The sequence below is a fragment of the Macrobrachium nipponense genome, chromosome 39 (assembly GCF_015104395.2).
Source record: "Macrobrachium nipponense isolate FS-2020 chromosome 39, ASM1510439v2, whole genome shotgun sequence".
In the NCBI taxonomy this organism is placed as follows: domain Eukaryota; kingdom Metazoa; phylum Arthropoda; class Malacostraca; order Decapoda; family Palaemonidae; genus Macrobrachium; species Macrobrachium nipponense.
In genome coordinates, this window is record NC_061099.1 from 12,546,050 (window position 1) to 12,649,403 (window position 103,354).

Here is a 103,354-nt window from a genome sequence, read left to right on the forward strand (position 1 = left end):
GATTCCTCAGCGTCACAAACAACAAATATTGATTTTAGCCGTTAATCAGTCCTGGCCAAAGTCCGTCTGGTGTAGATGTTTTTGAAAACAGCGTTTCAAAGCATCGGGCTCTTCTACACAAGCCAGAATTCTTTCTTTCCAAGCGTAAATCTTATTCATAATAACAAAATCGTGCAGTAAAGCGGAGAGATGTAACTAGACTCATGGACTAGACTAAGCCTTGCGTAACGGATGCGTGAGACTAAAAATTATATCTGCCAACTGCTCCATTTGACAGGCAAATTCCAAACGAATTTCCGATGTCCAGCTCACGAGACCAGTGATTGATATTCAGTGAATCTGTCTGTATTTATTAAGTCATCGTGCAGCGCTGTAGTTAAAAATAGCAATTTAATCAAGTTTATGTCACGGGAAAGAGAAAATGTCAGCTACGAGATTGGTAGCAAACTGCTAAGCACAATTCTGTACAGTTCTATATCCGGGCTATCCTTGTACACACACCCACCCTCCTACGCACTGTCCTCCTGTTTCCTACCCTCGCCACTTTCAAATTACACACACTTTTCGCCAACCTATCATCCTCCATTCTCTCCACATTTCTAAAACATAAAACAAACAACTGGATCCATCCATTCGCCTGTTTTCTTTCAATTACATTCAACATCAAGACTTCACTTCCGTAAAGGCAAGCTGGCTCAACATTCCCTTCATATACTCTAATTTGTTAATCCCCCAAATACTCCTCTTTCAAACATTTCTTCCGACGGACATTTTCGGTTCTGTGAACCATAATAATAATAATAATAATAATAATAATAGTAATAATAATAATAATAGGAAGGTAAGAAGTGTAATGAGATTTCCCGTAATGTTTTTCTAATCGTTGTAAATAGTTTGGAATTCTTTAAATCGAGTCACTACCGAGATTAAATGGTAATTCGCATCAATGAAACTTTCTTAATTAAGATTACAGTTTTCCGTGATACTCTAACAATAACTTATATTAAGACAAATGATAATCTGATAGAGTATGTGTAGTATTAGTATCCCTATTAAACTCCTCTTGAAATACGAAATTTAAAAAAAAATGAAGGAATAACTCTGCTCGTCACGAGCTGGAGATCATAATAATGATATAAAAACTCTCGGCCTGATTTGATCTCCCGCGTGACCTGGGAGCCAAACATTGGTTTTTCAATCTACTCTTTCACCTTTCGAGAGGCTCCTCTATCCTTAAAGACGGAGCAAATCCGTTGCTAATGACGGGAGGTTACGATGCATTCATTATAATCCGTTCTTTCTTATCCTTTTCTCGTTTGTCTGGTTATTCGGTAGGCCTACAATGGAGAAAGATGAGGTATTGGAGAAGTAATCTAGACACTCTATACGTGTGTGTGCCTGTCTGTATGTATATATTGTGACGAAGTGACCTAGAGTATCTGGGTCTGGACACCATTAATATTTGTTAACCCAAATTGCCAAGTATCTGGTTACTTCACTTACCATTTGTAGTACAAAAGGTAAGTGAAGTAACCAGATTTTGTACTTGTTAGCACAAGAGACCCTTTTATTCCTGGGCGGTCTGGGACCCACCCGTTTTGTTACTTAGGGACCAGTTTGTTTGTTAAGCTAACCTGGTTATTACTTACCTCACTACAGCCAGGACACCTGACCCTTCATCACGAATACTAAACGACTAATACCTCTAAAGGTTAATAGTGATCCCTTATAGAACTGAACAGTCAAGAAAACAATCAGTCTAAGTTCATTAAAATAGATGTGAGGTAATCTTAATTAAAGGGCATCACTCCTTTTACAATTTCAAATCTAAGTATTTCCCTGATTCTGATTTATTTGTGGGAAACGGCACAATTATCACTCTATATTTCTACCTAAACGAAAATAAAATATAATACTGGTGGGGAACCAAAAAAAATAAAATAAAAGCTCATATATTTTAATATAAAAATTTATTTCTAAATTCAAAATTTATCAGTGAAATTCACAATTTCAGGGAAATTTTCATTACTTGAAAACAAAAGTTTAATTAATTCTTGAATTAATTATTAAGCAAAATTAAATCAAAGTTTATCAACAAAATTAATTAAATTAAATTACAAAGCAATAATCAAATTTAAAATGAAATTTAATTAAATACAAGTTAATTCACAAGTGTAAGATTTAAAATTTACACAATCAAAATAATTCAAACTAATTAAACAAAATAAAGAAACTGCAAAAAAACATAATGCAAAATATGAAAACAATTAATTAAAGCATTGACAGTACAAACATTAAGCATATGAAATGGACATGTCAAAAGAAGAAAGCAAAAGAAAATTTGCATAAAAATTATAATTTTATCCACACGTAAAATAAAACCTCGAAGCGCACTTAAAAACATTTGTAAAATACCTGTATATGCAGCTGCAGCTTCTCACTCAAGAGAAAGGCCTGTTACACACTTTTACACTTTCGTGGGCGCCTTCACAAAACTAAAAGAAATAATACTATGTTCAGATTCCACAAACAACACATATTTTACTAAGAATTATATGAGTGACCAGCTCAAATACAAATGTGAGTTTACAAATGTGAGTTACATTACGTCAATGAAACAGTCTCGCGAAAGAGCGAGCGCGAGAGAGAGAGAGCTTTGAGAGAGAGAGAGAGAGAGAGAGAGAGACTATACCTCATGCCAGCGGCTAGGTCTCGGAATCGAATGAATCGTTCTCTATCCCTGTAAGTGTATGGCATATAGGCGATTAGCATCGAGTTCACGACGAAAACATATTACGTCATCTCTGTATGTTAAACATGAATAACATCATTGTAGGGAAGGTTCTCGAAGAACTCGATGGTGCCTGGGAGGTCCCTACGTATGTTTGCGCGGATAAAGAAATTAGCTGCCTCAGACATTCTCAAGGTGTGAATAACAATCTTCTCTGTTACTCTTTTTCTCTGTCTTATGTACGTTTTTCCTCTCTCCGCCTTATGTATGTTTAAAAATGAAAAGTTGCACTACCTAACATGTGTTGTCTTTAAATGTGGGAATCTGAACACAAAAACATACATTTAATAACATGATACACAGGTTCTGAGGTGAATTAATCATATTATCAAAATTATAATTGCATTACAAAACTTACATTATAAGAATATACATACAGAGAGAGAGAGAGAGAGAGAGAGAGAGAGAGAGAGAGAGAGAGAGAGAGAGAGAGAGAGAGGAGTATCCGTGAATCCTTGTGATAGCTGCCATCTATTTAGATTCAGTAAATAACCCCCAGGAATACTTAGCTATGAAATCCCGACCGACGCGCGTGAATCTGAGCTAATAATGATAATGAAAAGGGATGACTAAGAATAACGTAGCTCCAACTGGGTGCGCAATTATAAAATAATAAGGACGAAATAAATTGAATAATGGGACTCGGGTCGCAGTGGAGTACTCTGTTACCTCTTGTGCCGTTAGTCATGTTCGCTCTTCTTGTCAGTGCGAGACACAAAACAAGCTGACAAAGATGAACCCAAGAATATATGTTACATCGTGATTAAAAATACCAGCTAATTAATGGCAGGCGTAAGATATGTTATACTTAAATAATATATAAGATTTAAATCAATTTAGCTATAGTAAATAGATAAAAATGATGAAATACAAGCAATAAAGGCAACTCGCAAAAGAAACACGTAGCAGGTCAACCGGAAAATAAGCAAATAGAATACCTGTGAGGCTTTCTATGTTGTCATTTTTTTCATGCCTCTCATTCGTTAGGTAATAAACCCCCTCCACAAACGCGGGACGGTGGGAACGGAACGGAAGGGAAACGACAAAATCGATAATAAAGACGTGTAGTTAGCGGCTGCTGAGAAGCCCGACAACTCGTAAACGGAAAAGCAGTCGATTCTCCAACAGAGGAAAGAGGCTCAGCGCACGAGCCCACCGACGAGTGTTTTCCAAATTTGTCCGGGAAACGAGATTAGACTGTTAGTTAACACCTGAATAAACCCTGGTCGCTGAGACGATATTAAAGACGAATCGGATGTAATTACACATGATAAATGACTTTCTGTTTGACTACAAAACTACGGCTTCTATTTCTAAGTCTAGATTCGTGCATCGGTCTAGACATCATGGGGGTTGCTGGAAAGATCAAAGTGTATTCATTCTTCTCGCAAGGAAATAAACAGAGGTTTTTCACTGGGTAATCAGATTAGCGTGTGGACATACCACGACTGAAAGGGTTTCTCTCTCTCTCTCTCTCTCTAAGCATTGACTGCACAAATTATCTTCGAGTAATCTGTATACATACAAGTTCACTGTGTCTTGTGGAGATACACACTGATACTACTTGGAGAAAGTCGCTGTTTTCCTTCGTTCTCTCTTCTTTTAACCAATCTAACTAGTTTCTCTCCCTATCCTGAAGCTACGATTATTGGCATCTGTCATCTAGTACTTCGAAAGCTTATCGTCAGTCAATGTTTGATTGTCCTGCTATTTTTAGACTTAATCTTGCACAAACTTTAAAAAGGGGTAAACAAAAGAAGTCTTCTTTTTAAACCATTCTGATGATGATACCTTTGCTGTGATGCGACCAAGTATACCAACAGATATCTTGATACTTAATGTAGGGAAAATTGTCATAAAAATCAGGTGGTGACCGTTTTAAACGTGACAGACAGACAAGAAAAGGGGTAAAGGACAACGAGAGAGAGAGAGAGAGAGAGAGAAGAGAGAGAGAGAGAGCTTGTGACGGATGAGAAACAGATGTTCAGTGATTTATATAATTCATGAACTCGTCTGGCAGACATGGACAAAACTTTAGTAACTATCAAATAACCAGATTCAGAAATCAAACGCAAAGACGAATGCGAAGCCTTGATTAGTTACAAACGCAACCTGATGTGCTATGGACTTATGAAACCCTAATGAGACTTACGTAACGCCTTTTTTTTATCTGTATTGAGTCATCCTTCTCCAGTTATCTTCGAGTCAACATTTAAATTAACTCTCTCTCTCTCTCTCTCTCTCTCTCTCTCTCTCTCTCTCTCTCTCTCTCAGATGTTATAATCTATAAATCGCATTTTGGGATTCATGGTCAATATTTCTAACATATGAGAGCGAAAATTAGATTAAAAATAAAGTACAAAAATAGAATAATAATGTCACCATAAATTATGGAAGTCATTAACAGAATGTCAATAATCATCAAAAGAATTTAGGTATACAAATGAGTCTTAAGCTTCACAAAACTATAATCAAAGTATAAATGATTTACTGTGCCACATTCACCCGTCAACTACTTAACTGTGGATGAACACCCCTTGCGGGAAACGTCCAAAGCACCAGCCACCTCAATATACTCTGATACATCCTGACATATACGTACACTTAACCCTTTTCTATTTTCTATATATCTCCTCATTTCACACCATTTAAATTCTTCTTATACAACAAATACTAACCAAACCATCCATTTCTACAGCTTCCACCTTCTTTCGTTTGAATTCACCACTTTACTTCCATAAAGGAGACTTGGTTCAACAATATCTTCATACGTTCCAACCTTGGCTTTCACAGAGACTCTTGCTCTTTCTTGCTTCAGCCACACTGAGAATCATCTCTTATTCTACCATCAGCAGAATTTTTTATTCCCAATCACTTAGAAGAATCTAGCTACAGCTTTCCTTCTCTCATCGTCCATAATAAAATTCATCGTTTCATTCTTTTACCTATATATATATTATAGATATATATATATATTATATATATATATCTATATATATATATATATATATATAATATATATATATATATATATATATATATAGTATATATCTATATATATATTATATATATATATATATATATATATATATATATATATGTGTGTGTGTGACATGTGTGTGTTGTGTGTGTGTATGTGTGTGTGTACGTGAAGTCTTTGAAATTGTAGAAAGACAGCGATCTGTTATAGAGAGGGTCAAGGTTCAACTTACAATGGAACGACATTCCACTGTAAATGTCTCGGTTGTCGAGAAAATTTAATGGAACAAGGAATACGTAAACAAGAAGAAAACTCTACAGTCTTGAAGCAGAATGAAGATTCCGGTTGCTTTATTTCCCATCGCAACGCACGCTTGTTCCAAAGTCGGGCATTATATAACGTGTCAGTATGACTAAGCAAACACGTTGCAGTATGAATATCCACACGCGCGTGCTTTCGTGATCTCCATACGTGCGTGTGTACGTTCACATATGCAAAACACGTTCGTGAACGAAGCAAAAAGGAAGAAGACATCACCAACGCCACATACCAGACGCAACATCAGTATGCAGGACCAACCGACTTGATACAACAAGAGTTCGGGGAGGGAAGCCAGAGCCCAGAACCACTGCACAGCCCAGGGAGGTTGGAAAAGAACACCTGTTGGTCTCAGCCCTTTAATTTGAGCTGTGTGTCGTACATTCTTGTTCCGATCACTCGTATAGCCCTTCGCAAGGACCGATAAATCACCCAGTAGGAGTATTAGAACGGTTATATTGGTCATGAAATGGACGTAGTTGTTCAGGAATGAAGCTTCTGGTGCTGGTTTTAATCACTAGACCGACTCCTCCTCTATGCTTGTTGACACTTGACTTTTAAAAAAAAAGAGACAGTTTCTTTATTTACTTAGTTGTTTATCGATTTGTTCATTCCTCTTGATATGAGAATACATAAAAAGTAAAAATATCTTCGATACAACTAAAAATCAGTTACTAAACATTACAAAATTACGTAAAAGATTCGTTAGTTGATACGCTCCGGTATAATCGTAACTTACCACAAGCATTTTACTTTAAAACAAACGGAGGAAAAACTTGTTAAACAGAGAAACCAAAGCGAATTGCAATTTAAGTGGAGAGGAAATTAAGTATTCACTATATAAATGAAATTAAACCAAATCTCACGTTCCTACAAATTTTTCCAACGGAAATGAGTTGGGAGTGTTGTATTCGTGCTGATGTCATACGATAGGTGGTCTGCCCATTCTCTCTCTCTCTCTCTCTCTCTATCTATCTCTCTCTCTCTCTCTAACACACAGATGGTAACATTTCCTGAACACTGTGCATCTGCCACTCTGCCAGGACACGTGTGTTTAGATGGGGGCTTTATGATATATTTTTCGTTAAGCGAAAGAGACGTGATATTGACAGACATTAGTCTCTCTCTCTCTCTCTCTCTCTCTCTCTCTCTCTCTCTCTCCTCTCTCTCTCTCTTTCTCTCCATTTATTTCTTGTAAAGCAATAATAGCCATAATTTAAGATATTCTCAAACTTATTAGGGCCGCGGAAAATGCCAAAGAAAAACATGTGCGAAAATATTGGAAATCTGCGATCGGTTAAAAAGAATTCTCAAGTAAAGGGAGTTATTTATTTTATAAAAGACTCGGTGATTTCGGGAATCCTCGAAGTATAAAAAAAAACTGCTTTGGAGGTAATGAAGTAACATTAAAAGGACCAATAGGCCTATTCCCTCGCCATTACTTTGTTTCACATTCTTAGACTCAACTATTATCAAATACTGCGTCATTTAATTTTATATCATTTGACTTTCGTTCAAACTGAAATTCAGTATATGATCACGAGGTTCACGACCCACATTTTCTCTGACACCAGTTCGCCTCAACACTTGTTAAGTCAAAATTACTTACATTACGCTCAGAATAATTGTTAGTTGTATTCTATACAACCTAACTCTTCTCTGCTTTTTAGCAAACTCTGTACTGGTCGCTAACTACGATGGAACACAATTCATAGATTTATTTGTCTTGTCTACAGAACTAGATTTCAGTTATTTTTTTCTTTACTTTCCCTTAGACCTATATGCCGTGTCTAGTTATCAAGAATATTATTGTTATTTGCTTGACTGTAGTCAAACTAACTGAGCTGTGTCTTTTCGTGACTATTAATGTTAGTTAACGCTAAACACACTTTGGGTAAGCTTCTCTCCCATAAGATTTAAACCAAATCCATTCGTTTTGTCTTGACCAGTACTAAACTTGTTTGGTAAGGATTGAACGAGTTAATAGTCAAGAACTTTCACAATTAGAGTATGGTAATTAGAGATGAAATCTGTATTTATGTCTCTTCATTGTCTATGTAGAAGTAAGAAAGTCAAAAAATACACTCGATAAATGATAAATGTGCACAGAGAATGCATGACATAATATATAGGAACAAGTTGCATCTAGGCCAATCGCGAGTAATGGCTATAAAAGCGATTTGAATTCCAAATATTTATGCCACTGATGCCCTTAATTGGTTTCCCAGCTCCGCCCTCTGATCTGAAGGCTGAGGCAACGGATTTGATTTCAGAGGGCAATTTTTCTTCTTCAATGTTCGTGGGAGGGAAATGCACATACCTCGGTTATTAAGTTTGCAGACAGAATAGAAAAATAGAAATTACGTAGCATATTTTCCCAAGATTTTAAGGGCAGACGTGTAAAATGATAACTAGCTTTGATATTTCGTTGGAACATTGTCAAATACAACTACTATTATGTAAAATCATTGATTATATGATTTGTGTGTGTGCCAGTAGTGTAGTGCTATATCAGTCACACATCTCATGAACAGTATCTCGTGGTTCAAGTTTTTGTATAATTGCCATCTTATATCAGATGACAAGAATTTCCCAAATGCACTAGTCATAAAATACACATCTATGACTGCTAGACTCAACATTTTACGAGAAGCTGTTAACCTAAAGTTCAAAAGACCTTCATGAAAATTAATGTCAAAACTTTTCGGCTATTCATACAGCAGACAGCTAAAGAATTAATCACATGCTATCGAAGTTGGACAGCTACGCCATGGGGTGTTCTAATGTTGCCAAATGAAGCGGCCTTGACATTTATAAATGACCCAGAAAATCGTATGAGTGTTCGAGGTAACGAGATGGTAGTCTCAATCAAGTTCTATAGCTTTAATCTATGTATCTTGGTCTTGATAGTCAATAATCAGGCTCTCTAAACTATCATAGAAAAAGCGACCTTAAAATTAATTTGCAAACTGTAGCCTACCATTTGTACATCAAATGACACGAGACTGACGTCATAAATGAACTTCCAACTAAGAAACTGATCACAACACTTGTAACAAGTAGTACCAACGTTTGCCTTGGGAGGAACAAATATTGGATTTCTAGTTAATCGAATCAGCTTTTGCAAATTTCTCAATTAAAACAGACGAACAGAGATGCATAATGATTACGAAAAAGAACGAAAATCTCCGATAAGGAAGAGTGAGACGAGTGGTCTAAATGAGTCTCCAACACTAAATGTGGTAATTATCAGACAACTAACGGTAGGGCCGGGGAACATGCATCACCCACAAAATGCTATTTCATTGTAATTCTCGAGTTATTGAAATGAGTCAACGTTGTTTTCCCAAGTTTATGGCATGGTGCCAGCATTGTGTATTAGAAGTACGTTTTTGACACTATATTTGAACCCAGAAGCAGATATGAAACCATAAATAACAACAGAATTTATACAATGGCGAGGAATCAAAACACTACCTTGGGTGATGTAACGAAAATCAGCACGCCACTTATGTGTTCACTTAAAACAGACAAGAATTGTTTCATTTCCGGTTGTGCCATGATGCTTCCAAAGAGGCATTCAACCATAAAAAAAAAATAATAAAATAAAACAGACGACGAATTTTTAAATGAGCAAACTCGTAATTTCTTTTTCCGTGGGAATTGCCACCGGATATTTTTCTGATCAGTTGCCGTTATCGGGGGTTTCATTAACCTACGCTGTTACTCTCTCTCTCTCTCTCTCTCTCTCTCTCTCTCTCTCTCTCTCTCTCTCTCTCTCTCTCGCTTGTTAACCGCAGTACATTAGCAGGCACACATTCTGACGACAACGCAACGCATCATAATTACTCATCGCTTAAAATCGTACCAGAGGAAACCTTTTCGCCCTCACCTTGAAGTATACTGCGCAGCCTTCGCATCGCATAGCCATTGACCAACAACACAATCATGGCTCCATGACGTAACGAACCATGAGACAGCATCATGTGGTTGGAAAGTTGTATGAATGTATGAAGGAGCACGATTCTAGACTGTGCTAAATTGTCTAGACTCAATCCGTTGATGGTTTTAATGTGGGCACTGAGCGAGATATATCAAGGTTTATTTATATGCTATAATACAGCTTAAATCCTGGAAAGGTAAGAGGTAGAATAAATATCGTAGAAAACTACTGCTACAACTAGTACTAGTAGCAGTAGCAGTAGTACTAAAATGCTTTTCGGCTGAGCGTCCTAACATAAGTCTGAGTAGTTTATTTGTTATTAGTCTCATCAATTTACGGTGATATTTACATTGTGTTTTTCTTTTAATTTGCAGGAAATAATAGACGAGAGAGAGAGAGAGAGAGAGAGAGAGAGAGAGAGAGAGAGAGAGAGATCAAAGCGGAGCGACAGAGGGTCCAATACCCTTGTCTTTATGAGTACGAGTGAATCCCAATAAATTCAACAAAGCAAACAGTTGCTACTTCGTGAGTTTCTAATACCTTCCCGTACAATCCTTCTTTCCCGGCCGTGAACTTTTAAAAAAAATTCCTCTACATCCAAAGTTTCAGTTAAATTACTTTATGCATCTATCAATGCGCATATGTACACATGAACAATACGATTCATGAATAATATTACATACAAAGTGAATTTTTTGTTCACAATTAACAGTGAGCAGGTATATATTCCTCTACTGACCTAAACTGCAGTTCGCTGTCGTTCAAATATCGTCAGAAAACAGTTACTTTAAGGATCAGCCAGGAATAGAGACGAAACATGCAACTGAATTAACATAAGTTTTTCTTCATTTGACACTTGTTTACTAGTTTTTTTTTTTACAAATAAAATTTTTTATATAGCAAAATTATTTTAATTCCGCAGCTAAAATCGTCCAAGCATTTGCAATGCAAAGTACTTCCAATCATGAAGGCACTTAACTGCAACTTATTGCAGTTACGTAAGTACAGTGGTCACTTTCGTCTGCTACAGAAACTGCAGTTTAGTTTGGGAAAATTTATATCAATAATGTCTATATCAAAGCACGAATAAAGGAATGGTCTGTATTCCAACAAAAAATAAAGGAAAAAATGGGCAATAGGCAACTCGAAATCACAGGAAAGCATTAAAAGACAAATAGACGCTATGTCTATTTACGGGCTACCCTATGAGCAAGAGCCAGTGCTGGCATAAGGTCGGCTTAATCTAAAACAACAATGTGCCTATTATAATTTGCCAAGCGAGAAATGGAGGGTCTATATGGTCAGTAAGGGATGTGACACTCGTGTCTATATGGACACTTGCCAAACTGTCTCTCGATACCTGCTTTTCAAAGCCCCGTTCTCAGTCTGTGTTTATGTATGATACTGCACTATCGTTTAACTACAGGTGTTTTGATATTAATTAGCCCCAGAGAGAGAGAGAGAGAGAGAGAGAGAGAGAGAGACATTTTTACTACCCTGGGATTTATGCATAACTTCTGTTGATTGCCTTGTTTTTATTTTGCTTCAGCAGACATCGTCTTTTCCTACATAGTTTTCATAACAACCTATCACGCTCTTAGTGACATAACGTGAGACACTGAAGACTTGAACACGGTAAATTAAAAATAAATAAAAAACTTAGCTATACGTTCATCAGAATTGAATATTACGACTGGCGTGCTAACCATTACTTCCCTAAAGCTCTAATGCGAAGGTATCGACTAGACGGGGAAAATGGACCTTCACTTCACTAACAGGATGTTGTACCCACGTGCGACGCGAATGCAGGACTTTTTTCAAATGTTTACAAGTTTTATCCAAAATGTTTTGTCCTAACGACGGACGCGCTTCGTTGACATTATCCGTGCCGTGTTACGTTTCGCCCTTTCTTCATTTTTTGAATAAATTTTAGAGACGTTGTGTCTAGGGCACCATTTCTGGTGTATGTGTTGGCTGTCACCTATCCCTAGACGCATCGTTCTTTGTCCGAAGATGCGTTCAAGAAAAGGTTTCATCTTGTACGGTCAGAAAGAGCCACACCAAATATTCTCCGATCTTGCAAATCCCGACGCTGAATGTGCTACGCATAAGCGATGTTTAATCTTCTTTTGTGTCGTTTACGATAGACAGCGAATAACGATATATAGACAACGAATGCGTAGTTTTGTTCTTGGTAAGACATGTAGGGGTGTAGCCTCGTTTACCGCGCCAGTCTCACCAGCCAAACAATGACCGTACTATTATAGGAAGGCAGCAGCCATTTCATAGAACGGCGAGTCACTCACATTCCTTTCTAGTTTCCTTTGGTACGTCTGTTTTTGCCCCCATGACTTTCCTGCTCTGCTCGTGCTCATTTCACTTAGTTTTTTGTCTCTAACAGAATGTTATCGATATTACCTCGTAGTTTACCAATAAAGCTGATTGATAATTCTTGACTGATAATGAGTCATTCGTGTGTCTAATTCACCTTTAATGTTCGACTGAGCATGAATTTATGTTGTTTGTTATTGTAGTTTTCCTGCTGGGGTTGTAATGTTTCAAAGGCTTGATTTCTATAGCATCCTTTTGTTGTTGTAGCGAATTTTCTCTTGGATTATATCAGACTAAGTCATGACTGCCATGATCTTTAAAGAGTGATTTTAGATTCGTTTCTCTTGCTTTGATGTATTAGCTGTTCCTATTTTCCTTTTAAGATGAAAATTAATTATTCCGCTACAGAGTACAACATGAAAAAAAGGAATCTAGGTGTTAACAAAGAATAGTGGTAATTTACTCCTTCTACCGAGCGGTTCTTAATACAAAGTTATGATTATTCGAAAGGATTTATAGGCGGTGCCCCTACCTGACCAGCCTCCCCCGCACAAAGAAAAAAAAAAAAAAAACACCAATGAGCTCCTGCTAACTACCCCACAATCTTTCATCGACCCAGCTCTTCTGTAACTTTCTTGTTGTTACGAAGTAACACAGGCAACCTCACACGAAGGTGTCCTTACCTGTAATTTGCACAGGGAGGGCGCTTTGGAGCTATCGGTCTACGTAGTCATGTAGCGTGTATGGTGAGGCATGATAATCAATTGGTGTTAAGGTATAGTTCTCTCTCTCTCCTCTCTCTCTCTCTCTCTCTCTCTCTCTCTCTCTCTCTCTCTCTCATCGTTGCGATGCCAGTTTAGTTATAGTACTATACATTGAACTCTCTCTCTCTCTCTCTCTCTCTCTCTCTCTCTCTCTCTCTCATCGTTGCAATGCCAGTTTAGTTATAGTACTATACATTGACTCTCTCTCTCTCTCTCTCTCTCTCTCTCTCTCTCTCTCTCTCTCTCTCTCTCTCTCTCTCATCGTTGCGATGCCAGTTTAGTTATAGTACTATACATTCTCTCTCTCTCTCTCTCTCTCTCTCTCTCTCTCTCTCTCTCTCTCATTCGTTGCGATGCCTCTCTGTTGTTTAGCCAGCTATTGTGAGGACAGTTTGTAACACAAATTCTCTGTGTGTGTGCGAGCGCGCGCGCGTGTTGCTGTTGCTTTGCCAGCGTATAACAGAAGTCAGTCAATTAGTTAACATCTATGTTTTGAGGACAGTTTGTAACATTCTCTCTCTCTCTCTCTCTCTCTCTCTCTCTCTCTCTCTCTCTCTCTCTCATGCTGGTCTGAAGCATTCCATACTGGCTTGATCAGCATTGGTTAGCACGCACTCACTGGTACAGAGTAAGCATTTGAATGAAGTATACACCATCAGGTTCCAACTCTTAGCTAGTCTAGAACTCATGTTTTCTGATGTTTCATACTTTCACATCTGTACTTAGAAGATAGCATATGATATATAATTTAAATGCATATCATTGTTTACATCTGCAATCAAGGAAAAGTACGATGCAGGTGATGTTGACCAAGGTACCTTGGTCTTGACAATCTGTCAGATCGGGAGGGTAAAGAAATACCAACTCGCTTTCTTGTCAGCCACTATCCGAGATTACCATCTCATTTGGACTGACTAACTCCAACACAGGGGTGATCTAACCGACGACCATGTCCTTACATCTTCCCGTTCTCTTATCTGCAGATAGCGTACAGGCATTCAACTAATTAATTAATCTGCTTTCTTCGAGTTCCATTCTGCTTTCGTTCTCTTGAGCTGAAGAAGAAGAAGAAGAAGAGCACCGTCCCATCCCGGGGGCCTATATAATACCTATGAAAAAATTCCCTGTTCACAGTGGAAATCAATACTTATCTGGAGATGAAGACCCTTCTTGTTTTTTAATGTCTCCTCTATACTGCAATTACTGCGACTTAGGCCTAACACTTCAAAATCACATACTAACAACTTACTATCTTCCATTCTCAAGACATGGCCAGACTCTCAAAGCATCTATGGTCCCTTCGCCCACACTGATTTCTTTAATACATTCTTACTTTTTTAGCATTTCTTATGCTTTTATTATGCGAACAATTTCATCTCAATATTTTCAGTCTTTTGTTTTTCTTTCATCCCTATTCAACACCCACACTTAACGTCCATAAAGGAGAGCTGGTTCCGCAACCCCTTTGTACAATCCAATACGAGTAATCATAGACACTCATGTGTACCAGCATTCTATATCTATCATCTGCAATCATCCGTCATTCTACACTCTATTCGCGACCCATTTTCATAAATTTCGGGCCAAATCGATATAATAAACAATGGCACTGGTTTTGCCTAGGATTATTGTGAATGTTCTGATTTTGTATCGAGTGTAAATGACTATCCGTTTTTTAATGCATTTTATACTCTGTACGACAACTCACTAATAGTGGCATTGTTAGCTCTGGGCATGTTACATTTTCTGAAAGTTACCGACTATACGACTCTATATACATACATACATACACACACACACACACACACACACATATATATATATATATATATATATATATATATATATATATATATATATATACATTGTACTAAACCCTAGCGATATCTTTGTCAGTTTTGATGTATGTTCCTTGTTTACAAAAGTCCCTATTGACTCTGTGCTAGAATATTTAAGTAATGAACTTGTACTGCATGAATTGCCTATGTCCGTTAGTCACATAATTTCATTGATTAAGCTATGTATTTGTGATTGCAGATTTATTTTTAATGGAGAATATTACCAACAAATATTTGGTATGGCCAAGGGTAACCTTTTATCACCTCTCCTTTCAAACTTATATATGGAATTTTTTGAAAGACAACACCTCCCGAATATCACACTTGTCCCCTTAAAATGGTACAGATATGTAGATGACATCTTAGTAGTCTTACCTGTTGGTATCGATGTAAATGATTTATTGTCTAAATTGAATAATTTAGTGCCATCCATAAAATTCACTGTTGAAATTGAAAATAACAATGTCATCCCTTTCCTAGATGTATTAATACATAGAGAATCTTTCCAATGTAAATTCAGTATTTACAGAAAACCCACAAATAATTTAACATATGTACATTTTTATTCTGGCCACCATCTTAATATTAAAATTTCAATTTTTTCTCCTATGTTCCTACGTGCTTTGCGTATCACGAGTCCACAATATCTTGACCAAGAAATAGAATACATAAAAAAGATAGGAAACGATCTCTGCTACCCACCTCATTTAATTGATTTATGTTATCAAAACGCTCACAAAAAGTTTTATAGTGTTGCTATTAATGAAAAAGAAATGCCTAAAAATGTACTTAGCTTACCTTACTTTCGTGGATTTGAAACCATAAAATCAATATTCAAATCGTTTAATGTTAATGTAGTGTTCTCTTATAACAATACCATTAAAGTGTTTAAAAAATATCCACAATTATATATAAAAATATATTTCTATATATTTTCATATATGATTATATATAAAAATATATAATTATATATTTTTATATATAATTGTGGATATTTTTTAAACAATTTGTTTTCACGGAACTGTGAATTTCTTAACAATACCATTAAAGATATGCTAATTAAGAATAGTCCCGTAACAAATAACAACATCATTTACAAAATTCCTTGTAAGGATTGCCCATCGTTTTACGTTGGTCAGTCAAGTAAAAATTTATGTGTACGTATTAAGCAGCATATGTATTCAGTTAGAACAGCCCAGACTTCAAATGCACTGTTTATCCATCTGAGTGAAAAATCTCATTGTATTAATTGGGGTGATACCTCTGTAATTGTTAGATCTAATGATTATGTTTCAAGAAATTTACTGGAATCAGCAATTATACAAATCACTAATAAAAACAACCTAAATCTTAGTCCGGGAATGTACCATTTGGACCCGTATATTTGTAAAATGTTTATGAAGGACCTTAAAATAAATGAACTACTAATAAATTAGTCCCACATGTATATAGCTATTATTTCTCTCTCTCTCTCTCTCTCTCTCTCTCTCTCTGAAATATGTAGAAAAGTAAATGGAACCTTAATATATTTAAACAGAATTAAAGACAGATTCGATATTGACATGAGGGCGATGGTAGTTCAGTCGCTTGCACTGAGTATAATATTATTGCTTAAAGATTTGGGGAACTACTACTAAACAACAATTACAACGGGTTCAAAAACTACAAAACTTTGCCTGCGGCAAAAGTAGTTGATGGTAAGGCCAAAAATATGACCATGCATCACCAATTTTAGATAAATTAGAATGGCTAAATGTTGAACGAAGGATTAAATTCGACATTTGTGTAGGAGTTTTTAAAGTTATGCGAAGTTTTAATACCAATTTGGCTTTTTAAGTTTATAAACAGTTGGAGCTGGTAGGGACAGACGAACGAGACAAAACAATGACCTGTATATACCGAGAACCACCACAGACTTGGGAAGTAGATGCTTTACGGTACGAGGACCAACGATGTGGAATACCCTACCTGAGTCATTGAAAACAACGGCGAATCTCGACACTTTTAAAGCAAATCTTAGGAAATATATGTTTTCTACAAGATTTTAGTTAGAAATTTGTGGATTGGTTTTAAGTATATATGTATATCTGTTTTCAATGTTTTATGGTGTCTACTATAATTTTGCACCCAGTATAGAATTTTAATGAGTTTTACTATTATTAAATTATTTTTTCTATTTTAAAGTCATATTAATGCAAGTAGTGTACCAAATGTATTTTAGTTGCTAGTCAAATAATTTCTATAAAAGCACTATTCATGTAAATGTTTAAATTTTAATGTAATCATAAGGAAATAGAGAAATATCAGATAATCACTATATGTTGTTTCGTATATAATGTATAATACCCAATGTATATATATGGAAATAAAGTATATTATTATTATTATTATTATTATTATTATTATTACTCTCTCTCTCTCTCGCTCGATATTCTCTCTCCCTCTCTCTCTTACTCGATATATTTATATTTTTTTTCGTTTTTTTCATTAATAAAAATTTTTGGGACCATTTTTGTAAATTTCATGATAATAAGTTGTATATGCCTCTTTTTTCAAAATGTACCATTTTCTGGGTGAATCATCTGTTGACCGCGTGTGTATCCTCCAAGGTGTGGCTGCCCTCAGGCGTTTCCTCGTTTCTGTAGAGTGAAATCGACCTTATTGCTAATCTTGTAGTGTCAGTTTGGATATTAAGCCTACCTTGACTATGTTTTTTCCTCTGTAAGATCAGTTGTGCCTGAGTAAAGGGTCGAACTAGACCGAAAGTGCTTGGCTATCTCGCTTTTCTTTTTTTTCCTTCGTGGCAAAAACTTTATTTATACATAGCATCACGTTTTATATACTTCGTGATCAATTTATTCATATATATATATATATATATATATATATATATATATATATATATATATTATATATATATAGGTTTAGGTCGAAGAACTTTGGCAGATTTATATTGGGTTAAAATCCCCGGGGGCCACTAATTAGGAAAGATCCAACTCACCTTTATAAAAACGCCAAAATAAGTATCACAAAGTGAAAGCTTATGTGTAGTACGCAGACCTTCTGGAGAAGAACTCTCGCTAGGTGCAGTCGCTGTATTACCTGCAAGAAAAATCAATGAATAGATAAAATATATAAATAAATATATAAATAAATGAAAAATGTAAAAATACACAAATAAACATATTCAAAGACATTTAATCTATATTGTAAGATTATTATTACAATAAGGAAACCTGTCACTCTAGTATTATTATTCTTATTTTATCAATGGTATAAATTTGCTGATGTATATATGTATATAGTTGAATTGTGAATGATCCCAAGTGCAGAAAACTTCCTCAGTAGACTATCAACATCTCACTCATAGGATTCGCAAATTAAATCATCTTTTCTCCTCCTCACAATCTGTCATCTTCCGCTCTTCCCACGTGACCAATTCATTACTTCTTCGGATTTGAATTATTCATAACTTTTCATATTTCTGTTTTTCTCACCGTTTCAGTTCTATTTTGTAACATACATTTTACAAAACAATTTATTCCTACAAGTTCAAGCCCTTTTTGTCCATCATCATTTGCACTTTACTTCCATGGGGCAACAATTCCTCCATACGTAAAAAAAATATAAAAAGAAATAAAAAGCTGCTTTAAACACTACAATTTACCCCCTTTGTCTTCTGCAACCTTCCTGCTTCCTTCATTGCTTCACTTATTCCGAGATTCCAATCTCTTATCACACCATCATCCAATACATTTACTCCCTAGATACGTATATAAATCAGCGTCTCCCATCCTACTACATCAACATTATTGTTCCATCTTCCTGGTTTCCATTTGCCCTGTCAATTATATTACTGCTCACATTTATTTTCAATTTGCTTCCGTTGCAAACGCTTTCACATCCTTTCACCTGTTCTAGATTTTCCTGTATTTTATCTGATTTTTTCACAGATATATATATATATATATATAATATATATATTATATATATATATATATATACATATATATAAAGACTTCCAAAAGTCATAACAAGGTTTACTGATATCGTAAGACATACCTTCTTACTTGTCTAGACCTACGCTGTTCTTCTTGTATCAATCCGCTATTATTTTGCTTTGCTTTATCAATTAAAATGCTACAGTACGCCATGGAGACCTTTTTACAATCACGATAAAGTGAAGACCTTTACTACTATTATCATAACTGGAAAACAAGACTACCGTTATACTGAGAACTAGGCTGTCATAAATTGAATCCTTAAGCTTTGGAGATATCTTTAACGTTTATGTAGGACAACAAATCCATTGGTCGAACAATTGCTACTATTGTTCTATTATTCTTTGTTGTAATGCAGATTTCACGTCAATTCTTGCGATCAACTTTGATGCTATTCTTAATTTCTTTATACTTTACTACAGACATACTAAATTTTTAATAGTAAAGACTTGTGTAAGCCAAAACTAAGAATGAATTGCTAGTTCGTACTACTTAGTTCGCATTAGTGTCTAAATAAGTCTTCCGTATTCCACAGTAGTTCGAGAGAGAGAGAGAGAGAGAGATAGAGGATGAGAGAGACGATGATCGGGAATGAGAGACAGAGATGAGAGAAGAGAGAGAGAGAGTAGGAAACTCGTTTTTAGAAAATAGAAAGGCGGATTTGGCAGTAGATTTCAAGCGAAAATCGTCACCCTTTTCCATTTTAACTTCTGTGCGTTGTGCTCTTTTGCGAAAACGAGACTTGATCGAAAACACAGAATCACCGCGCTCACTCGTAAAACATGATCTACATAATCTACAACCTTTTTTTCACATAATTCTCAATGTCATTAACTCTTTCTTATTGCAATACACAGTGCAATGAGTAAACTAACCTTCTTACATTAATCTGGATAATATTGATAGCGAATATCCATAACGCACTCCTTTAAATCTGTTATAAAAGCAAGAAAGGCCTATAATCATCGAAGACCTTGGGGCAGGCACTTCCTCCTTAAATGGTCACAGGAAAGATCAAGACAAAGACATTTGTGGATTTTTATTGAATGTTGTTAATCATATACCGTCGGCAAAGTCAGTCTGTCGGTTAAAATTGCTCGCGGGAGTACAGAACTGAATTACCAGAAACTTTAGAAATACACCTCGGGGAAAAGGTGTCAATTATCAAGACAAGAGAAAGAGAGCGAAATGACGTCATAGTTGTACCAAAACAATGATCAGGTTCCAATAATACAAAATTCATCCCCGAGAACCCAAAATCACTTTCTCAAACAACACAATCGAGCTTTCAATAAAATGGACGATGGTAATATAATTATACAGCTTAGATTTTTCAATGAAGGCCTGTACACAAGGTTAGCAGGGTGCTTTTTTTGTCAAGACTTTATTGTTTTTATACAACTCATGGAAAAACAGAGCTGCATTCCAGCAATAAAATGTATTACTAATCCCTGTTTTTTATGACATATACTTAACTTACGTCGATATTAATTTTGTTGTTATGACGTATTGAAAATATTAGCAGGCATTTTCTAACCGAGTCCAAAACCGCGGAATAAAAGAGTAGATCTTACATCCTTTTAGAAGAGGTTGCGCGTCCAGTCGCGAGTTCGATCTCCCAGCTGAGAGTGAAGGAGACACGAAAAGTCGATCCTCTCCCGAGCGTTAATGTTGCGCACCACCGTAATTTCGGTGATTTTTTCGGCTCGCGTGAAGCAGGAGTGGTGTGGCTTCACCACGGCGTTCACATAAGACACACTGGCCTCCTGGCAGAACCCACAATACGGTGGAGTTACTCCGCCTCCACGCAAGAAACGAAAACAATCCATAGACAATATGCAGCAACAGAACTTGCAACAGCAGCAGTTGCAGCAACAGCAGCAGCAGCAGCAGCAGCAGGAGGCGACCAATGGCACAGCAATAAACGAAGTGCAACAGAATGGTATGGAACAAACCAACGGGTGCGAGGAAAATAACAGTGCTCACACGCAAAACGGGGTGATGAGGGAGGAAGAGTCAGCTGCTTCACACAACAAATTGAACACAGTGCAGCAGGAGATGGTGCGACTTATCGGGCAACATCTCATAGAACTCGGACTAAAGTGAGTCTTGGTTTCGTTGCTGTGATCCAAGTGTCAGAATAAAGTCTTTTTGTGAGTCTCATGCCCCGGTCTTACCACGCGAGGGGTCGTAACTCGCGTTTAATGGAGCCTCCAACATACGGTACATGCTGGTGTCAACCGAGGTCTTGACCTTCTCCTCAAAGGGGTATTTGGAGTGGAACAATTACAATTATCTCATGGGCGAGGCCTAATTATTAATGTCTGATCTAAACAAATTTACACTCGTAGTGTGTCCTCAACTCGTGAAATACTAGGAGGGTTTTCTTACTTTTTTTGTAATGTGATTCTGACGAAGTCCTAAGCCTTCAGTATAAAATTTCATTCGTAACTGTCCCTAGGGCAGGGGGAAACTTTGGGTTTTTGGTTTTTTGAAATGATTAAAAAATGGGGACATGTAGATTAAACCTTCCTATTCATACTTTTATTAGATGCGAGATCCTTGCCATGCTTGAGTTGACCTTGAAGGTACAGCTTCTTGCGATACCTAACCCTTCTTCTTTGGACATTAGGCTAGGTAGGCTTAGTGTTGTACTAATGGGTTTATAGGTAATCAAACCTGTCTGAAAAAAAGGGATAGGTAGGCTATTACCTAGTTTTGTCAGGCTGGCCATTTCTTTGGAATTTGTATCAGACTGGCCATTTTTGGAGTTTGTATGTACTACATTGACAGCATAGCCTACCTAGCTAGGTAGAACCCTTGGGGTCGAATCTCAGTTTTTGTATAGCTACTATAGGGAAACTCAAATACTAGGGTAAAAAAACTGCATTGTACAGGGGTGGACCATGTACGATCAATGTGTACAACCCCAAGAAAAGTACATTATAACGCGTCCTGACACCGGAGTAGAGGTCTTTAGCTCCGTTTCTCACCAACAACAAGTCGCATCTGATGCCCATCTCCGATGTCAGGACTAGTTATAATGTACTTTTTTTGGGGTTGTACACATTGATCGTACATGGTCCACCCCTGTATCATGCGGTTTTTTACCCTAGTAGTCAAAGGATAGTTTGCATAACAACAGTGTCAGGCCTTTCCAATGCGTAGTGTTACTTGGGAGAGTCTAAGGCATGGGGGCCTAAGCACCCCTGGCCAGGTCAGGGCCCAGCACCTCAAATAAGGTTAGGAAGGTAATGTCTGATTAGGTTAGGATGTGGCATTCCAGGAAAGGTTAGGTTTGTTTTCATTTACGGAACCTGTTCGCGTCATGCTACACTCGCCCCATGGCTGACAACTTAAAACGCAGGATAAACATAGAAAAGTAGAAGGTTCATGTATTTGGGTCGAAATTTATCTATACTTACTGCTAACAGACAGTCGGAAAATTGTGGTGAGTAAATATACCTTAAGTGTATTTCACTAAATGAAACTGGTCTTGGTTCATGGGAAGGTTATCATAAGGGTCAGTTATTCAATGGTGAATAGCTTGAAACAGTGTTAGTCATTATTTAATATTTAAGTGCTATTGCAGGTGTGCAACAGCAGTCGTTGCTGTACAGTTGTACGTACTTGTATATCAGTGAGATTTTATCGATTTAAGACTATTAGGTCACGATGCCAAATAACCTCTAAATCATTCATTCATTCATTAAGACTATTAGGAGTCAGATGGCAGAATGGGGTTACAAGTGATACCCTAAGAGGTAACTGATAGTGGTTTAAGGGAGAGGGAGAGAAGTGTGATAATGGAAGCTGTAGATATGTGGAGGATGAAGAATCGTGAAGATCAGAGCAACAGAATTTCACAGATACCCTGGGTAGTTTGCAGAGTACAGAGACAGAGATATTCAGTTTTACTTGCGGGGGTCCAAGGGCAGCCAAGCCCCCCCAGCATTCTAGGAAAGGTTAGGATTTCTCCTGCCTACCCTTGTCTCCCTATCCTGCAATCACTCTAGTGCTGTCATGCAGTATTGGAGGCAAGGATGTCGCATATGCACGCACACGCACATACATAACTTTGTGGAAAAGTGAGGCATTAAGTATAGGCTACTATGTGGTTACCATTTTGGCCTAGAGTCCATCTCATTTTCCAGTGAGGTAACTGGTATGTATAGATATGTTTTCATTTCTGTAAAACCTCAATCTACGGAGGAACAAGACAGCCAGAGGACGAGGTGTAATTGCATACATTACTATTTCTTGATATATTGTGCATTGGCACACTTGAACTGTTTGGATTTCATTATTGTATATAACGTTTATCTGTAAAACTTACCTAAAATAAAACTATGAAACCTGTAATGGCTGACTAGATATAAAAGTGCTGTATAAAAACAGCCATACTATAATAGATTCACATTAACCTTGCATATGATGTCTAGGCCATTTGCTTATGATGCTCCTGATTGGCTGTTGATAAGCCAAGCACAGGGCTAGAAACTCTCAGTCTCGAGAGAGAGTTCACATAGGTAGGATGTATGTTCCACCTCTCCTGAGAGATGCATATTTAAAGATGTATCCCTCAGGAGAGGTGGAACATACAACCTGCCTATGTGAACTCCCTTGAGAGACTGAGAGTTTTTAGCCTTGTGATTGGCTTATCAACAGCCTATCAGGAACCACGGGTTCCATGCAATGCAAAAACACCATACAAACAAACAATCTGCTATAGTTAACATTTCAAAATACACAGTGTCACAAAGTACAATAAGTTGAATAAATGACTATATATATAAATAGGGAATACAAAATAAGAAGAAACTCTGAATCATGAAAGAGGCAGTATACAAAATCAAATTGATATATAAATATTAAGTAAAAATCTTTACAAATAAACATTATAATAAAAACCGTTACTTTCCATTGTTTGCTAGTTTTAGCTTTTGACTTCCAGTAACCTGCTTTTCTTTCATCATTCGATTTTATTGTCTCCTGACCCCTATAACAATGTACACAGCTATTTACACAAAATGAAGCTATGAAAGGGGTATTGCAAATGCAGTACGGCACAACATACATTCTTTACTTGTGATGAAAAAACTGCTGCTTTCAAATATTCGCTTAGCACTGCTTGCTAGTTTTAGATGTTAATGGATTACCATAAAGATATTTATTACAATGTGTTGGTAATAAAATTCATTGTTTGTTTTTCATCAAAATTTTAATTATTTTGTTGTTAATTGCATTGTACGTAGATGGTGGTGGTGCATTTATGTAATATGTTGAAAGCTGGTACTGATTACTTTGTGTGAATCACAGCCTTATACTTTGATGCATCATATACCTAGGCTCTTGCACTGCATTGCAGGCATGACTCTCAGGAGTGGATCAAGTAGAAGCAATGTACAAGTAAATGACAGCATGTCAGCTGTAATCTGATCTTGGTTAAGTTTTTTTTTTTTTTTTTAAAGAAAACATTAGGTAGCCAGAAATCTTAGCATGATTGCATAAATCAAAGGGGAGAGATTTAAAAGGGAAAAATCTTAATCTTAATATTTCATGCTTAAGCTTGACATTTTCATGGAAATTTATTCCATGAGAGGCAATAATTGAATTTTGAGAGGATCACTTTTAATATTTTTCAGACTAGTTTACATTATCATGTGTCTATGTGCTTTCCCTTGTGCAATAGCCTCTTGAGTAAGGACATTGTACTACTCTGTTTTTAAGTTGATTGATTTTGGTATTAAGGAAGCTTTAGACAGGCCTATTACTACAGGATTAGATACATATATTTGTAATAATACTGAGTAATATTTTAAAATAATCATGTCACCCTATATATAATAGACCATGTCAACATTTTTAAACTGATAATCATGATTGTTGATTCAAATACTATTAATTACAACAAGTCAAATACTAAATACTACAGTTGATTTATATAACAAAGTATAGATTTCCCTTTAATGCACGTGGCATTGGAGGCCCAGATAAGTACATAATACTGTTTTAATCAGCACAACGCCACAAGATTTACAATGCTTACATAATAGAATATAGGTAGAGGGCTGGGCCTCTTAATGGGGTGTTTTTCAATATTTACAAACAGTAATATCCGGTATAAGTTTGCTTGCATTGGAATATAGTGAAAGACTATAAAGATTTTGCTTTGAGAATAAAGCTAAGAGAAATATTAGGAGTCAAATGGCAGATAGAGTTAGAAAAGAGACCGTAAGTAACAAGTTTAGTTTAGTTTCACGTATAGAAGACATAATGGTGAAAGGTGGATAGAGATGACTTGGACGAGGACATGTCCTGAAGTATGTGATGGTGTCAGCTGGACACCTGTGGACACCAGAAGAGTTGGGAATTTTGGCCTTTGCATCATGCAGTTTTGTAGGTCATGATGATGATGATGAACTAATTATTAGAAAGGTTAAACATTAACCTGCAAAAAGAAAGCATCCAAGAGGATAACCCAAAACTTACATAAACTCTAAACTAAGATGTAATATGAAACTGACTTGAAATTATGACTGTGTTTGTAATATGAAACTGACATGAAATTATGACTGTAAGCACTGCTGCAGCATGGGAACTGTAGGAAACTAACAAGTTTATCATGTTCAGTTTTATGAAGTCTGATGAGCTAGTTAGGAGGAAAGGGAGAAAACAATCAGTAAGCAGGACACAGCATGCACACTGGAATTATTTGGATTATGACAGTAGTACGTACATACCAGTCTGTCCGGTGAGACTGGAATTTTCTTGTCATCAGTAAATAAAGCCTACATAATTAATGAGGTGTAAAATGTAAACATTTTATTTCCACATTAAGCCAGATCATCACTCCTTATCTTTATTGTCAAATTGTATTTTCTGCAAGGAAGTTTACTTATTGTTCACTGAGTAAATATAAAGTCTGTTATAGTGAGATTCTGCTGGAGTACATAAAGGTTTGGAGGAGAAGAGGCTATGGTGCCAAGTTTCAAGTTCAATAACAAGCATATAGTGACAAAACAGAGTTGGGTTAGTCACAAATTATTACTTTGGTCAGAACTAGTAGTACGTACAGTGGTCTAGTTTTGGTCATAGTTGGTGCAGTGGCAAGGTTGGTAGTGCTAGTTGGTTACAAAGTTCTTGTGCATGACCTAGGACTGTCAGTAGCTACTCAGACATGATATTTTTGGCCTAAAGTAACCAACACATATCCTGATGGTTTTTGTACCATTTTAATTAATAAGTGCATATAGTTTTTCATCCTGAATTGTTGATGGTAATCTGCTATAGTATATTTATTTGTATTGGGTCATTACGTGTGCACATATGGCTGTGATGAGCATGTTAGTTGCCAGTACGTAATTTCTTTCCTTACATTTTAACCTAACAAAAAATATTTTATTACTGTTGTATTATAGAATATGGTTGTAATAGAAACATGGAAAATTACTTTAACCATTTTAATATCAGCTTTGCCTGTGGAGCAGTGATCAGACTTATGATAAACGTATATCTGGTAAATACTTGTTTCTTTGTTGAAGTATCGTCTGTTAAATATTCCCAAAAATCCATTTCTACCTTAAGGTGGTAGCATTTAAATGAGTACTTATTTGCCTGTGTGACAATGATTAAACTGTGTGCAATTATACAATATATCTGGTAAATCACATTTCAGTGCTGAAATATCATCAAATAAAATTTATTCCCCAAAATTAGTTTCTTTGGGTGAAAGCATTTAAATGTGTGATACTTAGTTAAATGGATGATGATGATGATGATTTTGTCTTTGCCAATTACTTAAGACTTTCATATTGATACTTATATCATTTTTTGTTTATCTGACCTTTGTAAGTCCAAGAACTAATTGTTCTTGAAAATTAAAAAGGGGCCTCTTTTTCAAGTTAAATTTAGCACTTGATTTTGGCTTTTAACCTACTTTGGTGCTTAAGGTTATCAATTGCCCCATTTAAATTTGTTTAAAGTGATTTGTTGCTGTATGTTGTTTTGGAGGATGATTTTACTTATCCTAGATCTGTGTCGTATTCCACAGGGTAGTATTCAGGGACTTTTGTATACTGTTGTATTTATTATCTATGCACTCTCCTTAGACAAAATAAAGTAGGAACTAGCTTTAATACAGTAGTTTTAAATAAGGTTAGTAGTATTTGGTTTAGTTGGCAAATGATGAGGTTGACAGCAAACTGATACATTACTTGTAAGTCAGTATTACACCTGTGTTCCTAGTTTAAAGTTCACTAGTAATGAACACTAGAAGCAAGGGACAGTCAGTATGATGCTCTTATACAATGTCTTAGACTGAACACACACATGACCAGCAACAAAGTTGAATCTTGGTGCTTTTTCATTTACAGCTTTCTTTTTCATAGCACCTAAATATTTGACTTAACATAACAGAGTAAAACTCCATAAGTAGCTACTTATTAAGTATCAACATGTGGATGAGTTTAGATAATTTGAGATTGTTTCTGTTATGCTACAGCCACTGAAGTTAGTAATGCTCGTCAGCAACAGCATTTACTATGTAATGTATAGTTTTCAGGAGTTTAGAGAAGCTGGAATCACGAGGCATCTGAAATAGAGACGAATGACCCTTGAGAAAATGCACCCTCTATTTCATTAACTGCTATGCTTGTAACATTAGGACAGAAGTATATATTGCATTGGGTTGAAGAATTATGAGGTACCAGACCACCAACGTGCAGTTCTGGAAGCCTTTAAAGGGTAGCCGAAAGGATTTGCCTTGAAAGGAGGGGGAAAATGGGAGGACAAGGAAGTTTGGCAGGTAGGTTGGAAGAGGCCAAAGACACCGGATTTCAAAGGTGAAATGTAGAAAGGAACATTTGAGCCACATAAATGATGCAGAAATTTTATCAACAATCAGTGGCAACATCTCATATATGAGGGCTGCACATGTAGTCGGAAATTCTTTATCATTGCCATCAGTATATTTCTTGAAGACTTTTTTTTTCCTTTGATTAGTGCTATTGTTTTTCATTCTTGATAAAAGTGGTGGAAAGATATACTTCACTATCTTAAAAATTTAAATGTGATTTCAAAATCTTGAGCCTTTTGGTAGGTCGTCAGCATACTACGTATATCATGCATTCGATAATGTTTTTCTTCTTCATAGGGTTGAGCTGGATCTGTTATTAAGTTTTTGTTTGCCTTGCAGAAAGAGTGCCGACTTGCTCATGTCAGAATCTGGGTGCCGTCTTGATCACCCGGCAGCAGCAAGATTTCGACAATGTGTGATGGATGGTGAATGGTCGAAAGCAGAAACGGCCCTAAATGAGCTGCGAAACATGCTTGATGACCCTGCTAGTCTTAAGGTGCAGTATTTTATGCTATAATTTTAAAGTATACCTTCAACAGCTAAGCTGGACTCCATTTCATTTTTACAAAAATTCTATGTGTATAAATTTTTTTTTTCTGGTTGGTTCTGGTTGGAAGTCATAGCATTTATCAGATGGGGTTATCATTACATGTACTACTAATTAATTGTAAGGTTAATGTATGCACAACTAAAACCATTCATGTATGATTAAATGTAATAACTATGCATTAACCATAGTAATTCAATCATATTTCTTGAAAAGTTATTAAAAATAAATGTTTAGGGATTACTATATAGGAATCACCTGTCTAATGTCTGTCACTTTTTCTTGTCCTTAACTCATAGTTATTAATAGTGATAATCGTATGGAATAAGTTCCTAAGGGTGGTGTGTTTTTTAATGCAAAAGTTGTTTCCTCAGCAAGTTACTGGTATACATATTGGATATCCTAAGACAATGGAAAGATATTGAGCTGCAGGAAGTTATTATTTTCCTTTTAAACTTTATGCCCACTCAGGCAGTCATCTACTGAGAGTCAAGATAATGTCTGTGATGCAAAAGTACACATGTATTTATGATGAGGCAGGTGGAATGGTATCAGTGGAGGGCCAGAACTGCTAAATTTTGATTGGTTAGATAAGCTGCCAGATGCCTTTGTTGTGGTGTCTGACTCCTTATGTTTTGAGGCCTCCATGGATTTATTTAGGAGGAAGAGTTATTGGGAAGGTTGGCTGGTTGGGAGCTTAGGACATTTGTATTCTCATTACTATCATTAAGACTATCTTATGTGGTAGTGATAAATACTGTGTTACTGTAACCTGATTCCAGTGTTACTGTAACCTGTACATGTAATGACATGGCAACTTGGTATAGTTTCATGTTTGTCCATCGTGCCATCAGTTTTTTTTTTTTTTTTTTTTTTTTTTTTTTTTTTTTTTTTTTTTTTTTTTTTTTTTTTTTTTAGGGGCCAACATCCAGGCATCAATAACCTGTGGTTTTTGCTGGCTTCCTTTAAAAATTTACAAGCTGTAACATTGAAACTTGGTTGGATAGTCACCCATTTTAAGCGATTTATTGCTAGAGGTTGTGTATTGTATAGACCTAAAATATGAAATACTCACAAACCATATTGTATTTTTTTTTTTTTTTAGGAAATGCGATTTTTGCTACTAGAACAAAAATACTTGGAGTTGCTGGAGAGTGGTAGGGCTATGGAAGCTCTTACTTGTCTTAGATCGCAACTTACTCCTCTTCAACACAATATGGACCGTGTGCATCAACTATCAAGGTATGTATCTGTGCACTGTATTATTTATAGCTTGAATTTTGACATGTAATTGTTTTATTTGTAACTTATATTGATTATGAGTGTTACCATTAGGGCCATGTTATTTGTGTTGGCATTCAAGGAACTGTATAGATTTTTTTAGAAACTAATCAATTTTGTTTGGAATTGATTTTTTGGTTGATCCCATAAGTTTTAACGTATGTGTTTTGTTATGACTTGCGTTATCATTTATTTGTGCTTTGTTTTTGGATATTAAAAAATTTTGTCCTATAGGTCAGTCTAGTGTATTCAGTTCTTGATGGGTTGTTCCAGACCTTTGATCATTTCCTAAAAGAGGGGTATTCATCAGGTGTTAAAATCTTAGCTATTTACAGCTTGATGTTCATGTCCAACCCTGAAGAGCTTCGAGTTGCAGCCCAGTGGTCAGGTATGGGAAAGGAATCTCGGAAAGGGCTTATGGACCGCCTTCAGCATTTCCTGCCACCATCCATAATGCTTCCTCCTCACAGGTATGGCAAGACACTTTACCTTCTTTGACTATTGTGAGTTTTGATGTATAACCTTAGGTAAGTTCTGATATTTTGGACCTAGTATGTGGAATTGCACTTGTCCTATAAAGAGAGTTACTCTTGATAGGTGCCACAAAAATAGAAATGCCTTTACAAACAGTAACAAACACCTAAATTAATCAGACTTCCTTACTTGTCAGATGCATAATTATCATGAATTGTTGCTCTGGTACCTTGGTACACTTGATGAATGGAACTCTTAAAATGTGCATTAAATGTACAGTGCAGTTTAGATTATGCTAGGAACTGTTGAATTATTAGCTATGGGATTTTAGAAAGATTTCAAGGGTAGGCTGTTAGGCTCGATGATACTTATTAGAAGGCAAGACCTTTGAAGCATTTGAGAATTTTAGGGCTATTGTATTATATGAGACACTTCTTATATAATGATACATTGTATGCATAACACTAGGCACCAAGGGATTGCTTAATTTGTAGTCATTTTAATCTGAAGTGATTAAAATTTGAATGGCTGCAAATGATGTTATCATAATCTCTAAGGATTAAAAGTGGTCTTATATACAAGTGCAAAGTAATTAATTGTTGTCCTTTATTACAGACTTGAAACGCTGATTTTACAAGCTGTTGAACAGCAGCGTACACAGTGTGCCTACCATAATACTCGTAGTGACAGTCAGGTTAGTAAAGAAAGGTTTTAAAGTTGGTAGAGGCAATGGGAATATCAGTAGTTCAGAGGGATGATTCAGTATTTAATTATTTATTTTTAATATAATTGGTTATTTATATGATTAGTCATTAATGTTAATGCTCTCCTCTAAACTTTATTTAAAAGCAGATGTTATTATTGGAAGCTATGCTATGTAGTGCTTGTAATGAAAAAGCTAGCATAAGTAAAGATTTTGGTAACTGTGGGCCAGTGTTCATCTTCCTTGTATTATTGATATATTAATTTTTAAGAGCTTTAGTAACTAAATTGGAACAGATTAGGTAGTTTACCCAGACTGCTGAGTCAAAACAATAGACTAATACAGTTCTACTATGAGATTCAGGGCTTCTGTAACACGGTTTTTTGGCAATAACTTTTTATCTATGCATTTCATAGATATAACGGTTCTACTATGAGATTCAGGGCTTCTGTAACACGGTTTTTTGGCAATAACTTTTTATCTATGCATTTCATAGATATAACGCTTATTCAGAATACACATTATATCTACACATAAATTTTGACTGTATTCTGCATTACATAGGTTGAATAAATTTGGTATTTATAATGTAAAAGTGCCTTATTTTGAAGACGGGCCAACTTACTCAGAGATAAGGTTTCGAACGCACTTGTTACGTAACTTATGACAGCATTTCTTCCCTCTTTCTCGATGGATGATTGGCTATACGTAACGAAGGCTATACCTCTGGCAGCAATGACAAAAATTTAAATACAAGCAAAGCAGTACACCTTTATGAACTCTGAATCCTCTCCACTGATAACTGTCATAATGAACAAACTAACAAAATATTTTTGTACATGAACTTCCCTGCCAGATATATACTTAGCTTAGGTCTCTGACGTCACGACAGAAAATTCAAAACTCGCGGCACATGCTACAGGTAGGTCAGGTGATCTACCTTACCCGCCGCTGGGAGTCGGGTAAAAGAACCAGTCCCCCTTTCTTGTCAGATTATTTCTGTCGCCGGCTGGACAACACCTGTTGTTCAGTACCTTACGATAGTTAAAATTCGTTCTCGTTGCCGACGATTTGGATTTTGGTGAAGTACCCTTTGTTTGTTGGCTTGGCATACGCTTTTTGGACTGGAACAATTCATTTCTCTAGGAAGGTTGCACCTCAGACCCCTACAGTTCTTCCTGACGAGGAACTGGGATCGGAAATCTCAAGGTCTGGACTTTGCGTTCAAGATTTCACAAGAGATAAAAGAGGATCTATGTTGGTGGCTAAACCCTCTATTGTTCAAGGAAGGCCTTTCCTTGCAGGTTCGCAACCCCAACCTAGTGTTGTATGCAGACGCTTCGGACAAAGGTTGGGGAGCTACTCTCGGGTCGAGAGAAGTGTCAGGCACCTGGATGGGGGATCAGGTGTCCTGGCACATCAACAAGAAGGAACTAACAGCGATTTGGTTAGCTCTCAAGACCTTCGAACCCGTCGTAAAAGGGAAATATGTTCAGATCAACTCCGACAACACTACAGCCCTGGCTTACATTCGGAAACAGGGGGGACTCACTCTTTCTCCCTGTACGAGACAGCGAGATCGCTCCTCTTGTGGTCAGAGGAAAGGAACATAAGCTTCTCACCAGGTTCGTACAGGGAGAAATAAATGTCAGAGCGGATCTGCTAGCAGAAGGAATCAAGTCCTTCCCTCAGAGTGGACTCTGCACGCGGACGTATGCCAGGAGCTGTGGAGGACGTGGGGCAGGCCCCACCTCTCGATCTATTTGCGACCTCCAGGAATAGCGCGGATAGATCTATACTGCTCCCCTATTGCAGACCCAAGAGCAGTGGCAATAGATGCATTCCTGATGGATTGGAGGAATCTGGATCTTTACGCGTTCCCGCCTTTCAAGATTATAGGTGAAACGTTAAGGAAATTCGCAGCGTCAGAGGGAGCAAGGATGACGTTGATAGCTCCGTTCTGGCCGCCCACGACTGGTTCACAGAGGTACTGGAATGGTGGCTGGTGGATGTCCCAAGATCCCTACCTCTAAGAGTCGATCTGCTCAAACAGCCCCACTTCGACAGGTTTCACAAAAACCTCCCGCTCTCAGTCTGACTGGATTCAGACTATCAAGTCTCTCGTCAGAGCTAAGGGCTTTTCGGCAAAGTCTGCAAGGGCTATTGCCAATGCAGTAGACCTTCCACATCTAGAGTCTACCAGTCGAAGTGGGATGTTTTTCGACGCTGGTGCAGGACTCGTAAAGTTTCCTCCATCCAGTACTCTGTGACTCAGATAGCAGATTTCCTTATCTTCCTGAGGGAAAAATGTGGGTTGGTTGTCTCCACCATCAAGGGATACAGGAGCATGCTTTCCTCAGTTTTTAGTCATAGAGGATTAAACATATCTGAGGACAAGGACCTCCATGATTTAATCAGATCGTTTGAAACGGTTAAAAGAACCTCCTCCTTAGTGCCTAGCTGGAATCTAGATGTAGTGCTGCTCTTCCTGAGGTCCTCAAGGTTCGAACCTCCCCATGCTGCTTCGTTCAGAGACCTTTCGATGAAGACTCTTTTTCTCTGTGCGTTAGCGTCAGCGAAAGGGAGGGTCAGCGAGCTGCAGGCTCTAGAAGGTGAGGTAGGTTTCCAAGGAGGCTCCGCGGTTTGCTCTTTTCTTCCGGCTTTCTAGCCAAGAATGAAAAACCCTTCGCCGTGGCCAGGAGCTTCGAAATCAAAAAGCTTATCCTCCTTAGTTGGGACAGAAGAGGAGAGATCTCTTTGCCCGGTGAGAAGCCTGAAATATTATCTTCAGAGGAAGAAAGACTTGCTGCTAATGAGAGCAATCTCTGGTGCTCTGTAAGGGACCCAAGTAGGCCCTTATCAAAAAAAAATTGCACTCTCATTCTTTATCAGGAATGTTATTAGAGAAGCACACTTCTTGCAATCAGCAACAGTTTAACCTTCTGAAAGTCAAGGCGCACGAAGTACGGGCCATCGCGACGTCTTTTGGTTTCTTTCAAGAAGAATTTGTCATTACAAAACCTTATGAAGGCCACTTTTTGGAGGTGTAAATCAGTCTTCTCTAATCACTACCTAAAGGACGTATCGATTACGTATGATAAGTGTTTTGGGCTAGGCCCTTACGTATCGGCGGATTCAGTGCTGGGGCAGGGAGCTGAAACACATCCTTTTTAATCCTTTTCCCTGTTAGTTTTAAGTTTGAGTTTTTGGTTGTACGAAGGAGGTTGCAGGAGCAGCTCCTTCTTTCGTATACTAATGTTAGTATTTGGTTAGGTGATCGGTTGTGCTTGAGGCTCCTTGCAATTGGTAGTGATAGGTCTGGCATCTAAGCGGGTTGATCCCCATTGACCAGACCTGCTTGGTATTCTGCCAAGTAAATGGACTCAGTTCCCATTGGTAGACCCAAAGAGTTCTTCAGCCATATGGTCACGCCCTCGCTGAGACTCTTTAGGCAAACGCAGACTAATAGACAGTAACTATCAAGTCTTCTGCCCTAAATCAGGTAAGAACCAGAGGTTTATATTATGTATTCCTTTAACATGTGTTGTCCCCACTTTAATTCTAAGTAAGTATGTGTCTTTCCCTCCACCAAGGGTGTCAATCAGCTAAGTATATATCTGGCAGGGAAGTTCATGTACAAAAATGATATTGTTAGTATACAATAAAGTTTTGTACATACTTACCTGGCAGATATATACGATTGATGGCCCGCCCAGCCTCCCCTCAGGAGACAGGTGGAAGAAAATAACCTGACAAGAAAGGGGGACTGGTTCTTACACCCGCCTCCCAGCGGCGGGTGAGGCGGGGTAAGGTAGATCACCTGACCTACCTGTAGCGTGTGCCGCGAGTTTTGAATTTTCTGTCGTGACGTCAGAGACCTAAGCTAAGTATATATCTGCCAGGTAAGTATGTACAAAACTTTATTGTATACTATCAATATCATGTTAATAAATACAAAAACACTTCGATTATTAGTCTAACTCCCAAAATAAGTGTCCTAGGAAATGATAATCTACTTTATAGGTCACAATCAGATTGACAAGATGTAGGGAATAGTTGGTAATTTTCAAAGACATAATAGACAAGCTTGATTTGATAACTGGTGTATCCAATGTCAAGCAATTTTTATTTATCGGCTATCTACCTATTTACTTAAAAAAAAAAAAAAAACCTTCACCGATAATTATCGTCAGAATGATGACTTCACGAGGCTCCACCCACTTTGGCCTCGTTATAATTCAGGATAACAATGAAGGCTATCATGGACATTGTTGTATTAGAAAATCTAACTTCTGGCTATAAAAACTAATTTCTCGAGTAGTTGTAAGAAGTGCTAAATGATCCTCAGGGATCCCAGCAGTTGGCCTAAACGTTTAATTCATGTATATTGCTGCTATTACTAATTTTGCGGCACTACTGCTACAGTAGTATTACTACGCTAGCACAGATACCCCACTCACATCTATGTATTGTTCCGCCATTCATAAAGTCTTTATATCCAACATGGTCGTGCAGACTAAACAAGAAGAAAAAAAATTATATCGGATGATCCATTGGTCTGCTGGAGATTTTAGCACATATAAGCTTGTATTTAATTTGGATAAAAATCTTATTTTCACAAGAATAGTTATATAAAGACTGTTTACATACAATCTCTCTCTTTCTCTCTCTCTCTTGGTGGCATAGTTAATAGTTAATGGAAATGTTCAAAATCCTGAATGACATTACAAGTATCATAATCACATTACGCTAAATACAAATCAGACCATAAACATTGGATTTAAACTAGAAACTGAATAATTACCTATTCAGGCTATAGTAAGTATGGCCACGGGCTTTAAATGGAGTTTTGCAACCATGGGGATAATTCCAAATGATGTTAGCCATTCTTGACTACTATGGGTTTCAGAGCCGATGGAATAAGGTGAATGGGTTTCTGTCTGGTTGGTGGATGGGCGGGGCAACATTTCGTAAAATGTTGTTTACCTTGCTTATGTAATGAATGTTTTTCAACTCTTGGCTCGCAATCATTGGGCATGGTGACGGCTAGATCATTTTTACTCTATAAAAATTAAAACTGTTGGGTTTAGGTTATTGATAATGCTAATAAAATTTGTGTGTAGTTGTAAAATGTCAACTTTCAGCTACATCCTTTGCTTTGATAAGGAGCAAAATCAAAAAAACCGTGTTACAGAGGCCCCGAATTTCATAGTAGTTGGGTGACTTGAAATTCAACAAAGGTTGTAAGAAAGGTTAATTATTATCATCCATGTTGGTTATGTAGTTTCTGAAGGTAGGTCAACAGAAATTAGTATAAATTCTGAAGAGACGTGTAATTCAATTCATTCACATTTAAGGTATAAGGTGCTATCTGCAAGTGTGGACTAATGGAGCATGAAGTGAAGAAACATTGTTTGGTCAGTTATATCATAGTTTTGGTCAATTAGGCATTGTTACTGCAGATAAGGACAGTATTAGCTCAAGAAGTGTCCATAATAACTAGTTAAAGGTATGGGAATGCGTAATGGTTGGAAGGCAAGTATATATTAACCCTTTTATGCTGATTGGACGTATTAAACGTTGACATAAATTGTGTCTCAGGTGCCGATTGGACATATAAAACGTCGACATAAAAAAGTTTTTTTAAAAATTCGCGGAAAAATACTTATAGGCCTACCAGCCGAAAACTTTTGAATCATGCGCCTTGGGGGATGCTGGGAGCTTACGGATCAAGGCGTTGTTTTGTTTACAATCGTTACGCAGGCGCGCAAGCGCGAATTTCTTTCTTATCGCACTAAAAACTATCAGTGACACATCTCAGAAATTATTTTGTCACTTTGACATAATTTTTGCACCATTTTAGATTAGCCATTACATGGAGTAGTATATATGAAAATGTGCGCAATTTCATGTAGAATGCAACAAAAAAATACTTATGATTGTAGCTTTTATCAGTTTTGAAATATTTTCATATAAATGACAATAAGTGCCAAAATTTCAACCTTCAGTCAACTTTAACTCTACCGAAATGGTCGAAAAACGCAATTGTGAGCTAAAACACTTATATTCTAGTAATATTCAATCATTTACCTTCATTTTGCAACAAATTGGACGTCTCTAGCACAATATTTTTATTTATGGTGAATTTTTGAAAAAAACTTTTTCCTTACGTCCGCGCGGTAACTCTTACGATAAATTTTTTTGTGCGATTGTCGTAATGTTTGCACCATTTTCAATTTGCCGTTACTTAAAGTTTTATATATGGAAATGTGTGCAATTTCATGCACAATAAATCTAAAAACAACCCATGGTTGTAGCTTTTATCAGTTTTGAAGTATTTTCATATATATAACGATAAGTGCCAAAATTTCAACCTTCGGTCAACTTTGACTCTAACAAAATGGTCGAAAAACGCAATTGTAAGCTAAAACTCTTATATTCTAGTAATATTCAATCATTTACCTTCATTTTGCAACAAATTGGAAGTCTCTAGCACAATATTTCGATTTATGGTGAATTTATGAAAAAAATTTTTTTTTCCTTTCATCCGCGCGGTAACTCTTCCGAAAAAAATCAGAAATTTTTTCGTGCAATTGTCGTAATGTTTACACCATTTTAAATTAGCCTTTACATAAAGTTTTATTTATTAAAATGTGCACAATTTCATGTAGAATACAACAAAAAATGATTGAAGGTTGTAGCTTTTCTCATTTTCGAAATATTTGCATATAAATCACGATAAATAGAAAAAAAAAAAAAACACGTTTCATTTCAACTTTGGAACTCTACCGGAAATAGGTTCGAAAAAAACGCAATTGTAAGCTAAAACTCTTACAAAGTCCTAGTAATATTCCTATTGTCCCAGTCCTTTTATCTTCATTTTGAAACAAATTCGAAGTCTCTTGCACAATATTTAGGTTTATGGTGAATTTTTAAAAAACTTTCCTTCCCTCTGTGCGGATTCTCTGCCGCAAATCTCCGAAATGCGTACGTCGCATTATCGTTATATTTGCTCCATTTCATATTAGGCGTTTCATAGAGTTTTATATATGAAAATGTGCGCAATTTCATGTAGAATACAACTAAAAATAATTTAAGGTTGTAGCTTTTCTCATTTTTGAAATATTTGCTTATAAAAAAAATATATAAAAAAAATTCGACATTCGGTCAACTTTAACTCGTCCGAAACGGTCGAAAACTGCAATTGTAAGCTAAAACTCTTACAGTATAGTAATATTCAATCATTTATCTTCATTTTGAAACAAATTATAAGTCTCTAGAACAATATTTAGATTTATGGTGAATTTTTGAAAAAAAAATTTTTACGTCTGCGCGTTACGAATTCATGCATAATTTTGTGATAATATTTTCTCTGTGTTGCTTTGATTGTTTTACAATGTGTTATATACCAAAATGATCGCAATTCAGTGTACAATACAACGAAAAAAATTAACTCGTTAGCTTTAGCCGTTTTGCTCACAGCGCGATTTGAATACAATGATATATGAAATTTTGTTTTCGCGTTATCATATATCGCATTATTTATATATGATAATGATTTTTTTTTTCCATTCTGATGGTTGCATACTAAACTTCAGGCAATGAGAAAAAAAGGTGCCAAAAATGAAATCTTAATCTTGAAAACTAAGCGCGCTGTGATTTTTTGAAAAAAAAAAAAAAACAAAAAAAAAAAATTCCGCTTCGGCTCTCACTCCGAGACCGCCTCGGCATACAGGAGACGATTTTTATTATACCCCTTCGGCGTAAGAGGGTTAATATGAATGTGTCTTTCTTCAGCTAGGTTCCTTTTTGATATTTGCCTGAAAAGGAAGTAAATTCTTCCAGCAATATAAGAAAGAAAGAGAGAATCATCTTTCTCACTTTGTGTGGCAAGTGTGTATGCAAGAGAACTGCTGTATTCATCCTTTGACTTAGGGAAAATAGGACTCCATTTAAGAGTAGATTAGTCGTTAATTTTTCCTTTACAGGCAGTCCCCGGGTTACATCGTCAAAAATCCTAAGAAAACCTTACTTTTAATGCTTTGGGTGCATTGAAAACTATGTAAACTGCATTCTTATGGCATTGTTCATCAAAATAACCTTCAAATATTGATTATTTTGCATTTTTGGTGTGTCATTTCATCTGCCAGATGAGCGTTGTAGTCGTCGTAACCCTGGAAATAATGTCTGATGAATATAATCGAAAAGCGTCGTAACCTCGGAACGTCGTAAGCCGAGACCGTTGTAACCCGGGGACTGCCTGTATTTGCTGTTCAGTTTGCTAAATTGATTCTGCTCCAGTATTCTTTCATCACTTGAGGAGAGATCCTTTATAACAGTTTCAAGTTTTTTTGGACTTTGGGTGGGAATTAAATCATTCTGAGGCTGTATTTTAGGTGAAAGGAAGAAGGCCAAATATAAATTTTGACATACTAATGATTTGCATTTATCAGGTTCTAGGATCAGGTGGATCCTTATTAATGGACCATAGTTGCTCACGTCACTCCTTCCCCGGAACAACCGTCCAGATTCTTTCGGATCATTGCGATGAGGTCTGGATTGCTCGCTTCAGCCCTGATGGAAACAAGTTAGCAACCGGCTCAAAGGACTCAACAGTTATTATTTGGGATGTTGATCCTGTAAGTATGGAGATATGTTTATGGCCGAAGCAAGTTTCAATCCCTCCCTCCTTAAACTAGAAACTACGTAAAATGGTTAACCCAAAATGACAATATACTATTTTATACATGTTGCTTATGGCACTGTTTACAAAAATTGTAAATTATTGAAAATGGTTGTAACAAAAGTGTACTATAATGTAATAAAAATACCTACAGGACTGTGTTGTGTGTAACTCCTCTGTCTCAGTGACATTTTGTTTTGAAAGTACTGTACAGTAGTGTAATGAAAATGCATCCAGTCAAGTACTGTTTGCACTTGGTAAGGCTACTTGTGAATAATGGACTTGTAGCAAAACATATTTTATAATAAAAGTATTGTTTTCCCAGGAAACCTTAACAGTCACCAGAAGGTTCACCTTGGATGGTCACTCATATGGTGTTGTATACCTAGCCTGGAGTCCTGACAGTTCGAAGTTAATTGTATGTTTGCAAGAGGAAGCAGCAGAACTTGTGGTAAGAAAGAGCATTATTTGCTTTTAATATTTGCTATTTAGTATTAAGAAAAGAGAGAGATTTTTCATTTATGGTTAATGGAGTTTGAAAGGGAAAGAAGATGGCAGTTGCCACTGAGCATTCTTTTTAGCCTGTCTTGTGAGCGATAGCTTTGGGTGTCCCTAATTTGAAACAGGTTTTTTTTTTTTTTCATTAGCCCAGAATGTAGGAGTTACTCATCATTTCTCAGTTATGCATATTTCTTGGAAAACTAGCAATTATGGAGATAAGTATTTCTGAAGAATATTGGTAGATGAAAAAAATTTTTTTTTTCACAATCTAGGTTAAATAATGTTTTTTGTTAGATTATATTTATTCATACAAACTACATACCATCTCCCAACCCACTTATTCTTGTAACTCATGGTTTAGATTATACAGATGTATGTAATGATAATAATTATTTCCTGGGACCTTAAGATCTCTCCTTGAATGTGCAGTGGTGACAATTATGTGACTTTATGCGAGTGATTACAGTTTCGGGATGATTCATTGAACACTAATGTTAAGGTTATTATAAGTAATACAGAGTTTGCATGTTTTCTAAGAAAATTATGTAGTATATTTGCTAATGAATGAAAGTCTGCAATATACATTATAATAACAAATATTTCTTTAATAAGCTAAACAGTTGACCCCCGCTATTCGCGTGCTCGTCTAGTCGCGGATTTTTCTTTGAACCATAGTGCCCATTATTCACAGAAAATTTGCCTATTTGCGGTATTTTTCACTCTAGAAATATTCACAAATTACTGTATTTTCATACAATCAACTTACCTGTCAGATATATACATAGCTAAGACTCCGTCGTCCCCGACAGAAATTCAAATTTCGCGGCACACGCTGCAGGTAGGTCAGGTGATCTACCGTCCTGCCCTGGGTGGCAGGTTAGGAACCATTCCCCGTTTTCTATTCATATTTTTTCTGTCGCTTGGAATGTAAACAACGTTTGCAGTTCCTCCTGACTTGATTTTTGGATTTCATCTCCATCGATCTTCTGGGCTATCTTTTGCAGGGAAGTACTGGATCTTTGGTTCGGCATGCGCATATTAATTTGTTTTTATAACTTTGGCTTCGAAAATTTCGAAGAATTGTTTACGTGTAACTACCGAACTTTTCGGTAGACACTCACATAGTTTGCAAGAAGGAAAATTTTAAGATTTATTCATAATAACGTGTAGTAAATGTTAGAATTGATTGAGCTAACTTCCTTCTTGAGGATGTAAGGAAAGAATAGTTACGCTTCCTTTAGAAGTTTATATAGCTCTCGTACTAACGAGCAGTTAGAGCATTAACAATACTAGTAGTGTGGTATCCTCATCTCCTTCTTACTTCACAGAATCTTCAAATTCATATTGCAAATTGAAGACAAAGGAATGTAGCTCAAAATACGAGCTATTGAAAGGTAAGAAGTGATTTTAGTGTTAGTGCAGTGGAGGGTGCGTTCTGATCGGCTCTGTTTCGCTCCCACAGGCCTAGACCTCTTCCTAAGCTCACATACCCAGAGGAGAAGGAAAGTCGAAAGCCTTACGGAGGTTATGGAGAATCCCCACCGATCAGGCGTCCCCTCGGCAGGATCTGTAGAACGTCCCAGACTGCCAAGTTCGCCATTGGAAAGGCGTCCTAATTAGTAGAGGGTGCGTTCGATCGGCTCTGTCTCGCTCTCAGGCCTAGACCTCTTCCAAACTCACAAGCCCAGAGGAGAAGGAAAGTCGAAAAGCCTTATGGAGGTTATGGAGAATCCCCACCGATCGGGCGTTCCCTCGGCAGGATCTGTAAAACGTCCCAGACTGCCAGGATAGCCATTGGAAAGGCATCCTTTAAAAAGTGTGTCTGTTCTTCCGTTTCTTCATCTTACATCCGAAAAGACGAAGAATGTACATTTTTATTGTAGTGTCTTACCGAACAATTATAGAGCCGTGATTTCCACGAGCGGCAGGATACTAAATTCAAATTTAGCGCGTCGGCGTCGCCAACACTGGTGGTGATGACGTCATCTCCCTCCACTCGCGGGAGAACCAGGTACAACTGCCCAGGTGAATCCAATTCTTTTCCTCCGCGGCGTCCGGTGAACATCGGTGGTCGGTGCGGTTGGATGACTTTGCTTCGCTTTTTTTCTGGTGGAATTGATCTTCGGAATTGGTGAAGTTACTCTTTTTTGGCGTTGTTGTTATTTTGCTTTTTATTTAGGCGTTGCCATGTCGGATTCTAGTCCGTCGGGAGTTAGGTTTTGCATCTCAGGATGTAAAACTAGATTATCCAAGTAGAATATGATTCTCACACTAAATGTGTTAAGTGTAGGGGACAGGTTTGTTCAGCAGATCGAACATGTAACGAGTGTAGTGATTGGACTGACCATTCTCAATGGATGTTTTTTAGTTCAATACTCTGAGAAATTAGCTAAAGACAGAATTAGAAAAGCAGCGCTTAGGGAAAGTAGACTTAGCTCTGCTTCGTCTTGCGATGCATCTGTTCCTTCTGTTTCTCCTCAAATTGTTATGTCTCCTTAACTACACCTCCTATTCCTCCTACTAATCCCCAACTTCTCCGGCTTCCCGTGTAGTTTCTTCCGCACCATTGTGCCAGTCTGGAATCGAGGTTAGATCAGAATTTTCGGTACTAGCGAATACGGTTTTGCAACTTGGTAATTCAGTTAAGACGTTTTTGGAGAAAGCGACCTCAGGTAAGAGTGTAGTTGAGGGTGCGTCTGTCTGTCCTGACACGTCTCCTAGACAAAGGTCACTGTCCAGCTCCCCCGCACCGGGGAGAATACATACCAGGAAGTCCCATGGGATTCGAATCGGGATTTTGAGCCCACAGACAGGCGCCTCTCTTGTTTGAGCCTTTTGTTTGCCTCAACAGGGCTCGGTTAAGCGTTGGAAAGGTGTTGCGGTCAGACGCCTTTCGAATGATTCAAGCGATTCGTCTCCGGTCGCGCGGCGCTCTTGGCGAGATTCGCCCGTTTCGCGTCCCTTAAAGAGGCGTTCAGGCGCCGATTCTTCGCCTCCTCCAGTCAAGCGGTATAAGGAGCCTGAGAGTAGGGTTGCGCCGCGGCCGTTAGCGGCTCGTTCGTCGCCTCAATCTGTGCCTTTTTCGGCTCCATCTACTAGTAGAGATTGTGGTTTTAGCGCTGTAGCTCAGCAGTTCTAAGGGTGTTTCTTTAGGCGCTTTTTCGTCTGTTACGCCTGATGCGCCTGTTTTCTCCGTCGAATTTCGGCGGCTCCGAGCGAGGCGCAAGTAGTTTTTTTCCGCCTCCTGCTGAACATTTAGGCTCTTCCAAGCCTACGTTAACTGTTTTTGATTCGTCTCTGGCGCCTTTGCGCAAGCAGTTAGAGATGTTAACCAACTGGATGAATGAGTCCAAGGGTGGTTCGAAACCTTCAGATCCGGTTGTAGTTCCGTCTACTACTTCGTCGGCGGTATCGGAGAATGAAGAAGAAGTAGAGGAGGAGGATTCACATCACCTCTCGTGTTATTCACGTCTCCTTAGATTTCTTCTGGTATCTTTATCCAGATTATTTTGAGAAAGCGGCTCCGCGCTCCCCAACTTCGACTTTTTGATGAGGAGGAAAACTTCAGACCCTCTCCTCCCAAAACTTGTTCTATCTAAAGCGGTTAGACATTCGTTGAAAGAGACGGAGAATGGATGTCTATGAAAAGAGACTTAGGGAGGGAGGCTCTTTTTGCTTACCCTCCCTCTAAGTTGCTTCGTAAGAGGTATAGGTTTTATGTAACTGGGGAAGCTCCTTCTCTGGGAGGTTTCTGCCTCCTCCCAGGGAGACTTCTCCAGTTTAATCGACTCCTCTAGAAAGATCTGCTTTCGCCGCAGCGAAAGTTTTCTTTACAGCGCCTGAGTTGGACCACGTTGTAAAGAATCAATTTAAACTTTTGGAAGTCTTTAGCTTCCTTGATTGGACTATTGGCGCTTTAGCGGCCAAGATCGAGACTGTCCTTCTCTTTCCCAGGAGTTAGCGGAGGATTGGATTGGTGTTCTGTCCTGTGCGGACAAATCCACATTAGGGATGGATTGTGATGGAGTTAGCTTCGCGTCATCGCCTTTGGTACCTTAAGAAAAGGCAACTTTGGTGGCTCTTTGACTTCTAAAAAAGGGTTACGTCCCAACAGAAGTCCTGCTCTCTTGTTTGCTCCTTTTGTGAAAGATAACCTCTTTCCAGACGATGTAGTGTGTCAATTTCGTCTGCGCTAGATAAGAAATCGTACTTCGGATTTACTGGCACAGTCTACTAAGAGACCTAAAGCTCCTGTGGAGACTGTTCCTTCTTTGGTTTTCTCTCTGCCCACCCCAAGCGCCTTTTCGAGGGAGAAAACCCAAGCGCTTCTTTCGGTCCTGCCAAATCGAATTTGCGACCTCGTCTAGGCCTCGGCAACCGGTTAACAAACCTTCCAAATGAAAGCTCGGTTCTTCATGCACCAGTGGGAGCCAGGCTGGCTCTGTTTTGGGAGGAATGGGAAAACAGAGGAGCAGAAGCCTGGGTAGTGCAAGTACTCAAGTTCGGCTATCGTATTCCTCTCGTTTCACCTCCCTCGCTCTCACCGTGTGCCAATTCCATTCCAGGCATACTCTCCGGGCTCAGACAAATTTCTGGCGCTAGCCGCAGAAGTGGAAGCGCTTGTTCTCAAAGAAGCGATAGAACAGATAGAAGGGGATTTTCCTCCAGGCTTTTACAATCGCCTTTTTGTAGTTCCCAAGTCATCAGGGGGCTGGAGGCCGGTTTTGGATGTGAGCGCCCTGAACTTGCATGTCCAGAAAACAAAATTTCATATGGAGACCACTCGGTCGGTTCTGGAGTCCATCAGACAGGGGGATTGGATGGTCTCTCTGGACATGCAAGACGCTTATTTTCACATTCCGATACATCGCGAATCTCGGAAGTACCTGAGGTTCATGTTCGAGCAAGGTGTTTCAGTTTCGGGCGCTTTGCTTCGGACTAGCGACCGCATCCTCAAGTTTTTCACCCAGGGTTCTATCCCCGATAGGAAGCTGGCTACACATATTAGGAGTAAGAATCTCCCTCTATCTGGACGATTGGCTTCTCCGGTCGGAATCAGAGAGTCGGTGCATGAAGGACCTTGGAACAACTCTGGATCTTGCCAGAAAGTTAGGAATTTCTGGTCAACAAACAGAAGTCCCAGTTGGTTCCATCTCAGAGCATCCTTTATTTGGGGATGATTCTGAATGCTCAAGTTTTTCGGGCTTTTCTGTCCCCGAAAGAAGAGGGTTCAAGGCTGTCTGGAGACAGTTCAGGAGTTCTTGGACAAAAAGGTAAGTTTCTGCCAATCAGTGGATGAGGCTCCTGGGCAAATTGACGTCAGTGGAGAAATTGTGACGTTGGGAAGACTGCACATGAGACCTCTGCAGTTTTTCCTGAGAGCCTTTGTTGGGTGCAGGAAGACACAACCAGACTCGATTTACCTTTCCTGTCACAGATCAAATAAAAGAGGACCTAAGGTGGTGGCTCTCTCGTAGCAAGGTTGGAAGAAGGTTAGATCTATGACCCTCCTCCCGAACCTACAGTTCTTTTCCGACGCATCGGACACAGGTTGGGGAGCCCTACTGGGAAATCAACGGACTTCAGGAGCTTGGTCGGAGAAGGAGAAGAAGTTCCACATAAATGTAAAGGAACTGTTAGCAATTTTCTTAGGCTCAGACAGTTTCGGAGCTTAGTAGAAGGCCGAGTAGTGGCAGTGCATTCCGACAACTCCACGGCTCTCTCGTACGTGCGGAAACAGGGGGGGACTCAGTCTTTCTCTCTGTACGAAGTAGCCAAGGATCTCCTCCTGTGGTCAAACGAAGCGAAGGTTCAGCTAGTCCCGAGATTTGTTCCGGGAAAGATGAACGTCCTGGGGCGGACGAGTTAAGTCGTCAACAGCAAGTGTTACCTCTGGAGTGGACTTTGGACAACAAGATTTGTCAGAAACTTTGGCGCCTTTGGGGAACGACCGTCAATAGACCTGTTCGCGACATCGAGGAACAACGTCTTCCTCTCTTTTGTTCTCCAGTCCCAGATCCTACTAGCTTGGTCGGTGGACGCAATGCTGTTGGATTGGTCGGGTATGGAAGCTTATGCATTCCCTCCGTTCGGTCTAATAAGAGAGGTGCTGAACAAGTTCATGTCGCACAGCAATGTAACGCTAACGTTAATCGTCCCTTTTGGCCCAGGAAAGAGTGGTTCCCGGACCTTCTCCAGTTGTTAGTAGACTTCCCCAGACTTCTTCCTCCAGAGAAGTGGCTTCTCAAACAACCTCACTTCAAGAGGTTCCACCAAAAAACTTGTCCGCTCTAGCTCTGACAGGGTTCAGACTGTCCGGAATCTTGTCAGAGCGAAAGGATTTTCAAGAAGAGCTGCAGAAGCTATCGCTCGTTGTAGGAGAGAGTCTTCTAACAAACTCTATCAAGGGAAGTGGAGAATCTCAGAGAGTGGTGTAGAAGTGCTAAAGTCTCTACTTCTGCGACCTCTTTAACAGAAATAGCAGATTTTCTTCTATTTCTTAGGAACTCTAAGAAACTGGCTCCTTCGACGATCAGAGGATATAGAGCCATGCTCTCTTCGTTTTTCGACATCGAGGTTTGGATATTTCCTCCAATTCAGATCTGTCGGACCTCATTAGGTCTTTCGAAACCACTAAGCTCCCGCAAGATACAGTGGCTTGGAACTTAGATGTGGTGCTTAAGTTCCTACATGGGGCCACCGTTTGAGCCTTTGAAGTCGGCTTCACTCAGGAACTTGACTAAGAAGGCACTCTTTCTTATTGCACTAGCTTCTGCTAAGCGTGTCAGCGAATTGCACGCTATAGACAAAAGAGTCGGTTTTCTCTCAAGGCAATGCTGTATTTTCGGTATCTTTGACCTTCTAGCCAAAAATGAGAATCCTTCTAATCCTTGGCCGAGGAGTTTTGTGGTAAGGAACTTATCGATTGGTTGGACATGAGGAGGAAGAAAGGCTCTTATGTCCAGTCAGGGCTATTAAGCAGTATCTGTTTGCCACTAAGGGTATCAGAGGACAATCTTCTAAGCTCTGGGACCTCGGTTCAAAATCCCTCTCGTCCTCTTTCTAAGAATGCTATAATCGTTCTTTATTAGAGAGCTTATCAGGGAAGCTCATCTCAGCAGTCCGAGAACGACAATCTTTCCGTTCTGAGAGTTAAAGCTCACGAGTTAGAGCAGTGGCAACTTCTTTAGCATTCAGAAAGAATTTATCTTTAGCTTCGATTCTTCAGAGGACGTTCTGGAGATCGAATTCGGTTTTTTGCGAGTCATTATCTCAAAGAGATAGAAACGGTTTTCGAGAATTGTAAAACGTTAGGTCCGGTGGCGTTTTTTCTGGCATGGTGTTGGGAGAAACGGCACAGGGGTCGTCACCTCTATGCTAACTTTTCACCCTTGAATAGGTTGTCGAGTTCAAGGGAAGCTGGGGGTACTGAGTACCTGGGATACTCACCAGTCTGTTAGGTCAGATTTTACAATGGTTGGGTATATATGTTTTTAAATCTGGTGTTGGTGACAAATGTTTTTGTATGATTGAATTTCTGGTCTTAGCCCAGGGCAAGGGCAATCTTTGTTGTTACTATCCTCCGTCAGTCAGCCTTGACTCGCTTGAACTACGGAAGGATTCCACTCCTGTAGAGGCTAACTTTGGGCAAATTCCAATTCCTCTACAATAGTAAGAAGAGCACCGACCAGAGGCAGTAACAGTCTGCTGTAGCTCTCTTACAAGGTAAGGTACAACAGACACCTTGAGTGTTTACTGGTATTGCAATAAATGTAACCATTTAAAAATACTAGTGGTCCACTGAATCCCACCTTCCCATAAATGTGTAATCAGCTCTATAATTGTTCGGTAAGACACTACAATAAAAATGAAATTTTCCATTATTAAAATGAAGTTTTATTTGTATACTTACCGAACAATTATGATTATACCCACCCCCCTCCTCCCCTTAGGTGGACGGACGGCAGAAAGAATTGGATTCACCTGGGCAGTTGTACCTGGTTCTCCCGCGAGTGGAGGGAGATGACGTCATCACCACCAGTGTTGGCGACGCCGGACGCGCTAAATTTGAATTTAGTATCCTGCCGCTCGTGGAAATCACGGCTCTATAATTGTTCGGTAAGTATACAATAAAACTTCATTTTAATAATGAAAAATTTCATGTTTGGAGTTCGGACGATCTGGCTCGTTCTCTGAATAAGAGAACACTGACTCAACTGAGCGAGAAGCTGAGAGCCAGCCAGCAAGCTAGCGCGAGCCACACGTTCCAACAGCCAGCAGCGAGCCGCGGTTCCAACAGACTAGCGCGAGCCGCGTTCCAACAGACTAGCGCGAGCCTCGTTCATGCAGATAAACGCGAGCCGCGTTCCAGCAACTGAGTGCGAGCCGCGTTCCAGAACTTTTTTCTTGGCGCAAGGCGCCTTCAAAGAGAAAACAGATGCTTAACTAAGGAGCCTTATAGTAGAGTGGCAATCAGAAGGATGCTTCCATTGAACGTTTACTGGCAAGAGGCTCGTATAACAAGACTAGAGGCGCTCGGATCTATTAGGGCCGCACGGGACCTTCCACGCAAGCGGAACGTTCCATGGAGCGAGTCTCCTTTCTAGCGTGCGGAACATTCCAGCGCCGCGGAAACTATCCAGACGCCAGGCGCTAGGCGCAAGGATCCAGACGCCAGGCGTCAGAAGATTCCAAAATCTTCATTTGAGAGAGAGGTCAGTCGCGGAGACTCCTCTTTGAGTTTTTAACTTGAGCAACTTTCCCCTGGCAAATGTGCAAGATGTCGCACAGGCGGCCGTTGCTTTTGTCAGAAGGATTCTGATACTAAGAGAAGCCCCTTTTCATTATTCAGAAGACTCCTGTGTTAGGCAGTTCCTCTCAATGCGGATCTCTCTCCTTCATCCATGCTCTTCCCTCGTTTTGAGGAGGCAAGAGCTTTGGGAGTTTTTCTTAATAAGAATCTCATCGACTTTGTTTGGGTATGATGGCGGATAGGAAATATCTACTTCCTTCCGTAAACCCTAGTGATGAACAGGAATTCTGTCTCTTCCGTGATTTATGAGGGAAATCACGAAGATTTAAAGAGTTCCTGGATTAACTTCGTTCCTTAAGGATATATATATACTCTTTCTATCGTTCTATTAACGAAAAGAACGAAGATAGTAGAAGGTAGTAGAGTTTCTGCTGTATGAGAATACGATACGGTCAAATCATAAACACATACCGTAGTTACTTCTTTTGTGTGCAACTCAATTACCAGTATCCTTCTACGACTTCCTAGGAAGGACTACGCTTAAAGGGATTGTTAAGACAACCACCTACTTAGCTTCTAGATTTATCGAAGTCTTGTTTCGCTTAAATATGCTTTAATAAGAACTTCCTGAAGTTCGATAATAATTTTATAAAATTCCTTTATTAAATGGAGTAGCTGGCAACTCTGGAAGAGTAAGCGGAGACTGCTTTCGCTGAGAGCCTGAGACCAACGCAGTACGCCTACGCAGTACCATGTAGGTGTCAGTCATGAGCGGTCGGGTGTATCTCTCTCCTCTGCGGGATGGAATAACTATCCGTATCTCTCCCCTACAATCGCGGTCTTAACCCTCGGTTATTGAGGGGGATAGTTAAGCTACATAAATAAAAATATTGTATTGCCTTTTGCTAAGAAGCTTTCAATAAGAGATATGTACAACCTTTCAATGCTGTTTTACCGTAGGTAAAACATTATTAAAGGTTCTATCGCAGCAGAACATTATATTATGTAATGCTCTCAGGCTTACGAAAGCATAGCTTATTAGAGTACCTGCTCAGAAGAAGATGGATGAGTCGGATGGGAAACATTCTCTTTGGGCAGGAACTTGTTTCCCTGAATGGACTATACTACGTTATATAAAGCTTTTTCCTACTAGACGGAATTAACATGTGAAAGGATGTCGGGTACCATAAACGGCACAGGTGTTCTGGCACATAATATAAAAAGAATTAGAAGAAAGCGCCAGTCTGACGCAATGCGCCAGAAGTGCCAACCTGGCGCAATGCTCCAGAAGCGCCAGCCTGGCGCAAAAATTTGCGCCAGAAAGCGCCAGCCTGGCGCAGTGAGCCAAGAGCAACCATCCAAGATTTTCTCGTTTTAGCGAGTTATTAACCTAAGATTCCAGTAGCCTCTCGGACACCAAGCTCGGTAACGGCAAGATTCGTTCCTGATTTCGTTACCCATTTAATCACTTAGGCCAATTCCACGACTCTCTCATATCGCAAAGAGCATCGAGAATCTCTTTTTTTCGCTCCTATTCGCGTTAACAAAGAGATCCTTCTCGATCGACGATAATAACTGTTAACATGTTTAACATTTATTGGAAAGAGTTGTGAGAACCTGCGGAAAGTCTTCTTCATAGATCTCTCAGTAAGGTAGAAGACGAACGGCTTCCTATAGACTGCTTCCTTTTCCTACTTCTCCCCCGATTGAAGATGACGTGGGAAAAGCTTCAAGGAAGATTATCTTGGCAGTACAAGAGCAACTGGCCTCTTTGGTGGGAGTGTTAGTGCCTCGTAGGAAGGACGTTGCGCTTCCAATCAACGTGAAGCTTCCAAACATATCGCAGAGGCTTCGGTTTCGAGAGCGAGATCGGGAGAATCTTACGGAAGACACGTAACGCCAGAGAGACGTGAGACGTCTTCTAGGCATGAAGCGTCATTTAAAGCTGCTTTTAGACGCGAGGCTCCAACCAAAATTTTGGCGCCAGTTAGGACGCCTTTTGAGAGCGAAGCGTCTTCCAGGCGCGAGGCGTCATCCAGACGTCAGCAGCCACACAAGCGGGAGGGCCGTACATCCAGGACGGCTTGGTCGGACTGGAAGCGTCATCCATTTATGGAGAGAAGCCTGGGCTGTTGGCGCCTTCCAGGACTATTAAAGCGGGGAAGAGGAAGGAATATCATTCCCTTAGCCCCTCTCCTATTAGGAGTTGTCTCCTCCAGAGGAAAGACGTACTGAATTGATTAGCAGCGAGACTCATCTAGACCCCGAGTTAGAAGTAAACTCGGAGGAGGAGTATCAAGGAAGAGAACGACTGTCGAAACTATAAAGTTTTGACAGCCTTGCTTCTAGAGGAGTATGGAGACGACTTGACCCCTGCCTCTCCTCCTTCTCCGCGCTCTCTTTGCTCGAGTGCAAAGACGAAGAAATCTTCGTTTTTTTTTCTTAGAATGAGCCAGCCATTTCGATGAAAGAGGGCTCTTCAGTCTTTAGACTCTTGGATGAAGTCGAAGAAGGAGTTAGTTAGAACGGTCTTCTGCATGCCTCCAGCGAGACTAGCTGGTAAAAGAGGCATTTTGGTATCAGACTGGAGAGAATATGGGTATTTCTCTTCCGTCTACGTCAGAAGCGGACTTTTCGACCTTAGTTGACGCTTCACGTAGACAAGGTTTGAACTCTGCCCGTATAACTTGGGGCATTTCAGAACTGGACCATCTCCTCAAGGGACTCTTTCATGTATTGGAAGTTTTCAACTTCTTAGATTGGTCCCTTGGGGTGATGTCCAAGAAAGCCCATGATTCTGAAGGACTCGAACCAGAAGTCCTTCTGTGTATTTTGTCTTGTATAGACAAAGCGGTTCAGGATGGCTCGGTTGAGATCTCCTCTTTTTTTGGAGCAGGTCTTCTTAAAAAGAGGACAGTGTATAGTGCCTTTTTAACCAAAGCGGTCTCCCACGCTCAGAGGGCAGCGCTTCTGTACTCGCCTTTGTCTGACTTTTTGTTCCCTTCTCAGTTAGTGAAGGACATTTCTCGTTCATTAACTGAGAAGACGACTCAAGACCTTCTGACGAAGTCAGCAAGGAAGAAGAAACCTGCAGACAGCCCCAAGAACACTGTCATTGTCTGATGAGGAGAAAGACTAGAAAGACTGGGCCTACAACCTGACACAGATGCGCTAGATGCGAACATATAGGACAGATAAGTGTGTCCGATGTGGACATTGCCAGACATCCTCGAGACTCTACCAAGCTCGAAGCTCCGGCAAGTGGGGAGGAGCCAACCAGGCGCGAGGCGCCAGGCAGGAGCGAGGTGCGAGGTACCAGCCAGCCGCGAAGCTCCAGGCAGGCGCAAGGCGCCACTCCAACCGGGCGCTAGACGCCAGCCAGGCGCAAGGCGCCAGCCTGGCGAAGCTCCAGGGCAGGCGCAGGCGCGAGGCGCCAGACAGGCACAAAGCGCCAACCTGGCGCGAGACGCCAGCCAGGCGCGAGGCGCCAGCCAGGCACCAGCCAGGCGCGAGCCAAGCTCTAGGCGCGAATCTCCAGCTAAGACGCGAGGCGTCAACCAGATGCGAGGCGCCAGTCAAGCAAAAGGTACCAGACAAGCGCTAGGCGCCAACCAAGAGCAAAGCACCAGCCAGGCACGAGGTTCCTGCCAGGCTTCAGGCTTCAGTCGGGAGAGATCCATTTCAAGAAAGCCCTGGTCGTCTTTGAAACATGGAGATCTCCTAAGCACTTCATAAGTGACTTGATTCCTTCAAACAGCTGAGAATTAAAAGCGCAGGAAGTGCGCGCTTTTGCAAATTCTTGTTCTTTACATAACAATATGTCATATAAGACATATTAGCTGTGTTGTACGGTAGAGGCAACTCTGTGTTGACTTCTCATTACACAAAGGATGTCAAGTTAACCTACGAGAGATCCTTCTCTTTTGGTTTATACGTTTCTGCGGATACGTTACTGGGATAAGGAGCCGACACTGATCCTTAACTTTGAGTTAAAGTTTTTAACTTAGTGAAATTATTGAGGTTTTTGGAAAGGAGTGTGGGGGTAACTCTTTCCAATTTGAGCGCGAAACCCTCGTGTTAGGATCAGGTGATCGGGATCGGTGTTGTGCTCCTTCATAAGGTGTATTGTCATAGAAGTGGTCCAGTACCCATTGACAAAGTCCTTTCAGGCTCTGCCGAGTAAGCGGTTCATATCCCATCGGCAGACCCACAAGAACTCTTAGCCATAGATCACATATCTCGCTAAAGTCTTGAGGTGATGCAGACTACTGGGCAACAGCCACGAAGTCTACCACCTATCAGATAGGAACCAAGGTTTTTTATACCTACAACATATGTTGTTTACCTGTCTATTCCATGTTAGCTGTCTCTTACCCTCCACCAAAGGGTGTCAATCAGCTATGTATATATCTGACAGGTAAGTTGATTGTATGAAAATGATATTGTTATAATACAATAAAGTTTCATACATACTTACCTGGCAGATATATACGATTAATGGCCCACCCAGCCTCCCCGCGGAGACAGGTGGAAGAGAAAAAATATGAATAGAAAACGGGAATGGTTCCTAATCCTGCCACCCAGGGCAGGACGGTAGATCACCTGACCTACCTGCAGCGTGTGCCGCGAAATTTGAATTTCTGTCGGGGACGACGGAGTCTTAGCTATGTATATATCTGCCAGGTAAGTATGTATGAAACTTTATTGTATTATAACAATATCATTTTCATATAATTTTCATGACTAAATGCACTTTTTGTGATAATACTATTAAACTTAGGTGTAAGGAATTTTAGAGGTATTGTTTTAGAGGGGTTTTAAGTATTCGCTGATTTAAGCTATTCACGCGGGGTGGTGTCCAGTACCCATCCCCCACGAATATGGTGGTCTACTGTAGACATGTAATACAAAGAGGAAGAGTCAATTTTTGTGTAGTCTTCAGAAAAGTTGTTTATTTTGTTCATTATATAAACATTTTTTTGGTTTCAGGTATGGGACACAGAACGAGGGGAGCAAATCTGCAAGGTATCCAATTCTCCAGACGATTCCTTAACGTGTGCAGCTTGGCATAAGGTATCATGTATTTGGTGAAATTATTTAAACAGTTCTCTGGAGTACATAGTTTATTCATGTTCGATTGTTTATTCATGTTCGATGCAAGGCTACATGAATATTTTAAGAGGGCAGGGATATTTAAGAGTCAGCTTTGTTCCGATACGTAATACAAACCATCGGTCCTTTAACAATAGGAAGTAGCTAGCGGCAGCTGGAACGGTCGTAAGCTTCGAACAAGGGGAGAACGGTAGTTAACTGCTTGTCCGACAGTCGCGCGCCGCGCGACTGGGAGGTAAACAAATCACTTTTGCTTTCGGCCGCGGGTGTGAAGGACGTGTTCGTCATCGCTCTCTGCCCGCTTCATCGTCGTATGCTTTGTTTATATTGTGTTTTCTACTAATGGTTTGTTTGACTTGAAAATGAAACTGTAAGTACACTGTTTTCATTTTCATTACTTAATTATGAACCAACATGGAGCTATCGCCGTAGATGCGGCGATTTCCTCTCTTTTCATGAATGAACCCTTGAATTATGTCTTCGGTCCGAGGGGCGGGCGCGCTCGCGCCGAGTCATGTATTTTGGGCGAAAGTGTGTAATTGAAAATGTTAGGTATCTTTTCATTATATTTTTGCCCTGTGCGTTCGTTACCGAGAGTGTGATTGCGCTCGGCACGAGCCTTTTATTTTGTATAATAGAATGCAATGAAAGTGGATTCGCAATTGCAATATTCTTTTCATTTTCATTTATTTATTTGCATGAAATTTAATTTGGATCAATTTTCGTTCTTACCCGGGAATTGATCCTTACGACTATTTTATGTGAAAGTGAAATCGCAAGTGCAGTATTCTGTTTCATTTTCATATATATTTTATGATAGCATCATTTTATTTGGATCAAGTTTCCGTTCTTACCCGGGAATTGATCTTTTCCCCTTTAAGTTCTATGAAGTGAATCGAGGGCAGTATTCTGTTTCATTTTCATATTACTTTTCACTGCTGTGCGGGGGTAGGGAAGCGAAGGTCTGCCAGGAAGTCGTCGGAAAGCTCTCCCGCGACTCCCTTGGTATCCGATTCTTCGTCTTCCTTCCTGCCCCCCGCTCAGCTTCTTCGTTGTATTTTGTATTTGGGGTCTTCCTTGCGTTCGGGGTGGGGCATGTCTTCCCCCCGTGCGTGAGGGAACCCCTCTTACTAATCTATCTATGTTACCGCAGGTGCTACATCCGTGGGAGACGACCTTGGACAGGTATGGACCACCGCGGCGGCAGGGCGTGCCTAGCATCCACGGGCTGCTGCAGCGTCTAGCGAGGTCTGGGGCGGTCTCCACTACTACCACGGCCGCTTATGCTGCTTCCCCCCCCCCTCCCCCCCCTCCTGGTCTACACTCCCCATGCTGTGTCGGTGACGCCGTCTGCCGCTACTAGGGTTGCCGCCGCCGCCTGTTTTCTTCGTGTTGCCTGCCCCAGACTTCCGCTGTTCCAGCAGCTCGCCCCTGGACCGGCCGCCAGTACCCAGGTTCCGCTGGCTGCTGATGATTCTACGAGGCGTTCGCTGGGCCTGCCGTACCTGCCGCTGATGTGATTCCCGCTGTTGGCTTGGCTGTCCCTTCTGGGTCTAACCGCTGCCGCTGTTCCTGCCGCTCCTGAGCTGGTTGCTGTTCCTGTCGCTCCTGGTTCCTGAGCCTGTCCATGCTGGTCCTGCCCACGGTGTGTCTTCCCCAGTCCCAGGTCCTTCCGGACAAGTGCAGTCGGGCCGTGTTGCTTCGGCAATAGCCCCGGCTCCGGCCTGGATGGAGGACCTGACGACTGTCCTGCGTGAGCTGACGAGGAAGAGGAAGCTGTCATCTTCGTCTTCATCGTCTGCTGCTGCCTCTTCCCCTTCGACTTCTAAGGCCCATAAGCCGAAGAAGAAGAAGGCTGCCTTCCCCCCTAAGAAGTCTCCTTCGGGAACTTCTAAGGGCCCGTCCCACCCGGTGGGCGGGGGGTCCTTCTGCTGGTCCTCCTGCTCCTTGTCGGGAGCGGGGCCCGTCTCCCCTTCCGTAAGGAAGAGATAGACGGGGACCAGAGGAGTATCGGTTAGCTCTGGTACTTCCTCGCCTGGTGCTAGCGGCGATGCTGCTACGCCAGGTTCCGGCTCGGTCTCTCGTTCGCGAGAGATCCCGAGTGTACGTTCTCCCTCGGGAGACCGTGCAGCCAAGTTTCGGCGCCAGAGTTCGCTCGGCGCCAAGACGCGGCACGGAGCAGAAGGCTGGTGAGAGACGCTCAGGTGACTCTTGCCAGGCCAGCGGCCGCTCTTGCAGCGACCAGCTGGTAACCCGGGTTTTCCCCCCTAAGAAGGCTCCTTCGGGACCTTCTAAGGGCCCGTCTCGCTCCGGCGATTCGGGGAGCTCTGCTGCTGGTCCTCCTGCTCCCTCGGGAACAGGGCCCGTCTTTTCTTCTACCAAGGAGTAGAAGACGGGGACCAGAGGAGTACCAGCTTCGGCTGGCACTTCCTCGCCTGGTTCTAGCGGTTCTGCCGCTAAACCAGGATCCGCCTCGGCTTCTCGTTAGCGAGAAGTACCGAGTGGACGGTCTCCCGCGGGAGACCGTCCAGCCAAAGTCTTGACACCCGAGCTCGCTCGCCGCCAAGACCGAAGCGCGGAGCAGAAGACTGGCGAGTGTCGTGCAGACGACTCTCGCCAGGCCAGTGGACGCTCTCGCAGCGACCAGCTGGCTGCTCGGGCGGTTGACGTGACGGTCGCTGACCAGCCACGGGTTGAGGCGAGGAAGGGGTCCCCCCGCGGCCGTCGGTACCAGCCACGGCTTCGCTAGGTACCAGCGGCTCGACGCGCCGAGAGGACGCTCGCTGGTCTCACCGCGACAGCGAGCCTAGCAGGTCACCTGACGCCGCTCCCATCGGGACTGGGCGGAGACGGTAACCAGCAACAGCTCGCCTGACGCTAGAGATCAGCGTCGACGTTCTCAGCCGAGCCTCTCGCCCCAGGCGAGCGGCAAGGCTAGGCCTGCTGCTCGATCGCCACCGCGGGTTGACGATCCAGCAGCAGCCCTCCAAGCACGCTGGTCCTGCCAGCGAGCTAGGGGGGAGCGTCAGGTCTGCCTCTCCTGTACCTTCAACCTCCTCAGGCTACACCAGGAGGAGCGAGGTACCTATGAGTGATCGCGAGAGGTGCGCCGCTCGCGATCCCGCTATGACGCCGTATGGACCAGGCACGGTTCTAGGACCCGACCAGGACCATTACCGCAAGCAAATAGCTTGGAGGCGACCGTTCAGGGGTCTGCCGCTGTTTCCTCCCTTCTGAAGGAAGGAAGTCAGTCTTGGGATTTCTGTTCTTGTTGGAGGGACTGACGGTCCTACTCCGCAAGACGCGGTTACTCCCGAGATACAGAGGAGTTTGCAGAAGTCATTAAGCTGATTCGTCAGCATAATGACCTTGCGGAAGGATTGCCGCTCCCACCAGCAGAGCCCACGTCTCTGCTCGAGTCGTTTTGGGGCCCGAGAGGGAACCCAAACCGACGGTGGGTCTGCCGCGATCGGAGCTTGCCGATTCTGTCTCGAACCAGAGTCTCTCGTCTCCGGACAAGAAGGCTCTCTCAGTTCTGGCCGGTCGATCAAGCTACTTCCACCTCCTCTACTGCGACAGCGGCGTTTCTACGTGTCTTCGGACACCGTATTTAAATACTCCTTCGGTCCTCCTGAGGGTTTCGACCTCTACGAGGACTGGAATGAGTCGGAGGACGGTATCGGCTCTCTCCTGTCAGGTGTCGATCAGCCCCACCCAGACGACGTTCACAGTGGCGGCAGACCCTTACCTACAGTGAGAGTTCGTAACCCTCCGCGGGAAAACGTTTTCTCCTGACGATACGTTTTCCCAGACTCTGAGAGGGCGATGGCTGCTCCTACTCTTCTCCAACTGCTAGTTCCACTGGGAAGGCGAGCGAGTATCCAATTCCTCCCCCATTCCCTCTCTCCTTACGGCTACGAGGGAAAGGGAAGGATCCTACAGAGATTTCTCTGTAGGATCCCACGTTGGGGACTGCGCTACCGGGGGGACCTTCGGGTCCTACCTGACGTAAGCCCCGGTCGTTGAGGAGGAATCCTGCCCCATTCTCGATTTCTACGGGAATCGAGAGGCCACCACCAGCCGATATCGTTTGACGAATTCGGTGGGGGTTTCGCAGACTGCTTAGAATTCTACGGAATTTCTAGCGCATTCAGTGTTTTGAGTTTGTTTTTTACGATCTCCAAACACTTACGCGAGACCGCGGTCCAAAGTGAGCGAGACGAGAATCCCCGATATGTTACACGATAATCGGGAACCTCGCCTATGCTCGAATTCCTGGAATTTCTAGCATTGGGAAGAAGACTGCTGCTGAAAGAAACTATCTCACAGTAGGCGACCAACCTGGAATAGAGAAGATCGGACGGGAATATCCAGTTTGGCTTGAACTATCGTCTTAGTATTCTGTTCACCATTGAAGCTTTCCTTCGAGGAAGACTTCTCCTTCACTCTCTTTGATAGAGATCGAAGGTGGTCGATCTCCAATCTTTATTTTGTTTTCTTGAAGGAAAGAATTTAGGATGGAGATCGTTGTTCAGAATCCTACAAATATACTACGTATATTAACCTCGCGACATGATTCTACTAAGCAGTTGAATTGTCCGAGGGGTAGGCGCATATCCTAGTTAATCTACGGATTGCGACTTATAAGAGAAGTATTCTAATTGAACTGCAACTCGGGGTTGCCTGCAACCTCCCAGGAGTTTTCAGTTTCAATTTTATATACTTATGGTTTTGTCACGACAACACCATTTCAACTTTTATATTTACCGAAATTCGTTTCGCCTAAATATAATTGCTCGAGCATATCTTTTATGCTCGGTAGTTCTACCGAACGCATTCCTTCGTGGAATAATGGATTACCTGGCAACTCAGGATGACGAGTCAGCGAGAGCTCAGGCTCAACTACTGCGTATTGAACTGCCTGATAGCAGCTCAGTATCAGCTGGGCCTCTGAGATGCACGGTCATGTATGTCTCTCTCTCCCCTGCTTTGATTGACTACCTAACCGTATCTCTGCCCAACAATCATGGACTTAGGTCTCTGATTAACGGGGATTCTCGCAATAATGAAGGACCATCTACTGCTGTGACGCTAGATTCCATCGCCTTCGAAATTGCGAGAATTTTCAACAGAGATATCTCTTGGACTTTTTCATCTTTCTGTTTACCGCACGGTAACAGAAGTCTGTACAAGTCTCCCGCTGCATCGCACTGCGATAATGCGAATGATTTTGCAGACATCTGAGTTTGTCTTCAAAATATCTCGTATTCGTAGGTGTACAATTGTTCATTGTTCAACCCGAATTACAAGATGTGTCAGAAGACATCGCCTACTCTCCGACCTGACAGCTCTACTTTCCAAATGTTCAGCCCATGAGAAGCAGTTCTTCAGGCAGCTTTCCCCTGTGTTTTCATTACTGAAGAACGCCCCGCTTTCATTGCAACTACGACTTCTCACCGGACAGCAATGAAATAGCGGTTAGCGTTTTCAGTCATTTGTAAGCACAGGTTATGAATCTTGAGAATCCTTCTCTCGATTCATCTGTGAAGACGTAGGTTGCATTCAATATCTACCTTCGTCTTCAACGGTACATAGTGTTGTTTTTCCTTAGCTGATATTCAACAACCATGAGATGTTTTACCTTCAGGGACCTCGGTCTCTAGAAGGCAATTGACTTTCGCCTGTTGGGCACATGCCTTAAGAGAATCATCACCTCGCTGTCCGGCATTGGTGACAAACAAATACATTATTTGTTTGGTCTCTCGGCATAACCCTTTAAAGGCGAAGGTCACGTGACTTACTCGGATGCTTTGACAACTTGCCTCCTACCGAACGCAGTCAGTCGGCAGCTGTCAGAGCGCCCGAGTCAGTTACGAACTACGCTGTTGACTTAGTTAGGTTGTTACAGAGCAATCATTACTTCGTTTTAATAGCTTGTCACAGTACCCATACCATTGACACCCACCATGGAGTGTCGGTGTCCTATCCACTACCGAGAACTTCGCTGCATGGGGATAGGAGGATGCGAGAGACTTCGTGGCAAACGGACAGACCAGTATGGGTACTGGACATCACCGAAGTAGAGAAGAGGGATAGGTCATGCGACTATTTATTTTCTTTTCCTCTGAGGAACTGCATGACTTCTCCTGCGAAGTCAAGCATCCAGGGGATGGGGATCCGTGACGCTCGATTTCGTACGAACTTCGTAGCGAAGACTCAGAACCCTTCGGTCCCTGACGATTGGTTCGAGTCGTTCACAATCCCCTCCCTAATGGACTTCACCGCCTTCGATGCGAAGGAGATGCTGCCTTGTCCGCAAGAACTTCTCCGTGGCGCAGGTACTGAAGGCAGGGGTCTGGTCCAACCAGACCACATGCCCTTCCTTCTACCTTCGGGATATTGCCCACAGGTCCTTGGATCTTTTTCCTTGGGACCCGTGGTGGCTGCTCAACACGTTGTGTAGCGAACCCAGACCCTCGCAGGCTGAACAGCATCGAGTCCTGGTGTGACCGTAAGAATGGATGAGTGAATGAGAGTGTGACTGGCTCCTCTTCCCATCTTTTTCTTCCCCTCTACCTGTGGTTAGAGGGACACGGTCGTCACCCTGCTGGATAAGGACAAGATGCAGGTGAGCTACTCAACAGAGCCCCATCCTATCCCTTTCACTAGGGATAGGAGCGTATATCCACCACTTCCTCCAACAAGGGGGAGGAAGTGGATGCCAGCTTGAGACAACCCATACTTTATGTTGCCTCTTGCAAACAGGAACAAGTTCTTGCTTGCTGGTACAAAGAGATACGCTTGCCTCTCTCTTAGTACTCGGCCCAGAGGTCTGACCATTGATCCTGCGGTGCACACCCCGATCAATCGGACAGAGGCTTGGATCCCTCCCTCGCTCTTACGACCAGGGAGGCATTCCAGGGATGGACGAACACCAGTCTGTTCATCAAAAGACTCAGATTCCTCCCACCAAGAAGTGAGTCTTCCTATTGTTAAAGGACCGATGGTTTGTATTACGTATCGGAACAAATGACAATTTGTCGAAAATTGCATTTTTCCTAACTATACAAACCTGAGGTCCTTTAACAATAGGAAGTAGCTAGCGGCAGCTGGAACGGTCGTAAGCTTCGAACAAGGGGAGAACGGTAGTTAACTGCTTGTCCGACAGTCGCGCGGCTGCTTTTGGCCCATGCAAAATACGCAGAGTGAGGGGTGGCATGAGGAGGGACTATATGTAAAGGACCTCAGGTTTGTATAGTTAGGAAAAATGCAATTTTCGACAAATTGTCATTTCAAATTAATTCTGATCAGATTATGTATACATGAAAAAAAATTGGTCAAATTTTTCAAAGTTCTTGGTTAGGGGATTGTGGTTGATTTAAAATTAATTACCTGTATAGCACTAATAGTGCAGAAATGCTATTGGAATAAATCCTGTTATGCATATTGAAATTTGCCATGAGTGGTGCCTTTATCAGATGGTGTATGTCGATCTACTAAATGACAAACTCATTAGTTGTTTAGTACTTTGTGACTTCTGGGGGAAATTTTTATAATAGGAGGACATATCCTTGACCACCATAATGCCAAATTTTGTTGAATGAGGTTAAGTGGTTGCTGCAGTTGATGCAAGTATTTTTTTTCATTTATTTGTAGATTGGATAACTTTTCTTTGGAGTAACTTGAAATGCAATGAGATGCAGAACCCCACTGTAGCCACCATCTTGAAATTGTGAAATTAATAAAAGGGTAGTAACCTTACGATGATTATAGTTGCAATCAAAGCATGATGTCAATCCTATTAAAGTGGTCATTACAGAACTGTACAAGTACTATGATGATTTATTAAAAGATGAAGAATGTAGACTTTCGTGAAAGGGATTTTTCAATCAAAACAATAGCAGGCAGCAGTCCCCGGTAATTGGCGGACTCGGTTATCCGCGATCCGGTTTTATAGTGCTCGTCTAGCACCATAAAATCGGCGATTTAAGGCACCATAATGGGCTGAGTTCTGTTTATCAGCACCATAATGGTGCTTATGGCGCTAATAACCAGTTCATAAGTTGCCTAGTTTCGGTTAATGGGGTTTTCGCTTATTGACACCCCCCTCAGGAACAGAACCCCTGCCTATTATGATTATTGAAATACTTGCTGAACTAAGAATGGTAATGAAAATGATGATTACTTATTTTTTTTTACATAACTTATCTAAAAACAGTTTGTAATACAAACCCATTCGTCTTAATCAGCCTGAATTGCTATTCAGAAGCAAATATGAAGTAGGGAGCCTATAAAGAGAAAAGACTTGTATGCAAAACGTTTTAACAATCATGGACATGTGACAGTGGAGTCATTGATGAATTTTAAAATCCGGGTAGCTTTCGTCAGTAACGTATGCAACAGAAAATACGATCTACCCCGGTGAATGAAAGCACTCTACAAGATAACCAGCAGGAATGAGGATGCTTGAACCTTCAGGCCAGTACTCGTGAGCCTCCCATAAAACATCATGAGCTTTGGAAGGCTGCACAAAAGAAGAGTTTTGAGAGAGTCCAAATCTGGTGACTCAAGGGAAAGGATATGGAGCATTTGTCCCTCAAATCTTTATCCATCCTAGGGTAGATTTAACTGGTGACTGGGACTTCAAAAAGATTTGATTAGACATTTTGGACAGTCTCCCAAGGTCATATTTAGATTGAGGTGGTGATGTTACATGTATGAGGCATAGTTTCCAATTGTGCATTGATGTATACAGCAGATTGTTGCTGTAGTCCATGGTTTGAATCAAGTATGCTATTCAGAACAATGATTTGACAATATATGCACTCTAAAAGTGCAATAGCTTCCTAAAAATAATTGTAATTCAATGCATCCGTGAATTTTAAGGCTTGTGAATGACTCCCAAATATTTATTAGAAAAAGTTTATATATTTCTGCTAGATCCCGACCCTTATTGAGATTCAGGGAAGTAAGGAGGTTGACATACAAATAAAACAAAAATGCTGCTCACAGCACTATGTCACATAAAGAGTTTCCCATTTATTTGTAAAATGACACATAAGATCATGTATATTAAGAAAATAAGAAAATATAGCCAGCATTAATTAATATAGCATGAGAAGTACCATAGGTAATGAGTAGTCTCCTTGCCAAGCAGATAAGAGGAACAAAGTATTTTAGAATTTAGCAGTCTCCCTTTAGTGAAGAATTCACTGCAATAAGTTATGGGTTGAGCACATATTGATGCATTGTTTAGAGTTTAGTGACCGACAATGGAGATTTAGTATCGTTGAGAAATCCATGTTGGATACTTTTGGAGATGATTCAGATATTACTGCACTCATCAGCTTATTAAAATCTATCAAAAGCATATGATTGACATATATAAACTCTCATTCTCCAAATATTTTTGTATTTAACTTTGTAAATTTAAACTTAGTGTAGTGTGTCCATGACTAGTGGAAGGTTTATGAATGACTGTCTAAAACTCACTTTGAAATTACTTATTATTTGGAATGAATCTTACTTACTGCTAAAAGTTAATTTATATCTTTGCACCTGATGACACGCAGATATAAGCTAACTTTAACAGTATGTAAGTCTCCAAATATAATTAATTTAATAATGAAAATTATGTTTTCAAAATGTATCTTTCTCATCAAAATATCTTGCCATTTTGTCAGTATAGTACTGAATGACATCAGGATCCCAGTGGTTTGGCTGTGGCCCTAAATTCCATACATCCATCTATCTTTTGTTAAGAATTGGATCTCCTGGCTGTTGGGTTATCATGGATGCTTACAGCATTGTTTCAAGGCTTGACATGATCCAGTTGAAGGTGGAAGCATATGAGTGTGCTCTTTTTTTTATTTTTATTTTTTTCCTTTCCTTTAAGTAAAACTTGGAGCTTACTACAGTAGACCCTTGACTCGCGAACACAATCCGTTCCTAGACCTTGGTCGTGTTCGAAATTGTTCGTGACTCGGAGCTAATTTCCCCATAAGGTTTAATGGGAATAATATTAATTGGTTCTCGACCCCTACGAACCAATATATATTATGTATATTTTGCCTTATTTTACACAGATAATGTAAAAGTCAGTGTAAAAAACCTTAATATATCTAATAATATAATTTAAAATGGTAAACTAACACTATAAAAACGTTTGTAAAGTGAACACTTACTATGACTGGCGAGACTTCTGGCTTGACGGACAAGAGAAGAGGAGGGTGGTGGGTGGGGAGGAGGTTATTGTGCGGAAGGAGACCCTCCCCCATCCAGGTCGGGGAGATCTCGTTCCGGAGATTCAACTCTTCTAGGTTTTTTTGGTGAACGTTTAATCACAAAACTTATCCATGTCTGTTGCCTTTTCCTTCCTTGCATAACTTTTCTGAAATGGCTCATTAAATTTTCATTGAGCATATTCACGATCCTGTTCGTAACAATTTTGTCCGGATGATACAATTCAAAGGAAGCACTGGACATCATTCCACTTTTCCAATGCGGCTTTTATCACATCACTGCTGACATCTGTAACTTCCTCCCCAGCCTCCTCTTCGTCAGTTGATTGCTCCCGAGCAAGTTGCTCCTGCTGCTCTTTGTGGAGTTGAACAAGTTCGTCCGCAGTCAAATCTTCTGAATGTTCAGCGACCAATCTTCAACATCTTCGTCGTTGACTTGTAGACCCATACTGTTGCCCATGGACACAATTTCTTGCACAATCTCTGCATCGAAGCCCTCAAAGTCACGGACAGTTACGCACTGGGGCCAAAGTTTCCGCCACGCAGAATTTAATGTGCGGTACGTAACTTCAGTCCATGCGTTATCAATGAGGGTTATGCAGTGAAAAACATTAAAGTGCTTCTTCCAAAATTCTTTTAAGGTTAATTTTGTCTCTTCAGTTACACGGAAGCATCTGGAGAAGAGCGCCTTCGTATATAATTTCTTAAAATTGCTAATGACTTGTTGGTCCATGGGCTGGAGAACAGAGGTCGTGTTGGGTGGAAGGAACTTGAACTGAATGAAGTCATGTTCACTGCAGTCAGCCAAGTACAAAGGGTGTGCCGGGGCATTATCCATGATCAGAAGGCACCGCAGGGGTAGCTTGTTCTCTGTTAGGTACTGACTCACGGTCGGCGCAAACACTTCATCAATCCACTCCATAAACAAGTTCCGTGTCACCCATGCTTTTGTATTGGCCCTCCACATTACAGGCAGTCTGGCCTTATTTACGTTGTGCTGCTTAAAGGCACGCGGGTTATTTGAATGGTAGACAAGTAGCGGCTTTAGTTTCAAGTCGCCACTTGCGTTTGAGCATAACAAAAGCGTAAGCCTATCCTTCATTGGCTTGTGGCCTGGGAGCGCCTTCTCTTCTTGGGTGATAAATGTCCTGTTGGGCATCTTCTTCCAGAAGAGGCCCGTTTCATCACAATTGAAAATCTGTTGAGCGACGTATCCTTTGGCCTCCACGAACTCGGCAAACTCAGTCACGAATGCCTCAGCAGCAGCCTTGTCTGTGCTAGCAGCCTCAACCATGCTAATTACAGTGAATTCCAGTTCTCTTCTTGAAGTTATCAAACCACCCTTTACTAGCCTTAAAATCATCTGGCGTGGCACTAGTAGAAGGAGTTTCCCTCAGCAAACTCTGATACACTTGCCGAGCTTTCTCGCAGATGATCGGCTCGTTTACACTATCACCTGCCATCTGTTTTCTCATGTACCCACTTCAAAATTATTTTTTCTGCCTCTTCGAGGGTTTGCGATCTCATCTTGGTTAGTACTGTCACTCCCTTCGCAACATTTGCTTCTTTAATGGCATCCTTGTTTTTCAAAATTGTCGAAATTGTCGACTTGGCCATCTTGTACTCGCTTGCGATATCGGTCACGCGAACACCACGTTCAAACTTTTCTATAATTTCTTTCTTTATTTCAATGGTTATCTTCCTCTGCACCCTCTTCTCACCATCACTCTTCACTTTCTTACTTTCACCACCACTCTTCACTTTCTTAGGGCCCATTATGAAGAAAATCACAAGTTTTAGCGCAAAAAATGCTAAGCGAATTGACGAACGTCTTGTACACAATGAGATGAGACAAAGAGCGATGCGTGGGTGACGCCGTGCGTGGGCGGCTGGAGGATGGCTGGTCCCATGGCAACTCAAACGCTCTCACGTGTGCTGGGCGATTTCGCGCATTTTTCAAATGTTTGTCTAAAAATTAGTTTGTGAAACAAAGTGAATTGTTATTTTCCAGAAATTTCCAGCATTTTTCAAATGTTCATGTCTCAAAATTAGTTCATGACCCAAACAGAATTTTTATTTTCCGCATTTTTTTTTGTTCGTATCTCAAAGTTAGTTCGTAAGTCAAGGGTGAAATTTTACCTATAATTTTGGTCGGGGATCGAGTTGTACGTGGGTCAATGCGTTCGTGAGTCAAGGGTCTACTGTATTAGCCACTTAGCAGGAGTATTAAGATGGTACTATGCTTAAACTAAACTTTATTCTTTAGAGATGTCATTTACAAACTTGAATATATTACCGCTTAGGATGTTGGTCCTGCTAGTTGTGGTTTTTCAATGGGGAACGGCTGTGCTTCTTTGTCATCTTCATCTATATCACCATAACATTGCATCTCTAGCACTCTTGTTACGCTTGTTTATATAGGGTACCTATCTTGACTTTTCATGGCTTTGGTAAGTGCTCAGCCACACACTTTTGCATACTACTTACCAGATGTATACCAGTGTTTTATACAACTGTAGTCCCAGGAGGTTTACTTCTTATTTATTTTTTCTTCAGTCCTTCACAAATTTAGCATGAACTTATCTGGGGGTTACAATTACTTTCCCTCCCTCATAAATTGATACTCCAAAAGTTTATTGGCTTATGGTGCAAAGGCCTATATTTTTATTACAAAACTGTTTTTGTACAACCCATGATTCATGGAGTGAATGTTGTTCCTTCCTTCTCTTACTTTATGGCTTTTGATCAGTTTTCACTCAGGAAGTGAGAGTAAAGTGGGCTCTTAATTTTGACTGGTACAGATTAGTGTGGCTGGGTTTTCCACATGGGGGGAAACAAGACAGTTTGTGATGAATGAGTTTGGGTTTTAAAACTTTTGTGTAATAAAAACAATTTTTTTTTTATTTCTTTTACATTTTATTATATTCATCACTTTCAACATCATAAAACTAAAATTTTGTAAACTGGTTACATGTACTATATGTGGGTCCATGTAAACACTACTAGCATTGGTACTTTCTGCCTCGGTATTACCGTCTAAATGTGAAAACCTTCATGTGACCCAGTAATATAAAGTGCATCATACTTTTACTTTTTTCTTTTCTCACTGCTTCCGCCCTAGTATGAAAATTGGTTGTTCTATTATCGTACTCATGAAATGGAGTAACTTTTCAGTGTTAAGTTTTGTTTAGTGATTAAAATGTTTAATATTTTATTTGACTATTAGAAAATAAAATTTCCTTTAGTTTTACCCATGCTTGTATGTCAGTTGTATTTTTATTATTTATATATTTTTGTCAATGTGAAAACTCATTTGTGGAATTCTGTACTGATGAAGCTAGATGATATATTTGTAGAAATAATTTTAATTGCCTAGATGAGTATTGTGGCACAGTTCTACAGATAAATTTTCTGTTCTGTCTAGCTCTTTTCCTCAACTAAGTTCTTTCTCCAGTAATTCTTTTTGGTTAGTAAAACCCTCTGCTTCTTCTTCTGTCCATCTAATTACATACATTTTCCTCTCACTGTGCTGCTGAAACCTCAAGTACCCTCCTCCTTCACCAAGAGATATCCCTGGCGAAATGTTATTCAAGCTGCGCCCTGTGTCCAATTCAGAACATTTAAATTTATTTTTTAAAGGTTAGTGACAATGACAGTGACAGGTGACATTATGACTATTTATGCAAGTCAAGCTTAATGGGACATTTTTTATATCCATTTTTTATGTCAAGTTTATCTTGTTAAGTTCCCTTGATATGCCCCTACTGAAAATTATTTGGTTTGTAAATAATGACAAAATCTTAGGTCACACTGTTATTTTAACAGTTACAGTACAAACTGAGAATTTACAAAACTTTTAGCTTAATACAGTTTGTTATACAGTGGGAAGGGGTGCATATTATTCTTGTCCATTTCTTGATTGTAACAGGTAGAATAATTTAAAGGGAAGCACACTGGTCGTATTTCACCCAAAATCTAGGTAGTGGATGTACAGTAATATCAATAAATTCATCATGAACTAATTTTCAAAAGCTTCAGTACAAGTTACTCTATTGTGAAAGTAAATCCCAATTTTAGTGTTGATTTATGGATTACTAATTAACAGTATGGTCAAGAAATGTTAGTCTAGTCATCTAAAGAACACATTGAAATTCATTAAGAGTTTTTATCCAAAATATTTGTGAATGAGTAAAATCAAAATATTTTTAGGTATAAAATACAATTCTAAGTACAAAGAGCAGTAAAATGGATGTTTTAAGTATCCAACTTTTCAAACATTTATTTTTGTAACTTTTCCAACTGAATGAAAGACGGAGAATGGATTTGGGAACCTTTTGAAAATTGTAGTATGCCATTGGATTTATGATCATCTTGAGTTTTAAGTCTGTTTTGGGCATCCATTCTTAAGAAGTCATAATGCATCAAATAAACATTAATAGAGTACATATTGTGTTGTTTTTGTGAAATTGGATGCAGTCAAGCTTATAGATTGTGCACATTTTTTGATGCAAAAGAGCCATTTGCACTCTAGCATACCATGAATGCAGATTTTTCTTCTTCCTCACACAGAGGGAAGAAGTCTCACTCTCTCGTCCAGTGAAATGTGAGCTGGGCATATGGAGTAGGATTGTTATTTTCAAGAGCTATCAAGTTGGTTTTACAGGGAACCATTTGCACGAAGGGTAATCATGAGTAATGGTGTGTAGAAAAACATTTTATTACAAAAACATTGTTTTTCATCTAAGAAAATGAGAACAGTTATTCCCAAGATATTCATTGTCTTGGTTGAGCACCTGCTAATGTTTTTGGACTGGATTCTCTTAGGAGGATATCCCAGTGTGATTTTTTAAAAAAATTTCGCCTATAATGTTTCAAAAGTTATTTCACTACTGCCTGAGATATTCATCCTTTACATCAGTCTAAACATGTTCAAGCATGTGTAAATGTATCCAAAATTGTGCTGCTCTGGCATTTGCTTAACACAGGCAGTTTGATGGCAAATCAGAAACTGAAGGTTTACTGCTTGAAAACAAAACAGCCTTTGAAGGACTAAGATTTGTAAATGGTAACTTCTGTTCATTCGCTGGACTACTTCTGGGTCTCCAACCTCCAGCTCCCATTTGTATCTTCTGTAGTTCATTAGTGCAGGTTCGTCATGGCAATCAGATGCCTGCCGTGGGGTTCATTTTAGCCAGAATGGCTAATCTTGTTATTGAACTTGAATGCAGTTTGATGGTTTCTATTTTGCTATAGGTACTTTTTGGAAATGCTAGATAAGTGCATAGCATAATGGTACAGGAGTAAAACATAATTGTTGTGCTGCAAAAGCTCCTTCGTAATGATTTCTGTATGTGACAAGTCTCTTGTGGTGTTTCTCCTTTATTTCTGTAGCTTATCAAGAAAATATATAACACTATTTTACGGAAAGATAGTTTTTGCATCGATAATTTTTATGATTTTGTGCTCTTTTGGGCCTATCTCTTTAACAGTTTTTAGGTTGCTGCTTTTATTGAAGGGAGCCATTATGGGAGTTTTTTATAACTGGAAGTGTCAAGGCAGTGCTGGGTTTGCCTTGACTGAGAAAGCATACCGAAACAGCTATTCATCCACAGCTTCTCGAAGTGTGTGGATAAAGGGAGGGTTATTTTTATGTAGTTCTAATTTTAAGTTCTTTTAACTGGCGGCACAGATTAGTAATGATTTATCTGTGTGGGATATTTCATAGGGTGTTGACCAGTCAATAATAACTGTTATCTCTTGTAACTTTTAAGATAGCTGTTTCACATTGTCTGTTAAGGAGCAAAGAAAAATAAACTTATTTATTTTTTTGTCTTTTGTCAGTTTCATTTTTCAATACTGCATATGCAATAATTGCAAACATCTAAGGCTTTATGCGGTAATTTAAAATACATTATTAATTCAGGATTCCAGAAAGTTTGTGTGTGGTGGAATGAGAGGTCAGTTTTACCAGTGTGACTTAGAGGGACACATCTTGGACTCATGGGAAGGTGTTCGTGTTCAGTGCCTAGCTATCCAGAATGATGGTAAAACAGTTTTAGCCTCAGATACACACCACCGTATCAGAGGCTACCACTTTGATGAAGTCCAAGACCACAATATGTAAGTGATGTTGTTTTGCCAATTCATTGTGTTAGTTGTAAGGCTGAAAATGAGTTTTGAACTTTTTTATTTTAAGAGATTTTAATTGGTAATTGAAAAAAGTTTAAAAATATAATGAAGCTAATATTTTGATTTAAAAAATTTTGTGGGCTTCAATATAAAATGGTTTACTTAAAAGAGTGCAGTAATTGTTCTTTGTAATTGTAGTTACACCTACAGCCAGGCTTTAACAAAAATTTGTTTCTAGTTTAGATCAGCCAGGATGTAAGTGAACTTTTCTCAGAGCTAATCAGTATCTCAAAATTGTACTTTATACCTGCGCTTAATATTTCTGTAGTTTATGAGGTGTAAGTTTGTAGGCAAAATAATATATTTTTTTTTTTTTTTTCCCACAGAATTCAGGAGGACCACAGCATTATGTCATTTACTTTAGACAACACTGGGAACTATGCACTTCTCAATGTAGCCAACCAGGGTGTCCATCTTTGGGACCTCCGTAATAAAACCTTGGTACGTAAATTCCGAGGTCTGACTCAGGGCCATTACACCATACATTCTTGTTTTGGTGGTGATAATCAAGACTTCATTGCCTCGGGAAGTGAAGGTTAGTAAAGACTTGTGTACTTCTCTAATGAGTTACAGCTTTAGAGATTGCTTTTGCAAGTAGTGAAAAGCATATTTAATGAGGTGTGAATATCTTGTCATCTCAGTGCATGAAAGAGAATGAATGGCTAAATTTTGATTGTAAGTCATATTTCTGTATTTTTACAACAGGGATGATGACAGAGAAAAAAAAATTGTGAAAAGGAATTTTGTACACAGATCTTGAAATATTGGCCAAGGCATTTGGTAGCAAGAATGGTTAATTTTACCAGGGATACACTATTTGTTTTAGACTGATAGTTGATGAGACATACTTTGGTCAATTGCACACTGACACAAGTACTTTTTATTCTTTGGCAGATAATAAAGTGTACATATGGCATCATCGAAGAGAACTACCTGTGGTAAGCCTTGTTGGTCACACACGCACAGTGAACTGCGTGACGTGGAACCCACGATATCCTGCAATGATAGCCTCTGTCTCTGACGATGCCACAGTTCGGATATGGGGTCCTGCACCACAACACAGAGGGTCTTCGTCCTCAACACAAAATGGTGTGAAAGCCACATCCACTGGTAAATAAATCATTCTATTAATTTTTTTCTAGTGAGAAAGAAGAATCTTTTAAGAAATAAAGGAAATGATATATGAGAGTATGAATTTGGAAACCTGTCAGTAGAGGGTAAACACAAAACAAATCATGGATTACTGTTGAAGCCACATATGCTAGAAGATCACATTGCAGATGTTACGCAGTTACCTGTGATGTGGAAGGGGTCTGCCATAGCTGAGGGGAATAAACAGTGCAAACATTTTACCTTATGTTTTTAATTTGTAACTTGGAAGTGTGTGTGTGGTTGTGGTTTACTGTTATAAATTATAGTCATTGCAAAATAAGAGTTGTTTCTTTGCAACCCCATTAATCATACATTGCCTTATTTCCATGAATGAGGAAACCCTATTCACATAAATTTTTCTTAGAGATTAAGAGACCTATGCTTCATAAGTCCTGCATATGACCCCTTTTCCTTACACTTCTTGGGAGACTTTGCATAAAGACAATGTGTTGCTCTTCCCATTAATAACTTTTTCAGGTGTTTTGCTCACTTTTATTATTTCATTGACTATTCCATCACGTTCACCTTTGCTTAGTCAGTGTTTCTTATTGGGCATTCCATTGAGGAGTGAGAGATGTGTATTTCTGGTGATAGAAGTTCACTTTCGACGTGGTTCGGAAGTCATGTAAAGCTCTTGGTGGTTGGTTGATTTCCACATCTTTTGATACACTACATCGTAATAAAAATGGATTTATTTTTAATGGGCCCACTTCATTCTCAGTTCATTCAATTTTGCATATTTGCATGTTGAGCTACGTGTTTTGCAGCAGTTGTGAAAATTTATCATAGTCATTGTTGTAGCATAGTTTTCTTGCCTTTGTTGCATTCATTTTGAATTTTCCCATTTTTAGGATTTTCTTTTATGCATGGTAACCCATTAACTTACAATTCTTTGTAATGCTGAGTATTGCTAAAACTTATAAATGTCTGAATTTTTATAAATTCTGTCAGTTTAGGTTTTCTTATATCCGTGATCTGTGCCTCTCAGTACTCGTTAGGACCTGGTGGAAGAGCTTGTATCTCATTCATATCTTGACTAGCAAGGATCCTCATCTCTTGTGCTCCTTTTACTGCAGGCAAGTTTTCTCGTTGGCTTACAGTAAAGCTGCACCAAGGCTGTTCTGGTATGTGGACTGGTAGTACTTCTGAGCCCAGCAAAGATCATGTAAACACTAGTTAAGTTGATTTTGATGCTTCGTTGTATTCTTATGACTGACCATTCTATGCATTCATTGACTTCCTACACTTCTTTGGTTGGTTCCAAAATATTTCTGTATTGTGCTGCTTATGTCTTCTAATGCTGGAATGCATATTTGGCTCTGATGGATTTCTGCACGCCCAGATCAAATAGACCAACAAGTGAACTTGGACATGAGGCCCATGACCATTGCTGTGGCTTGTGGTCATGTCCTCGGCTTGATGATCTTCCAGAATGCGTTTCTTTGGGTAAAATTTACATATATTATGTACTTCATTGTTACTATAAATTTTATAGCCATATTTTGAGAAAAAAAATGCTCCCAATTTTTTATTTTTTTAGTAATTTGATTTTGTAATCTTAAGTAGCTTATAATATTTAGATAAAACAATTTATTTTAATACAGCATTTTAGAAATATTTTCATTTTTGCTAATGACTTCAAACTGCTTCTTAGAAGGGTTGTGGTTAGTTTTTCTCTGTTTTAGTTTTCCGTTATCAACAGGAGAGCTAGAAGATGAACAGAAGTAACTTATCATGAGTTTTTTGTTAATCGTCATTTCAGGTGATATGCAAGTTCCATCTTTGTGATGTATTCTGCAGGTAGTGAGAGCGAGTCTCCGACATCACACATGTTCCTGAGCAATGGTGCAGCTGTTTAGTGGAGGAGGGAACTACCTGTGCCATGGACTTCATACTGTATCTCGTCGCTTATGGTGTGTTCATGGTTGCTGGCAGCACTGTCACACCAACTGTTGTTGCAATCACAAATCTGAATGGAGGCACAAATGTCACACTTGTGGTGTCATCAGAATACATGCTGATCTTGTGGGTAATGTCATCTTCCCATACCATTGTGCAGTAGATAGGTATGTATTCCAGTCTACCTTGGTTCAGAGTTTTGTGGAAAACCTTACAGAATGCGAAAGCATCTGTAAATCAAACAACTTGGTGGATACTACTATTCTGTGAATCATTCCTCTTATTGAAGGCTTTTGTCAAAAGTGGTGAGCTTTGTGTGTCAGTGCTCAAAATTATCTTTTGAAGTAGTTCAGTTATCTAAAAGTTATCAAAATACGGCACATCAAAACTTAAGTGAACTAACTCATGATATGACCAGTGGTACTGTAATGATATTCGGCATGTGTGTATTTTGCAGTTCAATTGGTAGACAGGGGATTTTATTCATTTAATCATCATCTGGAGCTTCCTGTTAACGTATCACAGCTGTGGGTATTTCAGTGCAATAAACTTGTAAATATAATTATGTGGTATTCTTTTAAAAGTTTTCCATATTTGTTTTTCTGATATTGCAGTGTAAAGGAGCTGTGAAGTGGAAGCAAAAATTAAATGAGTAGTTTAATATGGTTAACATTGCATTGCAAAATAATTCCACCACCTTCTTTTGACATGGTCAGTCAGTCAGTCAGTCATTCTTTTGAGAGATTGCCATAAGAATATGACTTACAGAAAGATTGCAGTGGCTGCCGAGGACTGCCCCTCAGCTCTGGTTAAATGCTTGGCAATTCATTATTCATTAAATCACCTTTAATTCATCATCATTGTATGTGTACCAGCTCGAAAAAGCATCTTTTGTACATAAGACATCTATCTGGATTAATTTTTTGTCTTGTTTTAATTGTGCAGGGTGAAGTTGTTTTCGTGTGATAAAAATAAAATTAGTGTGGTCAATTTAGCGGAATGACTTGGCCCTGCATTGTATCATAGAGGTTTCTGTCCAAACCTGTGTGTTTGAATGTAGAGTGTGCATTTTATAGGAAAAGAATTTTATGTTTAAGCTAGATAATCTTATGTACCATTATAAGGATCATAGCGAGAGAGAGACTGTCATCATTTTATAACCTTGAAGCTATATTGTTTCCTGGCTGCCTCCCATAGCCCAGGAACTTGATTATGAATTAGAAGTTCCAGATATAGGCAGATGACAAAGTACAAATACTATTGACATGAATACATATTTATGATAATGACTAGCTCATTTCTTTTTAAATAGGTAAGGAGTGATTATTAATGTGTTATTTTCAAACTTGTTATCTTTACATTTTGTCGATACTTCGAGAACATTCATCATGATTTTGTTACGGAAGCATAAGTCTTGTTGTGAGAACTAAGTTTGGTTAACATGAGTGCTAGTGACTTTGTAAAGTTTTAAATTACACAGGAAATGATTATGAGCATGAATGTTATGAACAAAAGTTGTTCTTGTAAAGGTACTGCACAAAGTGCAGAACATCATGTTTTTATTTTGTATGCTGTATATTTCTTTGAAGTTTCCTAATAAATTTGATCATAGGAATTGTGTTATTTCGTTATAGCCTTCTCATGTGAATGCAGTGTTGCAAACTGTTAGATTTATTATGCCTAACTTTGTTAGCAGTAGAAAAAAAAGAAGATATTTCAGATATGGAATCTATTTCTTTCTATGAAAAGCATGTTGGTCAAGATATGACACATTTTACTGAAACTTGCATGCATGGCCTCATAAATTTAAAGGCTATAAAAAGACGACACAATTTTGATGAATATATGAGATGATGTTTATAGGTTGGCAGTGCTTAGTAAAAATATTATGAGTACAGTAAAACTTAAAACTGTTATTTCAGTAAAAAAATATTAACTGAAGACCCTAAGATATGGTTCTGCAAATATAGAGGAACGGAAAGGAACATAAAGCTATATATTTAAAATAAAAACAAAGCATATAGCAACAGTTTTTTAATGATGATATATACTTGATTTTTGTACAATGCTCACTGTTAAAATATGCCACAGAAAACTGAAACTTAGTTATCATTTTTTGTACCTATATTCTTTGATTTTGTATAATGGTTCTTTCTATTTTTCTTATGTTCTGTCAAACCTTACATTTTAACCAAGGTGTGTGCTTTATTTTTTTAATAATTTTAAAGTTTTGAAGTTTTTTTTTTTTTTTTCTTTTCCTTTCCAACTAGTAGCAATATTTTTCACATACATAATGAAACTGAATTGCCGTTTTGTAGGCTTGAAAATGTTATGACAAAACAAAACTGGCACAATAAAATATATCTTGACCTACAATCTCATGTACTTTGGAGTTCTAAGTGTGCAATTCTCTCTCATTTCTGTGTTGCTGCCATGAAAGATGCACTACTGAAAGAGTTCAGTGTTAGGGGGAAGCCTGTGTCCCTTAGACCTTGAGCTGCACTGCCTTCTGCCCTTTCCATGCCATCTATTCCCACTGGTTTCTTGTTTACCACCTATTTAGTTACTTCACATTTACATTGCTGCAGTTTTCAACTTGTATTTAATAACAAGAACTGCACTTCTTAGGAATCTACATATGATTGTGGTCTAAACAAACAGTAAACTTTTTAAATAAGGACATTGCCTCTTGCAAATACCAATGTATTATTTAATCCAGGAAGGATAAAACTATGAACATCAAGTATCCTTAGAAGTAAATCTGTATGTATTTGAAATTGAACAGATTTAAAATGTGCTGTTTCCCGAGAGAGTACCTTTGTGACACCCTGATGCATTATTACCTAAAAATATTTTGAGCAAAAAGGTCTCTGGTAAAGATGATTTTCCTGGTTTTTGACACTGAAAATCATATAAAGGATACAGTTTGGTTTTATTTACTGGAACAGAATGGGGATTAAAGTGAAATTCATTTGCTAGACTACAATTTACATCACTAATTCTGTCACTGAAGCAGCCACTCCATGACCACAGAAACTTTTTGTCTATAGTTTCTGTACTTTACATTTGTTTGACCTTGTTACCGTAAATTCTACGAAGTGGTGTGGGGTTCGAAGGTCTATGTGTTGCAAAAAATCAACTCGAAATGAATAACAATGAATAGTAGAGAAAACGAAATTATTATTTTAAAGTACCATGCATCCAGAAGATATAAAATAATCATTACATTGTAAAATTCTTCTTGAATATTATCATTTAAAACCTGTTTTATCATTCATTCCTATGGATAAAGATTAAGAATTGTACAGAATTTGCACTAGATTGAAAATACTTTCAAATATCTGAATATCTTGTCCTTAAAGTTGAGGGTGAAAGTGGCACTCAAGTTAGGTGCGACTTTGTTTATTCTTAAAGTTTTCCGGGGTTCTGTTTTAGTGCTCTGGTCTGTACTACCCTGACAGTCTGCTCTTGGTTCTAATTACTTCCTTCCAATCGGTAAAAAGAGAATTTTTAATGGTATGTTTATTATGATTAGTTTCCAGCCAAGAATCTCCATAACTAAATGAGTGCATTTTTACATCTTTATTAGTTCCTCGCTGGACGAATGGTTTTCGCGCTCGGCTGCCAATCCGGTGGTCCGAAGTTCGAATCCCGGCTCGGCCAACGCGGAATCAGAGGAATGTATTTCTGATGATAGAAATTCATTTCTCGATATAGTGTGGTTCGGATCCCACAATAAGCTGTAGGTCCCGTTGCTAGGTGACCAATTGATTCCTAGCCACATAAAAATATCTAATTCTTCGGGCCAGCCCTAGGAGAGCTGGTAATCAGCTCAGTGGTCTGGTAAAACTAAGATATACTTGACTTTTTACATTCTTATTGATGTGTAATCACTTTTCATATATAGGCTCTTCTTTCCTTGACTCATTACTGTGTAATTTTACCATAATGATTTGTTTCTGATAATTATCTATTACAACAGTTTGTAATCAACTTCACAGTAATTATGCCTTTGTGATTTTCAATTTACCAATGGTATTATCTGTTACTGCAAGACAAAGCTGACGTCAAACAATAGCAGCAAGATCGGAGGGATAATTTTCATAAATGTAAGTAATGCGACAATAATTTTCTTTTAAATGTCAAGAACTGAGGCACAGTTACAGCAAGTGTTTGTCACTAGGCTTTCAGGCGTACTGTTTAGCAAAATTACAAAGGACATGCCTAGTGTTTAGAAATAGTGCAAAAATGCTCTTGGATACACGTTTTCAAGAATGGATAATAGAAATAAAATTTATTTATGCATCGGTCATGGGGTATTCAGGGAATTCATTTATGTTGAAAACTGATAACTATATAAAAAAAAAATCCAGCTGTCCATCCGCCTGTGGTGTTTGTGTATGGTAACACTGGGTCTTGGGCTTTGACGGTGTAATTAGCATACAGTAAATTATTAAAACACTTTTCAGTTGCAAATGTACACCCAGATATCCTTTCATTTACCCAAAACTTGCACATAACGTAACTATTTTAAGCCCAGGATGCAGTATTACCATACTCAAACACTACAGGTGGATGGACAGATGGAAAAAAACAAGTATAGTGTCCGTGAATACTTGACACCCCTCTTAAGAACACTCATTACTGCCTATTTTGATAGTCCAAACTCCAAAAAAACGCTTATACCCGAGTATTTTAAAAGTTTTATCACATAAAATGCATTTAGTCACGAAAATGATATGAAAATATTGTAATTAGTAAATATTTCTGTGAAATATTCCACGAACAGACGAATTTTCCGCGAATGTGCAAATATGTGAAGCTGTTAACTTGGGTTTGGGGGGCGGGTGTCAACTCTTATCATTTTTTGTCCATGAGGTTTTGTACAAAGTACCCATCCTTTTGACTTCCGAGTATCTCCCGCTATCAGTAAAACTTGCACAATGGCCTCTTACCCCTCCCCCCTATGTGCTACAGGAAAGCAATGTATACTACTATAGTATAAAATAAATGTGTTATATGCAGCCACAGTATTTACCCATATTATTATTGCAGTATTATTATTATTCATGTTCACTTGTAATTAACACCTAATCTTGAGTTTTCAATTTCTGCTTGAGTAACTCATGTACATAAATCTTGCACCAGATTTTACTCATTTAAATACTTTTGCACAGCTGTACATAGACAATTTGTTAATAAGGATCAAAATTTTTATTACAACTTTCCTTATCTTTTTTTAAGTACATCAATTATTGCCTGCCTAAACTGATGTACTATTTCCAAATGTTCAAAGTCATATGTAAACTTAACATCATTATTATCTTGCATAAACTTATAGTATGTAAACCAAAATGTCCTATGCATTTAACATTGCAGTACCCACAACTTATCATATAACTAAATTATGATATAAATTATGAACTTAACTTGTAGGCCTGTTACAGAAATTACCAACAAATCATATCGACTAAATATGACAAAACATGGACAGAAGGCAAAATAAGCAATAAAGTGAGGGGGAGGGGAAAAGATGAAACAGAACAGTGAGGAAAGAGGAAAAATGAAGAAGGAAGGTGGCAAGGATGTAAATACAAAGAAAATAAGTCTCATCACAGAATTTTTATCTTCTTAAGAAACCTTAAACGTACAATTAACCAGTGGATTTTATGACCAGTTGGATCATATCAAAGTTTTCAACTTGTGTTGGCAATAAAGTAGTGATTCTTATTTTTAACAAGTATTTTTACAATTATTCTGAGATATTAAAACTTGATTGATTAAGGCTGTTAATACTATTAACTGATAACTGACCTTGTATTCTTTGTTATCAGTTGTGGTACTGGTTGTTAACATAAAAACATGAGATAAAAACGATGATGAGATAAGAGATCTGCAAGAGCCAGTTTCCCTTAAGCCTAACGTTCACCAATCACTCCTAATAGACAAAGCATACATACGCCTAAAATTTATCAGTTTTATCACCACTTAGTTTTTTGCTGTTTTTAATAAGCTTGCTTTATAGTTCCAGTGTCATGTACATATATCACAACCCCTGCCCCTGGCAATCTTCCACGTTGATTGTGAAAGAAAAAAATCAACCGACTTTATTAGCACACTGAACTCTTCTGGTAAACCGTGATCACAAATTTATTTTCCCCTTGCTGATCTGGTGAAAAAAGTTTTGTGCAGCATTGTATTGTAACAGAGGTGTAATAAATTTATTTTTTATTAATTGCAAACAATTTTGCTTCTTGAAATATTAATATTCCTTATATTTTTCAAAGGACTAGAGAAAGTTTCGTGTAGTTACACCTTCAATGAAGTCTGCGATTCTAATATATATATTTTTTTACGTTTTACCACTGACATTAATTCCTATTTTTAGCACAGTATACAAGATTCAGATTTGAAAAGGCGTATAGTACCACTTTTCATTGGCGATGAGCATGAGTAATAAATTGTATTTGGATTGCATTGAACTTTTTTTTTTATTACAAACAATGTTTCGGTTATGAAGAGCATACAGTATTGGCTGAAGATAAGGGAACCACAACAATAGCTACTGATCTGATTTCATATCCAAAGGGATGGAGGGGGGACTAAACAGCTTCATGGTGCCAGTTTTGTCAGTACTGTTATAAGTCTTAATTCATCTTGACATTTGGATAGTCATGTGAGTGAGTCCTTTGAGTATGTGAATATATATGTGAAAGCTTTCTGACATTATTTTTTACGGTAATGTATATTTTTATACATACGTGTGTGGTTTTCCTGTTTTGGAATGAAGCTTATTTGACACGGAGCTTGAAAGGCTGGACTAGTGATTGGTTTGGGGAAGGTGACTTTTAAGCTTGTCCGATTTATAGCACATTAAGATGGGGTTAAGATGTTTTTCTGTTTAAAACATTGGTGAGACATTCCTTAGGTTAATATCTACCATCAATTATTCGATTGAAGGGCATAGTGTGGATGATCAAAGGATTAGTATGGAATTTTGATTCAGTAGTCTGTTGAAATGACCCAAAAATGATACAGTATTAATAGCCATTTGTCAGAAGTGAAATAACAGTACTACTTTACTACATATAAGTATAACCATAATTATATATGCAATTTGTAATAAGTCTGGTTACCCAACATCAGATTTACCTAAGTATGTACTGTATGACAATTATTGCCCACATGAAGTTTATAATTATCCTCTGAAAGAAAAGCTTTCATGGCAGATTTGATCTTTTACTAGGCCTGGAAAGGAGAGGAAAGGGTCAAAACTGGTTTCAGTCCTCAAAAGGCAGATAAGCCATAGAAGCTCAAGATATATCAAGACTTCACTTTAGGTGTCAATAGGTCTACGTACTCTTGTTTGCTGTATGATTTAGATGTTTACAAAAAAGGGAAACTGACAATTTTATTTTTTTATTGCAGAACTTCATGATACTGAAATGGAACAAGATTTTGGTTATGTTAAAGTCAGAATGGGTCCCCTCTTCCTTCTAAAGAGAATGTTTCCCTATACAAGCACTATCATCCAGAGTTTGAGAGACATATACCACAGTACCATAGTTCAAGACATTTAGAAACAAATTATGTAAGACATACCACACCCAATTATGAAAAGTATCATGAGCAGAGTCATCCTCGTGGACCTAGAAAAATGGAGCACCCTGACTCAGCTTACCATAAAAGAATGAGTAATCACTTATCTCCAAATGATCGTCACTATCCAGAGGTCCAGGTTAATGATGAAAGAAAGCGACAGAGTGCAGAGGTGGTGTTTTGTAGAAGAGATAACCAGTTGACTAAACAGAATCAAGTACAACGTTCAACCACTTTCTACAGTGTCTCTCATCAGAGACCTTTAAATAATAGAGGTAACAGAAAGCCCACAATCCCTCAGCCTGATTATGAAAGTCGATCTCATTCTGTGGATCCTCAGCACAGAGTAGGTCAAAAATGCAAGAGGAGCAATTCTGTGGATCCTCAACACAGAACTAGCCATGAAAGCAGAAGGACCAGCAAAGGCTTATATAGTCATGAGTATCAAAATGAAATCAGCTGTAAAAGCAAATATGCTGAGATAACCTGAAGAAACCATTCATACCAAAACCAGATTACACATGGCATAGGAAAAAGAGACCAGTTTACGACTAAGAAGCGCTTAATTGGTACCCAGGCAGAATGTAAGTGTGCGAATACTGTACATTCTCCAATGGTAATGTAACTTGTGTGAATATTTAAACTCTTTGATCTGTAACAATAATTTTATTTATACTTTAATTCACTTGGACTTCCACAACATCCGTGAGCAAATGAAAATGAGTTTGATTTTGCTTTTCTTGCTATATGCCCAGAATATTATCAGTTATTTTGTACTCATACTAAGTTTTTGTAATAAAGGTATCTTAAAGTTTCAAAAGTTTTCCTACTAGTACCTAACTGTGTCTTGAGACTGTTAATTGTTGCATGAAGTTTCATCTCACAGACCTAAGTATTGACTTCCTGGAGCTGGCTATGATACAATTTGGCTGGAGCTGCAATTATCATTGCTTGTAGGACACCACACAAGGACTATTTGACAAACAATTCTGGATAGTTTTTTTTATTTAAATACAGCATGTAAGAAAAGAGGTAATGAGAAGCCTTTCAGGTTATGAGACGCAAACCACAATTGTTTGATGTATGTAACTTTGTGTGAAACACTTAAAATTTTTATGCTCTATAAAAATTTTTCAGAAGCAGGGCATTGTCAAAATAATCTCAATCACAGGTCATAATTTAATATACTGCTGAACTTCAAAATCAATATATCAATAGACCATACACATGTTATGGGTATGACAAGGTTAATCCAAATTCATTAGTTGTTGAAATCTTAAATGCAACGTGGTGTCCTGCACTGGAGGAAAACATTTTTTATTTTTTTTTGTCTAAAAATAAGGAATTCATATGAGCAGATCAAATTGCCCCGATGATAATTGAGTACTTTCTCTAATGACTACTGGAGCTTGTATCCCTGAACATTTTGTTTGGAACATGCAAGCAAGGCCTCTAATGAGGAGTTTAACAGCAACCCTCAAGTGAGAAGTTTAAAAGCAAGCCCTCAAGTGAGGAGTTTAAAAGCAAGCCCTCAGGTGAGGAGTTTAAAAGCAAGCCCTCAAGTGAGGAGTTTAAGTCTGATACACTTTGTGGAAACTTAAAACTCCCAGTGATCTAAATAGCTAAAGATAGTTATGCCTTCATGGTCATAACTGCCTGACTTTCATTTGGTTGCATGAACCATTTGGCACTGAAAACGTACATCACTATAAATCTTAGCGCTCTGTTCAGATTCTACCATCACTGTGGTGAGTATTGATGAGCTGTAGTGGATTGCAGATTACGTGGTGATAATCCACCTCCCAGTAAAAATAATATCATGGATAACAAGCTATGCAGCAGGTTAGATGCAATGACTGTCAGTATTTTGTTGACTTACAAGTTGTACTCTTTCTTTAAGGAGATTTCAGTACCAGGTAAGGAAAGCACTGAAGGTATTATCAACTTATATTACTAAAAAAAAGAACATGGAACTATTCTTTCATTTCATGAGTCATGGTGGTGAGATTTTTTTTAAAACGCGATGTAACGTTTTATTGGTGTATGGCAAATTTTGATAAATAACGTCCAGACCAACATAAAGCTTTGCAGAACTAGAAGGAGAATTTACAAGGGATGGATATGGGACTAATTTAGTTGAAGAGCTGGAGGGATCAGTAAGACTGAAAATGAACAGGAAAGTAGAGCTAACAGAAAAAAGTGTCATAAAGATCTTGTGGAGACTGAGAACAGATGGAAAAAAATACATTACATTAGACTGCTTTATATGATTTTACGATGTAAACTTACATTATCCCCGTCCTACAGACTGGTGCAGAGTGGAGACTATATTGGAAAATTCTGGTGTTTTTATGAACTCGAATGGAAAATCAGAAACGGAAAAAGAATGCTCTGGATGAAGATGAAGAAAGGATAACTGGGTGAAGACAATCAACGCAAAACAGTCGACAAAGATTTCATTAATGAATGACAACAAGACAGGAAAATAGGTCTGCAAGTGACAGATACTCTCAGAATGCCGAGAAATCTAAAGTCAGTTTTCAAGGAGAGCTTAAATATCCTTTCATTCAGGTTATCACTCTTATGGACCAGAGACTAGGGTATTAAGAAAGTATGATTTCTGACGATTTGAAAATATGGAATGAGATGTTGTCACAGCTTAAGAAATCCCTACTGCTCTCGGACATATATGAAAACTCTTCCATTTTCAAATTGTTTAAAGTTAACTCGATCTTCCATCGCCCCACTTCCACCAACATGCTTAGAGTTGATAATGTTTGCTAATAAAATGATCTTGCGAACTTTTTTTTAGTTTTGTTTTTTACATTGTATATTACATAGGCACTGACCACTTTCATGGAAGCATACACAATTCATCAAGATCAAGCTTTACATAAAAAGTCGTTCTACTCCCGTCTACAAACTCTAACACACATTTTACTTTCACATTAAAATCCATTAGGTTCAAAACCTACTTTTATATCACAATCTTACGGAGATTGTGATGTAGAAACAAGTTTCTTGGATCTATCATTTATTATGCTTTATCTCTATTCGTCATACAATGACGTTTACCTAGATTATTATTATTATTATTATTATTATTATTATTATTATTATTATTATTATTATTATTATTATTATTATTATTATATGAGCTGTTACTGTTATCATGTGTACTAATGGTTTACCGTAACCCTTGTAAAAATGTAATATCCTCAGTCCTCACTGTTTTGTAATCTGTGCTTTTGTTTGGAAACAAGTGGGAAAAATGGGACAGACTTCAGAAAACAATTTAAATATCCGAAAGAATATTACCAATAGTAATTTTTATCTAGATATAATAAAAGAATAAAACGAAACAATATCCATCTAATAAAAAGCATTCTTTAACAAGCAACGCCAAATTATTTAACATTTCATTTCGCGTGAAATTGAAAATATTACTGGAACGTTGTTTTGACTGTGATTTGTGATCATATGTGGCGGATAGAAATGAAACGAGTCTGGTGGCTGCGAGACCTTTCCCACTTTTAACAGGACCTTAAAAAGAGACTGTCATGTGTTAATGTGGTACCTATTTGCAAGGAAACACGGATGGATGAAAATCAGGTACGTATAAGGGAATGAAACTCTCTAAATATGGCGCTGAGCGAGTGTCAAGATGATTCGCCTCCTCAGCAGCCATGGTTCCAGTTGGTCTACTACCTAGCCTAATGTTTGTTGTGGTTAATGGCTGCGTTTTTCCTCCGTCGTGATTTTATGCGAATTGAAGTTTTAATACTTTACTGAGAACGGTCACTCGTTAAATATAATCCAATTAACCTTGAGAGCTACCTATATTTGCCCATGAAATGATTAGGTATAGCCCTATAGCTAGGTAGGCAGTGGTGTCCGAATGTCATTCCACCCCCTCCCCCGTTTCCAAAATTGTTTGCCACAAAAGGTGCATTCCAAATAATATGCAACACTAAAAAAAAAACGGTAGATCTAGGGTACTTAGGCTATCCGCGGCGGCCTAGACTATGGCAGTTGCGGTTTGTCTATGCAGTTTTAGGTACCTACTGAACAAGAATTTTAAGTAATATTTATTCGGACGACTGTAATTAATTAACCCCCCAGGGGCCAGTACTGGAGCCACTAGAGATCCGGGGACGAGCGATTTTCGCGGGAAAAATATCTGAGAATAACGTTTATTGCCCTTATTTGTAATTGCCCCAGTAAAAAAAAAAGCCTAAAAAACATCAAACGGTAATGGGGGGACCCATTGGGAAACCGGGGTTTTTGGGTGGGGGAAGCGGCGAACGACTTTCACGGCGAACGTAACTCTCAATTCCCGGTTATGAGGCCCAGAACTGTGACACTTAATGCAAAAATTTGACCTCTTACTCTGCATTCAAGGTTGACGTAGGCTAGGCTAGGCTAAGACCACTTACATTGCAAAACTTTAGAACGGCTAGCCTACATGTAAAACTTCTAGACTAGGCTACCACTAACCGACACAGGCTCCGACCCCTTACTCTGCATTCAAGGTTGACGTAGGCTAGGCTATCTACCACTAACCGACATTATATTATCCGCATTTTTAAAGATTCTTGGCAGGCGAGACATGTTCTGGCAAGAGGTAATATTGCGCTGCGCGCGCTAACCACAGAGCTTACAGTAGGCCGCGGCGGAACGGCGCTACGCGCCTTATCCGCATTTTTAAAGATTCTTGGCAGGCGAGACATGTTCTGGCAAGAGGTAATATTGCGCTGCGCGCGCTAACCACAGAGCTTACAGTAGGCCGCGGCGGAACGGCGCTACGCGCCTTATCCGCATTTTTAAAGATTCTTGGCAGGCGAGACATGTTCTGGCAAGAGGTAATATTGCGCTGCGCGCGCTAACCACAGAGGTTACAGTGAATTAGCCACAGTACATACAAAAAACCAAAACCACGACTAGCCTATTTCTCCCCACCATAACTGTAACATTGAACACCTTCATCGTTCGTCACGGCCTTACTGTTCGAACACGTGCTCCGGTACAGGCTTCGAACTAACCGAAACAGTACTGTTCGAACACGTGCTTCGGTACTGGCTTCGAACTAACCCAAACACTATTTTTTTTTAAGGCTAACAAACATTAATATACAACTTACCTTATTCACATTTCAAAGTCGCTGCTGTCTGACGACCATGAAGGGGTAGAGAAGGCATCAGTCTCGGCCTCTTTGGAACGGGTGAGGGATCACGTGTCTCGCTGGTAGAAGGTCCTGGCCTTATTGTTTCGGGCCGGGAAATCCAATTTGAGATGGGGGATGTCGGGCGGCTTTTGAGCGGGTAGATACGTTTGATTAATTTCAGGAACGCCCTATATAGCCAGTTCATAAATTCGTCCGTGTTTCTTAAAAACTCGAGAAGGATACCAATATACAAATGTGTATATTGATCAAACTGGTCAGCAGTAACACTTTTCGGAAACATACGGAATGAGTTCTATCCATGGCGGTGGTGTAAGAACGGAAAGGGCAAATTTTGTGACTGCAGGTATGATTGTCTGATTCATATTCATGGGACACGTTTTTATTGGTTGGGAGGAAGTTAATCCATGTCCCTTGGGAATGACCTGGGTCAACCTGAGACAGGATTGGTTTGGTTTAAAATTTCCCGCGTTGGGGGCGGGCCGACGTACAGCGCCTGTCCGCGGCCAACTCAAGAACTACGGGAGCTCGGACCGCCGTGTCAGCCTTCACATGAAGTGGGTACTTTGAAAAATATTAGTTGTTCCGACACGGCATACAAACCTTCGGTCCTTTTACAATAGGAAGGTACTAGCGGCAGCTGGATAGGTCGTAAGCTTTCGAACAAGGGGTTCGGTAGTTAACTGCTTGTCCGACAGGCGCGCGCGCGCGCGCGACTGGGAGGTAAACAAACCACTTTTGCTTTCGGCCTCACAGCGAGTGGACGTGTGTGTTCGACGCTCTCTGCCCGCTTCTCGTCGTTTGCTTTCTAAGTATTGGTTGTGTGTGTATGAAAGAGTTAATTGTAAGTACAATCATTCTCTCTTTTCATATTAATTTACATAATTGTTATGATGGAATCTCCTCGCCTCGCTACCCCACGGAGACTATGCCCGGGTACCGAAGGGCGTAAATGCGGGAAGTTCCGCTCTTTCCCGGAGATAGACCCTCATATTTTGTGTGCTCGGTGTCGGGGGCGCGAATGCACCCGAGCCGAGCCTTGTGATGTGTGTAATGATTGGTCGGAGGCGCAGTGGACTTTGTATGAGGGCAGGAAGAAGCGAAGGCCTGCGAAGGAGTCGTCGGAAAGCTCTCCCGCGACTCCTTTGGTGACGGACACTTCGTCTTCTTTCCTGCCGCCCGCTCAACTTCCATGTCTCGCGCCTTCCCCTTCGGGGGGGGTGTCTAGGTCCTTCTCTTCTCCTGACTTGTCGAGTGTGGAGGAGGGCGCTAGATACCCTGACGTCCAGTTGTACTCTGGGTCCTCTATCCGTTCGTCTTCGCGCGAGCGGGTAGAGGATCCTCCTAATCACCCGACTTTTGCCTCCTCAGGTGCGGTTGCCGCGAAGGATGACCTCGGACAGGTGTGGGCATCGTTGGGGTTGCAGGGCGTGCCGAGTGTCCAGGGGCTGCTCGACGATTGGTTAGTCCTGGCGAGCTCCCGCTCGCAGTTGCTACAGGACAGGGATCGACTGCTCGGAGTTCTGTCGCGATCTGGGGATCGTTGTGAACTTCGAAAAGTCCGATCTCGAGCCCAAGCAGAGGATGAAGTACCTGGGTATGCTGATCGACACGGTAGCAGGGCGAGTCTTCCCCGCAGACTCGCGGATCAGCAGGTTCAGGGAGGCAGCCAACCAGTTTTCTGTCTCGGCAGGAACAGGCAGCTCATCGATGGCAAGTCGTGATCGGACACCTGTCGTCACTCGAGAAGTTAGTCCCTCACGGGCGTCTTCACCTGCGGTCTCTTCAGTGGAGACTAAAGGAGAGTTGGTCACAGGCGACGGATCCCCCAAGCTTTCCAGTGTCACTGACACAGGAGGTGAGGCAGGACCTAGCCTGGTGGCTGGACGACAGGAACCTCTTAAGAGGAGTGCCCCTGCGCACTCCCCCCCCGGACATGCAGCTGTTCTCAGACGCATCGACCGAGGGATGGGGCGCACACCTGGAGGAGTTGCTGACTTCAGGAGTGTGGGACGAGAACGACAAGCACCTTCACATCAATGTACTGGAACTCAAGGCAGCGTTCCTCGCTCTCCAAGAGTTTCAGGACCGCTTGATGGGACACTCAGTGGTGTTGATGTGCGACAACACCACGGTGGTGGCTTACGTCAACAAACAGGGGGGACTAGTGTCTCTCCCGTTGTACCAGTTGACTCGGCAGGTGCACGAGTGGGCCGAGGCACACTCAATAGAGCTGTCGGCACGCTACATTCCAGGGAAGAGGAATGTAGTAGCAGACACGCTCAGCCGTCGGGATCAGGTGATAGGAACCGAATGGTCTCTACACCAGGACGTGGCGGAAAGGCTCTTCGACCTGTGGGGACGACCAGTCGTGGATCTGTTCGCCACCCGGCACAACAGGAAGCTCCAGGTGTTCTTCTCGGCCGTGCCGGACCCATGGGCAGCTGCAGAGGACGCTCTTCAACACCCGTGGGACAACCTCTTCGCCTATGCCTTTCCCCCGTTCAGCCTGATTCGCAAGGTGATCAGTCGAGCACTGGTCACCCCGAATCTCAGGATGATCCTGGTGGCTCCCAAATGGCCACAGGCCATTTGGTATCCGGACCTGCTGGCTCTTCTCGCAGGAGAACCGAGAGAGATTCCCCTTGGCACAACCTTCTCGCCCAGCCACACGTCGAGCGGTACCACCGAGCAGTCCAGTCTCTACGTCTTCACGGCTGGCTGTTATCCACCATCTCTTGCGAACGAGAGGCTTTTCTCGTAGCGCAGCAACAGAGATGGCTGGAAACGTCCGTCAGTCCTCTGCAGCTGTGTACCAGGGGAAGTGGGCCGTCTTCTGTGGTTGGTGTCGTAGACGGGGTCTATCTCCTCTCAGAGCCACTCTTCAGCAGGTAGCGGATTTCCTCGTTTTTCTTCGCCGAGAGAAGCTCCTCTCAGTCCCCACAGTCAAAGGATACAGAGCCGCCTTGGCGCTCGTCCTGAAACTGAGGGGATTGGACATCTCGAACTCGTTCGAGATCTCCTTGCTTATGAGGAGCTTCGAAAGGTCTTGCCCACCCAGGGAACTCAGGCCCCCTGCGTGGGACGTGACTCTCGTCCTTAGGAGTCTGACTCGAACGCCGTTCGAGCCACTCCGAGAGTCGTCAGACAGGGATCTGACCCTCAAGACCCTCTTCTTGCTGGCCCTGGCATCGGCGAAGAGAGTAGGGGAACTTCATGGTCTTTCCTATGATGTACGACACTCCAGGGGATGGGGATCTGTGACGCTCGATTTCGTCCCGAACTTCGTTGCGAAGACTCAGAAACCGTCGATCCCTGACGACAGGTTCGAGTCATTCACGATTCCCTCCCTATTGGACTTCACCGATAACGATGCGGATGAGATGCTGCTTTGTCCTGTGAGGGCGCTACGGCGCTATCTGAAGAGAACTCGACACCTCAGGCCTGAGTGTCGACGCCTCTTCGTTAGCACCGGGGTCAACAAGAAAGAAGTATCCAAGAACACTCTTTCATTCTGGCTGCGTGAGGTCATCAGGAGGGCGTATGAGGCTGATGGTAGTGACGACATCCGTACGTCCCGTCCGAGAGCTCACGAAGTCAGAAGTATTGGCCCCTCGTTGGCGTTTCGTAAGAACTTCTCCGTGGCGCAGGTCCTGAAGGCAGGGGTCTGGTCTAACCAGACTACCTTTACGTCCTTCTACCTTCGGGATATTGCCCACAGGTCCTTGGATACCTTTTCCTTGGGACCCGTGGAGGCTGCTCAACAAGTTGTGTAGCTAACCCAGACCCTCGCAGGCTGAACAGCATCGAGTCCTGGTGTGACTGTGTGGATGGATGTGTGAGTGAGTGAGTGACTGGCTCTCTCTTCCCATCTTTTCCTCCTCCTCTACCTGTGGGCAGAGGGCCACGGTCGTCACTACGCTGGCTGAGGACGAGATGCAGGGAGCTATATGACAGAGCCCCATCCTATCCCTTTCACTAGGGATAGGAGCAGAATATCCACCACTTCCTTCTACAAGGGGGGAAGTGGATGCCTACAAGAGTCAAACCCATGACTTTATATTTGCTCCTGTACAGGAACAAGTTCTTACATTGCTGGTACGAAGAGATACGCATGCCTCTCTCTTAGTACTCGGTCCAGAGGTCTGACCATTGATCCTGCGGTGCACACCCCGATCAATCGGACAGAGGCTTGGATCCCTCCCTCGCTCTTACGACCAGGGAGGCTTCCAAGGTTGGGCGAACACCAGTCTGTTCACAAAAGACTCAGATTCCTCCCACCAAGAAGTGAGTCTTCCTATTGTAAAAGGACCGAAGGTTTGTATGCCGTGTCGGAACAAATGACAATTTGTCTAAAATTGCATTTTTCCTAACTATACAAACCTGAGGTCCTTTTACACATAGCCCCACCTCATGCCACCCCTCACTCTGCAGTTGTTCCGATACGTAATACAAACCCTCGGTCCTTTAACAATAGGAAGGTAACTAGCGGCAGCTGGGACGGTCGTAAGCTTCGAACAAGGGGAGAACGGTAGTTAACTGCTTGTCGATCGTGCGCGCGCCCCGCGGCGCCCGAGAGGTGAAGAATCACTTTTGCTTTCGGCCGCGGGTGTGAAGGACGTGTTCGTCATCGCTCTCTGCCCGCTTCATCGTCGTATGCTTTGTTTATATTGTGTTTTCTACTAATGGTTTGGTTTTGACTTGAAAATGAAACTGTAAGTACACTGTTTTCATTTTCATTACTTAATTATGAATCAACATGGAGCTATCGCCGTAGAGACGGCGATTTCCGCTCTTTTCATGAATTGAACCCTTGAATTATGTCTCGGTGCCGAGGGCGGGCGCACTCGCGCCGAGTCATGTATTTTGGGCGAAAGTGTGTAATTGAAAGATGTAAGTACTCTTTTTCATTATATTTTTGCCCTGTGCGTTCGTTGCCGAGAGCTTGATTGCGCTCGGCAAGAGACCTCTTATTTTGTATGAATAGAATGCAATGAAAGTGGATTCGCAATGCAGTTTTCTTTTCATTTTCATTTATTAATTGCATCAAATTTAATTTGTTCCGATACGTAATACAAACCATCGGTCCTTTAACAATAGGAAGTAGCTAGCGGCAGCTGGAACGGTCGTAAGCTTCGAACAAGGGGAGAACGGTAGTTAACTGCTTGTCCGACAGTCGCGCGCCGCGCGACTGGGAGGTAAACAAATCACTTTTGCTTTCGGCCGCGGGTGTGAAGGACGTGTTCGTCATCGCTCTCTGCCCGCTTCATCGTCGTATGCTTTGTTTATATTGTGTTTTCTACTAATGGTTTGTTTGACTTGAAAATGAAACTGTAAGTACACTGTTTTCATTTTCATTACTTAATTATGAACCCTTGAATTATGTGTCTCGGTGCCGAGGGCGGGCGCGCTCGCGCCGAGTCATGTATTTGGGCGAAAGGGTGTAATTGAAAAATGTAAGTACTTTTTTCATTATATTTTGCCCTGTGCGTTCGTTACCGAGAGTGTGAGTGCGCTCGGCACGAACTTTTAATTTTGTATATAGAATGCAATGAAAGTGGATTCGCAATTGCAATATTCTTTTCATTTTCATTTATTGATTGCATGAATTTAATCTGGATCAATTTTCGTTCTTACCCGGGAATTGATCCTTACGATTTTTTATGTGAATGAAATCGCAAGTGCAGTATTCTGTTTCATTTTCATATATATTTTATGATAGCATCATATTATTGGATCAAGTTTCCGTTCTTACCCGGGAATTGATCTTTTCTCCTTTAAGTTCTATGAAGTGAATCGCAAGGGCAGTATTCTGTTTCATTTTCATATTACTTTTCACTGCTGTGCGGGGGTGGGGGAAGCGAAGGTCTGCCAGGAAGTTGGTAGCCGATTCTTCGTCTTCCTTCCTGCCCCCCGCTCAGCTTCTTCATTGTATTTTGTATGTGGGGGCTTCCTTGCGTTCGGGGTGGGGCATGTCTTCCCCCCGTGCGTGAGGGAACCCCTCTTACTAATCTATCTATGTTACCGCAGGTGCTACATCCGTGGAGACGACCTTGAATGTATGTAGATCCTCACGAGGTTTGTACTCGTTGTCGGGGGCGAGAGTGCTCCCGCAACGAGCCCTGTGTAACGTGTTGCATTCGTCAGAGGCGCAGTGGGTGCTGTACGAGGACACAAGAAGTCATCGGAAGTCCAGTGACTCCTTTGGTAACGGACGTCCAGTTGTACTCGGGGTCTTCCGTCCGCTCTGGGTGGGGTTCTCTCCCCCCAGGCGCGAGGAAGCCCCTCTAATAACCCGACTGTTGCTTCCGCAGGTTTGCCATCAGCGAGGACGACCTGGGACAGGTGTGAGAGTCGCTGGACTGCAGGGGTTGATTTTCAGCCGGTTTGGCGGGTCGGCAGTGGTCACTCATGATACGGTAACCACTACAACAACCACAATCTCGACACCAGCATATGAGATGTCACCGCACCTGGTGTACACACCACATGTCATGTCGGTAACACCCACGGCTGCAATCCAGAACCAATTCCTGCCGTGCCAATCAGGACGGTGCCACCGCCACCTGGGTTCTTTGTATTGCCGACCCCGGACTGCCGCTGCCCAAAGAGTCCCCCCCACCCCCCCTGGACCTGCCGCCAGTGCCGGGATGACGGTAGCTGCCGACAGGACGCCTGTCTCTCCTGTGGTACCTGCCGTGCCTGCCGTACCTGTTGCTGTCCCAGCCGCTCATTCCCTTTCAGATCAGGTGCCTGCTGCTCATTCACTTTCAGATGTTCCTGCGGTTCCTGGACCTGTTCCTGTTGTTCCTGCTGTTGGTGATGCTGTCACAGTCTCAGGTCTTTCCGGACAGGTGCAGTCGGGCCCTGTTGCTTCGGCAACTGCCCCGGCTCCCTCCTGGATGGAAGACCTGAACGTCTGTCCTGCGGAGCCTGGCGAAGAAGAAGCGGAAGAGGAAGAGGTGGTGTCGTCGTCGTCTTCTTCGTCGTCCGCTGCCTCTCCTTCCCCTTCGACTTCTAAGGCCAAACAGCCGAAGAAGAAGAAGGTTGCCTCCTTCCCCCCTAAGAAGACTCCTTCGGGATCTTCTAAGGGCCCGGCTCGCTCAGGCGAGCTGGGGAGCTCTTCTGCTGGTCCTCCTGTTCCTTCGGGAACGGGGTCCCGTCGCTTCTTCTGCAAAGAAGAAGTCGACGGGGACCAGAGGGCACCAGCCTCGGCTGGTGCGTCCTCACCTGGTGCTAGCGGGTCTGCCGCTAAACCAGGTTCGTCTCGGCGTTCTCGTTCGCGAGAAAGCACCGAGTGGACGCTCTTCCAAGAAGACCGTCCAGCCAAAGTTTTGACGCCCGAGCTTTCGCTCGCCGTCAAGACAGCGGCGCGGAGCAGAAGACTGGCGAGAGTCGTGCACACGACTCTCGCCCAGGCCAGTTAGGAACGCTCTCGCAGCGATCAACTGGCTGCTGGGCTAACGTGACGGTCGCTGATCAGCCACGGGTTGAGGCGAGGAAGGAGTCCCCGCGGCCGCCGGTACCAGCCACGGCTGGTACCAGCGACTCGACGCGCCGAGAGGACGCTGGCCGGTCTCGACGCGACACAGAGCCTAGCAGGTCACCCGTCCGCCGCTCCCGATGGGACCGGGCGGAGACGGTGACCAGCGGCAGCTCGCCTGACGCTAGAGATCGGTCTCGACGTTCTCAGCCGAGCCAATCGCCCCGAGGCGAGCGGTAAGGCTAGGCCTGCTGCTCGACCGTCACCGCGGGTTGACGATCAGCAGCAGCCCTCCACGCACGCTGGTCCTGCCAGCGAGCGAGGGGGGAGCGTCAGGTCTGCCTCTCCCATCCCCACGGGTTGAGGCGAGGAAGGGGTCCCCGCGGCCGTCGGTACCAGCCACGGCTGGTACCAGCGGCTCGACGCGCGAGGAGGACGCTCGCCGGTCTCACCGTGACAGCGAGCCTAGCAGTCACCTGACGCCGCTCCCATCGGGACCGGGCGGAGACGGTAACCAGCAACAGCTCGCCTGACGCTAGAGATCAGCGTCGACGTTCTCAGCCAAGCCTCTCGCCTCAGGCGAGCGGCAAGGCTAGGCATGCTGCTCGATCGCCACCGCGGGTTGACGATCAGCAGCAGCCCTCCAAGCACGCTGGTCCTGCCAGCGAGCTAGGGGGGAGCGTCAGGTCTGCCTCTCCTGTACCTTCAACCTCCTCGGCTACACCGGGAGGAGCGAGGTACCTATGAGTGATCGCGAGAGGTGCGCCGCTCGCGACCTCGCTATGACGCCGTATGGACCAGGCACGGTTCTAGGACCGAACCAGGACATACGCGCAATTAGCTGGAGGCGACCGTCAGGGGTCTGCCGCTCTTCCTCCTTCTGAAGGAGGAGTATCTAGGGATCTGTTCTTGTTGGAGGGACTGGACGGTCCTACTCCGCAAGACGCGGTTACTCCCGAGATACAGAGGAATTTGCAGAAGTCATTAAGCTGATTCGTCAGCATAATGACCCTGCGGAAGGATTGCCGCTCCCACCAGCAGAGCCCACGTCTCTGCTCGAGTCGTTTTGGGGCCCGAGAGGGAACCCAAACCGACGGTGGGTCTGCCGCGATCGGAGCTTGCCGATTCTGTCTCGAACCAGTGTCTCGTCTCCGGACAAGAAGGCTCTCTCAGTTCTGGCCACCCGGTCGATCAAGCTACTTCCACCTCCTCTATGCGACAGCGGCGTTTTCTACGTGTCTTCGGACACCGTATTTAAATACTCCTTCGGAAAGTCCTCCTGAGAGGTTTCGACCTCGACGAGGACTGGAATGAGTCGGAGGACGGTATCGGCTCTCTCCTGTCAGGTGTCGATCAGCCCCACCCAGACGACGTTCACAGTGGCGGCAGACCCTTACCTACAGTGAGAGTTCGTAACCCTCCGCGGGAAAACGTTTTCTCCTCCTGACGATAACGTTTTCCCAGACTCTGAGAGGCCATCGCCGCAAGGCGATGGCTGCTCCTACTCTTCTCCAACTGCTAGTTCCACTGGGAAGGCGAGCGAGTATCCAATTCCTTCCCCATTCCCTCTCTCTTACGGCTACGAGGGAAAGGGGAAGGATCCTACAGAGATTCTTTGTAGGATCCCACGTTCGGGACTGCGCTAAACCCGGGGGGACCTTCGGGTCCTACCTGACGTAAGCCCCGGTCGTTGAGGAGGAATCCTGCTCCATTCTCGATTTCTACGGGAATCGAGAGGACCACCAGCCGATATCGTTTGACGAATTCGGTGGGGGGGGGGTTTCGCAGATGCTGCTTAGAATTCTAACGGAATTTCTAGCGCATTCAGAGTGTTCGAGTTTTTACGATCTTCAAACACTTACGCGAGACCACGGTCCAAAGTGAGCGAGACGAGAATCCCCGATATGTTACACGATAATCGGGAACCTCACCGATGCTCGAATTCCTGGAATTTCTAGCATTGTGAAGAAGACTGCTGCTGAAAGAAACTATCTCACAGTAGGCGACCAACCTGGAATAGAGGAGATCGGACGGGAATATCCAGTTTGGCTTGAACTATCGTCTTAGTATTCTGTTCACCATTGAAGCTTTCCTTCGAGGAAGACTTCTCCTTCACTCTCTTGGATAGAGAACGAAGGTGGTCGATCTCCAATCCTTATTTTGTTTTCTTGAAGGAAAGAATTTAGGATGGAGATCGTTGTTCAGAATCCTACAAATATACTACGTATATTAACCTCGCGACCTGATTCTGCTAAGCAGTTGAATTGTCCGAGGGTAGGCGCATATCCTAGTTATTCTACGGATTGCGACTTAGACGAGAAGTATTATAATTGAACTGCAACTCGGGGTTGCCTGCAACCTCCCAGGAGTTTTCAGTTTCAATTTTATATACTTATGGTTTTGTCACGACAACACCATTTCAACTTTTATATTTACCGAAATTCGTTTCGCCTAAATATAATTGCCCGAGCATATCTTTTATGCTCGGTAGTTCTAGCCGAACGCATTCCTTCGTGGAATAATGGATTACCTGGCAACTCAGGATGACGAGTCAGCAGGCTCAACCACTGCGTATTGAACGCCTGATATAAGCAGCTCAGTATCAGCTGGGCCTCCGAGATTCACGGTCATGTATGTCTCTCTCTCCCCTGCTTGATTGACTACCGAACCGTATCTCTGCCTAACAATCATGACTTAGGTCTCTGATTAACGGGGATTCTCGCAATAATGAAGGACCATCTACTGCGGTGACGCTAGATTCCATCGCCTTCGACATTGCGAGAATTTTCAACAGAGATATCTCTTGGACTCTTTCATCTTTCTGTTTACCGCACGGTAACAGAAGTCTGTACAAGTCTCCCGCTGCATCGCACTGCGATAATGCGAATGATTTTGCAGACATCTGAGTTTGTCTTCAAAATATCTCGTATTCGTAGGTGTACAATTGTTCATTGTTCAACCCGAATTACAAGATGTGTCAGAAGACATCGCCTACTCTCCGACCTGACAGCTCTACCTCCAAATGTTCAGCCCATGAGAAGCAGTTCTTCAGGCGGCTTTCACCTGTGTTTTCATTACTGAAGAACGCCCCGCTTTCATTGCAACTACGACTTCTCACCGGACAGCAATGAAATAGCGGGTAGCGTTTTCAGTCATTTGTAAGCACAGGTTATGAATCTTGAGATCCTTCTCTCGATTCATATGTGAAGACGTAGGTTGCATTCAATATCTACCTTCGTCTTCAACGGTACATAGTGTTTGTTTCTCCTTAGCTGAGATTCAACAAACATGAGATGTTTTACCTTCAGGGACCTCGGTCTCTAGAAGGCAATTGACTTTCGCCTGTTGGTACATGCCTTAAGAGAATCATCACCTCGCTGTCCGGCAATGGTGACAAACAAATACATCATTGGTTTGGTCTCTCGGCAAAAACCCTTTAAAGGCGAAGGTCACGTGACTTACTCGGATGCTTTGACAACTTGCCTCCTACCGAACGCAGTCGGTCGGCAGCTGTCAGAGCGCCCGAGTCAGTTACGAATTACGCTGTTGACTTAGTTCGGTTGTTACACAGCAACCATTACTTCGTTTTAATAGCTTGTCACAGTACCCATACCATTGACACCCACCATGGAGTGTCGGTGTCCTATCCACTACCGAGAACTTCGCTGCATGGGGATAGGAGGATGCGAGAGACTTCGTTGCTAACGGACAGACCAGTATGGGTACTGGACATCACCGAAGTAGAGAGAGGGATAGGTCATGCGACTATTTCCTTCTGTTCCTCTGAGGAACTGCATGACTTCTCCTGCGAAGTCAGGCACCCAGGGGATGGGGATCCGTGACGCTCGATTTCGTACCGAACTTCGTAGCGAAGACTCAGAACCCTTCGGGGTCCCTGACGATTGGTTCGAGTCGTTCACAATCCCCTCCCTAATGGACTTCACCGCCTTCGATGCGAAGGAGATGCTGCCTTGTCCACAAGAACTTCTCCTTGGCGCAGGTACTGAAGGCAGGGTCTGGTCCAACCAGACCACATGCCCTTCCTTCTACCTTCGGGATATTGCCCACAGGTCCTTGGATCTTTTTCCTTGGGACCCGGTGGTGGCCCGTGGCTGCTCAACACTTTGTGTAGCGAACCCAGACCCTCGCAGGCTGAACAGCATCGAGTCCTGGTGTGACCGTAAGAATGGATGGTGAATGAGAGTGTGACTGGTCCTCTCTCATCTTTTTCTTCCCCTCAAATACCTGTGGTTAGAGGGACACGGTCGTCACCCTGCTGGATAAGGACAAGATGCAGGTGAGCTACTCAACAGAGCCCCATCCTATCCCTTTCACTAGGGATAGGAGCGTATATTCCACCACTTCCTCCAACAAGGGGGAGGAAGTGGATGCCAGCTTGAGACAACCCATACTTTATGTTGCCTCTTGCAAACAGGAACAAGTTCTTGCTTGCTGGTACGAAGAGATACGCTTGCCTCTCTCTTAGTACTCGGCCCAGAGGTCTGACCATTGATCCTGCGGTGCACACCCCGATCAATCGGACAGAGGCTTGGATCCCTCCCTCGCTCTTACGACCAGGGAGGCATTCCAGGGATGGACGAACACCAGTCTGTTCATCAAAAGACTCAGATTCCTCCCACCAAGAAGTGAGTCTTCCTATTGTTAAAGGACCGATGGTTTATTTGTATTACGTATCGGGAACAAATGACAATTTGTCGAAATTGCATTTTTCCTAACTATACAAAACCTGAGGAGTCCTTTACATATAGTCCCTCCTCATTATGCCACCCCTCACTCTGCGTATTTTGCATGGGCCAAAAGCAAAAGTGATTTGTTTACCTCCCAGGTCGCGCGGCGCGCGACTGTCGGACAAGCAGTTAACTACCGTTCTCCCCTTGTTCGAAGCTTACGACCGTTCCAGCTGCCGCTAGCTACTTCCTATTGTTAAGGACCTCAGGTTTGTATAGTTAGGAAATGCAATTTTCGACAAATTGTCATTTTGGATCAATTTCCGCTCTTACCCGGGAATTAATCCTTACGATTTATTGCTGTGAAAGTGAAAATAGCAGTGCATATTGTTCCAAAATTTTCCCCCCCATATTTTTATCATATGCCCATCATATTATTATGGATCAAAGTTTTCCCGCTCTTACCGTGAATTGAATTTTTCCCTCTTTAAGTTCCTCGAAGTGAATCGCAAGTGCAGGTATTCTGTTTCATTTTAATATTACTTTTTCACTGCTGTGCGGGGGTAGGGGAAGCGAAGGTCTGCCAGGAAGTCGTCGGAAAGCTCTCCCGCGACTCCCTTGGTATCCGATTCTTCGTCTTCTTTCCTGCCCCCCCGCTCAGCTTCCTCGTATTTTGTTTTTGGGGTCTTCCTTCCGTTCGGGGGGTGGGGCATGTCTCCCCCCCCGTGCGTGAGGGAACCCCTCTTACTAATCTGTCTGTGCTACCGCAGTGCTACAGCCATGGGGAGACGACCTTGGACAGGTATGGACCACTGCGGCTGCAGGGCGTGCCTAGCATCCCACGATCTGCTGCAGAGTCTAGCGAGGTCTGGGGCGGTGACCTTGGAGTGGTCTCCACTACAACCTTCACGGCCGCTTATGCTGCTTCCCCCGCTGGTCTACACCTCCCCATGCTGTGTCGGTGACGCCGTCTGCCGCTTCTAGGGCCAGGTCGCCGCCGTACCGAGGAGGGGGTATGCCGCCGCCGCCTGTGTTTTCTTCGTGTTGCCTCCCCGCCCCAGACTTCCGCTGTTCCAGCAGCTCGCCCTGGACCGGCCGCCAGTACCACGCTGGCTGCCGATGATTCTACGAGGCGATGGCTGGGCCTGCCGTACCTGTCGCTGATGTGGTTCCCGCTACTGGCTTGGCTGTCCCTTCTGTGTTTACCGCTGCTGCTGTTCCTGCCGCTCCTGAGCTGGTTGCTGTTCCTGTCGCTCCTGGTTCCTGCGCCTGTCCATGCTGGTCCTGCCCATGGTGTGTCTTCCCCAGTCCCAGGTCCTTCCGGACAGGTGCAGTCGGGCCGTGTTGCTTCGGCAATAGGCCCGACTCCGGCCTGGATGGAGGACCTGACGACTGTCCTGCGTGAGCTGACGAAGAAGAGGAAGGTGCATCTTCGTCTTCGTCTATTGCTGCCTCTTCCCCTTCGACTTCTAGGCCCATAAGCCGAAGAAGAGAAGGCTGCCTCCCCCCTAAAGAAGTCTCCTTCGGGAACTTCTAAGGGCCCGTCCCACCTCGGTGGACGGGGGGTCCTTCTGCTGGTCCTCCTGCTCCTTCGGGAGCGGGGCCCGTCTCCCCTTCCGTAAGGAAGAGATAGACGGGACCAGAGGAGTATCGGTTAGCTCTGGTACTTCCCTCGCCTGGTGCTAGCGGCGATGCCGCTACGCCAGGTTTCCGGCTCGGTCTCTCGTTCGCGCGGGAGATCCCGAGTGTACGCTCTCCCTCGGTGAGACCGTGCAGCCAAAGTTTCGGCGAGCCAGAGTTCGCTCGGCGCCAAGACCACGGCACGGAGCGAAGGCTGGCAAGAACCGCTCAGGTGACTCTCGCCAGGCCAGCGGCCGCTCTCGCAGCGACCAGCTGGTAACCGGGTTTTGTTATTCCCCCTAAGAAGAACTCCTTCGGGAACTTCGAAGGGCTCGTCACATTCCGGTGTGACCGGGGGGGGTTCTTCTGCTGGTCCTCCTGTTCCTTCGGGAACGGGCCCGTCTCCCCTTCTGAGAAGAAGAAGAAGACGGGGACCAAGGGTGTGCTGGCTACCGCTGGTACACCCTCGCCTGGTCTTGGCAGCTCTGCTGCTAAGCCAGGTACCGGCTCGGTTTCTCGTCCGTGAGAAGTTCCGAGTGTACGATCTCCTTCGGGTGACCGTGCAGCCAAAGTTAAGACGCCTGAGTTCGCTCAGCGTCATGACCGAGGCACGGAGCAGAAGACTGTCGAGAGCCGCTCAGGTGACTCTCGCCAGGCCAGCGGCCGCGTCTCGCAGCGACCACCGTCCGGTACCTCGGGTGGACGTGACGGTCTCTGACCGGCCAGGGTTAAGGCTGGGAAGAGGTCCCCCAGGTCCCCTCGACCGACGGTACCAGCCTCGGCTGGTACCAGCGGTTTGACGTGCCGCGAGGACGCTCACCGGTCTCACCTCGAAAGCGAGCTCTGCAGGTCACCTGACCGCCGCTCCCACATGGGACCGGGCGGATACGGTGACCAGCAGCAGCTCGTCTGACGCACGGGACCGGGGTCGACGAGTGCTCAGTCGAGCCGCTCGCCACAGGTGAGCGGCACGGCCAGGCCTGCAGATCGATCCCCACCGCGGGTTGGTGATCGGCTTCAGCCCCCCACGTACGCTGGTCCTGCCAGCGAGCGGGGGGGGGGCGTCAGGTCTGTCTCTCCACTACCTTCAACTTCTCGGGCTACACCGGGAAGAGCGAGGTAGCTAGGAGTGATCGTGAGAGGTGCGCCGCTCACGATCCCGTCACGACGCCGCACGTGCCACGTATAGTCTTAGGACCAACCAGGACGTACGCGCAAGTGATTGGAGGCGACCGTCAGGGGAGAGGGGGGGGTAGCGTCAGTTTCTGTCTCTCCGATACCTTCAACTTTCCTCGGCATACGCCAGGAAGAGCTAGGTATATAGGGAGTGATCGTGAGAGATGCGCCGCTCACGATCCCGTCACGACGCCGCACGTGCCAGGTTGGTCTTAGGACCAACCAGGACGTACGCGCAAGTGATTGGAGGCACCGTCAGGGATCTGTTGCTGGTCCTTCTTCTGAAGGAGGAGGGTCCTGGGAGCTGCTCTTGTTGGAAGGACTGGACGGTCCTACTCCTCAAGAAACGCTGTAACTTCCGAGATTCAGAGTAACTTACCCAGGTTATTGCACTGATTCGTCAGCACAACGACCTGGGGGAAGGATCGCCGCTCCCACCGAGCAGAGCCCATGTCTCTGCTCGAGTCGTTTTGGGCCCGAGAGGGTAAACCCAAAAACCGACGGTGGGTATGCCGCGATCGGAGCTTGACCGATTCTGTCTTGAACCAGAGTCTCTCGTCTCCGGACAAGAAGGCTCTCTCAGTTCTGGCCGGCTCGATCAAGCTACTTCCACCTCCTCTACTGCGACAGCGGCGTTTCTACGTGTCTTCGGACACCGTATTTTAAATACTCCCTTCGGTCCTCCTGAGAGGTTTTCGACCTCGACGAGGACTGGAATGAGTCGGAGGACGGTATCGGCTCTCTCCTGTCAGGTGTCGATCAGCCCCACCCAGACGACGTTTCACAGTGGCGGCAGACCCTTACCTACAGTGAGAGTTCGTAACCCTCCTCGGGGAAAAAACGTTTTCTCCTGACGATCGTTTCCCAGACTCTGAGAGGCCATCGCCGCAAGGCGATGGCTGCTCCTACTCTTCTCCAACTGCTAGTTCCACTGGGAAGGCGAGCGAGTATCCAATTCCTCCCCCATTCCCTCTCTCCTTACGGCTACGAGGGAAAGGGGAAGGATCCTACAGAGATTTCTCTGTAGGATCCCACGTTGGGGACTGCGCTACCAGGGGGGACCTTCGGGTCCTACCTGACGTAAGCCCCGGTCGTTGAGGAGGGATCCTGCCCCATTCTCGATTTCTACAGGAATCGAGAGGGACCACCAGCCGATATCGTTTGACGAATTCGGTGGGGGTTTCGCAGACTGCTTAGAATTCTACGGAATTTCTAGCGCATTCAGAGTGTTTAGAGTTTCTTACGATCTCCAACACTTAGGCGAGACCACGGTCCAAAGTGAGCGAGACGAGAATCCCCGATATGTTACACGATAATCGGGAACCTCGCCTATGCTCGAATTCCTGGAATTTCTAGCATTAGGAAGAAGACTGCTGCTGAAAGAAGACTATCTCACGTAGGCGACCAACCTGGAATAGAGAAGAACGGACGGGAATATCCATTTTGGCTGGAACTATCGTCTTAGTATTCTGTTCACCATTGAAGCTTTCCTCGAGGAAGACTTCTCCTTCACTCTCTTTAATAGAGAACGAAGGTGGTCGATCTCCAATCCTTATTTTGTTTTCTTGAAGGAAAGAATTTAGGATGGAGATCGTTGTTCAGAATCCTACAAATATACTACGTATATTAACCTCGCGACATGATTCTGCTAAGCAGTTGAATGGTCCGAGGGGTAGGCGCATATCCCTGGTTATTCTACGGATTGCGACTTAGACGAAAAGTATTCTAATTGAACTGCAACCCGGGTTGCCTGCAACCTCCCGAGGAGTTTTTCCAGTTCAATTTTATATACTTATGTGTTGTCACAACAACGCCATTTAAGCTTTTATATTTACCGAAATTCGTTTTCGCTTAAATATAATTGCTCGAGCATATCTTTTTATGCTCGAGGTGGTTCTAGCCGAACGCATTCCTTCGTGGAAATATTATTGGCAACTCAGGATGACGAGTCAGCGACAGCTACTGCGTATTGAATTGCCCGAGGCATTTCAGTATCAGCTGCCGCTTTGAGATAGAAACGTTGTTTATGTCTTTCTCCACCTGCTTTGATTGAATAACAACCGTATCTCTGCCCAACAATCACGGACTTAAGTCTCTGATTAACGGGGATTCTCGCATACATGAATGACCATCTACTGCTGAGAAACGCTAGTATTCATCGTCTTCGGTATTGCGAGAATTTTAAACAGAGATATCTATTCGACTCTCATCTTTCTGTTTACCGCACGGTTCAACAGAATTCTGTAATA

The 103,354-nt window shown here is 41.7% G+C and overlaps 1 protein-coding gene across 2 annotated transcripts; it reads left to right on the plus strand.

Annotated features, from left to right (window-relative positions):
- Positions 1–20,595: 20,595 nt before the first annotated feature.
- On the plus strand, positions 20,596–74,972 carry LOC135210133 (WD repeat-containing protein 26-like). 2 transcript variants are annotated; one of them, XM_064242950.1, is made up of 12 exons: positions 20,596–21,068; positions 28,163–28,319; positions 29,476–29,612; positions 29,987–30,121; positions 30,741–30,819; positions 39,282–39,467; positions 39,837–39,962; positions 53,754–53,837; positions 70,041–70,237; positions 70,633–70,841; positions 71,201–71,416; positions 73,221–74,972. In XM_064242950.1, the coding sequence occupies exons 1-12, from the start codon at positions 20,803–20,805 to the stop codon at positions 73,244–73,246; spliced, it is 1,818 nt and encodes a 605-aa protein (XP_064099020.1). In that variant the 5' UTR covers positions 20,596–20,802; the 3' UTR covers positions 73,247–74,972. The 2 variants fall into 2 exon arrangements, with proteins under 2 accessions (XP_064099020.1, XP_064099019.1); XM_064242949.1 differs by having other exon boundaries at positions 73,259–74,972.
- Positions 74,973–103,354: the final 28,382 nt, after the last annotated feature.

Excerpts from the sequence above, each read along its gene's own strand:
- LOC135210133 (XM_064242949.1), top strand. The coding sequence starts at position 20,803 with ATGCAGCAACAGAACTTGCAACAGCAGCAGTTGCAGCAACAGCAGCAG. Across the intron at positions 39,468-39,836 it reads TTATTTGGGATGTTGATCCT|GAAACCTTAACAGTCACCAG; the intron begins GTAAGTATGGAG and ends TTGTTTTCCCAG. Across the intron at positions 71,417-73,258 it reads TGTGAAAGCCACATCCACTG|GTAGTGAGAGCGAGTCTCCG; the intron begins GTAAATAAATCA and ends TGTATTCTGCAG.